The 121,896-nt window shown below is 54.3% G+C and overlaps 7 protein-coding genes and 1 long non-coding RNA gene across 14 annotated transcripts in view; 1 reads left to right on the top strand and 7 right to left on the bottom strand.

The window, feature by feature from the left end:
• Positions 1-735: 735 nt before the first annotated feature.
• SUN2 (Sad1 and UNC84 domain containing 2) lies at positions 736-11,430 on the bottom strand. 2 transcript variants are annotated; one of them, XM_072868976.1, is made up of 18 exons: positions 11,330-11,430; positions 10,721-10,876; positions 9,947-10,119; positions 9,673-9,807; positions 9,377-9,472; positions 9,092-9,185; positions 8,801-8,871; positions 8,407-8,531; positions 7,814-8,044; positions 7,654-7,731; positions 7,522-7,565; positions 6,903-7,068; positions 6,592-6,819; positions 5,432-5,516; positions 5,206-5,321; positions 4,856-5,023; positions 4,348-4,440; positions 736-4,233 (listed from the first exon to the last, which is right to left on the bottom strand). In XM_072868976.1, exons 2-18 carry the CDS (start codon positions 10,846-10,848, stop codon positions 4,120-4,122), a joined length of 2,145 nt encoding a protein of 714 aa, XP_072725077.1. In that variant the 5' UTR covers positions 10,849-10,876; positions 11,330-11,430; the 3' UTR covers positions 736-4,119. The 2 variants fall into 2 exon arrangements, with proteins under 2 accessions (XP_072725077.1, XP_072725085.1); XM_072868984.1 differs by lacking the exon at positions 7,814-8,044.
• Positions 11,431-13,662: 2,232 nt separating this feature from the next.
• Positions 13,663-18,951, bottom strand: LOC140644092 (extracellular serine/threonine protein kinase FAM20C-like). The gene is made up of 10 exons (XM_072846639.1): positions 18,473-18,951; positions 16,794-16,969; positions 16,628-16,706; positions 16,014-16,106; positions 15,715-15,830; positions 15,211-15,391; positions 14,967-15,076; positions 14,182-14,263; positions 13,983-14,042; positions 13,663-13,897 (listed from the first exon to the last, which is right to left on the bottom strand). Exons 1-10 carry the CDS (start codon positions 18,949-18,951, stop codon positions 13,663-13,665), a joined length of 1,611 nt encoding a protein of 536 aa, XP_072702740.1.
• Positions 18,952-23,497: 4,546 nt separating this feature from the next.
• DNAL4 (dynein axonemal light chain 4) lies at positions 23,498-28,519 on the bottom strand. The gene is made up of 4 exons (XM_072868964.1): positions 28,441-28,519; positions 26,798-27,018; positions 25,867-25,950; positions 23,498-24,659 (listed from the first exon to the last, which is right to left on the bottom strand). The coding sequence occupies exons 2-4, from the start codon at positions 26,867-26,869 to the stop codon at positions 24,495-24,497; spliced, it is 321 nt and encodes a 106-aa protein (XP_072725065.1). The 5' UTR covers positions 26,870-27,018; positions 28,441-28,519; the 3' UTR covers positions 23,498-24,494.
• A 6,183-nt stretch (positions 28,520-34,702) lies between these two features.
• NPTXR (neuronal pentraxin receptor) lies at positions 34,703-45,531 on the bottom strand. Its single transcript, XM_072868950.1, has 5 exons — positions 44,743-45,531; positions 37,708-37,930; positions 37,354-37,598; positions 36,843-37,022; positions 34,703-36,443 (listed from the first exon to the last, which is right to left on the bottom strand). Exons 1-5 carry the CDS (start codon positions 45,334-45,336, stop codon positions 36,219-36,221), a joined length of 1,467 nt encoding a protein of 488 aa, XP_072725051.1. The 5' UTR covers positions 45,337-45,531; the 3' UTR covers positions 34,703-36,218.
• A 4,096-nt stretch (positions 45,532-49,627) lies between these two features.
• On the bottom strand, positions 49,628-67,389 carry CBX6 (chromobox 6). 2 transcript variants are annotated; one of them, XM_072868925.1, is made up of 5 exons: positions 67,281-67,389; positions 67,093-67,136; positions 66,870-66,935; positions 66,618-66,684; positions 49,628-58,520 (listed from the first exon to the last, which is right to left on the bottom strand). In XM_072868925.1, the coding sequence occupies exons 1-5, from the start codon at positions 67,347-67,349 to the stop codon at positions 57,549-57,551; spliced, it is 1,218 nt and encodes a 405-aa protein (XP_072725026.1). In that variant the 5' UTR covers positions 67,350-67,389; the 3' UTR covers positions 49,628-57,548. The 2 variants fall into 2 exon arrangements, with proteins under 2 accessions (XP_072725026.1, XP_072725037.1); XM_072868936.1 differs by having other exon boundaries at positions 49,628-58,466.
• Positions 67,390-67,626: 237 nt separating this feature from the next.
• LOC140644051 (uncharacterized) lies at positions 67,627-69,284 on the top strand. Its single transcript, XR_012039735.1, has 3 exons — positions 67,627-67,927; positions 68,199-68,370; positions 68,793-69,284. It is a non-coding gene; the product is annotated as an uncharacterized lncRNA (long non-coding RNA).
• A 3,093-nt stretch (positions 69,285-72,377) lies between these two features.
• Positions 72,378-88,791, bottom strand: CBX7 (chromobox 7). Of its 3 annotated transcripts, XR_012043590.1 has the most exons (7): positions 88,559-88,788; positions 87,098-87,141; positions 83,018-83,083; positions 82,427-82,493; positions 81,479-81,818; positions 78,687-79,412; positions 72,378-74,327 (listed from the first exon to the last, which is right to left on the bottom strand). XR_012043590.1 is itself a non-coding variant. In XM_072868913.1 (6 exons), the coding sequence occupies exons 1-6, from the start codon at positions 88,625-88,627 to the stop codon at positions 79,264-79,266; spliced, it is 732 nt and encodes a 243-aa protein (XP_072725014.1). In that variant the 5' UTR covers positions 88,628-88,791; the 3' UTR covers positions 72,378-79,263. The 3 variants fall into 3 exon arrangements, 2 of the variants coding, with proteins under 2 accessions (XP_072725014.1, XP_072725001.1); XM_072868913.1 differs by having other exon boundaries at positions 72,378-79,409; positions 88,559-88,791; XM_072868900.1 differs by having other exon boundaries at positions 72,378-79,412.
• Positions 88,792-111,565: 22,774 nt separating this feature from the next.
• Positions 111,566-121,896, bottom strand: part of PDGFB (platelet derived growth factor subunit B) — a 22,555-nt gene continuing 12,224 nt past the window's right edge. For 2 of the 3 annotated variants that reach the window (XM_072846280.1, XM_072846364.1), the window contains 6 exons: positions 121,315-121,411; positions 118,025-118,108; positions 117,323-117,528; positions 115,459-115,600; positions 114,881-115,050; positions 111,566-113,646 (listed from right to left, as the gene is read on the bottom strand). In XM_072846280.1, coding sequence (XP_072702381.1) covers positions 114,914-115,050; positions 115,459-115,600; positions 117,323-117,528; positions 118,025-118,108; positions 121,315-121,411 — 666 coding nt within the window. In that variant the 3' untranslated portion in view covers positions 111,566-113,646; positions 114,881-114,913. The remainder of the gene's footprint in view (positions 113,647-114,880; positions 115,051-115,458; positions 115,601-117,322; positions 117,529-118,024; positions 118,109-121,314; positions 121,412-121,896) is intronic. The other variant, XM_072846448.1, reaches the window with a different exon arrangement.

Here is a 121,896-nt window from a genome sequence, read left to right as displayed (position 1 = left end):
GCAGATCCAGGGCCAGCAGAGAACAAGCCTTTCCCTAGGGTGGCCTTCTGCAAGGAGCTGCATGGGCAACCCTCAACACAAGCCTGCCTCCAGCGCATCCTGCTTACGCAGACACCAGCGTGATCCTCCTCAAGCTCAAGCCAGTCCAATTTCCCTTTTTACAGCCTTGGTTTATGCTCTAGGTTAACTTCCTCATGCTGAGGACAATTAAGTATTTCCTTTCTACTTGCTCTTAGCTGCCTGCTGAGTAATTTACAGCCCATGTTAAGGAAAAGAGAGCAACCTGCAGCTACCCTTAATCATGGTTTGTGTCAGGCTTTACCCTTGCCCTCGCTGCTGCCCCAGCCTCATTTGCTACTCCTCAGGGCCAAGCCAGGCTCTGCTTATGCCTGTGAAAAGGCAGAGGATGGACTGATGCCCAGGGATGGCTTGGAGGTCACTGCAGGATGGACTGAGCACACAGCCATGATCTGCCACAGACTTAGACTACTAGAAGTCATTGAAGTCCCAAGGAATTTGAGTTTTTTGAGTACAGCTGTTTTTCATCATTGCTCCAAGCAGTTTTTGCATCCTAGAGCCTGCTCAATGACCAGGTAAAAACTGCTGACACTAGGAGTTAGTATGTCAGGCTGGAAAACAAGACTACATGAAGAACAGCTACAAGAATAGCTTTATCTACTAGCTGTGCATCATTCCCACCAGCAAATTCACCTGCAAAACACCCAAACACAGCAGTTTTGATATAATTTATTTGTCTTGGTCTTTTTTTTTTCTTGCATAGGCATAAATTACAATCTGTTGATTAAAAAATAAAATTAACAAAACAGTGCAGCATTTGCAACAGGCTACAGCATCAAATACAAACTCATCTCCTGCCTGTAACCATCTGTTTCTGCAGGGCTAATTTGTAACACATGTAGGGCAAACCAAGGAGGAGAGAGAATAGAGGAGGGAAATGGAGTAAATAAGAGAAATTGACAGCTGTTTTGCATTTCTCCTGCCTCACCAGGCTCATCTTCTGCATCAGCACTAGGATTAAATACCCCTGAGCAGAGATGCACATGCTGAAGCAGCAGTTTTATGTGCCCTTTTCCTTTGCAGCTTGGGAAAGTGTTACAGAAATCCTGCAAAAGCTGCTGCTGCCAAGAGGCAGCTGGCTGGCCTCTCAGTACAGCTGCTCAGGCTGCAGCCCAGCACCAATGCAGAACTTGGGGGCTGGAAAACCATACACAGCCTCAGTATGCCTTCCTGGGGATCCTCATGCAGTTGGCATGGTGAGGCCTCTAAAACCAGCACTGTCCCCTAGAGAAGAGCATAAATGCCCAGGGTGACCTCTCACTGGTATCTCCAGGGGGTTTTACCTCAGAACAGCAGAGACTCATCTCCAAAGACAGGGCACGCTTGCCCTGTAAAGCCATCCACTCCCTACCCCATAGCCAGCAGTTAACACCCCCTTGGAAGGAGCAGAGACCCCACTCCCACTCCATTCTCAGGGAAAGAGGTCCCCCTTCCCACCTCTCACCAGCATGCCTGCTCTACCACAAAATCGTTTTTCCTTGGGCAAAGACCCTATCAGCCCTGACAGCCTGACCCAGAGGCCAGGGAGCCAGAAGGGACATAAGAAAAGGGGTTTTCCAGCCTTGTGGTTATGGCATTTGCTCTAGCAGCCAGAGAACCCCTGGGGAAGGGGGGAAAGCTTCATCTCTGCTCTCTCTTTGTATTTCAATTAAATACAGGAGCTGCTCTGCCGAGCCTGGGACAGGTCTAGGCATTCATAAAAGCACAACTCCATGTGCACAGGGCACTCACGGACATGACTCCAAGGCAAGCAGGCAGCTGTAGACAAGTTTAAAATAACTTTGGCTGTGGATGCCAAGAATTAAGACTACGCTCAATATAGGAGAGATTTTATCGTCACTGGATCTGGCTGCGGGTCTGCTTTCTCCCAGCAGCAGGGCCTCCCAGCTCTGCAGAGGGCTCGACAGGGTAATTTCAGTCTGTTGGAGATGGGGCTGCGCCCTTTGGGCTCGCTTCCTTTGCTTGGAGCGAGGTAGACCCCTCCAGAAGGGACATGGTGCCATCATCCTCGTTCCCTTGTGCTGGCACAGAGGGGATCAGGGCTCAGCACCTCTGCCCGACACACATCAGGGCATGCTGAAGGGAGACGCTGCTTTGGCCCCAGCCCCTCCTCTATGCCCCTCGCCCTACAGTGCTTCAAGCAGAGAAGACCAGAATGGGAATCAATTCATGATGCTCACCTAGTGCTCATGGTGCCGGGGGAAGGATGATGCCAGCATCAGACAGGGCTGAAACGCTAAACATGAGCCCTTTAGCTTTTCTTTCAGTGAAACACAAGACAAATGTGGAGGCTGTAAATGCCATCCAAGAATGTAAGCCAAACTAAGCGTGATACAGGCAGCCAGGAGGTGGAGTGGCCCGATGGCCACGGCACTTGTCAGCCCAGGGAAGGTCCCCATGCATCCTTTCTGCAGTCCCCTGCTACAGCTCCCCCATCACACCATGCATACAAGCAGGATTTACCTGCCTGCTGCAGGCAGAACTCCCCATCCTGCTCCAGCACGGTCCTCTGCCAGCCAGGGCTCAGGGAACTGAGCCATGCTGGTGAGGAGAAGGCAGGAGGGGAAGGGAGCCCTTCCCAGAGAAAGGAGGTCAGCCTGCGCCAGCCATCTGCCATCAGGGACCGGGAGGTGATGGAGGCAGCCCAGAGCACTGCAGGTGGGGGGAGGCCCTGTTGCTTCCTAAGGTGCAGAGGCTGCTGGCACCTGCAAGCCCTGGGGATTGCCCCATCTCCTACCCAAGAGACCACCGAGGCACAGGGAATCGTGCAGAGCGCTGGGGCAGCAGCTCCCGCTCGCTGCAAACAGCTGCCTATGTACAAATGCAGCCATGAGCAAGAGGCCACAGCCACACGTTGCAGTCTCAGAGAACATCTTTGAAGCAAGGAGGGCAGGAGTGCCTCCAGCACCCCACTGAGCAGCAGTCCACAGAGGACTTTGTCTCTCAGGTTCAAGCTACCAAGCCACCAATGACCCTTATTTTAAATAGCTCTGCTCATCTTATTCTAGATTATCCTACTGCACACGCTATTCTCCTACTAAACAAAGCTCTAGCCCTCTCCGCGTCTAAGCCACTCACTTGAGCAGCACCACATAACATTCTCCGGTTAAGCAGAAATTGCATGGAAGAAGTCTTTTTTTCCTTTCTTACTACAAAAGAAAAAAAATCCCCAACTGGAAAATAACCCCCCTCCCCACCCCCCTTAAAAAAACCAAAACCACAGAACAAACCCAAAAGGGGAAGCAGGCAACAGGAGTTTTCAATAGCATCGTCAAGCTTAACACCAGGGAGCCGGCCAGCCAGGGGGGCCAACAGCATCACCAAGACCCGGCACAGCCACCAGCGGCAGGAGGGCTCGAACAGACTGACAGGAGCACCGGGACGGGCTCCACCATCAACGCGTGCCAAATTTCTCCCCTCCTGTTGCCCCAAACCATTAGTTTTATGTTAATACTTCATTAATACTGTCTTATTTCCCCTCTGCTGGCCCAGCATCAGAGGTCTGGAGATCTTTACCTAAACCAGCGCCAAGGCAGGAGAGATGACCCCACGTGGAGGGGAGAGACTCGGTGGCCATGAGTGGTGGCTCCCACCTACTCCAGCAGCACAGAGCCGGTCACCGCGGTCCCGTACATCGTATTGCGCCCAAGCCCGCGTGAAGCACATCACAAAATTACATACCCTTTCCCAAGCCCCGGCAACGCCAGGCGTGCCGTCAGAGAGGAGCAGGGCAATGGGGATGAGGGGCTGCGCAGACCCGATAAAAAGTTAGCTTAAAAAGTTAAAATGTCCGATAACGCACTGAAAACAAGCCAGGCTGCGCTAGGACCCACGTGGGATGCTCTTGCCTCGCCACCCCAGTCCTTGGAAGAGTGAAAGCCTCACCCCTTAAACACCAGCTCTTCTCCTCCCCAGAGGGGAGCAACTTCCCGGGGCGGCTGCTGGCACATCCCAGGATTTCTACATGCGAAGCGGCGACCCAGACGAATCCCCTCCTGCTGTCAGCCCAGCAGCATCCTCGTCCCACACGGGAGCCAGGGGTCAGTGTGCCGGCTCCCCATGCACACGGAAGCGGTAGATGCAGGTGTATTCGGGGTGTCCCCAATTGCTCAGCACCCGGAGCTCCACCAGCTGGTACGTGCCCACAGCATCACCCTTGGGGAGATGGGGAAGGAAAAACGTGAGCCCTTGAGAGCTCTCGAGGGCTCAGAGACCCCAGGGGCCCCATTTTCTTCTTGGGGTCAGGTGCTCCGAGGGCAAAGCACTTACCTCCAAGTAAAACGTTTGGATGGGGTCACCGTCATGGTTGTAGGTGAACTGCCCAAGGAGAAGACCCTCCTCCTCTCCCTCTTCCTTCAAGACCTACGGAGGGGCAGGGAGGCAGAAAAGGAGAACCGGGGGTGATCAGAGAGGGAGACCAGAGGCAATGAGTGCACCCAGGGCAGAAGAGGGAGACGGAGACACAAGCACGCTTGGCCCCTGCTCCTGCTCTTCCAGGCCAAAACAAACAAATGGGGACAGGGGACAGTGGGGAGGGATGGGGGGGGAAGACCGAGAGTTACACCTACTCAATCCCCTCTCTCTGTGTCCCCCTAAAACCCCTCCTGAAGCCTGGTGCTCCCCCTCTCCCCCCAGTACCGCTTCTTCCTCCTCTTCAGGATAAGACCAGCACCCCAGAGCACCCCACAGCCAGGTATGGGGCTCACTAGCCCTCTCCTCCCGCACCCTCCCGCCGTGTTCCCCTGCTCCTCCCTTGGGTCCGGGCGAGGGCACTCACATAGACAGCAAAGTCCTTGGGGGCACTGGGGATGGTCCCCTGGGGCGAGAGGGCTTTCGGGATGTGCTCCAGCGTCACGGCCGTGGGGCGGATGATGCCAGAGAGGCGGATGACGGCAAAGCCCTGGGACCCACGAAATGCCCAGCAGTTCCCGGGGTTGACGTCTGGCTACGAGCACGGGAGCGAGACACCAGCAATGTTAATCACTGTCAGTGCCATTTTTCTCCCCCCAACATCAGCCTGGCCGCTTGCTTGAAGCGATGAGAGCCCAATAAAACCCACCAAGCCCGCACAAGAACCAGCCTGGCCGGTCCTCCCCCTCAGTGGGGTCTCACCCCGAGGGTGCCCACCTGCAGGATGACACGGGGGGACTGTGAGTGGTACCACAGGGGGATGCCAAACAAACTCAGCAGCGCCGTCCGTGTCTCGTAGGTCTCCGAGCAGCGAGTGTTGATGACGCTGGCCCCTGGCATGGAGAAGGGACAGCAGCAGGTAAGCTGCATCCCAGCACCCTGTGGTCCCCTCCCCAGGATGGCTGGCTCGTCCTGGGTGGGCAAAAGCCCCCCGATCACCTACCTGCTGACTCCAGGGCGTAGTCAACCATTCCCACGCGGTCCTCGCTGTAGCGCTTCAGGGCCTGGCCCACGATGAGATGCACTTGCTGCAGCAGGAGCAGAGGGTACAAGAGGGGTGAAGGGCCAGGGCAAGCGTCCTGCCCCCCACCCGCCTCCACCCTGCAGGGACGGAGAAGGCGCAAGGACCTTCCCGCAAAACAGCCAGGGCATGAATCACCATAGCAAAAACAACAGGACATGCATTTGGCTGGGAAGCCTCGTTAGATGTTGCTAAAAATACCCCAGACAAGAGGAGCTGTGCAATGAAGGGGCAACACCCAGGCACGCTGGGCTCGCCCGGCCCCATCCCAAAAGAGGGGCTGGCTCCAGGGGACGAGGGGCATCCTCCAACAGGTACCAGACACAACCTGACAGCCCACCCAGTCCTCCCCAGCATCATCTGCTGGTCCCTCCTGCCCCATCCTGCAGGACTGATGAGAGCTCTCCCCATCCAGAAAAGGGGGAGCTGGCCAGAGCATCCTCCTAGAGCCAAACCCAGCCCCAGGAGCTGGGACCCTGCAGCACCACTGCGGGTCTAAACTTGATGGTGCGCACAAAGCTGGCACAGACTGCAGGGACTGCTAATCCCAGCTTGATCCCTCCCTCCACTACCTCCGCAGGGAATTGCCAACAACTCTTTCCAAAGCAAGCAGGCTCATTTTTTCCCTTGGTGTCATTCTGCTGAAATGCTTTGCCCCAAATGACTCGGCAGCGCTGCTGAAGAACAGGGCTAAGCAAGATGCTGAACCCGTGGAAACATTGCTGGCACCTGCCCCATCTTCTGGGTGAAAGATGCACAAGCAGAAACTCAGATTTTAAGACAGCAAAGAGCCTTGCAGGTGTGCAGATATCGCCACCTGCAACCCCTTCCAGGCAACAGGGTGCAGACACAGCCCAGGGGAGGCTGGCAGCAGAGAAGGGATGGAGGAGTTTCAGGGATGCTCTTGCCAAGTTGGATGTGAGCCCAGGATCATTGTCCCAGCTGTAAGGGCTGTCCCCACGGCTCTGTCTTCTGCTAGGCACGCATGCCAGCCCCCCCCCCGCACACATGCAATGGGGCACAGCCCCCGATCCCACACCTGTGGTCACCATCACATCCCTGGGGCTCAGGCCAGCACTCACCTCCTCCGTCACCCCCGCAGTCCCCCCTTGCCGTAGGGCCACTCCAATACCAGCCTGAGCATCCCGTGCCGACAGCTGCCGGTCCTCTAAGACTTTGGCCAGGATCTTGCGCTCCAGGGCCTGGAGCTCTGCTTGCAAGTCTTCCCGCTGGAGGATGAAGCCAGCGGTGCCGTCCTGCCGGGACTGCGACAGGAACTGACTGACCCACGCCGGGAACTGCGCTTCCACCTGAACGGTGGGGACAGAGCTCAGCCCTGGGGCAGGGACCCTCGCACCTCCCTCTGTGAACAGGGTGGGGACTGGGGACTCACATCAGCCCGCACCGCCTTGAGCTGCTCCAGCATCCCCTCCACATGCTTCCCCATCACCTCCTGGTCCGACTTGAGGCCCGCCAGCTCCCTCCTCACCGCTGCCACCTCCTGCTCCAGCTTGCCCACCTCCTGCTGGAAGCTCCCTCGCAAGCCCTCCTGCGCTGAGCTGTGCCGAGAGAAAAGCAACAAAACCTTGCGCCGACAGTCCCAGCTCCCCTCTGCAAACTGGGGGAGCAGGTTCGTCCCCCATCACCTATGCTCAAACCCCATCTCCAGCCCCAAACAGTTTTCATTCCTGTGACAATGACCTCTTCTACTGCATCCCGTGGGAAAACATCCCCAGCTCACCCCTTGGCTGAAGGGCCACATTCCCCATGAATGCGGCAAGTGTCGCTTGCTGCAATCGCCCTTTGAGTCCTGCTGCCAGCCAGGGCACTTTCTTGCCAACATACCCACATATCCATCCCTCCTTTCCCCCCAAGACTGTACCCCTCAACCTCTCCTTTGCCCCAAGCAAACTAGACCTGGAAACCCCTCCTAAGCCTCGCTGTGGGGATTTCACCCTGCTACCCGCCTGCCCCTAACAGAGCGGTGGCTCTGCCTGGACAGCCAGCGTTACCTTTGCCACTCCGAGTTCAGCTCCAGCAAGCGTGCCTCCATCTCCTGCCAGGAGAAGGGGAAGGGGTGAGACCTGCGATGCCAGTGGTGGGGATGTCCTGCCTGGGTACCACCACACGCTTATCCCCCTTACCTGAGAGGCTTGTGCCATCTTCCCCAGGCGCCCGTCTAAATCTCTCTGCACCTGAGCTTGGAGGGCATCCAGCTCGCCCTGCAGGGTGAGGAACAGGGGGGAACATCAGAGCCTGGTCCCACATGCCCCCATCTCCCCACGTGCCCCCTGCACCCCTCACCTGGAGGTGGCTGGTCAAGTCATCGCGGAGATGCTCCTTCAGCCCTACATCCCGGCGGCTCATCAGCCCCTCCAGCAGCACCAGGACGTCCCCCGGGGGTGGCTCTCCCCCCGGCGCCACCGCTGCTGCCCCCCGCCGCAGCTCCCACCGTGACACCTCGGCCTCCAGCGCCTCAAAGCGCTTCTCCAGGGCTTGGAAGCGAGCCAGGAGCCGGTGCTCCCCCCGCAGCCCCTGCAGGCAGCAAAGGCAGGGTGCGATGCTGTCCCCCGGGGAGGTGCAGACCCCCGGGAGGCCGCCTGCTCCACAGGGGACCCAGGCCACCCGGTCCCCAGGGTCAGTGGCATCTTATTCATCTGCTGCTTCCCAGGAGAGGGCAGATGTTCCCCCTGCTCCATCCCTGGGACACCCGGAGAGTGAGATGGCCACAAGCTGGGGGAGCCATTTCCACCAGCGCGGAGCCACCATCTGCCCCATCCTCCACCTCTTCCCCATCCCCTGGAAGGGCTCCTTCAGCCATGGACCACACTGTCCTGGCTCTCCCTGCAAGGCACCCACCCCACCCGGGCCACCGCTGTGCCTTTGCCAAGGCTTACCTGGTCCAGCGCAGTCAGGTCCCCTGCCCCAGGCACATCCGAGGAGGAAAGCTTTCCAGCTCCCCGCCACGGGAAGGCAGGGAAGCTGAGTGTCGACAGCCCGTATGGGTAGAAGTACCAAGCTCCTGGGCATGCGGGGAGATGAGATGGTTAAAATGGCAAGCCGGTAAGGGGCCACAGCAGGGGACAGGGTGGACGTGCAGAGGCTCGGCCATCAGCATCACTTAGGGTTACCAGGAAGCCCCAGCACAGGGGTGCAGATGCACCAGGGTACCAAGAGCCACGAGCACTGAGCTCAGGGCCATCCCATCCCATCCCATCCCCCGGGTACAGCGGTGGACTGCTCTGCATTGCCCCAGGTCTCAGGGCAATAGACGGAGCCAGGCCGACTCACCGTAGGCAGCAGCAGCAAGGAGCAGGAGGAGCAGCAGCAGAAGCAGGGACCTCTTCAGCCACGGGTAGCGCCTGGAGCATGGAGAAGAAAGAGGCACCTGTAGGACTGCAGCCACCTTCCCCCACCACAGCACTCCTCTGGATGGGGGCCAGAGGGAAAGCAAAGCCCAGCTGGGTTTCGGCACAAGACACCCACCCCACGCATGCCGGGCCCTGCAGGGCACCCCCTCTCCGGGGTCCTGGGGGTTTTCCCCACGCCTCCCCCATCCCAGTGTCCCACCGCCATGCTCACCTGGAGAAGTGGACACCACCCAGGCCGGGAGCTGTGCCAGTGAGGTGGTGCCAGGCAGCTGCCAGCCCCGAGAACAGCCACGCCACGAACCGAACTGCCGGGAGAGAAACCGAGCCTCAGGTGGGGTCCCGGCAGAGAGGTCCCCTCCGTCCCCGAGAATGCTCCCACAGGGGGATAAAACCCCTCCACCCAACGAGGGAACAACACACACGGAACGTGGGGAGGGGAGACGCTGGCAGGGAAAAAAGGTGCTGCTAGAAGCCCCTCCGCCAGCCCTCCACTCACCTGGGGAGGTGAGCACCTGCCAGAGGAAGGAGCCCACCCGGGAGACTGCAGTCCTCAGCCCTGACCCAGAGCTACTCTGGCCTGAATAAAAGTGACCTGGAAAGGAAAAAGCAAGGCAGTAAGTCACCAAACAGAGCCTGCATCCCTATGCATCGTCCAGGGCAAAGGATTTGCACAGAGGGTGGAATGCATGGGGGGCTGGCAGCACCCTGGGCACAGCCAGGCCCTGGACTGGTCCCCTTGGGGACGTCTCCCCCAGCATCCCTGCCACCGCAGAGAGGCTGGTGCATCCCTACCGGCGTAGTCGTCTTCCGAAGAGTACCCAGATGAAGAAGCATAGGTGTCGTACGTCTTGCTCTCCAGCAGCCCGTTGATCTTACTGGACTCTGTGTCCCCTGTGCCTCTTCTCCTCCTGGTGGAGAGATCCCCACCTGCCCCCAAAACACAGAGTCCCGCTGAGAAACCACCCACCCCCACCGGGGGCAACCCCGTCAGCTGGCCTGGGGGGCTGCCCCAACACCCCCCCAGTGCCCAGGGGGGTCCCCAGCTGCCACGGGAGGGAGGGCTCACCCCAGTACGTGCTGCTGTCCAGGGCATCGTCCAGCACGGAGCTGCCCAGGGCAGCGAGGCCCCGGCTGCCCCCCAGGTAGGACTCGCTCATCAGGGACTCGCTGTAGTAGGAGGTTTGGGTGCTGGGGGCAGGAGAGAGGCGCTTCGTGCTGCTTGATTTCCTCCTGATCGTCCTGCCGGGGGTGAGAACGGGCTCATCAGCCATGCGTGGTTACGGGGTGGGGTGGGGGGTGTCACGGTGCACCCGTGGGGGAGAAATGGGGAATTCACCCCAATCCCTCGGCTGGCATCACTTCCCCCTGCACCCCGCACCGCACCGGATGGCAGCAGGTTTCAGAAGGTGCAACCGCTGCTTTGCGAAAGGCCTTCCCGCCTGTCCCCAGGCAGCTGCCGCACCACTTCCGCTCGCATCGCTGCGGTTTTCCGGCCCGGCACTTGCAGCGTACCTCCCTCCCGCCATCAAGCCGGAGGCGGCCACGGCTGGGAGGAGGCACGCAGCCACCCCAAGCCACCCAGGGCAGCCTCCCGTGCCGGGGCAGGGGGGCACGCAGAGCTGCCAGGGGCGGGGAGCACGGAGCTTTTGGTGGAGCGGGGGCACAGCTAGTGCCAAGGTGGCCAGCGGCCGTGCGGAAACAGGCAAGCTCGCCGTCATGCTCCCTTCTGCAAGCCGCCCCGATGCCCCACCCCGAGAAGGTGCCCCATCTGCAGCGTGGGACGGCGTGCCCTAGCCGCGTTTGGGAGAGGGGAACCCCCCCACCCCTGCACCCCACTGACCTGCCAGTGCTCTCCTTGAAGGGGAGCTGCTGGCCCCCCAGCAGGGAGCTGCTGCTGCTGCTGGTGGTGGCATCGTCGTCCCCGGGGTAATAGCGCGTGGTGACGAGGCGCTGGCTGCGACGGGACATGGCGGCAGCACGGGGGGTCACGGTTCACCTGGGGGGCCGGTGGGAGAGGAAAGTGTCAGTGGGAGACACCCCACTGGCGGGGGACGCCGCTCCTGCAGCCGGGGTCCCGGCACACACCGAAACCCCCTCCCGCGCAGGCGGCCGAGGGGTGCCCGCTGCGGCTGGGGGTGCTCCGAGCCCGCCGCGGGGCACCTGCTGCCCCGGGCCGCCCCGCCGCCGAGGCCGAGCCGATGGAGCCGCCCGCCCCGCCGCCAGCGCGGCCGCCTCCCCTTATAGGGTTATAAACCCCCTTCCCTCCCCTCCCCTCCCACGGGCCACCCACGCGAGCACCCACCCACCCACGCGCGGAGCCGCTGCCCCGCCGGCCCCTCCGCACCCCCCCCGGCCCGGCCCGGCCCACCTCCCTCCGGCCCCGGTACGAGCCGCCCGCCCGCAACTCCTCCTCCCCGCACCCGCCGCGCCCCGCCCCACGCAAACCCACCGGCGAGTGGCGCACAGCGCGAGTGGAGCCCCCACCGCCCCTCCGGCTGCCGCCGCCGCTCCGCTCCCTTTTGTTTTGCGGGGGAAGGCGGCCCCCGCCCCCCCCGACTCCTCCCTCCCCCCGCCCCCGACTCTTCCCCTCCCCCCCCCCCCGCCGCCCCGCCCCTCTGCACCGCGCGCGCGCGCCCGCCGAGACCGCTGCGGGGGGGCCCTTCCATGTCCCCTTCTTTATTATTATTGTCGTTATCATCGTCATTATCATTATCATTATTATTATGGCTATTGTCTTCTTCTTCTTCTATTTTATTTTATTTATTATTATTATCGTCATCATTTTGGGGGGAGGGCCCATCCCCACCCCCTGGCTGCCCACGGCGGTCACCCACGGGTCGCCACACGCCTCAGCCCCGGGGGTGCTCCCCCCACCCCTGCCGGCCAAGGGCCGCAGGCAGCCCGCGCTGCCAGGCGAGGGCAGGCTCCCGGGCAGGTCCCGTGGGTGATGCCGGCCCGAAACGGGGGCTCCCGGGTGCAGGGCCGCGCCCCCGCCCCGTGTGGGTTTTGCTGGCCGGTTTGCCAGCCCCGGTGGGGTGGGAAATACCCGGCACCCCACGCACCACCCGGCACGAAGGCATGGCCGAGCCCGTCCCCGCGGCACAGGCAGCCCCGCTCGACGCCCGTGTGCCCACGCCGCCTCGACCGGGCGGGCGGGTTCTGCTGCTCCCCGGGCCCGTGGCCGCAGACACCCCGTTACCATCCCTCTCACCCCACGGGCGGCCGGGCCGGCTCGGCAGCGGGGTGCGAGCCAAAGCCGGCTGCTCCCGTGGGACTTGAACGCGCGGCTGTGCAGCAGGGACCTTGGGCAAACTCGCCGGGCTGAGAAACCAGCCGCCCTCCCACACCCCGGTTTCTAAATCTGACAGCGCCTCGGAAAAAGATTTGCCTGGGGGGCTCGGTGAGGGGGGGGAACCGGCCGCCTGTGTCCAGACACGGCTGTGGGGCCGCGTCCGTGGGGCACGGGGCGGGAACAGCCCCGGCGGCTTTGGGTATGGCGGCAAAAAAGCATTTGCAGAAAGGGTTAAAAATATGAAGGCGTCAGAACGTCAGAAGGGGAGTAACCTGTTGCAAAACAGCCCCGAAACCTTTTCCTCCCCATGCGGGGATTTGGTGCTCAGGCTGGGGCAGAAGCAGGAGGACGTCCCACCGGCGTCGGGGGGGCACACCACAACAAACCCTAATTCAGAGTCCCTGGCCCCGTTGTGTAACGCAGACAAGATCCTCTTTGTCTCAATTTTTGTTTTTTTTCTCCCTTTTGAGCCCATTTTTTGTTCCGGCCTAAATCTCTGCCTGGCTTTTCCAGGGCAGCTCCATTTCCCGCTGCACCAGCCACCCTTCTTCACCCTTTCCTGCGGCTTCCCATCGCTCTGCGGGTGACCGGCCGGGCTGGAGGACATCTCTCCTCCCTGGTGGCACCTTTACCTCTGGCCATGCCAACGCCAACCCTGTGCCCCGTCCTGGGGACACTGGCAGTGGCCTTAGCGATGGCACCTGCCCCAGCTGACATAACCCTGCCGCAGATTAACCCCCCTGGGAGGCTCAGGGGATAAGCTGGGTGCTGAGCCACCGGGCACTAAATAGGGTGCACGGCCCCGGGTCAATCCGTCCCCTCCCAAGAGCCACTTTTTCGGGCAGGGAGGGAGCCGGCAGCTGTTCCCAGGGGATCTGAGGTGATGCTGGGGGTGGAGTGGGGCTTGTCCCCCCCCTTGCTGCACCCCTGGTGCTGCGGCAGAGGCAGCGATGCCAGAGCCATGGGGGTTTTCAGGTAGGAAGAGTGGGGCAGGGATAAGTGGTGAGTGGCTGGGAGCTCTTGTGCCTCAGTTTCCCCACACTAGCAGTGGGGAGCCTCAGCTCTCTTTTTGGGGGTCACCAGGGCATTGCCGTGCTGGTGGGGGGGGGGGGGGGGGCAGAAGGAGCTTGCCAACTGCTCGAGTTTGGCAGCTGTTGCTGGGGAAAGGCAGGAAAAATGCCTACCCTTTCCTAAAAGGCTTTGGAGGGCTGAAGCGACATGTCCAGGCGCGCAAGGACAGGCCAGGGCTGGGAAAGCAGCCCCAGCCGGGGAGATCTCAGCTCGTGTCTTCTCCACTAGGCCAACCTTTTTATTTAAATACCCTCCCCGTCCCGGCTATCCTTACAGCCCGCTTCCCTGGTGCATCACGCCGCTGGCTCCGGTGCCACCGAAAACTGACGCTACATGGAGTCAGAGCTGCACGCCGGTCCCTGTATCGCCCTTGACAGCGCACCAAAATACCCCAGCCCAGAGGGGTACCAAGCCCCCCATCACACCCGTGACCCCACATCATCCACCAGCACCTCGTCCGGGTGGGCCGCCCCCGCCAGGCAGCGTCCCACCGCCGCCAGCACCTTCCCCAGGCGACGGTCCAGTGCCCGCAGGTGGGGCTCGGCCAGGACGGGGGCCAGGGGGTCGGTGGCCAGCGCCTCCCGCAGCAGGTCACTCAGGCGGTAGGGCTGGGTGGCCAGCAGCTGCAGCCGCAGGTAGGTCGACTTCTTGATGCTGCCGAAGAGGAGGAGGGAGCGGTCTCAGCCCGGGGAACCTCTCCCCGATGGCAGCTCTGGGGTGGGCGGCGGGAGACCCTTACCTGCAGCATTGCCGGAGGGGGGCCAGGATGGACGGTTCGTCGCGTGAGTGCGTGCCAAAGCTGGGGGGAGAAGACCACCGGCCGGCATCAGGGCGGCAATGCCCTACAGCTCAGAGCCCAACGCAGGGTGTGTTTCGGCAAAACCCGCGGTCTCCCCCCACTCCTTTGCTGGGATTGCTTCCCCACCGTCCCACTTTACCCGCGACCGTTGTCCAGGTGGAGCAGGAAAGTGTCGTTCCCAAATTTCTCAAAGGTCTCGTAGTGGTGCCGGTCCATGTTGCCTGCGGCGGGGCAACAAATTTCCCATCGGGTGGTGGGCCAGGAGGCAGGAGCAGGGACACAGAGCACCCTCCTGGTGCGAGACCGAAACCCGGAGGCTGGGGAAAAGGGCTGGGGGCACCTCTAAGGTGCCCATCTGGTGGCCACGGCCGTGGGGGGGACCCGAGCAGACCCCGTGGGGCCTTCCAGGCCCTTTCTCATCCTGGCAGCCCCATGGAGGAACAACAGCGGCAAATGGAGCAGAAGTAATGGCAAAGGCACGGCTGTGCGGCCAGGGACGAGGAGACGGGAAGCTCTCCAAGTCAGATGATGGCAGGGGAACAGCACGCGGACGAAGGATCGGCCCCGGGGACGGGAGAGGCAGTGCAAGCCCCGGTGAGCATCGCCGCAAGCCCCGGTGAGCATCGCCACCAGCCCCAGCTCCGCAGCGGCTGCTCGTGGGAGCTTGCCAGGAGGCTTCCCATGCCTGGGCTGTTCAGCTGGGATCTCCCCAGCATCTCTTGTCCTTCAGCTTCTGCCTGGGACGTGCCCTAGCAGCACAGCCCTTTGCTCTCCTTTTGGGTAAGAGCGCAGCTCTCTGCAGCCGTGAGCAATGGTTTGGCCAACAAACCTTGCAGGGTGCGGTACCGTGGGATGCGGAGCCCTTTGGGCCTCTCGGTCCCAAGGGGCCCCCGCAGCCCCCAGTGCCGGCACGGTGGGGCTCACCCATAAGGAAATCGAGGACCGCCATGTCGATGAGGTCGAGGAGGCGATGGCCCTTGTCGTAGGGCGGCGTCTCTCGCACCTGAGCACAGTAGTTGGGGTTCAGCTCCCACCTGCGGGCAGAGGCCGGGGCGGGGGACGGGGCCGTGAGAGCGGCCGTGGGGTGGCTCCCTCCTGTCCCACAGCTCTGCTGCCCCATGCCCCCCATGCCCCCCGTGCCCCCCGTGCCCCCCGTGCCCCGGCTCACTCAGCCTTCTTGCTCTTGTGGTAGGAGCGGCGCCAGGGGCTGCGCCAGGAGCGGCGCTTGGCCAAGGTCTTGTCAGGCAGCAGGGCAGCCATGGAGCCCTCCAGCCGGTCCGGCTTGCCGCAGAGGGCGTGCTCGGTGGAGCAGTAGTAGGAGCACTCCCCGTAGAAGCAGACATTGCCCGCTGGCCATGGGGACAAAGGAAAGGTTGACGAAGAGCAGGAAGGCAACGAGCCTGCTACCCCCATGCAGGGTGGTCCGGCGGGCGGCTGGGTGAGGATGCTCCATGCAGCGTGGCCATGTGCACCAGCAAAGCAATGGCAAGGAAGGCCTTGAGGAGCAGAGCCCTGCGGCAGGGGACCCGGCGGGAGCTGGAGCAGTCCCCAAAGGGACGGTTTGCCCTGGTGCAGGGGGAGCCAGGGCAGGGGGAGCCAGGGCAGGAACAGCCACCTCCAGGTGAGCTCCATGTGGTGGCTGCAGGAGAGGATGAACGGCATGAAAGCTCACCTGGGGAGATGAAGAAAGTCTTGGCCAGTTTCTTGTCTGTAGTGATGTCACGAATCTCCTTTGTTATATTGACCAAACGGCCGGAAACTGGGGGGATTCGCCGGAAATCCAGGATCCTGAAACACAGAACTTGGAACCATTTCTTGTCGACCCCAGCTGGTTTTCACAACGAGTTACCAAAATCGCCGTGAGACGCAGGTATCCCTCACAACGAGGAGGAAGAGGTGGGATGAAGGAGCAGTTTCTCTGCTGCTTTGCTGTCACGGGAGAGCAGAGTTGGATGCAAAGTTTGCGCTCACCTGTCCAGGTGGAAGGCTGCAATCTCTGCGTTGTGCCGCTCAAAGTCTGAGAAGTAGAAGAAGTCGATGGGGGTCTCCTGGTCCCGGGTCTGCCTGGGAGGGGAGGGGAAGGTAGGGGCGATGGCCATGGACAGGGTCACCCTGAGCGTGGGCTTGGCTCCAAACACCCCTCACCTTGCGTCCCTGGTGCCACTGAAGACACAGCCAGACCCACTCTCCTCCAGTCGCTCCCCGCTGGGTGGTGCAGCCCCAAACCCCCCAGCCAGGCCCCCACACACCCCCTGCTCCCAACCCAAGGGCTGGGAAGCTCTCATGGACTGGAGGGTCCTGAATGGTCCTCATGGACCATCTTCTTCTTTCCACCACTGGAGGTCACTACCCCATCACAAGCTGTGCCCAGCCTGCCGCAAGCACCACCAGGGAAGGGAGGGGAAGGGAGGGGAAGGGAGGGGAAGGGGACCATCCCGGTCGGCTCAGTGTTGGGCGGTGGGGCTGAGGAGAGGCAGCGCACGAAGCATTTCTCCATTTCTCCCTCCATGATCTCCTCCGGCTGCTCCTTGCCGCCTAATGGGACCGTGCGGGCGGGGTATGGGGCTGTCCCCGGCTCTACTCACTTCATGGGCTTGAAGAGGGCCTGCCCGTAATTTGGGAATGTCATGATGAGCTTGAGCTGGGTCCCGCCGGACTTCTGGACTGAAAGGGGGCATACAGGGATGAAGGAGGCGGGCAGCAGGCAGTGGGGCAGGGGTGCGGGCAGGGGTGCGGGCAGGGAGGTCGTACCCGAGCTGACGATCCTCTGCGTGGCCAAGTCCCGGAGGAGGGTGGGCATCAGGGGGTCCCGGCGGGGGTACAGCTCATAGCGGTTGATGCCGACGTGGAATTTGAGCCAGGTGGGGTAGGTGTCGTAGGCTGTCTTCCCTGTCGGGAGGAGCGTCTCGGCTTTACTGTTGCTGACCCTGCAGCCCGACAGCCACCGCCACCCCAACAACAACGACAGTGTTTAGTTGGGGCAGGACTGGTCTCGCGTCCCCAGGCCCTTCCCAGGAGCTGGTGCATGGAGGGCGAGGTGGGGGGAAGGCCCAGCACAAGCCCTGGATGCTGACGAAACCCCCTGCCCCATGTGCTTCCTTGGGGCTCCTGGCACCTGGGCAGATCCCACCCATGGCTGGTGGCCAGGGAGACCTGCCGGCACGGCTGGAGGGGGCTCAGTGTCTTCCCCCATGGAAAATCCCTGGGCTGATCCCGCTCCTCTCATCTGTGCCTTTATTCCCCTGCCGGAGCAGCTCATCTTGTTGTTTTTCCCCAAGGGATTAGCTCCTGGGAATACAACCAGCTACACCCCCCAATGTGCTCACTGGGGACACACACGCGTCCGTAACACAGGGATGGAGGAGCAGGGGCTTCCCAGCCATCCCCAGCACCGACCTGAACTCCCACCCTCAACGTCCAGTTCCCCTTGGATGGGTTTGTCGCACACCCCTGGTTTCCCCAGGGGATGAGTTTGGGTTAGCACTATTCCTATCTCTGTGCCTCCTGCAAATTTGCAGTTTTCTGGCATTCAAGGGAGGATCCTGGGGGTATCTGCCCCCCTCTGCACCAGCACCCACAGGCACTGCAATGGGACAGTCCGGCCCAGGGCATCTATAACCAAATCCACATCTCTCTCTCTAGGAAAATGCAGACTGTGCCACAATTTCATCAAACCAGACCCATGTCCCATGGTTATCCATAGGGGAGGTGGTCCTCAGGGACAAGGCAAATGCTCATTTGTGGAAACCAGCTCTTAAACCAGCTTTGATTCTCTCCCAGTTTTAGCAGCCACCATGGTGGTGTGCTTTGGTGTGCTTTTGGAAGGTGTGCTTTCCGTAAGGAAGCTGCTATGTGTTATCAACGCTAAAGCTTTTAATATCTTCCCTCCTAATTAGAGGTTAGTAGTCCAGTGATAAAAATAGGCAGCCGGCAGCGGTGAGCTCACCATACGGCCGAGCCTAAAGAGGTCAGGTGATGTCCTGCAAAATGCAGGACAGGAACGGTCTCACGGTAAGAGGTAACCTACATTGCAGGCTTTGCATCTCCAACGTGTCGGGAGAGGGGCTAAAACTGGTTAGAAATCTGGAGTGGGGAATTCCTCACATATATATAGAGAGAGACCAAAGGCTAGTCTGCACTGGGGAGGGAAAGGAGATGAGGAGATCACCTGAAAGATACCCTACATAATACTATGAATAATTCAAGAGTCTCCTTTGGCTTCACGATGTGCTACAAGCTCCCAGGTAGCAGCCCAGAAATTCAGGGCTAAGAGAGGATTTGGGGCACGAGAAGAGCGCGCTCAGCAATCGGGGCCCCTCCGGGGTAGGATGTTGATCTATGCAGGGAAACAACGTGTTTGGTCCCTGCCGCCTGTCCCCTCAAACCCACGTATTCCCCAAAAGCAAGCCAGGGCTGAGCTCACTCCTCACCATTCGTCACTCCCACTGCTGCGCAGGCTGAACTTCTCCATGGGGTTGACGACAAACAGCTTGTCTTTCTCTGTCACCTCTGGGATTGGGATGTTGTAAAGGGGGTGCTTGAAGAGCGCTGCCAGCTTTGACCCCTCGGTCTGCCTTGCATTCCCCTCTCCGCGCTGGTGCTGGACTCCCGGCTCTCCAGCCCTTGCGTGCGGCCCCGCTCCCTGCAGCTGGGAGCTTTTCTCCAAGGAGCCGTTGCTGCCGCTGAAATCCTGAAGGATTCGCAGGCTCAGCTTTTTGGGGCTGGCCAGTACGGGGCTGTCTGACAGGACACCCGAGGCTTTCGGTACTTTTGCATCGCAGCCGCGGGGCCTGCAAGCTGTGGGGATAGCCAAATCCATCGCCAGGTGCACCAGGAGGGCCAAGAGCAGGAGAAAGAGGAGGCTGACTTTAAATTTCCTTTGGAAAAGCGTTTGCAGCTGGCGCCGCATCCTTCCTCGCCCAAGACGCTCAGCAAGGGGTGGGCACCCACCCGGGGCTAAAAGAGAGTTGGTGCGGCCGCAGCCTCTGTGCAAAAATAGGAGCAAGGTGTCCTGGATTTACAGCATCGCAGCAAAAGAGCAATCGGTGCAAAGGCAGCGTCGCAGGAAAGATCTGTCACCGTGGCACCTCACAGAGTGATGCTGCCGAGCCGGCAGCGGGATGGGACGGGAGGCTGTGGTGGGGTTTATCAGCGCTGATAAGGGGCAAGCTGGCACCGCCAAGGTTAGCATGAACGGGGCAAGTTCCAAATCAATAGCCACAAGGCTGGCTCGGGGACAGCGATGGCTGCAGATAACCCCCGTCCCGTCCCGTCCCTCCATGCTGTCACCCGCACGGGGCTGCAGAACATTTCTTGGCATACAGGGCATTAAAGCGGTTCTGCCCCCCTGCAGCACACAGCCTGCCCAGCACTAAGCAGCCCCATTCCCCACGTCCATCATATCCACGCACTCGTAATCCAGGAGAGTTTTTCTCCTGCTGCTCAGCCAGAGCAATTTTATCACCCTCCCCCATCTATTCAAAATCACTTGTACTCAACTGCCCTTTCAAAAACCACTCAAATTAGGTAAAACAAAGGGGATGGGAGTATCAGCATCAGTATCAGCTGGGAGGGGAAATGCTGGGCTGGCAGCGTAAGGAAGGGCTGCCAGACAGGTGAGGTTCACGGGCAGGGATGCTGCCAGGGCCTCTGAAGCAGGCAGGGGAGGCAGGCAGGCAGGAGTGGGGATGCTGCCCGCTGCCTCAGGCATCAGCACAGAGGGGTGGTGGGACCCACCGAGCACTGGGGAGGACTGGCAGCTTGTGGAAGGGAAGGGCAGCCCATTTTTACAAGAAATTCGCTTTTTCAGTGACACCCAGGGACACAGAGCTGGGCTGCGTAGGCAAAAACGGTTGGTGACTTGTAGGGAGGCAGCTTTGGATTTGTTAAGGGACAGAGAAGCACGGGACCACCCGCAACAAGCCTGGGGGCTTGGGTACCGATTCTGGAGCGATGCTTTTCCTCTTTTCAATTTCCCAAAGAATGCAGGGGGCATGTGAAATCCCATACATCACGCGGTCCCTTCCTCGCTGCGTGAAGTACCAGCAGCCAGCTTGGACATCCTCTCTCCAAGCCAGGGAGGGTTCGATGAGCGGTGGGCAGGAGGGGGTATGCTGGACCCCTCCTCTGCTGCCATCCCTGCACTGCCCTCTCACTCGCGCTGCCCTCTCTTCACTGTCCCATGCCGGCTCTGTCCATGCCGGGCTCGGCCCCCTCCCAGGCAGTGCGGTAAGAACGTGATGTTCCCAGTGTTCTCGGCTCGTCGTGTCCCACGGTGTGACAGTTGCCTGGAAACCATCTCCGGCTGACATCGTCAGCCGCCCCAGATTCAGCCATCCCCGCGTTCCCTTCCCCGCGCCTTGTACTAACAAGATGGCCGATGGGAGCCGGGGCTTGCGGGGAGGAGGAGGAGGAGAAGGAGGAGGAGAGCTTTCTAGCCCGGCTGGCGAGCACGAAGCCCTACAGAAGGAGCCAGGCGGAGGGGAGCAGATGGCTTCCCCGGGGAAGGGAACACAGCGTCTTGCTCCAGGAGGTTTGCTGGATCCACTCCGGACATACGGCTTGGAAAGAAGGCGCCTAGGAGGGGCTGTAGCTGGAACACGGGATCGTTAGGTCATCGCTTAGCAAAAAAAAACACCAACAAAAACCATGTGCTAACCGCTTGCATCAAAGGAGCTGGGGTCGGCTCCTGGAGCAGGGCCACGGATTTCTTTATTCCAGAGCCAGGCCTGGGAGACCGAGGGGAGAGGGAGACCCCCCTCCTTCCAGTGCCCCAAACCAGCTCCAGATTGGGCTGTGGGGGGATAGAAACGTCCCTCCCATGTCCTAGAGCCAGCTGGGGACAGGGATCCTACGGGCTGAAGCCACCCTACTGACCAGGAGTCCCATCCCCAGGCTAGGGGAGCTTGCAATCCTACCCCCCACCCCGATTTAGCATCCTATTGGAAAGTGGAGGCAGGGGCATTAGGTGGGGCACTTGCCACCTTTAGCACTTCGATGCCAGCATTAAATATTAACCAAAAGATTTTTTCGGTGAGTCAGACACGAGCCCACAGCAACGGGGAAGAGCTGGAGAGCTTCAAAGCCTGCCCTGACTGCCTGACAGCATGTCGACGTACCTCGTTGCCATGACATCATCGCAGAGAAGCGGTTGCGTTTGCACCTCTTTCTTCCTATCTCCCCCCCCAGCTCTTTCTCCATCTTCCCAGCACCTTCCCCCCTTCCCAGCAGGTTCGAGTCACCCTTGGGGCGGAGGAGGAGCCGTACATCCGAGGACATTTCCACTGCTGGCACTGAGTCAGGACTCCCCAGCAGCCGATAATGATGTTGCCCATCTCCCCTCAGTGGGGAGGGATGAAGTCACGAAGCACAGCCCTCTGAGCTGCTATCGCAGCTTTCCGGGACGGGCGGATAGGAAGGGTCATTTCGGCTGGCACTGATGCATCACCCTGCGTCTTTCATCTCCTTTTCTACATCTGACTCAGCCTGATGCCTTGATGGGTAATGGCAGCAATATGCAGGGGGCAAGAAATGAGAGGGAGACGAGAACACAATAGCAAGCCACCTGTTGCCAACTTCCCCAGCTTTCTGCTGAAAATTCGTAAGGTAAAAACCTTCAGCAAGAGACTGCAGTTTTTTAGTCAAAAGCAGATAGGCCCTGGAAGCTCCAAAGCATCAGCTGCAGAGGGGTCTCTTGCGGGAAAACACAGGACAAGGGACCATCTCTGATCCATGAACCATACTCCCCTGAAAATTACAGGCATGCCTGAAAGCATGCCAGTTCCACAGCAAAAGGAGGGTGAAAGTCTTTCTTCTAATACACAGGGGCCAGGGCAGCATGGCTCAACTTGCCATGGGCAGGAAAATTGATCTGTCTTATTGAACACTTGCCTGACACGTACAGCTGAGTTTTGGGAAGCTGAGGTTTGTGCTTTTGCGTACAGCACTGATGACGGGCACGCAAACCAGCTAAGATGGGTTGGTTTCTTCGTGGTAACTTCTTGTGGGAAAGCTGTTATCCTTGGAAACAAAAATAGCCTGCCGCTCTCCTGTGAGCCACCTTGCACTTACCTTGGGGGAGTTACAGTGTGGGAGCTGACTTGCTGCAAATTCACACCTAGCTCACCTCAATCTGTTTGCACGCTCAGGCTTCGAGAAGGCTGGGGAGCAGTCAACTCCCCCCGATGCAGGTCATGGAGACATTAGCTTTGGTCAGCTGGTGGCCAAAGAGATAACAGACAGGCAGCGAGGCCAAAGGATTGTGTGCTGAGGTAAGCAGCTCCCTGTGATCATCTGCAGGTCACCACGACCCTGCAGAGATGCCCATGACCAGCGTGTCTGTGCATATGCACACAGCAGTTAATTATTCATTAGTGTGAAAGAGGCACGATTAAAGTGACTATGGTATGGCTGAAGGTATCATCATGCTCCAATGCGGGCCATTCCAAAGACACTGGCTTTACCTTTTCCTCTGAACCTAGAGGAGATAGAAAGTTGTGGAAGAGAAAATAATCTTTTCCACCTGCCAGCTGCAGAAAGTGCCAGTCAACAGTGCTATCTTCATGTGAAGGCAGCCAGCTGGAGCGAGACAGAGTAACCACACCAAGCAGCAGCTCAAAGGATTTGAGCTCCTACACTGCACAGCGATTCTCCCACTGTGGTCCACCGCACAGGGCAGGTATCATGGTACCAACTACCTTATGATACCAGCTTTGTGTCCCCCCTACCTTGCAATTCCCTCCCACCTGATCAATAAGGAATTATGTGAGAGGACATCAGGCCCAGCCAGCACAGACGGTCCAAATTTGAAATAATTTCTAGTTGTCTTCATATTACTCCAATTCCTGCCTTATAGAAGAGCTCCTGACATGGTGAAATGGAGGAAGGACATCTCTAGCATCTCACTGATGTTCAGAGAAGGAAAAAAAGGAATTGTAAGATCCTCCACCAGTTTGATCCACCGCAGGCACTAATGCAGAAAGGTCCTTAGGAATTGAACTTCGGACTAGACTGTGGCCTCTCATAAAACACAAGATGCCAGTGGTACTGCTGGCAACGTTCCGAGAGGAAAGTCTGAAAATCAAGGAAGCCACAAATGCGAGACCCCAAAAGTCAGAGCAGAGGCACACTGGCTGGGCAGAGGACACAGGTACACTCCCTTGCTGCTACTGAGACAGCTGTGTGGGCTAAGGACTTTGGCCAGCAGCACTGCAGACCTGGCAACATTCCTCAGCATCGTGGCTTGCACTGGTGAAAGGAACTGAACAGGGAGGATAAGAGTGCATCTCTGGTACCTAGGAGTCACCAAGGAAACAGGCAGGATGGGCACTTGTCACTGTCCTCCACCTGAGCTACACCATTGCTTACTTACTTCCATGTTTCCTGAACTACTTTTCCTTCTCATCCCCCACTTTGTGATTTTCATTTTAGAACACACACAGAAAAGGACATTTTACTAAATTTTTATTGTAAAAACACAGTTCCCCAGATTTATATAAATAAGCCATATACGTAACATACAATTATGTTCATTCCATCCTCCAACATTGACAGCTTTAAAAAATGAAACAGGCTAAAAGAACGCCAGTCCAAAAAGGTTTCTGATGACCAAGTGATATCTCACATGGAGCCTCCTTCCTCTACCAGCCTCCAAACAAGATGCTGAAAGTACACAGCACTCGCAACACCCCCAAGAACTGACAGGGAGGCATTCGAGCCTTATGAATAGTTCTCACCCACTCCGCAGGCGTCGTCAGCCGCCTGTGTTTTCATGCTATCTCAGTGTGTGGTGGGTGAGAAAGGAGGGGGCAGTTTGCATAGCAACCTCCTACACCCAGGCAGCTCAGCTGTTGTACCCTCCCAAAAGAAGCGGGGAAGGGCAAGCCGAGTCTGCTTCCCTGTGGCTAACACCTCCACGGGCAGCTTGAAGGGAGACCCTTGGCACTGACAGTTCTGTACAGACATCTTAGAAGGAGGAAAGAAGGTATTCTCGGCATTCAGAGAGAGGAGAGACAGGTGCTGGTCAGAGCCATACCACATGGTAGTGGGGAAGGCAGAGAAGAGAGGACACGACGTGGAACAAGTGGGAGGAAAAAAAACCGTAGGGCTAGATAGCACCTTTTCTCTTTCGCTTCCCCCTCCTAGTGCTGCTGCACAGCTCTGCAGCACGTCGTGAGATTACCTATTCCCCACCTCCTTCCTGCTTCAGCTCAAACACGAAGGAAAGAGCCACAGACAGATGAGAAATCCCACGAGAAAGGAAAGGACAGCTTAGCAAGTTTATGCACACACACGCACCAACTGTATGTATCCCATGGAACTGTTACGTCAGTATGAAAAAAAAATCTTGATGTTTAACTATTAAAAATAAAGGCCCACCTCCAGATTTTACAAAATCTGTCAAGAAAAGGAAGAAATCTCTTGTACATAGCAAGTCTGGGACCCAGCCAGATGTCAGGAGCACTTCCAGACACACACGGCCAGGCTGCCACCAAAGAACATGTACAGCAGATTCTTCACCTCGTGAGTGATCTCAAAGCCAAAACCTTCCCCAATCACCACGTGCCAGGAGGACCCAAATTTCTTGTCCATCATCTCTTTGATCATCTTGGCAGCGCTCTGGAGAATGTTAAGGAGGAGAGTGTAGGGTGAGACAGAGCAAGCAGTGAGTTTTTATGCAAACATCCCCCCAGTCGTCTTCTCCCTTTAACAGACTACTCAAGCCATGGGCAACAGGTATAGCAGCTGCACTGCAGGAACTGGGAGCTCCCCAGAGCTATGCCCAAGGGTAAAACAGGTCTCTGTTTTCAGCAGCCTCCAACACAGCAGCTAGGAGAAATTAAAGAACTGCATCTACCAATCACTTCTCTCGTTCACACAGTCTGAAGCAAGAGTTCTGTTTTAGATGCTGATGGAGTTATGCTGGGTGCAGTGAGCATGAGAGGAGATTCAGGTCACTAAGCTGTGGCTATTTTTACAGGAGTCCATTTCTTTTTTTTCCTCCAGCTAATTACCAAAACACTGAAACTAGGCTGACTTTTAAAAGGCTCGCTTCTCCCAGATCACACCCTGCTTGATCTAAAAAAGGAGAGAGGAAGATTTTGCAGTGACATGCGGTGTCTGAGGCAGGATGGGACAGAAGGAATCTCTGGCTTCATAGCTTTGCTCCAACACAAAACTGCTCCAGCAACAAGCAGTCTGCCCTGCCCATGGAGCAAGGTGTGTTTTCCTTTATCGTTGGTTCTCAAAGTTAAGGGCAACCTTTCCAAAGACCGTAACTTCTGCATCACCCCCCATTTATATGGTCTCACTAATTTCATTCAGGAGGCTGAAAGCCGAGAGGGAAGACTTAACAGACTGTACCTAAAGGTTCAAAGACTTTCATGTACTCATCCCCAAAACAAGAGAGTATCTTCCCCACGCTGGTGGGGATGGCCTTGCTCAACACTGAAGAACAGACAGGAAGGGCCCGTCTCCACAGACTTCTGAACCTAGCCCTCAGGACACAGAGCATTTTATGAACAGAGTGGAAGCATGTCACAGGCAAGGCAGGATGAGGAAGGAGGGAAGGTTTGGGAGGCAGCATTGCTGCTAATCTCTGCTACCTGCAGGAAAGCAAAGTGCTATTATGGATCTTGCTGACAAAGAGAACCGAATTTGAGATCTAGCCAAGCTCTTTGCCACCTTCTACCCTTGCTCAGTGCAGAAAGAGAGTAATAGGATATCAGGATCTGACTCCACTCTGCCCTGCACCCTTATCCCTGCTCCTGCAGGATCCCTGAGCCGCAGCAACTGATGGCTGCCCATTTTGGGATTTGGCTAGTACCTCATTGTTGGTGGCGTATTTCTCACAGGCCGTGACACACAGCTCCATGGCCTCTACACGCATCTCCTCCGGCATGTCTGTGTGCTGGAAAGAGCAAACAAGCAAGAGGAACTAAGCAGAAAAAGAAAAGCTGGACACAAGACAACAGTAAGTAGCCCTTACTTTGCCCAGGCTATAGCAGGGGCCTAGACTGCTGGGCATGGGCAAAAAGCAGCTCGTCCCTGTGACTGTTAATGCTTGCTTCAAGGTGGGGCACATCACCAGCAACACGGGCTTGTTCGTACACCAAGCATTTCCACTGTTCCAGAGAATGGTAAATATGAAAATGGCTTACTGCATTACAACTGACCCCTTCGTTCCTTTGTCCCAGCCAATGCAGAATTCTTCTCTACCTAACATCAAGACTAGCACTAAGTAACCACAGCTTAAAGGAGGAGATAAATATATTTGGCAGTTTTTCTGTTATAAGATGAAGGGAAAGCATGTTAATACTGCTCCAACCACAGTCCTTAATTATTGCCATAAGCATAACAAAGAAGTCTAAATTACACAGCCTTTTCTTCCTCTTCTGCTATCTGGCTGGCTAGCAAGATCTTTTACTCCAGCTCCTCTAGGAAAAAAAGCAAGCTGCATCCAGAACACAGGAGAGGGCTCCAAAGGCAGCATGTTCAATCTATTAGACAGACCACTTTGCCCCAGGCTTCCCCTGGCTGACAGGGGGAACAACAGTGCTAATAAGTTTCCCTGACAAAGGTCAAGGACAGGGAGAAAGCAGCAGTGATGACTGGGATCCTTCCACAGGACCATCAGTACACACGTTCTCATAGCAACTACTCAGTGGGAGAAATTCTAGTTCGGAAGGTTGGTAAGCATGAAGGTAGAATTTCATATCTGTAACACTGGTAAATGCGTAATCCATCCCTCTTCTTACCCTAATCAGTGGAAAGCTGTGAAGTCTTTTATAATCAGCCTCCTCCTTTTTCCCCTCCCCGGTGTCTGCCATGGTCCTTCCACAGTGACCCCAGGAAGGGGCGGAGGGGCTGCCCGGAGCTCAGCAAGGTGCTGCAGTGCACACAGCTGAGAGGAACACAGCTCCGTGAACACGGGCAGAGCAGCTTCAGCAGGAGGAGAAACTTCTCGGCCCAGAGGACACTGTTTAAACAAAAACAAACACAGCAAAGAGAAAGAAAGCTTTGAATTAAAATGGAAGGCAAATAAAAATATTACGAGAATATTGTCCCATCTCGGTTACTTACTGTTTCTCAATACTGTCTTCACACACCACGCACTTAGAGAGATATTTTACAGACCATTAATGCAAACAAATTTTTAAAATGTACCATTTTCCATAAATGAGGCTTCAAGAGCACAGCACTTCCCAGAAGCACCAATCAAGCTTGAGGGAAGAGCCGAGTCAGGGTACAGCTTCCAACAAGGGAGGGGAGAACAATACATCAGCTGTTATGTCTATTGATTAGTTCCAAAAGGATTTTCCCAGGACGCTATTATCCACGAGGGTTTCAAACTGCACATGACAAGCAAAGGGTAAGAGTCTTTTAGGAACAGAATCAGCGTACATGTCTGGACGGAAATGTTTAACAAGAATATCTTGGTCTGGTTTGTGCACTTGCTCCTCACATCCCTGAGCGTTTGTCAGCTGGGGAGGACCATGCCGGAAAATGATGGACCATGCCTCTGGGCCTAATAACCAACCAGCCTCTACTTGGGCAATGCAGAGGCACCGCACTGGCCGACTGGCAACTTCAGAACATTTCACCGTGGTCTTCCCTCTGGTTCTCTCATCCAGAACAAAGCACCTTCCTCTCCTACCCAGAGGAAGCAAGGGTGATCCCATGTTAAAGGGAAAACAAAACAAGCACGGTGTCAGGCAACACCACACAGACCAAGCGTCTATGCCAAGCATGTAGAGTTGCTGGCTAAAGCACCAACTCTGACAGACTATCGGCTCTCACACGAGGGACTGTGGGACCTGTAGACGTCCCCACCACAAGCTCCACAGGCCAGAACAGCTGCCTGGCTGGCACCAGCCTCCCGCAGCAGGGCAAACCCCGGGAGCCACTTCAATACCCAGCTTCTCCCTGAGACGTGCCCGGGGCCGCAGATCAAGGCAGGCCGGCTGGGGGCTGCCCCGCCGGGGGCTGCCCCACGGGCCGGCGGCGGTTTCCCCGGGGAGGAGCCGCCGACAGGCTGCTGCGTCGGTTACAAGACAGGGCAGGGAGGCGGTCTGGGGACAGCCCGCCAGCCGTGGGCCCGGAAAGGCAGGCCACAGCCCCGGCGGCGGCCGGAGGTGGGGAGCAGGGATCGGAGCCACCGGGCACCGATCCCGGTGGGGGATGAGGCACAGCAAGGGCGAAACCCCCCCCCGTCCCCGGCGCGGCACCACCAAGGGGTGCGGGGCGGCGGAACAGAGTCCGAGCAGGCCGCACACCCGAAGCAGCTCCCTCACACGCCGGCCCGTCGCCCTCAGCCCCGCGGGAGAGGAGGGAAGGGCTCGGCAAGCGGCCCCAGACGCAGCAGGGGGAAGGAACGAGGGGGCTCCGGGCACGGCCTCACCTCCGCCACCGCCGCCGCGGCCCACACCACCGCCCCGGCGCCGGTTGCTAAGGAAGAGCTGTGCTTGTCGTAGCAACCGGCGCAGGAAGTCCCACCTACCTCGCCGTCCATTGGCTGTGAGCGCGCCGCCCGGCGCGTCTGATTGGCAGCGCTCCTTGCCAGCTACCGCGCGGGGGCTTGGGGCGGTGGCGGCGGCGGCGGCGGCGGCGGGGTGGCCGCGGGGCGCCTGTCCTGTGCCGCCCCCAGCCCCGGCCCCGGCCCGGAGCCCCCTCGGCCCGGTGCCCCTGGCAGGAGCCCCTGGCAGGAGCGGGGGAGCGCCTGGGACTGGGGAGGGGCCACCAGCACTGCGGGAGGCCTCGTTAAACAGCCCCGCCATGGCGAGCGGGAAAGGCCCGTGACCCCGGTCCTGCGTGGCCGCAGGAGCCACAGCTGTGCCCTGCGAGTGCCGGGCTCGGCCCTGTGCGCGTCCCCTCCGTGGGACGCCTCCGGGGCTGGGTGAGGAGCTGCTCGGAGGGAAGGCCGTCTCCCTGCAGCGAGGAGGAGCCATGTCTCCCCTGGCCGGGGCTTGGAAAAGGGGCTTCCAGGAGGCTCCCGGCCTTCCCGCCCTTTCCATCTGAAGGTTTTGGGGTGGGTTTCGGCTGGGCAGGCTGCAGGGGTGGGCTCTGAGCCGCACCCACAGCCGAACCGCCTTGTATCTGGAGACTTAGGATTTTTCTGACATAAAACCCGTTTGGGGTCTAGTTCTACCTTTTGATTTAAACAGCAAGGACAAATATTGGAGCGGTTTGGGGCAATTCAGTTTTTTAACGTGTTTTCATTGTATGGGAGAGGCAACCACTCATGTTTGCATGTTGATGCAACTGGAAAGAAGGAGAAGATGACCCCGGGAGGGTGACGATGGGTCATGAGTTTGCAACCAGCTCCTGTAACGCTAACCCCCATCCCCACTGAGCTCATCGCCCCCCTCCTGCCCTCCACGGCCTTTATATTTGTAATGTCTTTGCTTTGAGGCTTTCCTTGACTCTCAGCTCTCTAGGAAACCTGTGGCGTCTCTGCATCCCGCTAGCCAAACACTGATTGCTTCTAAACCAGGGCTTAAACAGTTTCCTGGGCATCTGGGATTGTATTTGTCTGAAATTAATACAGGTGTTGAGAAGCAGCAAGCTCTAGGATAATACTGAGGGGAAAGCCCTGGCTGCTGGGTGTGATGCCTGGGTTTCCATCGGGGCCCGTCCTTGTCTTACAGGGTGGCTCGTGGGCCAGATCTGTGCGCTCTGGCTGGCGTATATTTGAAACATAATCATTCCTGGCTGTCTGCTGAAGGAAGAATTGCTTTCTAGCTGTCTGAGAAGGAAAAGAATTGGGAGGGGGGGGAACAAGCTGGGGACTCTCCTGCCCCTGCCAGCTTGTGAAGAAGTCCTCTTCCTTCACCATAATCTCCTGTAGCTGCAGGGAGGACATCTTGTTGCCTCTTTCTCTGGTGTAACAGTGAATCAGACCTCCTGGTTGTCATTTGCCTGACAAAGCAGTGGTGGAGGCAGCGAAGCCGTCTCTGGGCTCGGAAAGACAACACTGCAGTGATCGTTTGTCTTTCCCTTTGCCTTCGCTGCCGCCGGTGACAGAAATGAAGCGCTGCCTCCTGTCCCCCTCGTTCTCCTACCGCTCCTACCTCCTGTGCCAATCCCTTCTCCTTCCTCCTTTCGGCAAGCATCGGCCTCTTGCAATGAGGCAGTCGCAATGCTAAAATTGTCAAGAGGCAGATAAAAGCTGGGGAATCATCTTTTCTTTTTTTTTTTTTTCAGGGGAGATAATTAGGAATAGAACCTCTGCAAGGAAGGAGATCTTTCCATCATCATTACTTTATCTCCAGGCAGCTACTCTAATCTCTCCAGGGACACAGCGCTTTCAAGCATCGTATTCTTGCTGTGGTTTTTTTAATGCTTTAATCCCTATGTAGTTCACCCACTTTTGCTACTAAGCAGCAAGTCGGCGCGAGCTGGTGTGTTTGTGTGCGTATGCCTCTGTTCGTGTGTGTGTGCGCGCGTGTGGGGAGCACGCATGCGTATGTGATTCTGGGTTCAATTAAATGTGCTTTGGTTTCGATCAGCGTGTCCCCAAGGAGTGTTTCCCTCAGGAAATGCTGGGACTGGCTGTAAGGATTATTCGTCAGCAGCTCCTAGGTGAAAAGGCAAGGAAAAATGGCCAAACCCAAGACTGCAGAGGGCCCAAAGTTAGGAACGCCATGTTTTTTGTGATTGTGGTGAGTGATATAGCAGGGCTGCAAGGCAGAGGTGCTTCCTGAGGAAGGAGAGCATCCCGCTGGCCTGTCTCCATCTGCTGTGGCTTAGCAAAATGTGGGCAGTTCGTTTCCGGACCCTCAAGCTCAGGGTTTCCGTATGCTGCCTCTACAATGCTGCAAGCCAGTCAAAGCCTTGTTGGGCCACCACAGGTAACATGTACTGGTCCCTTAGCTGCTAGCGCAAAAGGCAGGTATACGGCTGGCTTCATGTCACCTCGTCTTTAGTTTCCATACAGGGCAACCAGGTGTCCATCTGTAGGTGAAGGCGAGTCCAGAGCAAGGGTCTGATTCACACCTCTGGATCTGTAAGGAAACGCAGTAGTTACTCTGCTCTGGCTGCTCCTTTCTTATTCGCCACTAATCACAGTTGGAAACTCTTTCAACCCTTTGTCTTTAGCAGCCATGGTGAAATGCATTAAATCAAAGAAGTGCCATTTGCCACATGACACTAGATTGTGTTGTACTCCTTAGCTGAGAAACAAATGTAACCACCAACTGCAAAATATCTGTATATATAATATATATATATACTGCCCCATGCTTTCTTTTAGCCATCTCCATCGTTGACGGTAGGAAAGTAGATGGCAGGCTGATGGCACCCACGGACTCTCTCTTTTCTTGGCTGCTTCTGCCCAGGTTTTGGGACCTCCCCGTCGTCCCTGTGGGCACAGGCCCTGCTGTGCCCCGTCTCCTCTCTGCGATAAAGCAGGGGGCTGGAGATCGCTGTCCTGCCTGTCAGCCACAGCCCAGGGGCTGGGCGCTGCTCCGCACCACCTTGGGCAGTACCAAAGGACCTGGGCTGGGGACTCGGGGCATGCCGAAGTCCACCCTCTGGCCGCCCTGGGGCGGGTAAGATGGTCGCAGCTCTCCAGAGTCAGGAGGAGCGTTCAGGAGGCCCAGAGGGGATGCTAAAGCCAAATTTTGCTGGGATCAGACCTGCCACATTGCGTTGAGCTCAGGGAAGGTGACGCTGGTGTGCAGGAATGGGGTGGCAGCTGAAAGCAGCCCAGCCCTCTGCTCTGGAGGAGAGAGAGCAACCTGCTTTGGGACAGCAGGATCCCTTGGTCTGCTGGGCAAGGCAGTGTCCCACACACGCCCTTAGCTACTACCTCTAGTAATGGCTGCTGCCTCTAGTAACATCTGCTGCTGCAGCACTAGCAGCCGTTCCTGTGCCAGATGCTCTAGAAGCACGGCGCGTTCCCCGTGCGAGCACCACACGAGTCTTAATGAGCCTTCCTGGCTCTGGGAGGGAGCGGAGGAGGCTGCCGGCAGGACAGAGAGACGCGGGGAGGCAATTAAGGCAGCCCCCCATTGCTAGGGCAGCGTGGGTGACGGGGGCTTCAGAAGCGTTGCCTCCTGGGGTCGAAATGCGGGGTGGCTTGACCTGGTTTGAGGGGATGGGGAGGTTGACACACCGCAGGGAGCCATGACCTGCGAGCCCAAAGCTGATGCTGCGGGTGTTGGGGAGCACAGGAGCTCCCCGAAGCTCACCCCGAGGCGGGGGTCCCAGGGCTGCCTGTGTCCCCATGGAGGCAGAGCCTGCACTGCTGGCAGCGCCCTCCGGAAAGCAAGGCAGGGGCTGGAGGGGTTCAGGAATTGTGGTGTTTTCTTCTCAAACCTGATAATTAATAGCCATCAGACCTGAAGGTTTCCCATTGCCATGTTTGACCTGGTCGTCTTGTTCACTGCAGGACGAAGCCCTTTTTGGTGGGGGGTGTTTGAGTCTGGCTAAGCCCTCGGCCCATGGGAAGCCCTGCAGCAGCGAGTCCTGCAGATTAGGAAGGGAAATGGCAGCCCCTTTCCTCCCCTCGAAGCGTGTTAACAGTCCCTTGGTGGGAGGATTGAGGAGAGCAGGCAGGCAGTATCCATCACATCTGTCTCCCCCACCATCTCCTTTTCCGCCAGCCCCTGCTGAGCCCCCATAGCCCCATGGTGCCCCTACCCCTGCTTTGCCCACATCTTGGGCTGCCTTCAGCTCTTTCCCCCACCCATCTTAGTTATCCAGACACAACACAGCATCCCAGCTGAGCGCACCTACCCCAACCGCAAAACCTTCTCCGTGCCACTGTTAAACATTTCCTTCTTTAACCCCCCCAAGGGTGACTTTGTTGTTCCTCGCCTCTTCTGCATGCGACACGTTATTTTCCAGCCAGCTGCCCTTAGAGAGATGTGGGTCTTCCCCTGAGTGCTCCTGGTTAATTTAGAAGCAAGCAATATGTGTAAGTCATTGTAATTCCTCCTTCCAGCCAGCAACACCATTGATTTGTTGTCTCCACCTTTTAAGCCCTGTTGCAGGTTTGCAGCTCTTGCAAGGCTTGGCTTACCAAAAGTAAATGGTCCCTTCTTGCTCTCCTCCTCCCCAGATGGGTGAGAAGCAGCCACCGCTTCCCGCAGAGAGTCAGGGCAGGATGGAAATCAAATATTTATTCCTACTCTTGATTTTCTGTCTCCCAACCGGTTTCTAATCTCTCTGTAATGCCTTCGGTTCCTGAAGAGCCTTATGGAGGTGTTTGCCGTAAGCTTTTAAAATGTCTGGATAAATTATATCAAGTCTTCTGCGTCCCCCTGGTCTGCGCAACTGGCTGTGACCCTCTGGGGGGAGAGGAGGTCGCCCTGCAGAAGCTGTGCTGCCGGGCTCCCCCCTTTCTCCCGTCCCACAAGTGACAGACCCACACGTCCTGGGGACACGGCTGGGGTTGGGATCATGCCAACCTAGTCTGGCAGGGAGGTGGAGGGCAATCCCTGCCCAAGCATCTCCTGATGTTCCTTTGTTTCTGCTTTTCCGAGGCGGGTGTTCACACAGATTTCAGCGTGGGCTGAGTTTCCGGGCTCCGGAGGAACAGGTTTTATGCCAATTCCCGACACCAGCGGCCAGGCTGTTTCCATCCTTGTTCATCCTCCCGCAGGTCTTCTGGCCTTGGTCAGCAGCCCCAAAAGCCCCCTCGCAGGGCTCCTGCAGTTTTAATAGGAGGGTCTTCTGGACCAGCCTCCCCCCCTTATTTCACCTCCTCCTAAGTTTGCGACTCCAGCAATGGTTTTGGACATTTCCTCCTCCAAAAGCTGCTGTCCTAATTATGCTGCTGTTATTTGGGCGCACAAGCAGATGTCACCTGTTGAACCCCCTCCTGTTAGTGATGTGGGGGTGAGCCTCCAGCGCAGCAAAGCCCTTGAGCTTATGCTCCAGCTGAAGTACGTACTAGAGGTTTTTTTTCTTCAAAAAAACTCCTCAACTTTGAGGAGATGTGCTGAAGGAGAGAGCCCCAGAGCTTGTTTTATGGCATTAAATACCCTCCAGAAGGAGCAGCGGGAGCCGTGGGGACGGTTCTGGCTCAGTGAGGAGACCCCACCAGCAGGCCAGCAATTGCAGGGCCCTGGGGAAAACAGGGTCCTCTGGCTTTATGCTCTGATTTCCCCAACTATGGGTGAGGTTGTGCCTTTCCTAGGAGGGACAGGACCCACTGAGGGGCAAAAGCATTGTGCAGACCTGGCCATGGGTTGCTCTAGAATAGGTGGCTCCAGGAGCTGTGTCGAGGGCAAACCAGCTCATGCCTAGCTAGGTCAGGAATTCATTACTAGTACTTAATTAGATTTATACCCCATGTGAGCTCCTTGCCATCACGGTCTGACCTGGAGGCCATGATTTCCCACTGGTTTCTGCTTCCCTGTTGTGGCAATGGGGGTTCCTCCTCCACGGAGAGGTGCTTCCCCCCAGCCCCCAGCAGCAGCCTGTACCCCATGCTGCTCCACAACCGTATAGATGAGAGGTGCCCAAACTGTGACCCCCCCCGAGGCAACGATACCTAGACACTCGCGATGATATTCCTGCAATGCCAGCTACGCAGCTGCGGGCTGGCCATCTCCCTCCAGGGATGCCACCCTGAGCATCCCAGGGAAGGACACCTCGGCTTGGGCCAGCCGGTCCCCTCTGTCCCCGCAGCGACCTCGCGCCCCATGGGAGGCTCGAACAGAAAACATCACGTTTATTGTTCACGATCAGCTTTACAAAAGAAACATCCCAACACGGGCGCGCGTCAGGGGCCCCTTTCACGAACGTGCATTAGAGAAAGCGCGTGAGCGAGCGAGGAAGAGGGGGGCAGCTCGGCGGGGTGCACGAAGGTCACAGTGTTTCCCACTTGGCACGAGGGCTGCGCCCCGTCCCCGCTGCGTCCCCCACGGCAGGCTGAGCCGCCCCACTGCCGGTGGGGACCCTGCAGGGGGGCAATGCTGGGTGGCAGGGCTGTCCCCTCTGCCTGCTTCACCTCCCCCGGGCTGGGGGGCAGCCGTCACCAAAAGCGCAAAGTGGGACTTGGGTGGGTGGGGAGCACTGGAAGCTGGACATCGCATTGAGCAACCGTGAGACCCCCGAAATAACCCTCCCCCCCACACACACACCACACACACACACATACACACACACACTCTCACGTATTGAGACATCAGTGACCACGCAGCATGGAAACAGCGTATTCTCAGGCACTCCACAGGGAAAATACCTGCCCACCCCATCACCCCCCAGTTCCAAGGCCGGCGGTGGCCCTGTCCCTGGCCAGGAGCAGCTCAAAGCAAGGGACCCAGGTGGAGGTGAGGGCAGCAACCCAATCCAGCACCCCAAAGGCCGGGGGACGGAGGGCAGGGCTCCTCCGGCCACCACCATCCTCCACCTCCTTGGGTTTTTTTCTTGCTTTTGCTCCCTTCGATGGCGGTGCTGCGCTCCCTCCCCCTCGGCCAGGGCTGGGGGAGAGGCTTTGCCCCTTTCCCCCTGTTCCTTTGGTGGCCGACCGACCCCCCAGCTGGGGGGGGTCTCGCTCTGCTTCCCTCTGCCTCAAAAGCCTGACTCCCCTCGGGCAGCCCTGCCCAAACAGGCAGCAGAGGCAGGGGAAGGGGTGCAGGAGGGGAGCATCACCCCGCCGACCCTCCGCCATCCTCCCTCTGCCTCCCCAGGGCTGTGCTTGAAAACCCAGAGCAGCAGGAGAAGAGGGGATGGGACCGGCGGGGAAGATGCTCACAGCCATTTGGAGTACGGGCTCACAAAACCAGACAGTGGGGCGCGAGAAATAAATAAGAAAAGGGGATGTGCTTGGGGGATGCCCGCACGCTGGTATCCCACTGAGGCTGGACTGTGCTTGGGGCAGACGGAGGTCTCCTTCCCACTCCCCATTGGGGCTGACAAGGCGGGGACCCTCGCCGTACCAGAGACACCTGTGGGTATGGCGAGGTCCCCCCGAAACAGAAGCGGGGTGAGGCAAGACCCAGGGGCAGGCGTGCCAGAAGGGGGGACAAGCCACGCCGCCGGCATGGGGGCAAGAGGGAGGCTGCCGGGGCCACCCCCCTTCCCTGGGACGCCGGTGCGGGGGGCTTGAGCATTGCCCTGGTGCGGCGGCAAGGATCGGTGGTCTGGGAAAGGAGAAAGGGGCTCCCCGCTGTCTCCTTCGGGGCTGCCGCCGGGTTCCTTGGCGCTGGGGAGGGGGTGAGGGGCCACTCATGCCTTCCTCCCTTCCTCGCAGGCAGCAAAGCCCCCCTTGCTGGCACCCCCGAAGACCTCCACCGCCTGGTCGTCCCACTGGATCACATTGCCTTGGAGGTGGGACGTGCAGTTGGCCAAGCCCAGGATCTCCGCCGGCGCCAGCATGTGGTCCCACACGCCGAACTGTGCCAGCTCTCCCACGAAGGCCTGCGTGGCGTCAAAGCGGCCACCCAGCGTGTCCTGGGAAAGAGCAGAAGAGGTGACGGGACAGGGATGGGGACAGGGATGGGGCGGGAGAGGGGATGCACATCCACCAGGCAAACAGGGTGGAGGAGAGGGGGAGAAGCAGAGCGAGATGCCCGAAGGCAAGGAGGGGAAGGGATGGACACGTGGGGAGATGCAAGCAGACAAGGTGGGGAGCAAATGGGGGACAGAGGGATGGGGAGAGGGAAGAGGAGAAGATGATGAGCACACATGGCCTGCCTGGAGGTCGGATGAGCAGGCAGGAGAGCCCCTTGCCCACACTGCCAATGTGCCCTGCCTGTGCCGCCCTTGCCCCATTAGGGGGCTGCCCCCCCCGGCCGGCTTCGTGCCGGAGCAATGCGAACTGGTAGCCCTCGGTGGCAGGCTGGCACGTACCTGCTCCTGGCCCAGGATGATGACGCCCTGGGGCTTGATGGCGTGCCAGGAGGCCAGGTTCTCGCCGGCACCCCGCTGCTCACCATCCTGGTATGCCGACCACTTGCCATCCCGGGTGGTCCACGCCACGCAGACGTGGTGCCAGGCCTTGTCCTTCAGGCTCAGCGGCAGTTGGGCAACCTTCGCGAGAAGAGCAAGAGCCCGGCACTCAGTGGGATTGCCAGAGGACCCCGGCATCCCCCCAGCCCTTCGCAGAGCAAGCGGTGCACCCTCACGGCGGTGGCACCGCAAATTCTAGATAGCTGGATGCGCTGCTTCTCCCTCTCAAAACCCACCCCGGCGAGCCATCCTCCCCATCCTCCTCATCCTCCTGCCTCCCCCCTCCACCCCGGGCCCCTTTCTCCCAGCTCCCCCACCCCAGTACCTCCAGGAGCATCATTTCCCAGGAGGGTTGAAGCAAGGGAGATGAGGGCAGGGGCTTCCCTCCCGTCCCCCCTCCAGCTGGACTGACCTTGTCATTGATGAGCAGTTCCAGGGGGTTGGTGCCCCACTCCAGCAGCACGATCTCGTTGGCTTGGCTTGGGACGGAGTAGGAGAAAGGGGTGCCAAGCCCTGCCAAGGCCTTGGACTTCAGCCACATGCAGATGGTGAAGGCGTAGAGCTCCGGCAGGCTCTTCTTCATGCGGGCATACATGTAGTTGTTCTGCACCGGGATGGTCACCTTGAAGGCATCAGGAGGGCTGTAGCCTGGCGGTCCTACGTGTCAAGGATGGAGAGGAAAGGAGGGTCAGCATCCATTGCTGGGATGAGGGTGGCTTGTCCCAGGACCCCCCAGCCACCTCCGTCCCTGTTGGGCAGGACTCACCGTGCTCCAGCTCCGTCACCCGGTTCTGGAGGGAGTTCAGCTCCTTCTCGATGTCGTGCTGCTGCTGGCTGCGGTCGGTGCTGGCGGCCTGGCGCTCCTTCTGCAGGGTCAGGATCTTGGAGAGGAGCTGCTCCTCCAGCTGCTCCATCTTGGTGTGGAGGGCATCGCGGGCGAGCGCCGGGGCGGTGGGCGCCGAGCCGTTGGTGCGGGCTGGCAGCTCCTGCTGCACTCGGCAGCAGCCACGATGGGGGGGAAAGGAGGGAGAGAAGAGAAAGCTCAGCGCTGTGTCACTGGGAGAGGTTAAATAAGGACATGCCCAGCCCGCACCACCACGGGGAGTGCTGGGACCACAACCCCACATCCGCAGCGGGGTCTTCTCCAAGAGCCTCCAGCTGACTTTGTACCTCCCCTTTCAGAGTCCCCATTGAGTTTGTTACTGTGAAACGAAGCTTGGCTGCTCTTAATGACTTTCAGAGACAGAGCAGGGACGGGACGTGCGGGCGCTCGGGTCATCCCTTGGCTCTGCTCCCGCGAGCAGCCTCCCACGAGGAGGGGACAACACAAGAAGGATCTCAGAGCTCCCCATCCCCACCGCACGGGAGGCTGCTTCGCCACGGCCAGCATGTTAACATCACGTACCGGGGCTGTAATCCTCTTAGCCCAGCTCAGCCAGCACAGGGGGATGCGTGCACGTGTGCCAGGTTGAACAGGTAGCTCTCTGTAAGCGTAAGCCAGCCTCTCCCGGGCCATCGGGATGCCACAGAGAAGTGGAACCAGTGGTAGGTCCTCCAGTCCTCAAGACGTGACCCATCACTTGAGGATATTGAGCACATCTTGTCCCATCAGAGTTAAAACCCAGACCAAACTCTTCCCTCAGCTGAGCCAAAACCTGGCACCTGGCGAAGATGCTCCCAACCGCTACTGCACCCTGCAAAGACCCCAGATCCCACCTCGCTGGGAGACCCCATCCCGTCTGGAAGAAAACCAGTCTGGAAAGGAGAAGGTGGCCCTTTGCCACGCTCCTGGTGTTTCTCTGTAAACAGCAGCCCTCTCCTGTCCCCACATCCTGGGGGCATTAGGCTCTCTGCCATGGGCTTGGAAAGATGGTGACCACCTTCCTGAAGGTGCTGTAGCGGCCGTGGTGGCCCCTGCTTTGGCCTCTGCCAGACCAAGAGGGGTCTGCATGGCTGATTCAGCCCTGGACATTCGCACGGCTTGTGCTGGTGGGACACGGGGTGATGTTATCCCTGCTGATCTGGACAGGCCCCTGCCAGCCTTGGAGCTGGGCTGAAGGTCACCACACTCATCTGTGGTGGTGGCTTCCAGCTTTTTCTTCTTCCCTATATCCTGCTTTTCCAGGATGGACAGGACTTGATGATCACACGCAGAAAGATGCAAGGTGGAGATGCCCCCTGTGTCACCCCCGATCTTTGCAATCCATCCCAAACAACAGAGGGGAGCAGAAGGCCGGAGGAAAGCCAGGTTTGGCCGGGCAGGATGCAACCTTGGCGGATGGGAACAGCAGGGAGAAGGTAGCAGGGAGAGGGTGAGCGAGAAGATGGTGTTGGTATGAGCACAAACTGCCCTGCACCGGGCAGGAACACACTCAGGCTGCAAGTAAGAGGGCAGCTACGACACCCCAGGGTCTGGAAAAGCCTCCAGTGGGGTCTGCCAGGACAAACCCACAGGTTTTGTGAGGAAAAACAACACGGAGAACCAAAACCCAGCAAGAAAAGAGAGGTGGTGCAGGGGACATCTGCCAGCCCTGACCAAACGCCAGCTCTCGCTGCCGGCTTGCTCCTGCAGCACTGGGGATGCTCTCGCGGAGAGCAAAACCTCTCTGGGAAGGGAAAAGCACCCGGCAAAGGGCATCCTGCCTTTGGTCTCTGTAAATCAGGGAGGGATTAGGTGATGGGGAGGGGGCTTTAGCCCTTTTTTGGGGGGGGGGGTCTTGGGGACCTGCCAGCACAGCCAGCTGAGAAGCAGGGGCGGGATGGCAGGCAGGAAGGAAAGGCGAGTGGAAAGGTTAATTCCCATCCTCCCAGCAGGGATGATTCCCACCCAGCACTGCCCATGCTCATATCCAAGTGGAGCTGGCTGTGTTGGCAAGGGGCAGCACAGGTAGGATGGGGGGGGTCGCCTTCGCCTCTTTGTCCGCATCCTGCGGGCTCTGAGAGCTTTTCTCATCCCTTCAGGCCGCCTGGCTGCGGCGGAGGCTGGCATGCTCCTGTCTGCCGCACGCTTTGATTGCTCGAGCTGCAGGTTTGGAGCCTACGTCCCTCCTTTCATGCACGGCTCCATCTGTTAATGACGAAAAAAGAAAAGGCTGGGAGCTTTTGTCACTCTCGCTAGCCCCCAGTAGCCTGCCCTACATTATTCAGTAATGACTGAGCGCTTTTTTTTTTCCTCCCGCTTTTCTCCCTGCTGCTATTTTCTTCCCTCTGTAACTTTTCTCCCTATGGCTTTTTCATTTCTCTGGCTTTGGAGCGTCTCCTCCTGATGCTCCCCTCTTCGCACACACATGCTGTCTCTCCCCTTTTGTTCAATTCCTTCCCCTGTCCTGAGTTTTCCCCCTTCCATCCCTCTCTCCAGCTCTTCCTGGCCCCTCCAGCCCAGCAGCCAGGGCACTGGCAGCCGGACCCGCACAACCGGCCGAACCACTGCCGGCCCCATGTTCCTCATGGCAAGGGATGCAGCTGGTACCCTCATCCAGCAGAGTTTGGGGGCCACCCCATCATTCCAGCAGACACCACCCCGTCATCCCAGCAACCAGACCATGGCTGGACAGGAGACCAGACCTCCCCATCCCACCCCCCGCAGCCGGGACGTGCTGGGTGATCCCCCCTGGTGCCGAGCTGGGCTGCATCCCCTAACCATCCTCCACATCATCTGAGCTGTCACTCGAGCATCTTTCTCCCAAATCAAATTATTTGCAAAACTATTAATGCTAGCTGTGCAGCTGTTATCTACCGGTGACCTTTGGGGAGGGGAGAGGGGGGGAAGCACATTCTCCCCGGCTGTTCGGCAAGCGCCCGGCTTCCCATCTGCCGCCGCGCAGGCAGCAGGGGAGTGGGCAGCGGGTGCGGGGGAGGCTTGCTCGACGCTTTTTGGCCACCGGAGCCGGCAAAAAAGATTGAAAGATGCCAGGTAATATTAATCACGTTAAATGTCAGCGGCTGGCTGGGGGGCGGGGAGGAGGAGGCTGGGGGCCAGGGCAGCCACGTTGGTGTGCGCTCGCTCGGGCTGTAGCCCTCAATCGGCAAATTCACTTTGATTTATGTAAGGAGATCAGAGCCTCATTTACTAATGCACGGGCAAATCTGGGCCCTACCGCTCCCCCTCAGCTGCCGGCACGCAAGTGCCCACCTTAGCTGCTGGGACGGGGCGGGCAGGACCACAGGACGATGCCTGCGGGACGATGCCCTCGGCACATCCCAGGGATCACGATGCTGAGCTGGGTGCGCACACACAGTGGCCCCATTCCCTTCCCCAGACCCACAAATCCTCTCAGCCTGCCCGCAGCTCCTCCATGGCCGCCACGGTGGGATGCTCACTGCTGCAGGATGGCACACCTGCCGCACCGGGGTTTTTCGGACCCTGCCACCTTTTCGGATCCTTTCAGACCCAAGCGAGAGCTTGGGGGTCACTGAACTCCAGGAGGGACTGCCTGGGGTGGGGGGCAAGCAGGGACGCATTGGCCTTTCCCTCCTCCTCCTTGCAAGAGGAGAGCTCGCTGCCAATTCCCGTCCCCCTCAAACCTCACTCGCGGCCCAGTACTGTCCCGATTTGGGAGTCTCCATCCCCGCTCAGCCAGAAACGGAGGCAGGCAGTCGGCTCACTCCTGTTTCCATGCCCTTACCCGCAGATTTCACAATGGCACAGCCGGGCTGGCACGGCCACACACCGGCTGAGAAGCAAACAGGCTGTTATGGTTCTGCCGAGGCCAGGTCCCCTGTAGGGCCCATGGGGCTGCCCCACCTCCCGGTCAGCTCCCCTCCAAGGGATGATGGAGACGAGGAGGATATCTGCACCCCGGCATAGCCCAGGGGGCCGAGGCAATTCCCTCCTCCCTCCGAAACCGCTCCATTTCCATTTGCAGCAGTAATTAAAAGCATGGAAAAGGAGCATCTGGGCCCCCCGGCTCTGCATGCCAAGATGCGCCCGAGCGTACAGACGTAAGCACGTGTGGAGAGCGGGGGGGACCCCTCAAAAACAGGAGGAAAAAGCCCAGCCAGGCTGCTGCACACAAGGAAAGCACGAGCGATGGCTTGGGGGGGTTAGGAGGCGGCAATGGAAGATGTCCCCATGTGAACACCATGCCGGCGCTTGCCTGGCCCTGCTGAAACGGTGGAGGGCAAAGAGCGAGCCCGCAGGGGCCCTCCCTGCATCCCCCCCCCAGGAAACCCTGCTGCCGTGCCACCAAAATTAAGAATCAAATGACTTAATAGGTTTTTCGGTGCATCGATAAATTTTGTTATGCCTTACAGCTGGGGCTGAGAGCACCCAGATTAGATCAGTGATCTTCTGCCAGCCCCCTCCCTGCAATCGCAGCTCTGGAGCCTCCGGCAGTAATCCCTGCCAGCAAACCCACCGCCTGCGGGGAGATGCCCTGGGACGCAGCCTTCCCGGGGGGGCCCACGGCATTTTGTGGCACCCCTCTCCTGAGACTAAGCCAGCCCGGGCTTCACCAGGGCTTCCTCTCCTTCCTTCCCTCCCACCGGGTTTTGCAGAGCCTCTGGCATGTTGGTGGCCCCCCTGAGACTGTCCCCATCCAGGTCACCTTTTGAGGTGATCACCACCTCCCTTTAGGAGAGCTGCTGGGGCTGGGGGTGCCCCCCATGCCATGGGGTACCCCAGGAAGGTTCTCGGGGCCGACAGACGGAGCCATGCGGGATGGAGAGGCACAGGCGCTCCACCAAGTTTTAGGTGTCTGCTCGTATGTAGGGGGGCAAAGACAAGCCGGGGAGGGGGGTCACAGGGAACCATCACTGCATGGCCGAGGTGTGACCCCAGGGCTTGGCTGGCCGGGCTGCGGCCGTCACCGGGCTGGCCCAGGCAGCGTGTTACAGCAGGCTGGAGCCAGGGCAGCCGAAGTCCAGCCCAGCTGCGACACGATGCCCCGTTTCCTGAGCCTGCAGGGCTTGCTGAGCCGCAGGGTGCTGTGTCTCCCCTGCAGAGTCCCCTTGGGACCCTGGGGTCCCCGGCAGCATGAAAGGGAACACTTCTGGTGATGTGCTGCTTGTCTTCCTTATCAGCATGTGTGCGTGTGAGCCCTGACCCAGCATCGCTTCAGGCTCCCCGGGCGCACACGAGAGCCTGCTCCAGCCTTTGTGAGCTTCACCTTCCTCTACCCCAAACCTCCCACGATCGCCAGAAACCCCAGGGAGAGGGGCCGGGGCAGCTGACAGGTGATGCTGCCCCTTGGAGAAGGGGGAAGAGCATGGCTGGAGAGCAGCTAAAGGCCCAGTGCTCCCCAAGGTTCAAACTGATGTGCTGGGCACCATCCCACTGTGCACTTGCCTGATCCTCGTGCACACACACAGGTGTGTGTGTGCAGGGGCTTAATTTTTCCCTCCCTTTATTTCTGTGTGAGCACGTCTGCTGTCTGCATGTGCATTTCTTAGCCTGGTTGTGTTATCCCCCTCATGGAAATCTGTTTGTTTGGGGCTGCAGGGGGCTTTCAGGGTGGCTCTGTCCCTCCCTTTGGCTGCATCGGGCTCCGGGCATCATGCTCAGCCAGGCTGCGCATCCCCCTCTCCCCACACGTGCCTCCGTGTTTGTTTTCTGCATACGTGTGCATTACCCTGGCAGCTCACGGATGCTTCCTCTGGTCTCCAGCTCTTTCCCTGCCTGTGTGCATGTGTCTACTTGCCTTTCCCCATCTTTCTATCTCTGTTCATATCCCCATTCATTACAATAACCCTCTCTCCCAGTCTCATTTCTCTGCCTGTGACCTTAGCGGCTCTGAATTTTCTGCCCGTGGCCTGCTGCTACTGCGCCCACATGGCTGCAGTGAGGGGGGCAGAAGGGCAAAGCTGGGGAGAGGGACCCCATGGGGTGCTGCCTGACCCCCCTCCCAGCTCCGTGCTCCTGGAAGGAGTGGAGAAGGCAACAGGGAACCAAATGGGAAGATGAGGAGGTTGAGGACTTGCAGGAAGCTCCTTGCAGGTGGCTCTGGCCCCCGACAGACCTCAGGGGACAACACAACCCCCAGAAAAGATGGGGCATCTGGAGCAAGCCCCCACGGAAACCAGACAACTCCCCTCCAGCAGCTCTCGCATGCTCAGACTATTGCCCCGGCCGTATCCTGCAAAGTCTGCCAAGGTCCTTGCGACTGATGAGCCCACATCAGCCCAAATAAATCGACACACGTGTGCCCTATGATGGGCCCCATCCCAGGCGTCACCATAGAGCCTTTGGTGCCACTGGCTCGCGGCCGAGCCAGGGCTCAGCCCACCGGGCACACGCTGCACAGATGCTACAGTGTGGGGACCGAGGGTCCACGTCCCGAGTGCCGACAGCCTGATGCCGCAGCGATGGGCACAGCAAGCGGCTCCGGCTGCCCCCTTCCCTACAGCTCCTACGAACCGCATGGGGAAGGGGTGCCGCGCTCGCGGCAGGTGGCACCGCGCTTTACTTTGCGAGATGTCCCGTTCATAACTGCAACGGGATCAGATGGGATTTACCTTTCTGCCACAGGGCAGGATCTGGCCCTGAGCTGCCAGCCCGCTGCCCTTGCTCCAGCAGAGGCCTCGGTGGGTGCTACAGGGCGAGCGAAGTGCCCTACCCGGGCGCAGGCGGGGGGGAAAGCAGGGCAACCCTGGCCCCTTGGGACCACCCTGCTGCGGAGGGGAGACAGGGGGGCCGAGGGCGAGCCCCTTGCCCCTGGGCAGAGACCTCAGGGAAGAGCGGGGCGAGGACAACCTTCCCGAAGCCTCGCGAGGGGGCCGGGCCGGTTTGGGGTGCGGGTGGCAGCAGGCCTGGGGAGCGGTGCCTAGGGGAGCATCCCCCCTCCCCCGGGAGCATCCCTCGCACCTCTATCCGGTCGATGCGGTCCTGGAGGGCGCGGACGGCCTCCTCCAGCTCCCGCACGGCGGGCGGCTCGGCGGGGGGGTGGCCCATGGTGCCGGGGCGCGGGGCGGCGCGGAGCCCGGCGGCGGCGGCGGCGGCGGGCGGGGGGGCGGCGGCGGGGGGGCTTCGCAGGCCGCCCTCGCAGCGGCTGAGCTTGCCGGTGAGCTCCCGGATGGTCTCCTGGTCCATGCGGATCCGCTCCTTCTGCTCCAGCGCCGTGCGGCGCAGCTGGGCCGCCGCGCTCCGCAGCGCCAGCAGCTCCTCGGGGCCGGGGCCGGTGGCGGGGCCGGTGCCGGGGGCCGGGCACTCGGCGCTCAGCGGCGTGCAGACGAAGCGGCTGAAGAGCGGCGGCGGCGGCCCCCCCGGCAGGCGCGGCCCGGCGCTGGCCAGAGCCTCGGCGGGGCCGTGCAGCGCTCCCAGCCCCTTGTCGGCGGCGGGCAGGAGGGCGGCGGCGGCCGAGTCATTGTCGGCGGCGGGGGCGGCGGCGGCGGGAGCGGCGGTGCCGGCCGGGTGGACGCTGGCGATGATGCAGATGATGGCCCCCAGGAAAGCCAGCATGCCCGCCGCCAGCAGCACTGCCAGAAACTTCAGGGTGGCAGCGGCGTGGGGGGCCCGAGCCCGCGGACGGCGAGAAAACAAAGCGGGCGGGGATGGAGGGAGGGCTGGACCGACGGACGGCCCGGAGGGAGCCGGCGGGGAAGGAGGGTACCGGCAGCAGCACCGGCACCGGGGCCCCGGCGCGCCGCGCTTATATCTGCCGGGCGGTGCCGCACGCCCCGCCCCGCCCCGCCCCCGCCCCCGCCCCGGCCCCGGCCCGGCCCGGCCGTGCAGCCCCGCCCGGCGCTGCCCCTCTGAGGGACACCCCCGCCCAGCGTCCCTCCCCGGGCTGCGAGTGCGAGGGGCCCGGGCGGTGGGAGGTGAGCGGGCAAGGGGCGCCGGAGACGGGGAGGAGCGGGCGGGGGGGGGGGGCACCCCGAGGACCCCCCGGGGGCAGGCGGGGAGGGGCGCAGCCTAGGGTCGGGCTCGCTGAAAGCAGCCCGGTGGGAGCCAACAGCAAGGGGATGCTCCTCCGGGACTGCCCAAGGGAGAATTTTCCCCTGGGAGATGCTCAGGCTGGAAGTAAAGGGCCCCTCATTACCCTGAGGGGCAACACCTCGCAATCGGGTGTCCCCCGGGAGGGGCTTTGGGGCTACTGGCGGGCCTTTCCTTCCTGGCTTTTCTCCTAAAAATGAAACCAGCAATCTTCCAGCTCTTGGAAAATGCCTCCCCCGGGTCTCTGGCTCTTGCAAAATGCCTCCCCTCTCCCTGGCTCTCCCGCCCCAGACACGGCTGTTGCAGACAGCAGCCTGGGATGCCTCACACCCTGTCCCGCACACCTGCGCCATCCATTTGGGAAGTAAATACCTACATTAGATCTTCCCCTACCATTACTTTATCCTAAACCACTTGTAAAGAAGACTTCAGGCACTTCAGGCACCCTCTTTCCCCTTGCTCCGACACAAGCCGTGCCGTGCCCTCTCCCCTCCCCAGGCATGCCGGTGCCTCGACTAGGCCAAGCAGCCCGGCTGAGCCAAGAGGAGCAGCGGAGGGAAAACAAACAAAATCGATTTTAAGCTCTGCTCAGTAATGGCAGGAAATCCTTCCTAGCCGGCAGGGAACCGGCAGCGTGTGTGTGTTTGAAACAGCTCCAGTGCTGGATATGAAACACCGGTAAAGATTACATCTTCTCCCCCCCCAGGCACATTTGAGTGGATACCAAGGGAGCCAGAGCTACAAAGGCTCCTCAAATTTGGCTTCCTGCGAGCAGGGAGCAGGATGCTGCCAGCGGCGCACGGCCACCGTCTCTCCCCACAGAGTGCATTGCACCTGAGCCCCCCAAAATCCTCACTCTGGAGCCAGCAAGAGGCCTGTCCGGCTCATGGTGCTGGGAGGAGGGGAGGAAGTCAGATGGGGCGGTTTAGAGAAGAGGGAGAGATGAAGGGAGCCATGAGGAGGAAAAGCGGAGGTGAGCATGGAGAGGGGCGAGAAGGTGGATGTGGAGAAAGCCCAGAGACAGGCACCTGGCCCCGGTGGCGAGGCTGGCGAGCACTCTGGGCAAACACGGGTTCAGAGCGCTGGGACACTGGGCGCTGGTGCAGGATGCAAAGAAAATGGAAGCATGTGTCCCACGGCACAAAGGGAGGCCACCGGACTCCTACCTGCCCCTTCCTAGCGGTGGCAGGGGATTGCACCCCCCTGCGTCACGTCCTGCCTGCAGCCTGCCCACCCCTGTCAGCAGCCAGGCAGGAGCAGATTTGAAATGAACCCATGTGGGTGCTGAACCAGCCCACCCCACCCCACAACATGCGGATCAGGGTGGGAAAGGTGTTCTTTACCTGCAACCCTGCAAAAAAAATGCCGTACACCCGTACAAGGCTTCTCAGGTCCCAGGCTGGGGGAAGCGATGCCATGCTGGGGACTTTGCACTGGCCCGGCTGAGCATCCCTCACATGCTGTCCAGACTTTATTGCCAAAGGCTGCAGAATTGCGGTGGCAAGGTTCATCCCTCTGGCTGACGCTGCTGTGGCGGTGAGTGGGGGGTGAGCCCCTCCACACCAGCCCCGACCCACTCGCCCATGCCAGGGCTGTGGGCGGTGGAAGAGTTGAGCGCTGCAGCAGGGCAGGGCTCACTGTGCCCGGGGTCCTGACATCTCCCGCTCCCTCAGCAGGGACCACAACTTCTTCCTGGAGACAAACAGGCGGCAGAAATAGATTTTCGCAGGGGGTGATGACTCAGGCTGGTGAGTAGCCAGAGCAGCCTCCCTGTCCCGGGAATAGCAGGTTCAAAGATGCTCGCTGGGCAGCCGGCTCTGCAAGGACACAGTGATGCCAAAACCCTGCCCTCCTGTGGGCGACAGGACAGGGGAAGGTGACGGAGGACTTTGGGGAGCCCAGTTTTGAACAGGATTGGTGACAGAAGCTGGTTTTAACAAGAGCTCACAGATTCAGCCCACAGCGAGCGATTAAGGGATTTTCTTCCATCTAATTAACGCCCAAATGGTGTCTCGGGCTGGCAGCTGTCCCCAAGGGGCGGCCGTGGGCAGGGCAAGGTGGGCCAGGGGGCTGCCCCGCCATGGCCACTGGGTGAGAGGGACGTTCGGGATGGGCTTCTGGCACCAGGGGAAGGAGATCAGCCTGCTCTCAGCCCAGCAGATGCACTGCCCCCCATCCAACCCTCCCGGCGGGAACAAGGCAACCCCTTGCTGGCCAGGGGAAGCCCTGGTCCATTCGTTATGCTCAGGCCAGCAGGGTAGTGGGGGTGAGGAATGGGGAGAGCCTTTTCCCAGGGGAGGGTAACCTGAGGTCCCTGGGGTGGGGGATTTCCCCCCCCGCAAGCTATCACCCAGCTCAGGGGCACACCCAGGGCCACTCTAATGGGGCAAAAGGGCTCCTCCGCAGCTGCCACCCCACCGGCCCAGCTTCACCTTCTCCTTAGACCAGGAGCCTTCAGTCCATCTCACCTGGGGATCTGCAGACTCCACATAGCGTGGAAATCCCAGCTTCTTTCATTTCCAGGTCTCATGGCCCCAACAGATGCGGCTCGCATCACCTCACCGCGGTTACAGGGTCTGCTGTGCCAGCACGGTCACGCAGGACCTCGTTGGATGTGTTCGGTCAAGGCTGGCGTCTGCCTTGCCAGCCTTCCTCCAGCTCCAGAAAGCGTGGGTCAGAGGTGGCTTCATTTGCTGTACTCAGGTCCAGCAAAAAGCCCACTTGCCTCTGAGCAGAACCAGGGCGCAGGGGCGAGGGAGACAGTGCTGGCCCTGCAGGCATCGCGGCATGGAGCGGAGGCAAGGTGAGCCTGACTGCATGATGTGAACAGCACGAAACCTTGGCCGTGCTCTGCTTCGGTGGGCAGCGTTCCCTGCTCCCGGCCAGCCAAGACACATCACTGCTGGAGAGGGCTCTTCCGTGACTTTCCGAGCCTCAGACGCTGGAGAGGCATCTCAAGGCACCTGCAGCCGTGGCTAACAAAGCAGCGACTCTTCCCCAGGAAACCCCAGCTCAACCCAATCTCTCCCCCTCCAGGCAAGGCCCAGATCACCAGGCAGAAGGGCACCCGAGGGTGTTTCGGTCGGAGCCAGCTCGACAGTGGCATCCCAGAGCTGTGCCCAACACCGCCCTTTCCCAGCACCCAGAAGTACTGACTTCCCCTCTCCTTCCCCGCCTGCCTGAAGAGCTAGCACCCAAACCCCATCTGCTTTCCCCATCACATCTCGCACCAATAGCACTTCCCCACCTGAAATTTTGCTGTAACCTTTTTACATCTATGGGCTAGAGACTAATGCAATGAATTTGGGGCTTTGATTACACACATTAAGAGTATTTTTTACCTTATTTCTTAGATTAGTGTGTCTTAAAGCACACTTAGGCACACCCTTTGGAGTTGGGAAAAGCCTAAAGCATTTTTCAGCCACCAAGTGCGAGGTTATGCTCAGATCAAATTTCATTTTTAATGAAAAGGATGTGGGAAACCCATGGGAGGTTCTCCAAAAAACTTTGGAGGAGCGTATTCAGGTTCTGCTTGCTAGTTTGGCCTTCCCAAAGTGCCTCCTCTTCCCTCAGTGTTACAGAAGTCTTGCTTGTCTGTTGTCAGAGCTTCTCTGTGTCCAGAGAGGTCTGAAGACTCAAACCAGAAGTGACCCATGGTACATGAGAAGGTACTAAGCGTGTTCGTATTTGGCTGCAGAGCTCACTGACGCTGGCTTAGGGCAGGTGTTTCAGTATCCCCACTACCAGCTCCGCAGGTCGCTTACACCCAGAGCAGGTCACAGCCCAGCCAAGGAAGAGAAGACGAGGTTTTGGAATGTAACAATTTATTGGGGTTAATTTTTTTTTTTTAATTTTTAACTCCCCATTTCTGGCATTGATACAATATTCAAGAGCAGCAGAAAGAACAAAATGTACAAGAATACAAGAGTAATTAGCACAACCCCCACCCCCAAACCTGGAGCAAACCATTTTCTTGTGGGAAGCGCCAGGGGAAGGGGTGATTCAATCGCCCCTCCAGTGGCTATGCCTCCCACCCATCCGCTCTAGACAGAGTTTAGCCAGCTGGGAACTGGATTTAAAAAAAAAACAAAACAAAACTGAACAAACACTATATTTAAAATGAAAATTGCAAGACAAAAAAAATATATAGATATACAATTCATCCGTGCACAATCCTTAAATGCATTTTTTTCAAAATAAAAAAACTACATGATACATATTTAGGTTTATTTTAAATTAAAAAAAATTACCACCTTCACTCTGTATGCCAAGTGAGGGGAAATACAGAGACAGATGGGTTGCACCAGAACCATCAGCACTCTAGGAGTTAGGCCTGACCTTCTCTAAGAGAAAGGATAAGGCTCTGATGCTGCCAAAACTCAAGCACAGGCAGAATCTGAAGCACCCGAGTACCACAGAGCTCAGTGGGGTAACTCGCCTGCTCGAAGTTCAGTATTTGCAGGAATCTGCAGGATTTGAGCCTAAGCTTGGCACTGGGGAAGGTGAAAGGAAGGAACAGATGAGGCAGGCCCCTGTCCTCCACCACCACCGGACAACTGTCTATCCAAAAAGAAAACAAATGGGAAAAAAATATTCCAAAATAAAGAGAGAGTCCTCTATTCTTAAGGAGCGTACAAGGCTTAACAGCAGGGGAGAGAAGAGGAGGAGGAGAGGACAGCATACCAAGTTCATTAGCTTGGGGGAGGCGCGAGCACGACAACTTTTTTCTTAAAAAAAAAAGTCATCACAATGAATTTTTTTTGTTGTTCTGTTTGAGAACTTGACCTAGGACTACATCCCCCTTTGCAGCCAGGGGGCTGGAAGGAGCAGGCTCCCTCCAAGACAGCTGAAGAGCAACCTACCTGCAGAAGAGCAGCTACCTGCTGCTCTGCCCAGAAGGAAACCCTCAGCACCGCCGGAGAGCAGGGCGCAGCCGGGGGTCTGCTCACGAGCACACAAGGGCCCTGCTAGTCCTACGAGGCCTCGAAGCCCCATGAAGTGCTTTGACGCACCCAGCCGCACTCCTGCGGTCTAGAGCAAGCTCTAAGTGCTTGGCTGAACAAGGAATGAAGTCAAGAACCGGGGCCCTGCAATGGGAATTAACACTTCAGCTGCTTGTTCCGACCATGCCCCTTCCCTCCCACCAGATATATTTTCTGAGCCGCTGCTGAAGCTGGCATCACCCTGACTGCATCTAGCCGCTCCTCTGTCACCTTACTTCTTCCCTGCGCTGCAGCACCATGCTTGCTGCCCACCTCCCTGCTCCGCTCAGCCCAGGAGCACAGAGGGCATCCCCACTCCTCCACCCCCAGCACCATCTCTGCCGGCACTCTCGAATGGGTGCCTGGAGGGAGAGGGCTCAAAGCACAGCGCTCACCTGAGGTGGAGGGACTCTCACCCCAAGGATCGTACTTTTGGACAGTCCTGGAGACATTTCATTTCCCACTACAGAGAAGCTGGAAGGGACAGAAGAGCCGCCAGAGGCAGCCCACCACCATGGGAAGGGCAAACTGACTACACCTCCCTTTGTTCCTGGAAGGAGAAATTTAAAGAAAGGGAGAAAGAACTCGGGGCCCTGCGACATCCTTACAGGCAAGGCAGATGGGACACAGGGCACCTCAGATGCACCATGCAGAACACATGCGAAGCTGCTGGTGCCAAGGCTGTTGACCCTGCGCAGACAAGGGCACAAACCCCACTAGCCCCATCAGTCTGACAGAGGACAACATCGAACGGGGAGAGAAGTAGAGGACAAAAGGGCAAAGGTGAGGGTGGAGACAGACTCCAACACCTCCTCCCATCTACACCCCCAAAAAGAAACCATACACATTGTGCTCTGGGGAGGGACCTAAAAAAACAGAATTAAGAAAAAAAAAAATAAAGCCACTTATTTGCTCAACCCCAAAGCATCGATGAAATTAAGATACTTGCTGGAGTTACCTAGGGAAGGAAGCACGGACAGGGAGAAGGGGATTTCTGAAGCAATACTTGTCACTCCTCTGGCTCTGTGCAAACGCCGCGGGAGTCAGGCTGCCAGCACCCTCAGCAGGATGGTCCCCTCCACCCACCACCCCCTTCACTTGAGGGAGACGGAGACACAGGGCAGTGACACAGCTGGCAGAAAGGCCACAGCAAACCAGGAAGGAACAGAACCCAGGAGGCACCAAATCCCCGGCCCCAAATCAACCCTCTACAGCACACCACCTTCAGAGCAGAGATCAGGAAGGCTGCGCGTGGGGTGGTGGGTGAGACAGGGGGGAATGAGGGGAGGGGAGAGGGTTTCTTTTATATTTATATATAAAAAGTAAATAAGATCCCAGCTCTTGCACGATTATTGGGCAATTGAAAAATGCAGCAAAAGCAAGCGACATTGGAGTAAAAGGATGTGCCAGGCAAGGAGGAAAAGGTCTTGTCGGAAGGTGGGGAAGGAGGCGAGGGGAAAAATAAGCACTTAGCCAGACACGCACTCCAGGTTTGTTACACCTCCCTGGAAAGAAGGACCTGCTCCCAAGCAGCCCCACTAATGCCATGACCTGGGGTGGGCAGAAGCATGGGGGACTCAGGACACCATCCTTCAGCATGGCAACCTCTTTCTGCCAGGAGGTCCCCAGGAAGGTGATAATCTCCAAACGCTGGGAGCTGCCGAAACCTCCTCTACAAAGAGGGGCTGGGAAAGGGAGTGAAATCCCTAGGAAGACTCAGCTCAGAGACAGCTCCTACCTGCTAAAAAGCAGGACTGTGGTTGGGGTTTTTTTTTTTTTTATTTATTTCATAAAATCTCCCTGGGAACTTCGGTAAGGGGAGACGCAGAGCAATGCTCCCTTTCTCTTTTGAAAACAGAAATTAAGCAGTGGCTCACCACAGCTGGGCCTGCTCGCCACACTCTATGTCTCCGTTTTCCATCGCAAAAGGAGCTTGCATCTCATTAGCTTCACGCCTCCCCAGTCCCACTCTGCTCAGCGAGGAGAAAAGAGAGCACGAGACAGGAGGCTGCCGCTCCAAGCTGAAGGCCGTGGGAAGCACTGACAGAGCTCGATGGGCAGAGAGAGGAGAAGAAGTTCCCAAGAGCAGCCCAGGCTATGAGAGGCATCGAGACATCTGTCACCTGCCACTGCAAAGCCAAGGGCACCAGAGAAGTCCAGACAAGAAAAGCTGTCCTAGCGTCCCCTGCCTGCCACCTTCTGTTCAGACACCAACATCTGGTGGCTCCCCTCTTCCCTGCAGTCACTCCCACGCACCAGATGAACGCCCAGCAGAGACATCTTGGATGGGGAAGCCAGCACGCAAGAGCTGCCTCCTCGCTTTGAAGAAACGTTCGGGCAACTCTTCCCTGCCACCCCACAGGAAGTCAGAGCAGAATAAGGCAGCCCTACTCGAGCACAGTCCCATTGGGGTGCTCCTCTTCCCTCCCCACCCCAAAACCTCCAGCATTTGCTGGCCTCAAGAAGAGGGTATGCCTCACTCAGCAACACCTTCAGAGCAGACAAGGCAGTTCTCCCATCTGTCTCTGAAGATCAGACTACTGCCAGAGGTGGAACACCAGACTACATACAGATGGGACTTGGTTCTCTGTCCCAATGTGGTGAATCCTATACGGAAAAATGCCATTCCCCACCTGACGCTGGAAGAAGCTAAAAGACCCTACAGAGGGGAGGCATATCTGCTTCCCAGGAGATAAGCCCACAATATTTAATCCTGCTTGGATATGGGGGAGGGAAAAGAGAAGAGACAGCGACTTGGCAGGAAAGGTACATGCCAACCCCAAATCTTAGCAGCTTGCTGTGCATGCAAAGTAAGTCAACTGTTTCCATGTTGGTGGCCCGATCCACGTTCTAGCAGAACGTGACCGGCCATTTCTGAGGGCCGCTCGGCCAGAAAACCACTTGGAGACTCCACCTTAGCTCACAGGAGAGGTATGGGAGGGAAGGGAACTCACTCCAACACTTGGGAGGCAAGGACGGGAAAGGTTTGTAGACAGGGTTCCTCCAACACGCAACTTGCCTTTTCAGGTCAGAGATCGCTGCTTAGTCCCAGAATGCCTTTCCCTCCAGTTCAAGCAAGTCAAACACCATCCCAGACACACATGCTTCGATACTACAAAATACTCTTTTCTCTAAGGACCATCTAATACCACTACAGTTTGTGCAATCACTGCATTTATTATTAATTTTTAAACTCTCTCTCTCTCTCGCTCTCTCCCTGTAGAAATTTTTTTTTAACTTTTATTTTTTTTATGCAAAACTAATCATTTCACTTTTTCCACTCCATCATAAAATCTCCTCTAAAAACACGACGACAAGAGAACAAACATGGCACAGACACAGAGAATATTTCCCTGTTTTTTGTGTTTTTTTTTTTCTTCCCTAGGGGTTACGGGGAAGGGAAGGGGATACTTTCAAATAAACTCCTCCCTCAATCCCACGCCCTTTTTAAAGAGCATGAACAGATCTTCCTTCCCATCTCCATTAAGGAGTAAGGGCAAAAATTCAGAAGGAGGAGTGTAACCCACGTGAATACGAAGGTAGGTTAGTCAGCCTCAAGTGGCTTGTCCACCTGAGGGAACTTGAGGCTGCTGCTGTGTTCAAGTTAGCAGACCTCTAACTCAAAACAGCATGGGATCCTCATTTCGGATCCAGAGGTTCAGGGTTTGGTTCCCACCTGGTGACCCACCCAGGGAGAGATTTGTCACACAAGCAGTCGAGCTGTGTCTGCAAGCCGGATCATACTCCTTTCTTCCTTCACAAAGAGGATCTACTGCATGAGCTCCTCTGCCACAACAAGTCCCCTCATCTCTTCACCACAGGAAGAAGGTCCTCATGGAGTATCCCTACATCGACCCACTGTTTTGCTCTTCACAGACAGTCCCCTTGCTTGTCACTCTGGAGAAAGGCAAAAACCCTTTGATTAAACAATTCCTGCCCCCTGCCCCCAAAGAACACCATACAAGAGACACTGGGGAATAGAATTCTGCCAAGTGAACACATCTTGGCCAAAACACATCAAGAGTTTCCTATTAAAGTTCCCTTTTATCTCCCACTTAAAACACTTCAATTTTTTTTTTTTCAGAACCTCAATACCACGAAACAAAACACATCACCACATACACACCAAACAGTAACTTAACAACCTAAAGTGACTGGCCAGTTTGCATCCACCCCACAAATAAGCTCCTCTTATCTCGCAGACGCAGAATAATCCTTGTCGAGATGGGGGGGGGGGGGGGAAAAGAGAAGAATCTCCTCTCTATTTCCCTAAGAAAGAGCTTTTCCCTATGCCTACAAACTGCTCATCTTTGAAGCTGCAGTCAAATGGATAGGCTATACTAAAATAATGGATCCCTGGGTGTGCCAGGCACAGGAAAGATGCAAAAAAAAAAATTGACACACGAAAAATACAGGCAGGTATTAATACAGACACGCACACAAGTCCAACAAGTTATAGGAAGCCTTAGCTTGGTGAATGGATCGGGAAAGTCTCTTTCTCCCTGCCCCTAGCTTCAGCTGTGAATGCAACCGCATCCCCAAAGAGTCCACTAAGCTCTTTAAGCAAGGAAAGAAAAAGAAAGAGGTGTGCAAAGGGTGGTGCTAACAGCACCTGGAATCCCCCTCGGACTGTCTGCACAGACACTGAGCCGCAACTGGTGCGAATTCACCGTGCCCCATGGCTTTGAATTCCACCCGCTGCGAGGCAAGGCTTGTGGGGAGGGCAGAAAAGATTTTATTACATCAACCCAGGCACTGGAGGCGGGGAAGAGAAGTTCTGGGCACAGAAGCCCTAATTAAGGTCAGAAGCTGGTCTATCCCTCTACCACCCCAACAACGCCCCTTGGGCAGATAAATATTGCCTCTCTCCCAGAAACTGCCTTCCTTCTACCCTCAGACCACTGCAACCACAAAATCACTACTCCACACAAGAGCACTCCTCGGAGCCAGCAGCTTCGGAGCATCCTCGTGTGGAAGCACCAGAGGGGCCAATTCCACTCGTGTTCACCCGCCCAGGGCAGGTTTATAAGTAGGCGAGCCCAGTGCGGGGAATTTTTTCCACCCTTTTCACCTCTGCAGCACATTATGTATAAGTGACGCCCCTCTGCCCCATCCCAAATATGGGGGACAGGGCTGAGAGGGTGAGGTTCTCCCACTGATTGAACAGCACCTCTTTTCCTTGCCTTTACAGGCTGAGCCCTATGCGAGTAAAGGGAGCAGGGAGAGCAAAGGAACAGCATCTCACCGTGAAGCTTAGGACCCACACAGAAATGGAGCAAGCCAGAAACGGCAGGTGAAAGAGAGAGCTTATTTTTGGCTGTGAACAAGGGTGGTCAGGGAAATAGGGAGCTGTGGGTAAAGAACGGCAAGCTGTGGTCTTGCTCGCTCCTACTTGCAAGGGGCAGAGAGAAGGAATTTGTAGATCAGTGCACAGGAGCTCTCGGGGAAGAGATCCAGCACACATGCATACTATGAGAGAGAGACAGTTATTTCTTATTAGCACCTTTAGTTGACAGTTGTAAGGGCTGTTTCAGATGCTGAAAAGACAGAGGGGAACCCTCTTCCAGTCCATCCACCACAGGGAAGGGAGAGCAGGAGAGACAAAAGGAAGCAGGAAGAGCAAGCGACCCGCCTTAGCGTCCATCCATCCCTCCCTCCAAAAGGAGCAGGGGAAGCAAACACGGTCGAGGGAAGCTTATGCACAAGGCGGGAGACCAGCCTCACCTGGCTGGGGCAGCATCACATTGTCAGCATATCTTCCCCCAAACTGAAGGATGGATACACAGCCCACTCCCACTTCCACCACAGAAAGGCTGGGGAAGGGCATTTCATGCCCTCTCCCCCAAGCAAGTGCAAGTGATGAACACCAGAAGGAAGATCTGGGCTGGAAGCAGACTCCCCTTTTCTTCCCCTCCCCCTGCAGAGCTGAGCAAGTTGGAAGATGCAGGAGAAGAGGGATCAGGCCACCTGAAAGCGCCAATACAACTGCCAAGGTAGCACCAATAGTCAAAGGAAAGGGGAAGCCAATATGGGGCTTATGCACATGGGGCACCCCCCACCACCCCAGCTTTGTCTCAAGCACCTTTCAGTCATGACACTTCACCTGCCCCTCTCCCCTTCAGTCTGGGGCCACCTGGATCAGCCACTGCCACGAGGACAGTGCGGGAGATGGCAGATCCAGGCCACAGGCCAAGAAGGGGAAGGATGGCAGGATGAGAGTCATGGCAAGGGGGAAACATAGGAATGGAAGAGACTGCATGCACACTGTGGGAGAAGGCTTGAGGGGAGTGGGCGAGGGCTCCAATCCTCTTACATCCTCCCCTCAAGGGTCTGGAGCTCCTCTTCAGTTTTTGCCAAAGATGGAAGGGGAAGGAGGAGGAAGAGCACCTTCCCCACCACCCCCACAGGCACACAGACACATGCTCACCCATCCCTCATCCCCAAAGGCTCCACCGCCCGTTGGACAACACCACATTCAAGGACAAACAACCACTCCCCAGCCCCACCACGACGCTCCCTGCCTCCTTCCAGCGGCAGCGACACCCAGGAATGGTGGGTGCCCCCGCTCCCCCCCCACTGACACGCTCCAGCCTCCAAGCAAGAGGGAGTGGGCAGGGGGAAAGGAGGCGGAAGGGTGGCAGTGAGGGCAGAGGGACAGCCAAGGGGAGAAGGAGAGAACTAAGGACAGCCATTCGCACCACGACTTCTCGCAGGTAGAGCTCCCCCCACGCCCCTGGAGCAGGGGGACCTGGCTGCTCACTTGCTGCCTCCTCCGCCGCCGCCCGCCGCCACCTTCTCAAAATCCTCCGCGTTGCAGAACTCCTTGATGGTGACGGTGAGGAGGTTGCTGGTGACATCTGTGACCACCACGTTAGAGCAAGGGGACATCTCGGGACGCCAGTCGCCAGCCTCCTGCTCCGGGTCAGAAGAGGAAAGGGACAAGGAGGGTGTCTGCCCCCCACTGCACCCTCCTGTGGGAGAACGCTTGCTGGTGGCGGCCGACTCGGGTGGGATCGAGAGGTCGAGGACCTCTGACTCGCGCCAGTCGGGGATGGCTGGGCTGAGGGTCTCGGGGAGCAGCTTCGGAGGGGAATCATCTGGGTCGGAGGAGGAGTGGGGGGCAGGCGACGGGCAGCCGGAGGAGCTGGAGCTGGGGGCATCATAGGGAGTGGAGCCCATAATGAGCCCACAGGAGGCTGCCTGGGAGCCTTCGGCCTCCCCTTTGCCCTCCAGAGAGGGGGCAGGCGCAGCAGACGGCTTATTGTAGAGCGAAAAGGCGCCAAACTTCATGTGACGGATCTGGGTGCGGAGGACGCTCTCGCTGAACTTTTTGCTCTTGCCGATGACGCGGTTTCGGGACGGGATCTTGGGCCGAGCCAGGCCCCCAGCCCCGTTGGCTGGCTTCCCACCTTTGTCAATGACTTTGAGGTTGAGGATGATGCGGCTGCGCTTGGGCTCGCGGGGTTTCACCTTACGGTTGATGATGCGGACGGTCTCCGAGAAGGGTGAGACAGGAGGACGGATGCCAGCCCCGCCACCCACGGTCCCGCCGTTCTGGGGGTCTGGACGGGGCAAGGGGCGCCGGGACATGCGGTGGCATCGCCGGATGTCTTTCTTGAGCCGGTGCACTGCGGCGCTGGAGTGGAGCTTGGGAGAGGAGGTGCTGGAACCAGGCTTGACAGAAAAGTGTACATCCCCAATGTGGAGGGCCTCCGCTTGGGCCCGAGCCTGCGGTGGTGGGGAGAGAGGAAAAAAAAACAGGGTCAGAGAGGCAGCCTAGATGCAGCCAAATCTCAAATTGCGCATTGCTCACCTCAGGACAAGAATGCCATGTCACATTTATACCCACATTAATGACAAGCACACAGACACACCCATGGACTATTAAGAGCCACGGCACAGCCCCCATACAAGCATGGGGCACTTCTACATCCTCTTTGGGCAGCTAATTACTCCCTAGGCAGTGCCCCTGTTGACATGTGCTTCCCCCAGGAGGAAACTGCCACCCTCCAGCCATGTTTCAGGGTTACAGTTAATGATTTCCAAGGCCCCCCATCAGCCAATGTGCACAACCCTCCACTGTCGGCCAAACAACCAAGCACCCTCCTAGGCATTGGGGCTGTTAGTGTTGAGTTAGCATCCAAAATTATGTACTGGTCCCAAGACAGGGGACTGTATCAGGTCCTCTACAAAATGAGCATGAGACAAGGGGGAGAGGAAGACTAATGCATCCAGTTTGCTCTTCCCCTCCCACAACCAGACTCATCTCCTCTGGAAAGCATGGCAGAAGGGGGTCTTGAGGAACACGGATGGAGGTGGGTGACGGTGGTCTAACAGAGCTGTCTTACCTAAACACAAGAAATGCAGAGATCTGAAACTTAATTTTAACTAGAAACCACAAGCAAGTTGTATATCCTTACTCTGCTGTGGGAGCAAGGTCCAGTGTTTAAAGCCAGAGACCAGGCCAGCTGGAACTCAAGTCAAGTTTAACTGCATCTCCAAAGAAAAGATCACCTTGTCCTTTTTGAACACCACACTTGTTTGAAACCTGCTAATGAAACAGAGCAGGAACAGCACTGGTTCAGCTGCTCAGTGCCAGCCCCTTCTGAGGGCCAGGGCAGGGGAATAAGACTTCTAAGCTCTTCTGGTGCTCAGAGACAGTGCCAAAACCTGCCCTGGTTCTTGCACCAGAGACAGGAACATTTTCTGGCAGCAGGAACAACAGTTTCATTGGTAAGTTGAGGCAGTATGACCTGAAGCCCCTGTGGGCATGGAAACCCAGAGCGTACTCTTACATCACCCCTTGTCAGAGCACAGTTGTTTGTGGAGCTCAGCCTCCCACCTGCACCTCGCTCCTTGCCCAAACCAGCCCCCTTCCTTATTCCCTCTCAGCAGTGGTCATAGGCAGAAGTCACCCATGCCTGGAGGGGACACCCCCCCCCCCTCTGGTTGTCCATCTAGTGAGCAGCTTCCCCCATCTCGTGGGCACAAGAAGAACTGCAGTGCTAGAAGACAGCTGCTTTTCCTCCCCAACTTTTCCATCCCGTTGCCCCCTAGCACACGCCAAGATCGGGATGGCTTCTTGCCAGCTAAGAGCTTAAGCACTCCAACATCATCTCCTTTGTCACCCTGAAGGCTGTGCCTCCTACCAGAGAAACGCCTGGGGAAAAAAATGTGCGTGTAAAGGCAGGGATCCAACAGATCTAAGTGGGGGGCCCAGGTCAGCTCTTACACAATAAGCTCAAAGCCCTGACCCTACATCCCCAGAGCTTTGCTGTCACCCAGTGCCCTTCTTCTCCCACCAAGATACCCATGGGAACCACAGAAGATCCTGAACGAGCAGAGAACAGAGACATGAAGACATTTTGTTCCTCCCTGGGTAATGCTGGATTGTGCCCTGCAGTACTACTTGTATCCTGGCTTTAAAAGGACTGCAAAGATGAGGCCTCCTTCCCCATCTGTATGTAAAAATGCAGACTGAAGGCTCATCTGCACCAGAGACTCTAGACTTTGTATTAGCCGACTGAAACAGGGACGAGTAACACGACTGCAGAGGCAGGCACAAACACTCTCCACGTTAACCCTGGGCAGTATAGGACTGTCTCACTTAGCTAGAGGGAGCATCTCCAGCCCAGACAAACCCCAACACGTCCTTTGTAGCAGGAAGCATCCCAGTGCCCAGGTAGTTTCTCTTTGCTCAGCCTCACGCATTACTCCATGCTGCAAACTGTTCAGAAAATGGTTAGACAGTTCCTGTCCCATCCTGCAGGCTGGAGCACAGCAGCAGTACCAGACAAACTCCTTGCACCACCACGCATCAACTCTCCCCCTCCCATCCCAATGACCCACAACTTAGAGACCCCGCAGATCCCATCAGGAGGTCATAGGCACAGACAGATGCACATCTAGGGCTGTGCTTGTTCCCTGTCTTCACAGGTCCCTCTGAAGCAGATGGCAGACACCAGGACAAGCTACAGTTTGCTTTCTGACATTACATACCAGCACAGCCTGGATTAGCAATTTTATTCTTCTCCCCCCCGCCGCCCATCACAGCCAGCCCTTCCAGCATTGCTGCTCTTGTGCTTTGGGCTTCTCGCCAATTTACCACTGCTCAGCAGAGAGCAAAGTGCAACACAATGTCCCGTTCCAAAATGCAGGACACAGAAGCCAAGCAGAGGGTACAGACAGATGCACCGGTAAAAATCCTTGATCCACAGCTTCAGTAGATAGACACAGGCATTCTTCAGGGCCTCTCCTACTGCCAACACTGCATGTCTTCTAGATTAATTCCCTACCCTGTAATCACACCTTGGAGTGAGGAGTTCTGCCCCCTCTGTGCCCCTCTACTCAGAGCCGAGTCTAATTGCTGCCTGCCCACAGCGCTGCCTTCCATCAGCCACGTGAGAAAGAAGCAGGTCTCCCCCCACATCTCCCCCGAGCCACAGTTGCCTTATTCATGCCCAAATTCCTCAGCAAAGCTTCCCATCAACCACATCAAATGAAAAGCGATAATGCTGGGATGGTCACTGCCTGATCACTTCCATAGTCCTGCTGATTTTCCTTTCTCAGCCTGTGCACATTAATCAGCTCCAGTCCTGTTTTGACAGAGAAACCTGTCTTGGTTTTGTGCTTACACAGCACCTAGCACCTAGCACAGTCCATGGCTAGGACTTTTCCAGTGTCCCAGAACCACTAGGTCTCCTTTACTTGCTATGTGTCTGTGTTTCCAGTTACTTCTGGGGCACTTCCTCAAGGCTGAAACTGTTTCCAACTCATGTTTCAGCTCTCTGCATTTATTAAATTCCAGTTTCAGTAGTCTCCAGGTAGACTACATGCACCATCAACCTCTTTGGCCAGACTATTAAGAGAGAGGGTAAGCTGGGACCCAACAGTCCCCCCCAGTTGCTACACTGCTGTCCCCAGTGACAAGCTTCAATGTGAGTTACAAAGAACAATATGCAAATATTCAGCTTACCTTGAGCTTGTTTTTCCAGGTAAGGTTTCAAGAAAAATAGTATCAGATGCTTTATCTAAGACCAGCCCCCAGAGCCCTCTCACTTGCAAAGCTCAGTATTCCTACCACAGGATCAGGTTTATTCAGGCATCAACTACATGAACTCAAGTCTCTTCCCTGCAGAGGACAGCACATTTTCTGGGCTCTCCTTCTCCTGCTTCCAACTTTACACTAACTTGCTACCTCTGGTTTGGAGAAGACTCAGCATTCAGTTTTATCTGTTGGAAATGCACTTCTCCCTGCTATGGATATATTACTTGATCACACTCACAAGCCGTATGAGCATGAGGTCTTTGAAAAACAAACCCGTTTAATCCTTTCAGCTGTATCACCACAGTTTGCTACTTAACTCAGAAGTTTTCCAAATGGAAACTACCTCTCTGGGTTTTGCTGGTTTCACCTGCAGGATTTGCTCACTGCTGAAGAGGTACTCAGCATGTATATGAAGTAATTTACTCTCTGCTTACAGCTCAGCCTACATCAGGATGCAGCTTCTGGAGGCTTGCTGCAGTGCTCTGTCACGAGAGCAAGGCAATTGCTAGGATTGCTTCCTTTCCCCTCCTTCCCTTTTGGGATATGTATCACCTTTATTTAGCTTGTACAGCTTTCCCTCAATGCCCCTGGGAACTAGTATATCTCCCCTGTTCCCTACTATTTCTGAATAAATGTCCCTTGAGGCTCAGCAAGCATATTTGTTCATTCATTCCCTTAACGCACTGAGGCACACAAGCACGTACACAGACACGTGCTTAGAAAAGCCTCTCTTACCTGCTTTGTATCAAAACCGCTGCAATTTGGAAGAAAAGAAAAAAGAAAAAGACCTTGTAAGGCAACGGATTTCTAGTTAATTATTTCAAAATCAAGTCATTTCCAGTAGCGCTGCTGCACCATAGTAGCGCTACTCTCTCATAAATTACTGGTTCTGCTTTGTCTTTTATTCTCCACCTGCATTCCCACAGTCCTTGCTCCAAACAGCATTCGCAAGAGCTCTTCTTTCCCCTTTTTGGCTGCCATTCTGTCTTTTTATCGCCCTCTTTTTTCTGCAGTCTTCCAAGTGACAAGGCAACAGCAAGCCAGTTCATAGCACAGTTCTCCCAAGCAACACTGCCATAAACTAAAGTTTCCCTACTGGATGGGGAACAAAATGCTACAAAGGGGAATGGTCTGTTTTCAAACTGCTCAGGGATAATTTACGAACAGGGAGGAGATCAAAAGAAACCCAACTCCAACTTTAGAGTTCAAGGAAGGGCGAAGCGACAGAACACGACGCTGCTTGGCCCCTTCTTCCCCCTCTCTCCCACTAAGGCTCTCCCTTACTCAGCTCTCAGTTACTTCTTCCTCCCCATTAACCTTCTCCAGTCTTTTCACCTTAGTATTTACAGCCACCCCAACTAGGGGTCTTTGCTAGCCACCCACTGAGCTTGCAGACTGGGCTCTGTCTCTCAATAGCACTTGCTAGACTTTATTAGATTAGTTGGCGAGTTTTGCATTCCACACAGTCGAGTGCCGAGGGAAAGGCAAAATAAAAGGAGCAAACTGAGCAGGGGAAAAGAGGAAGATCACTATAGCATGCGCTATGTCTCTTTCTAACCTCACACCAGCTTCCTTTCCGACCTGCAGCTGAAGGGCCCGTCCTCAAGGACGACTTCAGCCAGACACCTAAGTACTAAGGTAAGAGCCTTACAGACAGTGCTGCGCATTTCAGACCAAGGACTCTGCTTCCCATACACTCAGCACAAAGCTTGCAGCATACCAGCAGCCTCCCAAGAATTACAACCTCCCGCCAAGCTTGATCTCAGCTGTGGGAAAGTTTGCCCCTAGTATGCAGAGAATAAAGACCCATTTCCTGCCCAAAACTTTGCAGTTGAAGTTTGCAGGGGTCACTTTCAACACCGGCCATCTTGATAGCGATATTACAAAGCCTGGACTGTAATTTCCCTTTGCAGTCTGATCGAAAGGCCAAGTGTTAGACAGCTCTCAGCAACAGGAGCCTGGCTTACAAAGGCAGCAGGTGGCCAAAGATGCAGCTTTTCAAAGCTCTTCCAAAGGCGTGGGCCACTAACCTGCTGGAATGCTTTCTGCAAATCCCCCTGGGTGCCTATCTGCAGCTTTTGAGAACTAATCCCAGGATAAACCTAGCCCCAACTGCAAACTAAAACACCCACACAAGCCAGGGGATTGAGCGGTGTGTCGGGACACTTATTTCAGTGCCTTACTGGAGACTCAGAAGCCTAAGTTTAAGCACTGACACACATGAAAAATCCTAGCAAGCCACCAAGTTGAGGGCAGACTAGTCTACCAAAGCAGTCCTAGGCCAGACTCCTGCTTAAACATCATTGCATCCAGGCCTAATCTGTTCAGTTAACAGATCAAAAAGAATATTGTTCTAACTGCCAACTCCAAAGACTCCCTCTGGGATGCAAGAATCAAATTTCTTCCCCTGCTTCCGAAATTCTCACTGGCAAGAGATTCTGCAACTGAAAGAACCAAGAACATAGTTAGCGATGCACAAAGCAGAATGGAATCCCACTCCTCCTGCAGCAGCACCAGTGCTGCAGGGATAGCCGAGGTCAAACCCGCATCTTCAGCAGGTCAGAAGAATCGACCAAGAGATGCATATGACGCAAACTATCATGACGGTCTCGGTCACGTTTCTTGCTGCAGTTGCGTTGCTAGTGGTTTGCCTGAACAGAACTCAAACAAGTTCAGATGGGGCTAGCTGTGATAGCATTACTTCTTGCTACCTGGCCTGGGGTGTTATTTTTAGGGTAGGATCCAAAGTCACAGAAAAACGGCAGGTCAGAGCACTAACAGTCTCACCAGCTGTTTCCTAGAGCTGCAAACCAAGCGGCAGTGGCAGCACTCTGCCCTGCCAGCCTCTCCCACAATGTGACACCAGCCTTCAGGAGAGCTCATCTCGCTCACTACTGCGATCCATCTTCTACAAAGTACCAAGCCAGCTCTGCAAACCTACGGATTTTCAGTAGCGTTTGAGAAGCTGGCAGAAGGAAGATGTGCAACAGAAACGTGTCAGGGACGTGATTCAAAGGATGCTGTTGAATAATTCAGGTTCCAAGTTTAGGGGGGTTTTAAAGGGCAAGGGGAGAAAAGGAGGAATGAGTGGGTTTTATTTTTGAGTTTGGGGGTTGGCTTTGTTTTTTTAAATGAGTGAAAAATTGGCAGTGGATTTTGCCATATCACATTCAGAATCAAAAAGAAACTGATTACACACAGTAATGTTAAAAGCACAGCATAAACACTTCTCTACCACTCTGAACAATGTCAGGTGTTACAAATACCAGTATTTTTTAATTCAAGCAGAGAACTATTTTAAGCTGGTGGTTTCCCTTTAAGCGTTCCTCTGCATTGTTGGAAACCTAAACACAAGGGTTTCATTTAATGCATGACTGCCAGAAAGAGAAAAACCAACTAGTCTAGTTTCCCTGAATAAAGAGTAAGAGGTAGTACATATCAGTTATGTTTGTAGTTCTCAGTCTGCAGATACAGAAAACTGTTAGCAGAAAAACAGGCAACAAGGGAGGAGGAGTACAGTTCCATCAGCAGGACTTTCCGAGGATTACTACAGTCCCCTGGGTTTTACTCGGAGCATCAGAATACGCCTGTTCCTGCATATCTTCTGTGTGCTTCGTTATGTCCTCTTAAAGCAGAAGAGAGGTGACACCCTACCCCTCACTGCTCTTTCCGGTGCTCATACAGTTAAAGTGCTGCGTTGACTTGAGTAAAGCTCCTACTGCTGTCAGGCAAAGGAAAGTATTAACCTGTTTCACAGATGGGGAAACATGCACAAAGGCTAAATGACTTGCCCAAAGCCATAGGATGACTTAGTGATAGCGATGCCTTACCACAGGGTCCACCCTGGCTGTTCCAGGGCTTCCCTGGATCAAAACCAGGGAAGCTGTGAACTCGCTCATCTGTCTTAATCGTACAAAGGTGTGTTGTACAATTCGTTTGAAGTCTAAGATTGAGATAGTTGGAGAGGAAGGGGGGTAAGAGGGGAGCAAAGCAAGGAGTTTTGTCTGTAGACTAATAAATCCACAGAGCTCACATAGTGGTCAGGCAGCTACCAGCTTTCTTGATTAAAAAAAAAAGTTTAAAAATTGGGGGGCGGGGGGGGCTGGACTAGGGACTACCTTCCTCATTCATCACTGCAAGCAAGCAGAGATGCTACGACAATACCTTCTTGCAGAGATGCTGGGTCTGTCAGAGGGGAACTGGAAACTTCAGCTGCTATCCTACACAAAGGTGAAACACTGCTCCCCCCCCAAAAAAAAAAAAGAAGGCAAAACAAGCAGGCAGTTTACAGATCAAAACATGAACCCTTCATGAAACTCTTGTGGCACACCTACATCCTGAAACACAATCAGAGGAGCACAAGTGGCAGCGGGATTCCTGCCACCGCTGCCCAATTGCTCAGCGTGCTGCTAAGTTGCAGGGCATGGGCTGGATGGAATAGGCTGCTGAAGGAAGAGGGAGCGGGGCAGGCTAGCTCTCCACTGCGGCAGCAGAAGGCCGTAAAGAGGGAGAGGATATTGGAAAAGAGATTGCAGCCTCACCGTGCACATCCGCGTGTACCGACCATCCTGCTGGGGCACCCGTCGCACGCACACATGCTCTCCCCTCACACGCTTCTGCGTCCCTGCCCCCAACCCACTTTCCCGTCAGGTCGTCCCCACGTTCCCAGAGCCAGGTGGCAGGCACAAGTCACTTGAAAGTCCAGTCCTTCCAAGGGCACGAACCAGCGAGGTTTGAGAGACATTTGGCTAGGCCTAAGTTATTTAAATAAGAGTTACCTTCAGGAGAAAAGTTTTAGGCTTAGGTCCTCTCTTCTTGGGCCCGTACAGCTCACGCTCTCGTTCCCTTTAGGGAGTCAAATTTGTCAAGAAGTTAAAACTTTTCCCAAAGGGAGAAACAGAAGCATACAAGTTTAAAAAAAAAAAAAAGGAAAAAAAAAAGAAGGGAGCCTGGACACCCTTTCCCGCTCGCCCACCCAACGCCAAACCTGCTGCAACCCCCCCAGCCCGGGGTGGGGGATGAGCACTCACTTCTGCTCGAAGGCGGCAATGAGGCGGGAGTCCAGGATGTTCTCCTCGGGTTCCCAGGTGCTGTACCTGCCGGGGGAGCGGGCAGTGGAGGGGGGACACAAGCGAAGGGGTTAGCGCCCAAACCCCCCCACAGCCGTACGCAGAGACACCCCCCCCTTCCCATCCCGTCCCGTACCCCCCGCAGCCCCGGGGGCGGCGGGCCCCCCCGGCGGGATGCACTCACTTGATGGCCCAGCCTTTCCATTTCACCAGGTACTCGATGCGCCCCTGCAACACACGGGGGAGATGGGGGGGGGGGGGGGGTGAGGCGGGGGCCCGGCGGGCCGGCGAGCGGCGCGGCCGGGGCCCGGCGGCGGGGAGCGGGGGAGTCCCGCGGCCGCCCCCCCACCCCCGCTCCGGGCGGCCCCTCACCTTTCGGATGCGCCGCTTGATGATGGACTCGGCGGCGAAGACGCGCTCCCCCACTGCAGACAGCTCCATCTTGCTCCTCAGCGGCGGCGGCGGCGCCCACAGCCCATAATAATCCCGCCCGCCCGCGCCGCCCCGCCCCCTGCCCCCCGCCCCGCCCTCCTCGTGCCGCCGCCGGCTCGCGCACGCCCGCGCGCCCCCTCCCGCCGCGACCGCGCGTGACCCTCCCCCCGCGCCCCCCCGCCCTCGGTGTGTGGGGGGGCGGTTGCTAAGGGAAGGGGGGCGCGCGCAGGCGCCGGCCGTTAAAGGGGCCGCGCGGCGGGGGGCGTGGGGGCGGGGGCTCCGCCGCCGCCCCCCCCTGTGAGGGGAGACCCGCGCCCCCTGCCCCGGGGGACGGCCGTGGAGGCCAGGGGCAGGCCGTTCCCGGGGGAGCGGGAGGGGAAGCCCGCCCGGGGCAGACCCTCGGCCTGGCAGCGGTGCTGCTGCGCCTCCGCCGCCTCAGCCCCCTTCCCGCCCGAACGGGTCCTTTTCTTACTTAAAACAATGGCGGCAGCGGGGGCCGCGCAGCCACCTCTCCTCCTTCTGCACACGCAGATGCGCCGTCACCCCGCACCGTCACCCAGCTCTAGCCAGCGGGCTGGCACCGGGGGGTAAGCGGGGAAGCAGGCAGTCTAGAAGTCCCTACCAAGGCAAAAACTAACAATAAAGGCGCTTAAATCCTTTTTTTCCTTTTGGCTGGCGCTTGTATGTGCCCTCATTTTTGAGCCAGTATAAGGTACTGCAAGGTAAATGGGCCAAGCGTGCTACATAAACCTTTAAAAAAATAATAGAAAAATGTTAAGTCACTTAGAGGAATTCCCTGCCCTGAGTGTTACTGCAAAATCCTATTTAATTTGGAGTGTGCTTTACACTCTCTTGCAGGTGCTAAAAAGACAGAAAGAAAAAAACCTCAGTTGCAAATCATTCTCTGTGATTCAAAATGGAAGCTCGCGGCCCTGCAGCTGTCTTCATGTGGAGCTCGTGGTCCTCCATTACCTGGAGGTACCACCTGGCACAACAGAGCAGCATACTCTGCTTTATCTCCACTTTTAGGGTGAGTAGCAGGTGCATTTCAGAATGATACCCTCTGGAGGAAGGGGGAGCTATGATGAGGGCTGTAGACAACGGCCATCCTGCTTTTGCTGCTCTTTCTCAACCCACCACAACCTCACCAGCTACCTGCAGAGCACTGTCACCCCTCTGCTACCCGCTTTTCAGATGGCTTGGCAGGGAGCACTCACAGCCCCTGTGGCCTTTGCTAACCCTTTGTCCATTTGCCATTCACTTCCCCTTTCCACCTCTGGCTCAGAAGTTCCACCCAGAAGGAGGATATTCTGGAAATGGCTATATTTATCAGTACCAGCAGGGATGGATTTCCCAAAATCAAGGTGGGCAGGTAGGAGAACGAGTGTTTTCAGGCAAGATCTTGCGATTCAGGCAAGATCTGTTACAGCGTTTTGTTCTTTTTCACCTTAGCAGCTGAAACGTTGCAGCCACCACAAGCTCTCTGACCACAGGAAAGGTGACTCAAGAGAGGACGCGTTCCCCACCACCTTGTCCTCATTCGAAGGGGAGTGGATAGAGAAGTTGCTGAATGCCAACAGAGACAGCGAATGGACAGTCACGTGGACCCTGGTTCAGGAGATGGGAACAATTCAGAGAACAAGGTGTTTCTGTGGTCAGCGACTTCACCACAGTGTACTTCACCACTGATAATTCTGCATTTAGGTCGTATCACTCGCTTTGAGAACAGGCTGTAAGAGGCCCTTTCTCAGGTATTTACCATCACAGGCGAACTGAGAACAAAACCCCAGACAGATCTCTCAAGACTCTCACCTAGAATGGGACAAGTCCTTCTGGACTGCCCCATTTCTCTGGACACCACTTTTTTTAATCTCAATTCTTTATACGCTTGAAGGTGACTTCAAAAGAACAAGTCTATCACACCCGTTGCGTTTTGCTTTTCACTTTTTTAACTGCTTTTAACTTTGCACATTAACTGTTCATTAACACCATACACATTTAAATTGGCGTATTTGTTACTGTTCACTTTGTTTAAACAACTGCTTTTACACTTGTGGCTGAGCGTCAAATGATTGAACTTCCAACCATCAATATCATCCACCCTAAAAAGCAGGCACTCCCAAATAAAAGTGGGGAAAAGTCCTTACACAGCTGCGCACATAGGCAGGAGCTATGACTGATGGCCTTGTCCCCAAACAGACGTACGGGTCACGAGCATCACACCTCACCTCAGGGCGGGAGCACAAGGCACCCCCAATCCATGGACCATAAGGGGCAGCAGCATTTTGGAGAGCTCCATGTGCTCTTTCCAGTTATTTTCTCCTTTCAGCTGTCAGCAGGACCTTCTTTCCAGCCACAGCAGCTGCTCAAATCACTGCGAGCAGCCGTTGTACAGGTATTACCCAACCCCAGGCTCTTTCATCTAACTTTTACTCTCACCAAGCAAAATAGCAGCAGAATATCCAACTGTTCAGAGCATTGTTGGGTATTTCCTTTGTTTCATTCACATTTCCAGTAAAACACTTTAAAAAAACTAACCTAGGAAGATGGCTCTCCCGGAACAGCTATTGTTCACTACGGACACTGAAATAAAGTATTTTTTTGGCGCCTCGCTGCCCTCAAGACCCTGGTGCCATAGGCTACACCGTAGCACTTCTTGCTAGTACCGAGAAACCAGTGCAGGGAAGCAATGAGCTTTGGGGTAGCAACAAGACCTTTCTCACCAGAATCCCTGGCAAGCAGTGTACGAGAGTAGGGGGAGAGCAGCAGGTGCAAGAACATTTTTATTTATTTTTTAAATGGCACTAGATAATGGAAAACTCACCTGCTCAAAGCCGGTATCTGCCTCCAGGCTCATTTTTTGCAGACCTGTGACCTGGCAGGAGTAACAGCGCTTATCTCTGTTAGAACAACTCCAAGGGTTGATCAGCCGACGCCGTTGCTGTTTGCTCCGGGGAGATCGCTGTCAGGAGCAGTGGATTTCTGTAAAGAAACGGTCATTCCCTCGCCTACACCGGGAGCTGGTGCAGCTGCACACACCCCAGCCCCTCAAGCAAACGCTGCATCGGTTTTTAAGCAAACCCTTGGCGCTATGGTCATCCATGTCAAAATGCAGTGAGATTTCCCAGCTGCAACTCTGAAACACACAAGAGCAAAGAGAGACTCCTCAGAGCTGACCACGTACCTCCTCGTGCAGCAGTTATGGGTGGCTCGGTGTAGCCCAAGCAGTGGCCAGAACAACCACCCCTCCAGCCCGCTAACTTTCTGACGTAGCAGAGAGAGGAGAAGGCCCGTGGGGGTTCACCCAGCACCTGCACCACTGGGGTACTACGATATCCCTGGAGCCTGCCCACCTGTTCCCAAAGCAGGCCCAGCCCCCCAGGTTTCTGGCATCCTTGTTTCAAAAGCAGTTGCTTGGGGAGCAAAACGCTGGGAAGAAAAGGACCAAGAGCAGGGAAGACGAGTGGCACTGAACAGCGAGGAGGTGGCTGCCGGTTTCCCGGCAGCACTCGCCATGGTAGGGGCCACTCTCGCTGCATTGCACTCCATGCTTCCCAACAGAGAGTGCCGAGCTGCTCAAACCATGTGGTTTCGCATAGCAGGGGCCCGGGGGCACGTCCTGAGGCGCAGCTGAGTGCCCTTGTTCTCAGCCATCCTATCGGGAGAGCTGCGCAAGGCAAGCTGGCTGCGCTGCATGGATCAGAGGGGCAGCATAGCAACAGATTATTAAAAAAAAATGTACTATCCAGATTAACCTTTAATCCAACACATGCATGCGAAAGGACAAGCCGTTACGAGTTTCTGGTGCCAGCCAGCCTCTGCAGCATTGGCAGGGGTAGGAAGAAACAATCTCTGGAGCAGGCTTTCCCGGAACTCTGCACTGCAGCTTCTTACAACTTCACCTGACTCACTAGCTGCTGCCAGAACCTAAGTGGCTGGCTGAGTCCTCCTCCGATGCCATCACTCAAATCCAGCCTCCCTGGCTCAGGGCAAGCATGCTGACTGCGCTTTGGTAACGCAGGCAAGACCTAACCACGCTGCCTTGAGCCATGACCGACTCAGGAAACACACCCCACCCCCCTCTGCTTTTGCTCTGCATGCTTTTGTGATTGATGTCATAGCTGCGTTCGGATGCAGGGCTCACCCCCATGTGACATCGACTAAAGACATCTCAGCCCCATTCGCTTACTGAGGTACCTTGATTAACAGCTAGCCTCCACAGAGGACGGAGAGGCACACACCTTGAAGGAGCAAGTCAGAAACCAAAGTGGACTACATGACACTGTGGGATTCTCTCAACAGAGTATCAGCAGCCCCCGGATTCGGGCTCCTCGGCTAAGGCCCCGCGTTACCTGCAGTGAATCAGGGGCCAAACGCCACCCAGGAGCTGCTCTGCTCCTGGGGAGCTCCTTGAAAGCCCTGCAGGCCAACCCATCAGAGGCTTTGGCTTGGAGGAGAGTGGGCTTCCCCACTGGCAACCAGTGTGGAGCGTGTTTGGCAGCCCAGGCCTCGCCTCATCTTTTCTGTTTCCACAAGAGACGCAGGATGGGGCACACCAGCACTCTCCTCCAGCTGATGCCGGCAGAGCTGTCCTGGCACTGCAGCATTGCGCAAGGACATCAAGAACTCCCTAAACCCAGAGCAGCAGTCACCCTGCCATTGGCGTTCTCCTCTTCGAATTCTAATCCATCAAAGACCAACCATCCCAGGTCACCTCTGTACAGCTCTAGCTTACCCAGTGGGTTAAAAATTAATAAAAACCTAACCTCCTCGAATCAAAATAATGAGTAATGTCAGAAACAGCCTTTTGCAGGCTCCATTCTTCATCGATCCTTCTTTACCGAGCTTTCTCATGCACGCACACACACATTTTCTGTTCTTCTTCCAGCCCCACTGCATGTTTATACCAACAGAAGTGACTGGCGGAAAATAATTCAGCTGTAGAATTGAAGCAAGGGGAGGTAAATGACCACACAAACAGACCAATAGGTAAATGTCAGTTCTCATATTTAATATTTTAATAATTTCGTTTGCAACATTTACCACATAAATCATCTAAATAAATAGATGCTGTACAGTCTCTTATCCATATCAGTACAAAAATAAAACCACACTTTGTGTCAAATTATACTTGAGCCTGCCCTCCCTTTGCTATTACAATCTCCTTTTACAGCACATACTCGCTCAGAAAAGGCATTGTACTCCGATTGGTTTGTTTGGAATTGGTTTACTCCCTATTCCCCCCCCCTCCCCAAATACATTCAGTTAGTCTGTACAAAAGCTAGAAGCTCATTCTGTGCAAAAGGAAGCTTTCTGTGTGCAAAGACTCAGATACTCTAGCGTGCTGACAGGAACAACAGCAACAACTGAAGAGACAAGAACAAAAATAATCGGGGACCCTCCCCTCTAACTGACCCCATCCCCCATCTTGCCCCCCAACAGAAAGGAAGCATACCAAATTAGATGAGTCAGTGTGCAAAGAGTCCAAACGATGTGCGTACGCTGAGGGAAAAGGTTGGTGCTGAAAACCCAGTGAGAGAACTGGGGTTCCCCCGGCTGCAGAGCTTGCTAGGTGAGGAAAAAAAGATTCTCTCATCTTAGCCTGCTCAAAAGGTTCTTGAGATATGCAGAACAAAAGCTTCGTCTAAATGACTTTAGTTCTTTTGTTGCTGTTCTGTTGGAGATGAGGTGAGGAAACAGCCTCTGGAAAAACCCAGCAGCTACAGAAGACAGCTCCTGGTTCTCCCTCCCTTCCTCTCCCCACTCCCTGTAGGACAAATATCTCCCCGTTCCTCAACTAAGCTAATAAGGTGCAATTTTTCAGACGGGAAACTCTTTAAAGATGTCTCCAGAGCTGGAAGAAGTGGTCGTAGTTCCAGACGAGGACCACTCAAACTGAAACTCAATTTCATTTCTCCCTTTCCTCGGACAAAGGAGGTGGTGAGGGAGGAAGCCAACCCGCACCCTGAAGGCGAGCGAGGGACTTTGCAGGTCTCCTCTCCTCCCCGAGGGAGCCCTCCTTTACTTGGCACGGTGGAGCACACTCCCCCTTCAGCCATGGGAGGGAGGCAAAGGGCTGGGTGGCAGCTCTGGAAAAATGATAAGGAGCAGCCAGCGGCCTGAAACAGATACATCTTTTGCTTTTCAAATGCCACTTTTAGACAGACGATAAGGAGTACTTAGCACTCCTAGTGCTTTGCATTTCCAAAGTGCTTAAAAAAATACTTCAGATTTAAAAGAAAAAAAAAAGCTGCTTAACATTTTGACAGATTTGCAAAAGCTTCTTTGTGCTGACACTACGTTTTCTGGTTAAAAAATAATAATAATAAAAAAGGCTTTCCACCTCCTCCTCCTCCAAAATCCCCCTCCCAGTCAAAACTCTGCTACCCCAGTAACAAGATAAGCTGTGACAGAGGTTCTGAATGGTGCTATGAGCTCTCCCCTTCAGCATCCGAATGGCACTCTCAGACAAGAACCCCCAGCATCTTCGCAGAGCAGCCCACAGCAGATGGAAACAATCTCAGCAGCAAAGCTTCTACCCCATCCTGACTTGGTAGCAATCCATCTCCCCCCTATCAGCTATTATGTGCTCCCACTGAGCTCTGCTCCTCTCTACAACTCCCCGTTACCTAGTGATCATCTCCCACCTGCTCCCTGCTAAGCCACTCTAAGAAATTAAGGGTGCAAGGGAAAGAGAGGTGAAGGAGAAAAAGGGGTCATCACTCCAGGACATGCTTGTTACAGGAAAGGATTTGAAGGCTCTGAATTAAATTTTAAGTCATTGCTTCTCTCTCCTTCCAATTGTCCTGGGGCTGCTTTGTAGGCCTTCCATCTTGACCAGCTGCTTGGGTGGAATCCAGGTGGCTCGACACCCGGAAGGTTCACGCTTTCTCTGCGAGGACAGGAAGTTCAGCAGGCAGAGGAGAACATGGCCTCTTGATCATAAGCTGTTGTCTCAAAACAGGTTTACCATGCCCTTGGGGAAAACTGTTTTATGACAAGCATGGCAAAAGTGACATGTTCTCTTTACCTGTAGGTACCAATGCCATACATTCCCATGTAGTAGTTACCCTACGCAAGCTGTTAATGTACACATCTCCCCTGCTTTCCCAAGTGGTAAAAGACATACACATCAATGCAGCACTGACCATCTCCTCTCCACAGGGCCCACTCAGAACTCTAAGGGCCATCCACCCACATCCACCCACAGGGATCAGCATCACTACAAGTTATTTGCACTTCTAACATGCCTTCTCTCTCAACTGCCAGCTCACCCAAAGGCCTGTCCTCAACCACCTAGCAAGAGCAACTCTGAGGCAACTCCTTCGCTCCCTTCCCTGACAAGCAGCTGCCCCTACTATTTTCCTAGAAAGGCCCACTGCCCTCTTCTTCCTAGGCTTCAGGTAAGCAAGGGAAGAACAGAAGACAGGTAGATACCAATTAGCTTTAGAAAAGGAGGTTTTTGCACTTTTCCTAATTCAGAAAGCACAAACTTAAAGCTTGAGAGGAGAGGAAGGGGTGGAGAGGTGGTGGTGGATTTAGCTTTGCTCAAACACATGGATGTGGCTGTCAGCCCTCACTGCTGTTTTCTGCACCGCAGCCTCTGTTGTGGCTACCACCAAGGGTCCTGCATGAGCTACCCTGCCTATTTTTTGACCTGTACGAGGCCTCCCTTCTCTATTCCCGTGAAACCATCAAACAGCACTAGCTGGTGTACAGCAGGAAACAGTACTGGAGCCAAAGGGCCCCCTGTGAGGTGAACAAACAATTTTATACATTCAGTCACAAAACACCAGAAGAACAATTCTGGACAGTTTCACAACACTAACAACAAAAAAAGCCATTCATTTCTCAGTAAGTTTCTTTCTGTCTGAGGCTCCGACATAAGCAAGGGTCAATTCACTAACAAATTTGGGCTTATTTTGGCAAATGGAACTGCTTTTGGGTGTTGTCACAATATCCTGGCCTTGCTTGAAAAAGAAGAAAAAAACAAAACAAAAAAACCCCACCTTGGTCTGACTTCACAAGCAGAAGGGCCCCCAAGCAAATGCAAGACAATAAGGAGCATGCAAGAGCTACAGGCTACTTAATGCCACTATTTACGTGTTAAAACTTGCTGTTCCAAGGCATCACTTATATATCAGAGCAATAACATCCAGTTTATAACCATCCAGGAACAGAGACAGTCCTTTCCTTTTTTTTTTTTTTTTTTTTTTTTAAAAACACAGTGTTAACAATAAAGGTTTTCCAATCTCATGAAGCTCCTCGGTTCTGTCATATATACAGCGAGTTCACTGTGAGAAGATCTATGAAATAAAAACTTCTGTCCTCCAAACGTGGCTGGTAAATTCTCACATGGAAACAGTTCTAAGAATGACTATTAGGACAGTTCTTCTTTGAGAAGTTTGCTTCTTGCGTACAGTTCAGTAATTTTCAGTGGCTGAAGTTTGTTTTTCTTGTTTACAGCCATGGAGCCAAACGAGGTATGGGAGAGTTAGCCCATTTCTATTCTCGGCTTGTGCTTCAAATAGAATTATTAAACTCAGCTTCAGCTGGATGCTATTCTGGCTCTCCTAATCAAATGGAATGCTTAACGAAGCTCTGAGCACAGCTCTGATTTTCATGATATATTAGCCCAAGAGGTCCCAATTCAATTTTCAGATTTTGGGTTGAACTGGCAGATGGACGGTATTGGGGAGAAGAGACAAGGAAACCCAGACAACTGCTCTTGCCATCACAAGTAAAACCCCCATACATCTCTACACCTGCAGAAGTGGAATAAAGCTAATTTTAAAGTCCCTGAAGGCCAGCTCTACCAAGGAAGTTTACAATGATATGTCACCAGACAATACGAAACAGAGCCACATTTTCAAAAGATCAAGAGAAAAATCTTCTCAAAAAGATCTTTAAGATAAGCAAGAATTCATGAATGTCAAAAAAGTCCACCCCAACACAGTAACTGCTTAGTTTCCTACCACAAACTCCTCCTCACACACACAAACCAAACCCACGCACATGCAACTTTTTGCGTCTTAACCCAATAAGGGTTAACTCCTCATTGACCTGTACACAAAGCAGCACGGTAGCCAGGTACTTTGTTCAACACTTCATGTAGCAAGATGATTAGTCACCAGCAGAACACAAGCTAGCCTGATCCAAAAAATGATTAAGATATGAAGCTGTGGGTGGATCTTCTTTGAAAGACCACCACAGGTCTTTGAAAATTCCACTGCAAGAGGAAGAAAAGATGTTTAAAGAGAAATGCCAAAACAAAACATTGAGAAGTCTCAGCTGGTGAGTGGAGAGAAAAGCAGAGGATGGAAATCCAGTTTATTAGGACAAACTCCTGCTGCAGGATTGGTATTGCTTCCAATGTCAGCCAGAGCCAAGAACCTTAGTAAATAGGAAGCTTTTTTGGTGTATTTGTACACTGAGATGAAGACAGGACAAAGGCAGCAATAGCTGCATTAGAATAAAGAAACCAGATCCTATAAATGCCATGAAGGTTTAGCAGGATGAGCTGGGGTTCAAGACTTTTTAAAAAAGAAGCTAAAATATTACACTTCTGCAACCATAACTACCTAACCTGCTACAACCCACAAGAGTGGACTCAGCCACGTGGTGTGTCCACTAGTCACAACAGAAGAGAGGTGCAGGTATTCAGTACATTTGGCAGGTGTCGGGAAGAGGGGGTGTGTGTGGGGGTGACGATGACAACACTGTCTGACCCCACATCCTGCAAAAGAGGGTGCAACTCCAGATACAGAAGCCTCGCTGTGGACACCCACGTTCAACAAACATCCTGAGCCTGTATGCTTACCTCATCAATTTGCCCTTGCTAGCTATTGCAAGTTTCTTTCCCACTCACTCTTCCTCCTACCACATAATTCCCCCCTCCAGCTTCCACTTCTCACCCTCTCAGATTTCTCCATAATAAAACTCCCATGTCACTTCTTTGAGAGACAAAAGGTTAGCCCAGAAATTCAAGATCTTCCCAGTGGTCCTGAAACTGCTGTGACACAGTGGAAGACAGGCCTGCTCAAACAGCTCTGAGCTGGAAGGGGAAATCTTCAGTCTACACTGAACTGCCACATCCTATCTGAGGTAAAACCTCCTTTTAATAAAAACCATAGGGGCAGTCCAAGCACTTTGCAAAAAGTAGATATTTGGAGGACCAGAAGCCCCAGAGCTCCCAAATTCTGCAGGCCAGCAGCCAAGCCCTTCAAAGGAACACACTGAGGATTTCCATAGGTGTCTTCACCTCAGAGCTCAGAAGGCTCATAGCTTCATTTAGAATAAATACGGGGCAGATAAGAGATGCTTCAGGTGGGGTGAAGAAACAAAGGATTTAAGGACAGTAATCATGCCAGTAGCCAGTGTTACCCTGCAGCACTCTGTCCTGCATTTCCCACCTTAGACTCTAGCTTACTTTTCTTGCTTTCCATAGGAAAAGGTCTATATTTAAAATTTTAAGTTATTTAAATAAAATTTGCTTTTAAAAAAATGGAAGAGAACATGCATGTGCAAGAACAGATGCTATGCTAAACTACCAACTCAAAATACAGCAATTCTTCAAAAACCTCAAAGTGTCACAGGCAGTCCAGCACAAGGCATTTTTAAGTGCAAGATCAGGCAGGGTCTATTGAAATGCAGACCGCTTTCCTTGGCAAAGATTTTTAAGCCTTCCAAGGGGAAGTTCCCATCAGTAAAGTAGTACAGGATCACAGATACTGTGAGGAGACTGGAGTCACGGAAGAATATTACTCAGGCAGTACAATCCAAGAATTCTCATTACTAAGAATTAAGAATTTTTTTCCCTCCTCAAATCCAATACATGCCTTCCCCACATGTTGTTTACCTTGGATCTCTCCATGGGATCCAAGAACAGAATTTGCTGCTAATCAAGGTCCATTTCTAGCTCAGTTCTGTCCAATTCCTGTGTCCTGGGCCTGTGCCAGTACCTTGGATATCTTTGCAGTGCCAGGCAATGCTTTGGTTGTCCTATTAGCCCCACCTCCCAGGGAAGAGGAGTCAGTTTTCAACCAACTTATTACCACAGATTCAGGGCACATTTGTTATTAATACCGAATCTGGCAAAGGGTAAGAACACCCCACTTTCCATAATGCATTCCTCACACAGCAGAGCCGAGTCTGGAAATCCTGTTTAGTATATACAGAATGGTATGTCTCGACTGCGCTGGGTTTCTGAGCTTTTAATGAGGGCAAATTGAATTTACGTCGCCAATCTAGATTTCAGAGATGCATTTCAGTCTTTCCGCATGATCAACAATCAAAGGGAGAAAGCTCTGCTGTCTATACGGACCTGTGCTGCAAAGACGGACTTACCACAGACAGGCAAATAAGGTTCTGAAGTCCTGACAGCAGGCCACAGGGAAAACAGCACTGGAGAGAAAGTCTTAACAGGCTGGAGTTATCTACACAGGTAGGATCCATCGCCTCTCACTGCTGCAGGAAGAGAGGGAGGAGGAAGGTGGGAAGAGCAATGCACAGAGAAGTATCTTTATCCAAGGGATATCAATTGCAGAACAAGGCGGCAGGCTAGAGATCCAGCTCTCTTTCCACCTCCACATGCCCTCTCCCCACAAATGCAGCTGCTGCCACTTAACAGGATAAAAGGCGAATTGTTCAGCTTGCTGCTTTCACATCTAGGAGGGGAGTCTTTGCCAGGGAAAGGGCTGTCAGTTTTTCAGATGGACAAAGCAATGACAAACACACACCCCCTACACTGCCCTTTTTTGCGTATCTGAAAGGGGAAAAAGGAGAAGAGAAAAAAAAAAAAGAAGGTCTCTGTAAACATTTTAAGAGGAGACATTTTGGATTTTTTTTTTCGTAAGGGATAAAATAACCCTTCCCTAGCCCCACCCTAAAAGTACTGGTTTTGGGGAGCACTGAAAACGGAGATTCAGAACTGCGCGCTCCGGTCTCGGAAGAAGCCCTCAGCCACTTGTGCTTCTCTGAAAGTGACGGTAATGGAGTTTGCCGTGATGTCCGTCACTGTCACTTCACTGGGGGGCACAGTGGGAATCCAAGGGAGACTGCCATCCACATCTGCTGCAGAAGGAGAGGCAGATAAGAGCATGTTAGTGAGACACAGAGATGGTGAGGGAGAAGGAAGGAAGGAGAGGGAAGGGAAGGATGGAAAAGGGGCCTCCTTTCTGACAAACAGTGGGTGAAATCAGCCTGTACTGAGTCTGCACATACAAGTCAAGAAAGAGCATGGGCAAGCCCTCCCCTCCGAGGCTAAGGGAAAATGGAGGATCACTGCAGGATATAATGGGAAAAGGAAAGAGTAGCAAAGGTGTCCAGACACACACCAGCACTGGAGCAGCCTACACAGAGGGCAAAAGACCCTGTAACACCACCCAGCTCATTTAACCATCCACAATTCCCTGATACCTCTCACCCCATCTCAGCTCCTAATTTGGCTCTGTGTCAGCAAAGCACACTCACCCAGGTCTGAGCCCACCTGCTTGTAAATGCCCTACCCTGCTGAAAAGTCAGATATCACAAACTCTTACACATGCTCTTCAGGTACTCCTATGGGAGTCAAAGGGATCCAAAATGGAGGGTCTTCCTTGTACTGCACCTGCAGCGCAGCCTGGGTGCAATTCTCTCAAAAATCCATCAATACTGCTTCACAGAGAGGCTGCTCTCCCTTTCTTATATCCTTCCTTTGCTCCCCGATAGCTCCATACAAGAAACCTAAGCATCCCTGCGCTTTCTCACTGTAAGAATAATTATCAGTCCCTCTGCCACCCAAAGCCTCACTTCCCCCAACCCCTAGAGACAGCCACAAAAATACAGAGAGAAAGGAAACACACCCTCTCCCTGTCACTGTATCTGTACTATATACCTTGTTGTCCCAATGTGGGCAAGGAACAAGGGCCCCTTAAGAGTATATTTCCTGACCTGTGTCTCAAATACCTGCGGTGCCTACTTTCACCTCAGAAAGAGTCCAATCCCCCCTAACAATAACTGGAGTTCCATGCAGGCCATATGTCAAAGGGAGAACACAAACAGTTTCACGTTTCTGTAGTGCTGTTCACTCTTCCGATCCCCAAGTGCTTTAGGGCCCAGTGCTTCTAGGAGGGAACAGCCCCACACATTTGCCCATTGCCAGGATGCAACACTGCGTTCCTCTGTGCTAGCCCCATTGCTGCCTCCCTGGATTCTGGGCACTGTTCAAGTCCCTCTCAGAAAGGAGGGGATAGCAGTGGTTCTCAGAACACAGCCCTCTCCCCAAAATCCTGCCTAATCCAGCCTGGCTAACAGCTACTCCTAGCAAGGAGTAACAGGATTCCCTTAGCTACTACAAGCCCCAGTTTTCCACTCCTCAGGAAAGCTACACCTTCAGAAGCTCTAATAATGCAGGGATAGAGTTTCCCTGGTAACTCAGAGCAACACGCACATCCCACAGCCCTCCTGCACAAAATGCTGGTATCCCTCCCCAAAATGCCAAATGTGCTTGGACATCTCCCGTGCCTACACTCATGCTGAGTACTCAGTGGGATCAGGAAGGAGTTACCATCCTCGCTTCATCTCTCTCATCCCCCTCTCACATAGCTCTATAGCAAGGGACTTGAAAGAGAACGTGGGGTGTGGGAAGGAAAAGGAAGGAGGGGGCAGAGGAACGCTCTGTGGGTTCTTAGCGGCATTCCTGTGTGCTCCTCAGAGCAGCACTATGAGAGGAGTGCTGGTGTCCGAGCTTGTCCACTGCCAGCCAAGCTCCTTTTAGCAGAGCAGCAGGCTGAATACATGCGGGTATGTGGACAGAGGCAGAGTTCATCACTGTCACACCTGTATGTCACTTCTGCTGGGAGGAAACTAGAAGAGGGGAGTAATTTGCAGTATCTTCCACACGTTTTCTAACACTGGGAGGAGCGTCACCGATATGAGACTACAGAGAGGCGACAGCACCAAAAAAGCAGATTAAGATGTGCTATTCATCCAAACAAGAAAGGAACCTGCAGACAAAAAGGCCACAATGTGAGCCAGCAAGAGCTGCTCTGAGGACCTGACCTAAACCACAATCCCAGGATGAGGCAAGCAAGGAGGAAGCGTGCAGAGCATCCTTCGCATGCCCCAGAACTTCACAGCCAAGGAGTGTCTGGCCTTACCTTCTTTGCTGGTGTGCTGCATGGCCTCCCAGTCCTCAGGGCCCTGCCTGGCCTCCAGATCCACTGCATCATTCAGGAAGAACTCACGCCTGCAGTTTCGGCTCTCCAGGCTCGCCATGCGGGGGAACTTCTTCCTTGACAGTCGCAGGTACTTCTGGTTTTTGCGTTGCTTCCGGAGAGAGAATGGCAGGACTGCTCCCCCAGTTTTCTCTGAGAACTCTGCCTGCCCTGGCTTGGCCCCTGGCAGGCTACTGTCTCCTCCTCCAAACCTCCGTGCAAGAGAGAAACAGAGCTTCTCCTTTCCCTTGTGGGCACTCCTCAAGTCCATGCCATACAGCCGCTGCCAAGACATCAACACAGCAAGGGTCAGAGCAGAAATCTGATAATACAGTCAGGGTTTCCATCTGGGAGCCGGGAAACTATTCTTTGTTCAGTCCCTGAACATCTAGATGAGCTAGGGTAAGTTGTGCTGCTTCTACAACACTGTTTCTCTCACCTCTTCAACTGCCATCTAAGCTCTTCCTAATATGTGCTTCCTAGGATTGGCTGCTTTGCTTGGCAACAGTCAAAGCATGCTGGAACTCCACTTCCAACCAGCAGCTACCTTTAACACGATGGAAAGTCCAAGCCCAACAAGAAATTAAAAGAGCACGCAAACCAGGTAACCCGCAACCACCCAAGCCCAAAGTTTATAAAATCCTAGTTCAGAGAGCAAGAACTGTTGTTGGTTTGTTTTGTTTTGTTTTGCCTTTTTAAAGAGAAGTTAGCTGGCTCTTCAACTAACAAGTTAAAACTATCTGCCTACCCACTGATTTCATGTTACTGTGTTAGCTTGTTACCTCCAATTTTGTCCATGCAAGAGCCAACAGACAGTTTCCACCTCCCTGTGAGAAGAAGAGCAGCACAGCAGCTAATGAGTTAGAAATACACAGAAGAGCAAGAGGCTACCTGCAGTAGGAGGCGCTTTGGTTTGGGGCCTCTTTTCCTGTACCCTGACGCACGGTCTCTCTCTTCCCTGTGAAAGAGTAACATAAATCAAACCGAGCACTAAATACCACAGCACAAAGCCTAGTTGGGACTTCTACCTTTTGCAGCACAGCTCCCTCATATTCTTCATTAACACACAATGGTGACCAGTGTGGACTTGGAAAACATCCCAGAATTGCTTTTTGTAGGAGTGAAAGCCTTGCAATAAGGGAATTTCTCTGACTCAGCTGATCAAGGATGGGTTAGAGGAAGTTATCACCTCGCATCACTCCAGTCCAGCCCTGGACCTGATTAAAACCTGAGACTGATTGCTCTTCGGCTCAATGCTGCTTGTTCTTGGCCTCATTTCCTGAACAGTACCAATCAGAGCTGCTTTAACCCTGTCTTGTCTGCCTCAGCCAACACCAGGGTACAGAGATCCAGCAGGATTCATCACTATACATCTCATCTTTGATTGAAGTAGGGACAACAGGGGCACTTCACGCACACTATGAAATAAAGACACTGTTTCCTTTTCCTGTGTCCAGGGAGAGAAAGAACATGTGCCCTTACTTTTCTTCATAAGCCACTACCAGGCGAGGGTCCAAGATATGATCCTCTGGCTCCCATGTGCTGTATCTGAAGAAAAACATAAGGAATATAAAGTAAACAATACTTTAATGAAACATTCTCTCTGCAGGCCTGCTACTAGCGTCCTGCAGCCCTGGATACTGTCTTCACAAGGGTCAGTGGGGCCTGCCACAACATTGCGAGAGCTCTGAGGAATCCCAGCCATTCCCTCCCCAACTTCCCACAGACACCACCTCCCCTTCCCAAAACAGGCAAGGCCAAGCATCAAGCAGCTCTTTGTAGGAGAACAGGGAAGGCTTTCCCCCCCAGGGCCCCCTCCACGCTGTTTGGAAAGCCTGTGCAGACACTTGCAAACTGATTTTAAGCCAATGCCTAAACAGGTCTCATCTGCAGCAGTCCCTCAAATCCAACAAACCCCATGGAACAATGAGACGTGATCTGATAAAGCTTTCTGAAAAATAGGTCTCTCTTAATTTAGAATGCTCAAAGAGTAAGTATGCTTTCTCACCTGCATTATTAATTACCTCTAATCACTGGAGCTGAAAGTATTCATTTAAGAAGAGTTTAATTTTTCTCCACTGATGCCATTCAACTAAACATGTTTAGACCTGGGCCCTGAGGCAAGTTGATGGCGACTTTCCAACTATTCCTCCTCTTGCTCAACTCCCCCTGCAGGTTATTTCTATCTAGCAGAGGTCATCAGTATTTCTGCACCAGCACAGGAGGAACCCATCTGCACTGTGGTCAGGGCTACCAAAACTACTCAAAATAAGCCTGATGCTCTGAAAGTAGCCTGTGAACAGTGTCACTCACTGCCCCATCTCCCTCCTCGATTGCCAGACAGCTAATGACAAGTCAGATGCTGAGGAAAGGACTGAACCCACCCAGCAGACAACACCAAAAAGGTTCCCAAGGGAACCTTTTACCAGGGAGAAGCACCCAAAACCTCCCATTGTGGAAGGTGAAAGGATCACAAGGCGGTCCTCCTGGCATGTTTGCTTCTAAGGAGTCATGTTTGCCCAGAAAAGGTGGGTGGCACGTCTCTACCATACAAACTCAAAGGCAAGAAAGCAGGTCTGAAACCCCAAATGATGCAGAACATTAATTTTCCTGGAATGTGAGGTCCAGGGCCTGGAGGCAGAGCCCTGCCCAGCCCCTGGGGAGGAGGGCCAGACAGGAGCCACATGCAGGTAGGCAAGGGTACAATTGTATCAGTGCCTTTAAACAAGAGGAAAGCATTTTAGGATGTTTACATTTCTGGATGAAGCACAGAATGCACATGAGGGCACATGATACATGCATATATGTACACAGGGGAGGTGGTTTGGGAATGCTTTTCCCTTTCATCTCTCCATTAGGCAGCAGAAAGGTACTGAAATATAGCAGCACTCCTGGAGAATGGTTCTAGAAATGAAAAGTACAATTCTTTTACAAAAGAGAGAAACAAAAATATGAAATTCAGATATCTCAAGGTGCACTGTACATCAGAGTTAAGAACAGACATGTCTTCATAACCAGCTGGTCCCTCCCTCCCTCCTTTGCTCAAGCCTCCTGCAGCAACATGACTGTGAGCTGTCAAAGCCAAGATGCTGTTTGAACAGAGGAAGGTCTCCTCCCAGCTGCAGGGATTCTGGCACTCATTCTACAAATTTAAGAAAAGTAACAACACAAGGATGAAAAAAAAGACATCGGATTGCTTTTCATGGGCAGGAGAAGAAAGGGGATTTGCTTTAAAAAAAAACTGGTGGGTGTTGCCTTTTTCTCTGCAGCTCAGTTTCTGGCTTCGCTGCAGTGGCAAAACACTGCATATAAAAAAAACATGGTTTGGTTTGCCACGCGCGCGCGCACACACGTGCACAGAGCTATATATACGGGTACACACAGCCCAGGCTGCAGCAGAACTGCAGAGAGCAGGCACTCTGGAAAACATAGATCATATGATCTTCTTTCCCCCTCCTTCTACTCCTCCTCTTCCCCCTCCCCTCTTAACTCCAACACAAGTTGTAAACAAGCTTGTAGCTAGAATCAGATTGTAACTCCTCCATTCCCCAACGCCAGAAATCTGAGGTGCAGGGCATTAACAAGATTTTTTTATTTAAAGAAAAAAAAAAGTGAAATATCAATTACATGGGAAAGCAGCAAACTACTGACCTATCCTTATTCCCTTCCATGAAGCTTCCAATGGGAATGATGGGATAACTGGTACAGAGATTACGAAGAGCAGTGCGACAAGGTTGGAGAGGGGAATGAAGAGAAGTACGATGAGGAAATGCAGTATGTTGGAAGCAAACAACTTGTGATGCTGCATGCCATTGCAGGCATACGTATGTTTAGAAACAAGGAACAGAGACTGCTAGCAGGATGAAAGTGACTTCAATGCTCAAAGCATCTCGGTTTTAAGCAACTCAAACCACTGAGTGAACAGTTAAAATGGAGGGGGGGGGGAGGGGAAAGATAAAAATTAGTGCTCTTCACATTTGGAGTTTGGAGGAAGAGAGAAGGTGTTTGGACATGTCACAGCATCAAAAGAAGGGAACCCTGACATACCCTTGCTCCCTGGGCAGAAGGCTGTGCTTTTAATTCCCAAAAGAGAGTTTCTGGCTCCCCCAGAGTTCCAAGGTGCAGGGCAAGGAAAGGCAGCAGTAAGAATAAGGGCTGCTCTGTCCAAGGAAACATTACGCCACGCCTCAGCCCACCTTCGTGGCAAGTGACTTTACAAGAGAAGGACCTCAATGTGTTTGTTGAAAGGAGAATGGGATAAACATCAGTATTCTGGCCAAAAGGGGATGGTGCCTCACAGACTACAAATACATTTCCCAACCTCTACCAGCGATTAATTAGGCTTGACTACTTAGAAGGCTGAAGCAGTCCGAGAACTGACCCACACTATATGGCAACTGGTGCTCAACAAGTGCACAAGGTTGCACTTTGACAGCAGAACTTACAGTCAAGGACAAAGTCACCCTCTCCCACCACCACCAGAGAGGGGAAGCTGCTTATGTTCACACATGCCCTACAAGCACAAGGATTAGGCACGCAGGAACACATTTCAGCTTCTTGGGCACCAGGTACAATTTGTCAGGACCATCCTCGTGGGCCCTGCTTTGCAACTGCAAGGATGAACCCATAAAAGCAGCCCTCTTTGCTTAGCAACACGTGGTGCAACTGCATGTGTAATGTAGTCGTACCCACGCACATTGTGTATGTACACACACACAGTTACAAACAGAAAAGCAAAGACAGGGCCCCATATGGGTTGGCCAGGAGGCTGTTCTACTAGACTGCTAGCTAACATAGTAATATTCTCCAGTTACCTAATCCTTTTAATCTCAAAACATTTTACAGACTGTTTAGGCACAGAGTACTCACTCTTCTTCAGAGGCAGCTGCATTTTAATAAAAGAAGTATCAGTAAACAGTGCACAGCAATGCTGCAAAATTATTTTTTTTTTCCTTCCTGCAACATAGCAACCAAAGCAAAAGCAGAAAAGGCACTCAAAATAACAGAAGGTTTCGGACAAGGAAATGAAGGCATGGCGGTAGATTTCAAGGGACAAAGATCACCTGCATTTGGCTACAATCAATAAATCTGAAACATTGCCCCTTTCCATTTGTGAATTGCAGAGGGGAAACAGTAGGACAAGAAGACAAGACCATCAACTTGTTTTCTATTTTAAAAGACTGCACATAGCCCTAAAAATAAAGCGGGGCCCTCAGTGCTGGCTCAGAAAAGCAGGAGCCATTCCAAGTTCAGAAGAATCAGGGTTCCCTGTTGAACTCCTAATGAATTTAAAAACATTTGTATCTAGAAAGCATCTCAATGGAATATTTCAGTGGTGGCAAAAACCAGTCAGAATAGATTGGCACATGGTTTGTATCCTCAGCTGCCAGTCCGGAAATAGATACAGTTTTGGTTTGTGGCTCTTTGTTTTTGTTTATTGTTGTTGCAATGAGGCACAAAAGGTTACCCATTAAGAATGAGATGCTCAGTTGCAGAGATACAGTGTAAGCTATTACCAAATATTAAAGAAAAAGAGTAAAAGACAAGTAAAACACAACTTACTTTGGGGGCCATCCTTTCCACTTCACCAGGTATTCTACTTTACCCTAAGGGCCGAAAAAGGAAGAAGAAAACAGGTGAACGAAACCAATGGGCTACAGTAAGAGATTCAACCAATCAACAGGGCTAAACTCTGCAACTGAAAAGCTCATTTCCCACCACTCTGTTTTCAAAACAAAGCCACTTCCTCATTCAACTACACTTCCTATACCTTTTTCCCCAGAAAATGGGCACACAGGGGTATTTAAGCGTGCTTGAACTACCATCAGCTTGGGATCATACCTGTGCAGAAGCCTAGCAGGCAGAACCCCAAAAGCCAACCAGAGAGCGAGACTGCAACCGTTCCTGCATTTACAGGCAAGCCTACAAGAAGTCAGCGCACATAAATGCGAGAGGGAGATGTATGCCAGGAGCAAGTGTCAGAAGACATTTTTTTAAGCAGAGAGAAGAAATACAAAATTTCAGAACCTACGAAGCACCTCTTTGGCGTGTTCCCTTCCAGTTGCTACATGCTTTACTCAAACACTGTTCCATCTATCACAGTCACTCAACGTTTCGACCCAAGCAAACAGCAGCTCACAACTGAAGTTCGGAGTTATCCATTTATTTGTTCACTTTGAGTATAAGATTTAAAAAGCAAAAAAAAAAAAAAAAAAAAAAAGGGCAGCGATTGGAAACCATGTTCAAGGGCTCCTGAGGAATGTGCACAACTATCAAAATCTTTAATATATTGAGGGGCTTGTTAAGCACTTCCCAAAGCATGGCAGAGGCCTTCAGGCATGCAAGATGCCCACCCCTCGAAGTGCCACTCCTGCAGCTGTGGACACCTTTACACAACAGCACAGCAAGCAAAGTGCTGGGGTGCTTGAGCCAGAGAACGGGTTTCATTTTCCCCACGGGGGGCTCAGCAGCTTCCCAATATTTGAAAACACTGCCCTAGAAGGAACTTTCCACCAGAGGATCTCTACACGCTGGGTGCTTATGGCTTAATCCTCGAAACACCCTGTGGAGATGGAGAGCGTTTTTACAGCTGGGGAAACTGAGTCACTAAGCCGGCCGTCAAACCCTTCCAAAGCCCCCCTGGACTCGGGGTGCCCGGTTTGCTCTCACCGGCACTGATTTTGCAGAAACGGAAGCCCCCCAGCAATAACACTCCTCCCCCACCCCAGGCTGCCCCAGAACCCCACCCACCTCACGCGCAACTCCCGCCAACACGCGCGTCCCTCGCCCGCCGGCCCCGCAGGCCCCAGGCAGGTGCCGGTGCCGCCCCCGCCCCGCCGGCAGCACGAGGCCGCCCGTCACTCCGCGCGGGGGGAGAAGGCAGGGCGGCCAGGCGCGCGCGTGAGCCCACCACGCCCCCCGCCCGCCGCGCTTGTGCGAAGCGGGAGGGGCGGGGGGTGTCCCGGTGCGCGCCCCCCCCTACTACCCCCCCCGCCCGGCGGGGCCCGCCCCGCCGCAGCCCACCTTCCGCACGCGCTTCTTGCGGATGCTCTCCACCGCGAACACCTGCTCCCCGATGGCCGACAGCTCCATGCAGCGGGCGGGACAGCGGCGCTGGCGCCGGCCACCGGCGGCCCCGCGACCGGGGGAGCCGGCTGTCGCAAGGCAAGGGGGGAGGGGGGGGCTGCCTCCCGCGGTGGCGGTGGCGGTGGCGGTGGCGGCGGTGGCGAGGCTGGCCCGGCGGCGGCCGTTGCCCGCTGGCGGCCGTTACCCGACGCTCCCCCTCACACGCCCCCTCGCGCGCGGCCGCGCCCCCTCCCCTCCCCCCGCCCCGCTTTAGAACCTGCGCAACGTTTTCCCCGGCGCGCGCGCGAGGCGGGGCGCGCGGCGCGGCTTGGGCGGGAACCGCCTGAAGGGCCGCTGCCGCCTCCTCGCCTCAGCCCGCGCTTCCCGCCGCCGCTCAGCCTCAGCCTCACCCCGGCGCCGGCACCCGGCCTCCCCTCCCCTCTTCTCTCCGGGAGCCAGGCTCCCGCTGGCACCCCGCTTTCCTCACGGCCTCATGGAAAGGGCCGCCGGTTTCCAGCACCCCGGCGCTTGCGGGGAGAGCGCCGTGAGGAACCTCTGCCTGCCGGCGGCACGGTCTCTAGCCGCCGCAAAGCGGTGGTATTTATGAGTGTTTTCCACAGGAATGGCCTTCAGCGATCGCGTGTCATCGGTGGCGGGTGGGAAACCATCAGGTGACAAAGTGTTGAGGCAGGAGAGGCAGGCGGCACGGACCGGTGCTGAAGAAATCCGGTGTGGCTCGTCTGTCAGGCACCGGCTTCAAGTGCCTCATGAAGTGCTGAGGGATTTTATGGGCATAGCACGCAGGTAGCTATTTGACATCTTGAAACAGGCAGGACCTAAGGCCACCTCTTCAAGATGACCAAGGCTTGCTTGGGTAAGGCAGGAAAAAATAGCATCGTGAGCAGGCATTCAGCACGGAGGTGTCCAGGCTCCTTTGCGCACCGATCTGGTACGCAGAAATGTGCTTTTGCTTCCCGACCACTGCACTAAACAACAGATTATTTTTTTAAAGTGTCCTAGGACATTTTTTCATCGGAGCAGGGACTTATTTCTACACGTGTAGCTACCTTTCCTCCCACAGCTGTGCTCAGCTGCTTCTCCACTGTGACTGCATGTCACTGGATGCTGTTTGTATGCAAAGTTTGAGGCGGGATGAACCTTACTGTAGAAATGGCAAATCTTATACAAAAGGAAGTCTACAGTGAGAGCAAGTTAATGTTAGTAATTTAGTTTGAAAGTGTTCATTTTCACACAACATACCTGGTCCATACGTGTGGATGCAGTCACTGGCAGGGTGCTTATTCTTGCTGCAGCCATTTAAGAAGTCAAAGTTCCCTGTCAGGAATTGTGACCGTTGGGCTAACCATTAAGCAGACCTAGCAGTTTATAACACAGTTTTGGTTCTGTAACAGCATAGCTGTTGAATATTCAAGGATTTTGTACTGTATTGCAAAATAATAATAATTTTTAAAAGCTTTGATCTTTTTAATCCTTCCTTTCTCATATTATGCTTCTATGTTTTAGAGGGAAGAGAGAAAAATATTTAAGATAAAATTTACTTTATTTCTCAAAATTAAGACTTTTTCTCAAAATTTCAGAAAAAGTAGAGACAAAAGAAGATCAGAACATTTCTCTGAATTGCAACGACTTGTTTGTAATCCCTTTCCTTGCACTTGAATCCAATTACTGTGGTGCCAAACTGGAAAACGGAAGAAACTGTGCTCCCATGTCGACCTTAGGATAAAATAAATACATAAATTCCACAGACACAGCAAACTTGCAGACAAATCCATTATTGATAAACTGTTGCACTTCTTAGTACAAGATATTTACAACTCGTTATTTAATATGTGTCTTTTTAAGGTCAAGAATGTATATATATTTTTCAAAATTAAAGAAACTTTGTTAATTAATACTAAAGGAGTTCTCAATACGAATCAACCTGCATTTTGATCACAAGCTATGATACTCTTCTCACAAACAGAGGTGTACAAGAGCCCACATCCTCGATACCATCAGTATAATTTCTGCACGATTCTTCCCTTCCTTCTTTCTGCTTTTCCCTTTTCTCACACCAGCAACTGACCCAGGTGAAGTTTAAGCAATATTTGCATCCGGTATGTCGCAGCTTTTGACTCTGCCTGGAAGGATGAGTGATGAAATCTGTCTGCAAGATGACATCAGCATGCAGCAAATTTCCAGGCGAATCCCACGACATAACGAAAATAGGCGTTCCTTGTTTGCTGGGTGATTTTTCCGTGCAAGTCCTCCTTCCTTCACGGGGGCTTTATTCGCATGTGCGGTTGTGCTGACTGCAGTGAAACGTGTAAGAGTCAGGACTGCTACGACGACGATGCTCCCCTGGTTCTTGCAGTGCGTTCCGTACCAGAACATGCTGCTTGTGGATGCTTTTACTTTTTGGAAAATGCTACTACATGTCTCACAATGGTCCCGCTCAGGTTTTTTGCAGAGGGTTTGTTTGTTTGGGGGTTTTTTGCAACATTTTGGACAAAAATGTTCCTTTTTAAAGCTGTTACGCCACAGTTACTTCTCATTCTGCTAATGATTATAATGTACTTTGAGTAGGGTTTTTTTGCATTGACAACCAAAAACTGAAGAGCAAGAACATCCCCCTTCCTCCCACCCCATCCCATGTTCTGAATTACCGTTAAGTGAATGTTACTAAGCCATTTATAGGGACGAGAGATAATTAAGACAAACAAGTTAAGCAATCAAGTTTTTCAGATCTTACAGCCTGTTTTAGCAGTACTTTAAAAGCCATTCTGTGATAAAAGACCTTTTCTAAAGTATATCAAGAACTAGATTACAGCAATCTTTATTGGAGTTGTTCTTGTTACGACTAATTGTACAGTCACAATAATATATAGCAGTGATCTCAATGTGCAGAAAACCAAAGCAAATATTGAACCTTCCTTAGTACAAATTCGGAGGCCCAGATCCAGGAGCCTTTAATCAAAATTCTAATTAACTTCAAAGAGTTTTACTTGAGTAAAAATTGCAAGCAGAATCTAGTACAGAAAAATTACCATTTTAATTGCTACTAGTCTGATTAAGCGATTCAACTTCCAGTTGATACAAGCACTTACATTAACACTATAAATTTATTAATGGTCATTTATATTCTACCAAGCCTAATCCTGCCAAAGATTTTTTTTTTTTTCCAGAAGACTGCCGCAAAGATCAGCATAGCTTCAAAACAACCCAGCACATCCCTGAAGAAATGCTGCTTGATGAAGCTTCAAGAAACAGCCTTGCAGCAGAAGCAAGCCTTGGCAGCCTACAAGCACGGTGCTGCCACGACTCCGTAATATCACGGGAGCTGGCAGCCACGAAGAGCCGTACTGCCGATGCCGTTTGCGATGTATCACTGACTCCATGGGTGAACCGGCCTCTCTCTCTCTCTCTCTCTCTCTCTCTCTCTCTGCGGTGCTGTATGTTTAATTATCAGTAGATGGCACTCATCATGCTGTTCTGCAAGCGCAGGTCCATTTTATACGCAGATCATGGTTTCGGCAGACAGCCTCCTAACACATCACAGAAATAAAGGACAGCAAACGGGCACAGTCAGTGCTGCTCTGGCCCGGGAGAGCAGCCCACCCAGGCCCCCGAGCTGGCTCGGCAAGTGGAGTGGGCTGAGGCACAGGCAGGATGCACTGAGTATCTGTGCAGTTAAGCCCAAGGGCACCAGAAAAACAACCCTGCTGGTATGCCCATGTCGATTAGTACTTTTAATGTTAGTTTCTTAAAACCCACGGAAAGAATGCAGCTGCCCTCTGCTGCCAATTGGCAGCCCCTCGGTTTACCCGCAGCCATTGCAACAGCAGCCAGTGAACGATGTAAACACATCGCACTTTTGCTGCACTTAAGCCGCACTTTTGCTGCACTTAAGCCGCACTTTTGCTGTGTGTTCCTCACCTGGCTCTGATCCGCTCCCAGCACAGGGATTTCCCAACAGCGGATGGATGGCCAGCGAGGCACAGCCCCAGCGCAAAGTAGTGCTCTGCCTCCCGGGGTTACACAACACACACAAGGAAAACAAACATGGAAGTCCCCTTGCCTTGGCCAAAGGAGCTAGTCCTAGGGGGTAGAAGTCAGATCATCTGGTGCAAGCTTACATCCCTCTGAGAGCTCTGGTTGGGGTCTGCCATGAAGAAAAATACCTCCTGTGGGTTCAATGTCATTTCACTTCCCCCCTTAGCCCCTTTTGGCCAGCATGGGGTTTCTCCAGCCCTTACAAGGCATACATGACAGTTGTCTACTTCAGCCTTTCATCCTCTTTAGATCAGAGCACCCAGCACTTCTCTTCCATTGTGGCTAGGCCTTGGGTGCAGATCTGAGGCACCTGGAGTACCATCTAAATGGGACTGTAAGCGCTGAATCCCAGACTGTTATCCTCCAAACACCGCACAGCTGGCACTCGTCCCTTAGTGTCACCTCAACTTGGTGGGCAGCTCACTTTTCCTCTGCACCTTGGCTCACGCTCAGGTGTGACTGGGAACCACCAGGCAGGTGTTTCTTCCCACTCTTCCCAGAACAAGATCAGTGCAGAAAGTAGCAGCTACCATTTTTCTTTGAAAATGCCACTGGAAGGGGACTTGTTGTTTTCTTACCTGTTGAACGATAGCTCAACAGTTATAGCACACATCCAGAGGTGCTGGCGATCAAGGTCCAGTCCCTCTTCCGTCTTCAGGGCTGTGAAATCCCATTTTCTGGGAGACTGCCCCAGACACCAGATTATTATCTCTCTCAGGAGCAAGGGGAGCACACATTCACCCACTGAAGTTGTCTTGCTCGGTGCAAGACAAATTCAGAGGTCACTGGGCCAGGGAACAGGTGTGACACAGCTCATCTTCATGCTTGTTTCCTGGGCAAGAGGAGATCTGCGTCCTGATCCCGATCCCTGACTATGTGTACATGTTATCCAGTGCCCGACTCATGCGAAATACCTAAACGGGTCCTAGTGAAGGTGCTGAAACGCCGATCTCCGCTTTGCAAGATAAACACTTAGCTAGAGAACAGTCTTCCTTCTCTCTGGGCCACTTTGACTGCTGAGTATTGTGTCACAGCAAGAGTGAAGTACTCTGGTTTGGTACACAAAGTACACAATTCAGATAAATTCCTCTACGGGAAGCTGTAGTAGGATTTTCAGTGCTCTGAAGCCTAGACTTGAAGTGTGCGTGGGCAAGGGAAAATAAGTGCTTTTGTGCTTTGTTTTTTTTTTAAATATTTTGTGGTTTCAATGAAATTGAGTTTTGTGGTTTCAATTAATTTGAGTTGTGTTGTTTTAGTGAAAGCCTGCTCATCTGTGGACATGTGATATGCCTTTGAAAAGCCTTGGCTCCCACATGCTCTATAGAAACTTCTTCAGCTGTTCATTGCTTAAAACTACCAAAGACTCCCACTCTCATATATGATCCTCTTGCGGCACCTCCTGCCTGTAGAGCATCCAGCCCTAAAACTGTTTCCTTTCACAGAGGATGATTTGCATGTGAGACAGTGCATGTCCCCTGTTCCTCCCACTGTGAAAGGCACAGAGTTGCAGTGCTCGCTTGCTTCATGCCTGAAGCACCCTGAAAATTTGGAAAGACTTAAAAACCAGGTATGGGGCCAGAGAGTTTCACACTTCGCTGAGGGTTCAGCATCTGTGCAGGCCATGACGTGATTGGCATTTGTGTTCAGATCTCCTGCTTTGGTGCCAGAAGCAGGCAACCAACCTTCAAGGCAGGACACGTCTGGGTGAAGCCCTTGGGATGCAGAAGCTAGGAGGTGCTCTTCATCCATAGTACAGACACACGATGTTAAACCATGTCCTGCCACGCCAAGCCAGGCGGAGTAGAGCAGACTAGGCTGGTGGAAAGAGTGAGTTACAGTCCCTCCAGGCTGAGGAGAACACTTAGCTCAGACCTCCCACTTTCTGGGAGAGGGCTCTGACCACACAGCTACCATTGACATGCGTGCTGTGCTCTGTGACAGCACCTTTACAAGACGCCTCTGCTCTGGTGGGTGCCTGATCTGAGATCACGACAGAGAAGGTAAATGGAGGAGGAGGAGGAATGCGCAGCCCTGACGCCTAAGCTCCAGGGAGGGGTTGAGCTCTCCTACGCTTTCTGCCTTCTACCTCTAGGCAGCTCCTTGTCCTGGGTGATGGTTTGCCCTTTGGGGTGCCTCCTTATATCAGCAGAGGCCAGAAACCTGAATGCAGCCCTGGGAGGCACCTCGGTACCTCAGTGTCTTGCTCTCTGGGTCTGAGAAGGCAGTCGTTGCCACTGGCACCAAGCTTGCGCTTTGTGTGGAGCATTCATTCTCCTTCTCATCGATGATTTCCTGTGTAAAAACTGAGCACCAGCTGGTTTCTTCCTGAGGGAATGTCCTTTAGGCCCTTCAGAGCCATTCCTGATCCCCGTGCCTGACCAACTGTCCTCGCCAGTCAAATGGAGCACAACTTCTGCCTCCTAAAAAGTGGGAGTTCATGGCTTGTCACTCAGGAGGGTCCTTGTGGCACATGGGGAACAAGCCAGCGGGCGAGTCCCAGGAGGAGGGTGCAGGTTGCAGCACTCCACACCGTGTCGCCTCTCTGCCCTCTCCCTTGGAAGCAGTATTTCCAGAAGCAATGCAGAGAAAGGAGTTACTCTGGTTTGTTACTCAACTGCTGTTGACTTGTCTTGTGTATTTGGGCTTGGCAAAAAGCTGCTCTGTGACTTGTTGGCCGAACAGGATTAGTATTCTCTGCTGCCTAACTTTTGAAGCACTGTGAGAGGGAGGAAAGGCATTGGAGAGGAATGAAGTGCCCCAAGGAAGCCTTCGCAACCACCTTTGCCTGACTTCCCTGCACACAACAGCATGCATGTGGACTCCAAACAGCGCTTGTTCATTAGGTGGCACTACAGCCCCAGGGTTTCACGGGCGAGCGCAGTCTCCAGAGGGCTCCCCTGGGCCTGAGCAGGGGTTTGTAGGCTCAGAGGCTTCATTGCCCTATTTGCGTATTTTTTTCCTGGGGAAACATGCTGTCCTGACAAATCCTGGAAGAACACGGAAGTGGTATTGCAAAAGCAAAGCAGCAGCAATCAAGACTTCCGATACAGCCACCCTGGCCTGAAGTCTCCAGGAACTGCACAGGAGAGCCTGGAGCTGCTTGGGGTAAAACCCGTGCAAAGGACCTGCAGTCCACTCGCCTGCCCTGGCTGCACCCAGGCAGCACAAAGAGCAGCGCTGTGGGGCTGCTGCTTTCCCCCGAACCAGGAGACAGCAGAGCCCGTCCTCTCAAAAATCTCATCCTTTCTCCAACGGCCCGCGGAGAGGCCTCAAAGGCTGCTGGCGATCCAGAGACACGTGCTTTTTGAGGAGAGGGCACCATGCCACTGTGCCTGTGCCTCCTGCCTCTGCTGTGGGGCCGGCAGCGATGCCCTGGCACCTGTCCTGGGGCCTGGAGCCTCCTGTGCTTTTGAGTACCCAACACATCTCAGGTTGTGCCTCTTCCACTGAAATGTCCCGAGCTGAACTGGGGTAGGGAAGGGGCCTGTATTCTCTTACAGCCCTCCCAGCCACCTTCTTCCTCACCTTGATTTCCTTGGCATTTCCTTGGGTAAATGTTTATACAAGTTTTAAAAGCCAGGGAGTGTGCGGGCAAGCTCTGGGAGTGCTTCCCTTGAACAATTTGGTTTGAGGTGTTTTAACTCCCTCCCGCCATGCTGCCAGTTACTGCCAGCCTGGAGCAGTCCTCGCAAAAGCCCGGCTTTACCAAGGCACACCTGACTTGGCTGGCAACTGCCACGGCTGTTCCAGTCTCAGCACCCCGCTAGAGGCGGGCCTGGGCTCCTCCATCCCAGCTGGCAGCTTAGTCATTCTCCAGCCCTGGGTCAGTAACCTGCAGCCTACTCAGTGCCCCTCTGTCTGAAGCTGAAAGATAAATGCCCTTGAAATCTGAAGTAACCACGATAATTTTATTTTGAACAGGAAAATGGACTGTTTTTTCCCCTTATCTAATTGATTAGGAATGTCAAATATTCTTTTCTGTACACCGTGCATGCCTCTTATTTATGTAGGAAGCAGCTGGTCTCGGGACTGAGCCAAACACTTTTTTTAACTAGAAAAAATTAAGCTTTCTTTTGGGGCTGGGGGGGGTGGGCGTCACTGTATTTCATTGCAAGTTGACAGATAGAATCCATCTCTCTGCTTTTCCCTCTGCGTCCTGACATGTGTCTGGGAAACGCTCGCCATGTCCTCGCTTCAAAGAAAACTGCAGGTGTCTGGGAGAACAGGGGCGAGGAGGGAGCACCGAGACACGGTCAGGCCAACGTGAAGTTCGCAGCTCAGGAGCCACGTCTGGGCACCCGAATGACATCAGAAAAAAAAATCTTGGCTTTTGTCTGGGTAGATTTCTGTCCACTTCTATTTCTGCACATTGCTGAGCAGTACTAGATGCAATGGTTACTATCTAGAGGATGATATTAGCTTTGCATCCGCGTGACTGTCTAAGTAATTCCTTTCTGTAATGGGCTTAAAATGAAGCGTATGTTCCCGTTTTTCTCAGTAGGCAGTTACGCTTCCCATCTGAAATTATACAGCCTTAGACTGCATTTCAGAAAGTTTTCTTAGGAAGAGCCTGAAATTGCAGCGTAGTTAGATTTGTTGCTGACGAAATCTGTTCATTCAGCCTGATTGACAGATACAGCACCGTCTACTTGCAAAAACCTGGTGGAAAGATGGCTCTTGGTCTGATTTGGTCAAATGGGTAACTGAACCCCCCTAAAAGATGTAGGACTCTGTAAAGTCACTAGTCATCATCACACCTAGAAGTTCATGGAAAGAAAGCTGCCAATCAATAGAACTATTTTGTAGGATAAGCATGTAAATAATTTAAACATGAGGAAAAACAGATGATCGATGTTACAGGTGTCACCATAAAGCTGTTACTATGGATGTGCCTCATCCCAAAGCAGCCTGCTGCAGCTCCACATGACCATGGCCAGTGGTTTTGGGAGTGGGTAGTTTCTTAAAGTGGGATGTACAAAAGAAACGGTAATGAAAACACTAAGTAAGGCCACATATTGCAGGAGGAATGTAAATATATATCTCCAGTAACACCTCTGTTCACAGAAGGCAAGAGCAGCGATGGGTCATACATTGCTGGATCGTTGAACTAGCAATCTTTCATTCGATGTAGGGTTGGCATCATCTGCAGGAGTTTATACCTGAGTGGAGAGAGCTGGGAGATACCGAATAAATGGGGCAGTGTCTTACCGCTCCTTTTAAAAATGTTCACATGACTTTTCATCGCTCAGCCATGGCTGATGTCACCACCATCGCTTCCCACTTTCTGTGATGCAGATCAGCTTGGCAGGTTTTCATCACACATCCCAGATGTGTGCTTGCCTCTGTAACCAAAATGGGATCTTGCTGGACGTCGCCATTGTAGTGAGCAGAGCAGCCACAAATGGGGTGCAAGTGAAGGAACAGGGTTACGAATGGACTTCCCCAGTCAAAATAGCACATATTCCCTGTGACAGGTTGCTATGAGAAGTGATAATTTTGGTAGTCACCTCGAAAATACCTCAGTCTGGTGAGTTGGCATGACACTGATACAGCTTTCAACAGGCTCACATGTGAGGTGTCCCATGACAGCCAAGCCCACCATTTATCTACACAGGCCTCCAAGCTTGAGTTGTGAAGACCATTAAAAATGGTTTGAAGAGCACATTCACAGCAGTATTGAGACAACCTGGACTATCCTGTCATGAATATTCCCCTTTCTTTATCATAGTTGCACAGCATTTCCTAGGGCCATTTCAAAGCTGAACTCATGGCTGTCATTAGGAGTATGGCCAGAATGACACTCTGTGCCTCAAAGCTGAATATTCAGCAGTAACTGAGCTGCTGAATGCTGCTCAATGAGCTCGCAGGGATGAGGCAGCTGAAAAGGCTTGACTTCACCTGGCCTGGCAGGAAACGCTGGGATTTTTTTAATCAGCTAGCCAAACAACCTCCAGCACCTGCTCCCTTAGCAGAGGAGGCCAAGCAACAAACATTTTGCTGGATAACAGTTTCCACCAAGTTCTCACCGGTGGGAGGGAGATCCGCTGGCAGCACTGCTCTGCATCGCCGAGAACTGTTCACAGGGGCTGACCTGGACATAGAGGCAAATATGATCAAACTGGTTGCTTTCACCAGGCATGAGGACACATATACACGGTAATTTGGGCTAAATGTTTGGGTTTGGCTATTCCAGGTTTTTACTTGTGTTATCAGGAGCGGGTGAATTGCCAAAGGTTTGGCAGCTGATAAAAACAAGTGCTGTACCAGATCGAGGGAAAACCCCATGCTCAGAAGCAAGTTAGTAGCCCCAGCTCCTCTTTCCTACATGTTTCATGGTCCCCGAGGGACGTATAATTTGACAACGTTGTTGGAGGACGAGGCATGCTCTGCATGTTGAGCAAGCTGGATTTTGCTGAGGCAGTGGTTCCAATGATCAAATTTTAGCACTAACTGTAGTTGTTAAATAAATCAAGACAGGAGCTGTGTTCCTGGACTTGCTGCTGCTTGTCATACACTGGCACATTGTTCTCCCAAGGTGGGATTCACTGTACTTGGTGTTTGCCAGCTAAACATTAAGCACCTTAAATTGAGCTGACTGAAAATGAAGCATTCAAACACTATCAGCCCTTGTCTCCTTCTCTAGACAAAGGACAGCGTTGAGCACTGCCACAGCATGATTCATCCCAACCTTAAAAAAATTAAGCCAGGGAATTGAGTTGCTTTCTGGATGTGCCCATCTCACTCTGTTGACTATCAAGGGAGCTGAGACAACTGGGTGAGATTTCAGAGCCAATGTTTAGATGGCTCAGATGTCTGCTGTGAGGTGAATCCCACTGTTGGCCAAGAAGGTGAGCTTTCTGCCCCGGTGGGTGACCAGAGTTACCACCACATATGAATCCTCGGGTTTGGGTATGCATGGAGGGCACAGCAAGCACAGGGGAAGTACAAACACAGAGCCTTCTGTGGGGCTGCATGCTGCATCCCAGCTCTGCCCCAGTTTCCTTCCTAATGACCTCCCACTAATCCATCTCCAAAATCTCTTTGGCATGGCTAATGTTTGCTCAGAAATTGGCTTCTGCTGACCAAGAGGTAACCCTGACTGCTGATGTGACTGACCACATAGACCCTGTAGCAGGGGACAGGTTTATCTTCTGGGTTGGAGAAGAACAGACCAAAACAGTGCCAAGAAAATGCCACCTTCGCAATGCATTTATCGTTACCCAGAACACAAATCCATCACCCGGGGCCAGGACCTGACATTTGAGCCCAGACAATGCAGGTAGGTGGCACCTTGGATCTGGCTTTTCTGGATTGCCTTAGGAATGTCGGTGCACAAAGTCAAGCCTTGAAACAAATGAGTTTGCTCAACTTCGGGCGTCAGTGGACACGTACGTCAAATGCCTACTTAGACCTGCCATCCGCTCCTCCACTGCAGAATCTGGCCCTCTTTTCTGGTGCCAGGACAAGGCTGGCCAGCTGTGCATGGTACTGACTGAGCGCTGAGTCTTGTCGGTAACAGAGACGTGCCATGTCTGTGAGCACTCAAAAACTACTGGGTCCATCTTGCCCAGCAGCCTGGGTTCTCATGTAAGAAAGTAGAAATCTGGGGAGACGTATACAGCTGAAGTAATGCCATTTTGTGTACAAAGACTCCATTTTCATTTAAAAAAGGGCAACTCCTTTCTTGCACCTGCTATTTAATCAGAAATCCCAATAATCCTCAGACATAGAGATATAGATCTGATCGGCCCCTTGAAGGCTGTTGATTGACACTGCCAACAAACGAGAGGCGTGGTGTTTCAGATGCTAAATTTCTCAGGAAAGAAGTTAGAATAAACACAAACAGTTTTACTTGGATTCCTCCGCAACACAGACATTTAAATACAGTCGGTTGGGTGCCAGTGACACTGTCATGGGGAAGAGAAATCCCGAAGAAATCTGAGCGCAAGCCAAATGGGAACTGAAGAGCCAAGGTGCAAGTAACAGGGGTTCCCCTCATCCCAGCCTGGAATCCTGGCCAGAAATGTCATGAAACCGTTCATCCCACCTGCGATGTATATTGTTTTGTTATTCTATTTTATTTAATCTGGCAGTAAATTGACGTATATGATATGACCACCGTGATTAGCTTGTATGGATGGCTTCATAGCGTGGGTATGGCTATGCAGGGGTGGCTTGGGGTGGCTACCTAGCTTACCTTGAAGAGCCCCCCGCTCCCCAGAGGAAAGCCCTGGGGTGGTGGGCAGCCCAGCCGCAGGGCCCTCGCTCCTCCGCGGTGCTGGGAACGGGCGAGCCACAGCGGTGGGGACGAGCAGCAGCCCCGAAGTGCAGACACTGCCGTGATGGGAGCCATCCACGCTGACCGACCCCTGCGCAGCGGGGGAGAAAAACAAAACTGGCCCAGGAGGGCCTTGTTGCGAGAAGGAAGTATTATTTAACGTGCATTGTGTTGGGAAAGGAAAACAAGGGTCCTGGCACCGGGCCAGGTCCATTGGCCTCTTTTTTTTTTTTTCTCTTTTCTTTTCTTCTGGGCAATTGTTCTAGTGAGGCCAATTTGGGGGGGGTTTTTTGTTTTGTTTTGTTTTGTTTTCTTTAGTGTTTTTGGAGTTGACAATGCACAGGGTAATTTCTCAGCACTCTTCCTGTGTTTTGGCACAGGGGCTGCCCGAGCGCTCGGCCGCGCTTCCTGTGGCAGAGACGCCACGGCCACGGCCACGGCCACGGCCGCTGCCACCGGCGTGCAGGTTGCATCACTGGGCGAGCTGGGGCTTCTTGCCTGCCCCGGAGCCAGGGGCGCGGGCAGGAGGGAGAGACGGGAGTGCAGGCAGCGGGGTGAGTCAGTGTGGAAAGGCAGTGCGCATTTCTGCAGGGTGACTCACCAGCCCTTAGGAAGAAAAAAAATAATAAAAAAAAATTCCAGCCAAATTCTTTCAGGGAGGTAAACAAGGTCACACAGCGCGGCGAGATCCTGTTTACCTGAGACAGGACGTCTTTGCAGAGCCTGTGCTGGAAGTGGGGCCGTGTTGACATGACTCAGGGCGGCTGACGTGGGGAGATGGGGCTGGGGGCACCGCTTGGCCCGAGGGTCCTGGCTTCACCGCGACGAGGAGGGGACAAACCCCCACCACGGGGCCAGAGTCTCCCCTCCGCAGAGGATCGTCCTGCCACCCTGTGGCTCTGCCAGGAGGGAGAGCAGGGGGCAAGGGGCCACTGGGCGACGGCAGGGCTTTGCTGGTGCTCGACACTCGCCTCCAGCCCTCCTCCATGCCAGCAGCCCCGGTGACTCCGACCCACTGCTGCCCACCTGCCCGTACCCCGTCGTGAGTGGGCACTTTCCCTGCAGCCCCACAAGGAAGCCCCGGTGGCCACACGGTTAATCAGAGCCCATTCCAGACGCTGACTGAGTGTTTTTTCCTGATAACAAGACGTGTGTGAGTGTACGTCGCTCGTCGCTCGGGTGAATATCCTGTTCTTGCGACGGGCCGGAGAAGCGGGGGGCAGCCGGGGGGGGGGGGACGACGGGGCAGCGCGCCGGGATTTCGCATTCCTGGCATTCCTGCCTTGGCCGGTGACTGCAAAACAGCCCAGTGGGGGGGACAGGGCACCCACGGGTGGCTACTCCGGCCACCTGTGTACCCACGCTTTGCCTCCATCGCTGCCTCCCCGGCGAGCCCGGCTGCGGCATCGGGGCGACGGGTCAGCCCAGGCCACCCCTGCGTGGCCACTAGGTCTCTAGATGGAAGCAGCCTGGCCCTCTCAGCGTCTCCTCTTTCCCTGGTGGTCTTGGCCCCTTTTTCCGGCACCTGTCCCTTGGTTTGACCTTCCTGGCCATGTGCTGGGAGCGCCTTTTCCGGCGTGGCCCCCGCGCTCCGGCCCTGCAGCAGGGCACACCGGTGTGAACCCCCCAGCCGGGGGGCCTGGGGCACCTGCTGCAGGATGAAAGGCTGTGGGGCCTTGCCGAGTCCCTGTGTCCTACCCTCGGCCACCCTGGTCAACCAGCAAAGACATACTGCAAGGACTTTGCGCTCAGGTCTCGCAGTCCGGGGTTTCACTTGGTGAGAAAGCCCCGCTCTCTTCCCCGCTGGGGTGTTGTGCATGGGGAGGACAGGGATATACAGGAGTAGAAGTTACCCTGGTCTGCGCAGTTGAATTTAACTCTCAATAAGCACATTTCTCCTGCCCCTTCCTTTTCCATAATCCCCGACCCATCAGCCAGACTGAGCTTCTCACCAGGTCCAGAGAAGCAAAGGATGCTCGGTGCTTCCCCTGCTCCCAAGCTGCTGTCAGGAACCAGCACGGCGATGGAGGAGCCCGCGGGACACCCTCCTTCCGTCGGCACCACTTCAGCTCTCGGGGGTGCAGAAGAGCACCCACAGCCCTGCTTCACCCGCAAACGAAGCACAGAGCCCAAGGGTGCCCCTCAGCCGGCTGCCTGGACCCAGCCCCTCCACCCTTGCAGAGGTGAGCCAGGATCTCTGATCCAGCTATTTCAAGTGCTGCAGCAAGACAAGCTCTTTTCTTTCTCCTCGCCCCCCCCCCTTTTTTCATTGACACAACAAACCAAACAGGGCCAACACTGACCCTCGGCCAGCGCTATGTCATGATGGTTTTGTCTCATGGTCAAATCAAGATCCTTGGGGTCTTGCATAACCAGGTACTTGGGAAAAGAAAGATTTCTTTCTTTCTTTAAAACACACCCCTGTTTGCTTTCTCCAGCTTCCCGCTTTCCCCTTTCACAACCTGCCAGGGTTTGGTAACTTTCTCAATGAAACAGGCACACGTCGTAGCCCCATGGACCGCTAAAAAGAAGGAGAAGGAGACTCCCCGGCTCCCATCACCAGCTGCACACACGTGTGTTGGTGGAAGAGGAAGGGACGGGGAGGAAAGAGGACGGTGCCTCTGGTCACATGCAGAACCCCGTTTTTGAGGAATTGAAAGCATGTTATATCTGCAAGATTTCAAAAAAAAACCCAAGGGTGCTTCTGCATTTTAGGAAGCAGCCAGCGCAGCTATGTCCCCGAAGCCTGGGCAGGCTTACGGGAGGCTCTTGAGGGAGTAATGGCGATAGCCCTCCCTGCAGCCATCGGCGAGAAAATTTGGGCACACTGGGCACGGGTTCAGCCCGTGACTGGGGGTGCAGCAGGGATCTCAGCCTCATCCCAGCGCCTGGTGCCTTTGCCCTGGCAGCAGTGGGATGAGGAGCTGGTGAGGTTTGGGGTTTGTTTGGTGCTTGTCTGTTTGCGGGGAGACTTACCACCAAGCCACTGGGATTTTGGTAGATAGGTGTATTTTGGTCTATTTCTGGTGGGGGAATCCCCCGTCACACAGGGTCAGGGTATCTGCCGGACTGCAGTCAACACCAGATAAGCTGCCTTCGCTTGGTGTGGAGGCAGGTCCTCGCTGTCTCAGGGCCTGTCTCTGCAGAGAAGAGCTGCCATGCATCAGTCGCAATTTTCTTCCCAGCAGAGAGGGCCCTTTTACCCCCCACTGGAAGGGGACTAAGCCACACTGCAGAAGAGCGCTCGGTGCAGGACAAGGCAAAGGGGGCTTCTGCACTTTGAACTCAGCCCCCAGTGCTGTGCAGGAGCTCCATGTGGAACTCCATTTATTCCAAAATTCCTTAAATTCAACTTCTTTTCAAACAGCCCTTTATGTGGGCAACTAAGGAGAGCCCTGGTATTGGGGAAAGGTAGGAAGATTTTGGACAGCAGGTTGACAAGCGCCTTATAAACACATGTAATGACCCAGGGTCCATCGGAGGAACAGTGTTGAAGCCTGACACTCGTTGGCAAAGCTGGCCCGGCCCGGCCCGAGATTGCTTGGGGAGGGGTGTGCATGAGTGCCGTGCTCCCAGAGCAAAGGTCCAAAGATCAGGAGCTTAATCCAAGGCACAAAGCTTGAGTTGCTCAAAGACTTCAGCTCTGCCCAGGGCTGCCAAGCAACCCAGGTCCTTGGGAATGGGAAAACCCCAGCAGGGATTCGCTGGACTCCCAGAGGATTACAGCCCAAATGACTAAACCTGTTAGGTCACCCAAATGATCTACTTCCTTTTATGGTCAAAATCAAGTGTCAGAATCACAGGTTTCCTCTTTCCTTAGAACTGGGCTTTCTTGATACCACAAATCCTTCTTGCAATGCTAAAATTAAATGTCTGAAAGCACATGCATAGTGTTGCAATCTTGCTGCTATGCTTACTGGTCTGTGTAATGCATGAGTTGAGTAACAAACAATAGATGTTGGAAATAGCCGGGACTGAGATTTCCTCTTTCAATTGCAGAATTGTTTCCTTGACTGGTGCGTGCATAAGCCAGGTGGCAAAATGCTTGCCCTGACCAAGCTTCCTGGCAAGCAGGAGGGGTCTTTGGGTGAGGGGTGGAAAGGAGTGAAAGAAAAAGCTCCCAAAAAGCAACCACTGCCTTTCTTGGGCTTAGCTTCACCCTCCTACTCCTTTACAAGTTCACTCTCTCTCTCAGTAGCTGGTTCTTGCAGCTCCTCACAAACTTCTCAGGTCCATTTTCAAACCTGTGGATGGGAACTATTGCCACCCCATACGAGTGATGGAGACCTGAGATGCAGATGCCCATACCCAGAGCACCTCGGATACTGTCAAAACCTGGCACTGTGACCTCTCCCATCCAGTGACACATACCCCAGGGAGCCAAGTCCTACCAGCCCTGGGGAGCAGCACAGCTTGATGCTCTCCCAAATTCAAGAACCGCAGTGACCATTTCCATCCCCACCTTAGCCCGCAGTAAGTCCCAGATGGTACCAGCTCCAGCTGAGCGTAGGCGTCCAGGTCTCATCAGGCTCTTATTTCCCTCCACTCCAAGTCAATGAGGACTCATCACATTTGAGGTTCAGGGCCCACCTGCCTTACCCACGGCTCGGCGGGAGGCCTGGCAGGAAAGTTGTCATCTCCTGGTCTCCAGTAGACCCGACAGCCCATTGAACACAGGTGGGGAGCTTGCAGTGGAGCGGCTTTCCTGGATGCTGTAGACTCAGCTGGGTGCTTCTGGTCCTGGCTGTGCAGGTAGAGTCACCCACACATACGTGTTCCTGCTTCCGAAACACCCAGCTGTTTGAGGTCTCCTCCAGACCCTGGTGTTTGCACCTTATTTGACTAAAATGGCTGTCTCTGCTGCACTCAACTGTTGTGACCCAAGAAAGGGACGCCGGCTGGGAGGTGTAAGGTGGCTGCCTGTCAAGCTTGTGACACTTTGGCTTTGGGGCCACGGGCACCCCAAATGCCAGGGATGCTGCCAGCAGCGATGATGTCCCTCCCCGGCTGCACCCACAGCGCAGGCAAAGCAGTGTGGTGGGCACGGCAGCATCGTGCCAGCTCCTGCCGTTTGCTGCCTGAGGGCCTCCGCTTCCTGGATGGGTGTTCACATGCACCCAGATTCCTTAGAGGTTTTTTTTTTAATCCAGGTTCATAAGTATTCATGTTTTCCAGCTGGCAAAAATCCCCTGTTGCTGGCTGGCCTTCCTCGGGGACTGATGGTGTACCAGCCCCTGGTCTTCCTCCTCGTGGCAGTGGGAACCCTCCAAGCTCCCAGGGCTTCTACACCCATCCACCCAACCTGGCCCTCTCTCCAAAAGGAGAAGCAGCTCCTCAACCCAAACCACTCCAACCAGCTAACGTCTTGCTCGGAAAAAACCACACGGGATGAGCTTGCAATCAAATATCCCGGTTTCTAATGGCTGGGTTAGAGCAGGGAGGGAAGGGCATGGGATTTAGCTCTGGCTTTGGGGGTTGCACCTGGCTCCGCATCTGTGTTCAGAGTGGGACACTGGGGCAGGTTTTCTGTCCCGCACAGTAGCAGCATCTGGTTGCTCCTTCCTGGCCATGAGCTTTGAAACCATCTACAAAACCTGAGTAAATAAATAAGTACAACAATAGGTCACAGCATACCCAGTGGGACTATCCATGGAAAAGGGAAAATATGTATCATGGGGAAAAAACTGCAAATCCTGTTCAGCTGCTCCTTTCTGTTTCATTTAACACACTTGAAGGTGGCTGCACTGGGAAAATGCTTTATTCGATTACTGGGCTGTTCACACCAGCTTCAGCGGAGCCAGGAGAGCCTCGTCCCTGCCAAACCTGAATGCAAAAAGCACCCATTTCAGCCCTTTTACAACTGGCTGATGAAGCTGGTGGGATGCTCTGATGAGTAGAGCATCCCCTATCCCACCCCAGGGACAAACCTGCACCACTGGCTGTCCACCCCGCTGCAGCAGGTGCCGGTCCTACCCTTTGTGGACCGAGAGCCTCATCCGGATTTGTGCATCCTTCTGGGAGGGAGCTGCCCCTTGCCCAGCCTGGAATGCTCCCAAGTGGGGTCCCCCACAAGCGAGAGGTGCGCTCCCCCTTCACTCGCCAGCCAGCACTGCCTCAAACTTTCCAGGGCAAGGCTATGCTGCGATTGTGGTGTTTTGTCCACGGCCACTGGCTTTATGGGACACCAGGGAGACCCCCTCTTCCTACCTCCCCCTCCCAGCACAAGCATTTTGTTTTTCTTCTTGATTAGCGGAAAAAATTCCTGAACCTGTCAGAGGGAAGGAAGGTCTTTTCTCTCTCTCTCTTTCTCTGTCCTCGGACAATTAGTGAAATACAAACAATTTCCATCCTCACCGTGAAACACTTTTTCCACCTAAATAACACCTCTGCAGGCTTTAAAGGCACAGACCCCTTTCACAGCCCCCCCCTGCCCCAAGAGATGCCCTCCCGGGGCCACACTGGAGCGGGAGGGGGGTGGCTGTTCCCCATCCTGCTTTACCTGGACACATGCGGCCGGCCCAGGGCTTGGGGCAACGCGGGCACCTCACACAGGCACCACCCAGGGCTTTTCCTTGCAGACATCAAGCCAGCATGTGCCGGGTCACGGCAAACCTCCCTGCCCTCCTGCTAACGCCTCGGCATGCCCAAATGTCACCTCTCCCGAGTGCCCCACCAACCTGCCGATGTCCATGGAGTCTGCCGGCATCCTCAGCCGAGGCCTGGGGAGCAGTGCCTGGGGAGCAGTGAAGTCCCCTCCACGGAGGTGGCCGTCCCCAGGACCTCCTCCGCACCCACCTGCATACGCCTGGCTGAGCTCCGCTGCCCCATGAGCAGCCCTGCCTGCTATGGGGGACCCCGGCCCCTGCCCGCTGGAGGAGAGAGAGCATCCCACCTGCCATGCGTGCCGCGGAGTGCCTCCTTACAGCCACCTGCCTAATTTAGGCAGGCAAAGCACTTGTGCGGGTGCATGGTGTGGTTGACATGTGTACACATCACCATGTGTGTACACTGGGCTGTCCGTGTGCCAGACCCTCATGGGGCGACATCCGACTGCACCAGGGGAGAAGATCGCCTATGGGGCATCCAGAGCCCTCTGGCCAGCCGTCTCCTGGGACCCCTGGGCTGCCACTGGGCACGCGTGTCTCAGTAAGGGGTTCTCCCTGGAGCACACCTTGGTTCATTAATCACCACTTTTCTTGCTCTGATCTCATCTGATTTGTCTCTGATGTCATCACTTGCAGCCGGCTCTGTGCTGCAGGGACCAGCAGGAGCTAACACCTTCTCCTCTGCTATTCCCCAGGTCTGTGCCAAGATTTGTACTGAAAAATAGTTTCTCTTCGTGCAGAAAACACCCGAGCAGGGCCTGGGTTTGGGGAGGAGAGCTTGCCTTCACTGATTGCATTGGCCAGCGGTGGCCAGGGCCGAAGGCTGGGGTATTTGGGAACTTGGGAGTTTCCAAAGCTGCCGGGGCAAGGCCTGCAGTGGAGCTGCTTGCCTGGCATCTCTGCACCATCAGTCCTTTGTTTTTGCAGCATGTGCAAAAAAAAAAAAAGATCACAGCAAACATTTCAAAACGCGCATCGACTGTCAAGCCACAAACCTCCCTGCTGCCCGGTCCCCACAGTGTTTGGGTTGCTGCTTAATCACTTGCAAACAGCTTCTTTTATTGAGTTAGTAATTACAAGGGAGTTGTTTCCCTCGAGGCTGCTTTCCTCCTGGCTTCGCCACGGCCTTTGCTGTGAACCCAAGGCAGTCCATCACGCAGGAGAGTCCCGTTTGGTATCTGCCGGGCTGGGGGAGGAAAAAGGGTAGGTGAGCCCTGCCGGAATTTTATATTTTGATCTCTTCGCCCTCCTGGCTCCTCTGCTGAGAGCCCCACAGACCCACCACTGTGACTGGGGGTCTCGTGTTAGGCCAGTGCCTGCACCACTTGCAGGGAGGCCCTGGCGTTTGGAGTTCCCCCCACTTCCCACCCTCTTCCTGCTCATTTTTGGAGGGGCTCTGTTGTTCCTTTAACCCTGCATTGAAAGCTGAAAACAGCCGAGGCTCCCTGGCTTTCTCGCAATGTCTTTTAAGATAGGAAATTCCCAAGACTGCAATGAGTTCATTTGGTCACGGGCAGATCACGGCTTGAGGGGGGCCAGCACCGTTTGGTCACGGGCTGCGTGAAGGCGAGTGGGGAACAGCTGCATACTCGTTTTTTTTGTAGTTTCTTTTTCCTAAATATCTCTTAATTCTTCATATTTTCCTCCCTCTTTGTACCCTGCTTTTCCCTTGGCACAGCCGGCTTCTCCACCCCCAGGGCCCACCAGGCACCGGTGCATGGACAGTGAGATGGGGCCACCCTCCGACACATCCCCATCCCACCCCAGGATTCGACAGGATGGCAACGGCTCCCACCGAGCCCTCTCCCAGCCGTGTCCGGAGCGTGGGCAGGTTGGGCAGTGGGACAGGGCAGCCGTTGTGGGGGGCACGCCAGGGAGGTGCGAGCCCAGCGCGGGGAGGGCAATGCCTGTGTGGGCTTTGTGCCACATGGCTGGGCTGAAGAAGGCTCTTCCTTCAAGCCACAGCAGGAGTGGGTGCGAGCTTAAGCCATTCGCATTCCTGAGCGCCAATAAAATAAGCAAACAGTCCAGGGTTTTCTGGGGCCTGGCGAGGAAACTCTTGCAAACTGATTTTTCATTTCATGTAGCCGTGCGACAGGTTTAGTGTTGCAAACCCTCAACGCTAAAAAGCCTGAAGCCTGGCTTTAAAACACGGGGTTTTCTTTTTGCACCTGAATAGCCCACGAGCTTGCTCTCCCATCTGCTTGCCGCTTTCGAGAGCCATGTTCTCACAGGAAGACCCATCACCGAAGCCTCTCTATGCTGCCTCGAAGTCTGGATGCGCTTCCTCCAACAAAAGCTGAACCTCCCGTTCAATGACATATCCCGAAGCTGTGCCTTTAGGTAAAGCAGCAGTCGAACAATTAAACCAGGGAGAGTTGCCAAGGCTCCCCGGCTCCTCTGAGATCACCTGTAGCACCGGGCGAGCCAAGCTGGCACCCCCACACAGAGGAGATGCTTTCCGGCAGCATGCTGCAGCCTTCCCGGGGCTTATTTCGGGATTTATTTCCCGAGCTTGGCTTTGCGGGGTGGATGTAAACCACCTGCTCCAGCCTTGAGAAGCGGCGTGGGCACCCGCCTTCCCGCGCCCCACGCTGACCTGTGCTGAACGCACGCCAGGGCGCTGCGAGCAAACGGCGTTCAAGCAAGCGCCCGAGCAGCTGCCGTCAGTGGATGCCAGGCGCTGCGGAGGTGTTAGCTCCCGGCATCCGGGCCTGCGGCTTCTTTCAGCACCTATTCATTTTGAGCTGTTAAAAGCAGAGGCGCACGCTTGTGGATGGGGTTGCACGCCCGCCCTGGGGCCACCGTGGCCAGGCGGTGTGCTGGCCCCCTGAGATGCCAAGCCCCTCCTCTCACCCCTGGTGCAGGCTGATGCACCCATGCTTCCTGTGCTTGTACCCCTCTTTGCACCCATGGCTCCCCAAATTCCCTGCTGACAGGTCCTCAAGCCCAAAGAAGTCTCACGCCAAAAATCTTTCTTTTCACTGGATTATCCTAAGGAAATCAGGGCAGGGATGTGATTATGATCCTCGCTGTGATTTTGCCTGTGCTTTCCATCCTCCGGGGCGGATAGAGCTCACCCCTACTCCAGCTCCCTTTGGAGGATCAGGGAAAATGTGTCCTCACCCCAAAATGAACCATGCTGGAGTGAGGCACACACCCGGGAGCGCCGGGCTTGTCCTTTGAGGACAGCCTGGAGCACACCTAGACACCGAGCTCCTCGGGTTCACCATTGCAGCCCAAGTCCCCACTTGGGTCTACGCTCCTCAGAGCTGAGCCATGGACTGGGGGTGCTGTGCATGTGCCGGGGGAACCCCAAAACTGAGGCACGGGGCAGCAGCTGCCTTTGCTCCCCATGGCCTTGTGCCCAAGTGTCAGATGTGCAATACCTCCCTTGCTGGGAGGAAAGGGAAACGCAACGGCCTTTCCGACCGAGGGGAGGACCGCCGTTGTCTAGACGATGTGACTGAGGGAAAGGGCTGACTGTTTGTACAGCTTTGGGGAGTGTAAACAGTGACGACTGTCCCAAGCCCTTCAAAGCAGAGGAATTCAGAGATCGGATGAAAGCGCAGGGAAATTCTGGCTGGGTGTCCGAACAGAGCAGCTAAGGAGAAGGGGACCTCTTCGAGACAAAATCCCCAGCGCTGGAGTCATTTCAAACCAGCCCGAGCGCTGGGCGACAGGTGGGAAGGAGCGCAGCACCACTGGCCGTGGGCAGGGCTGTGCGTGGGCTCCCAGGACTTTCCCAGCTTTGGTTGCTTCTCTCTGCAGTCTCAGAATAAGTGTCCTGAAAATGAAACTGGAGGCCCTGGGAATCCCGCTCTGCCCCATGGTGAGCTGGTTTGGCCTCTGCATTTCATTCAGCTCGTAAAAGAAAGATAAAATGTTGTTTGAGAGGTTTGGTTTCCTTTTTTTTCTTTTTTTTTTTTACAACTTTAAATACAGTACTGAGTATAAATTAATCTTACATTTTTTAAAAAAACAAAAACAAAAAATTAAAATAAAATAAAACCTCACCATCTTTACAAACCAAAGGAAACAGATTTTGGAACAGGAAAACAAAAAGCCTTAAGACTTGAGGGCTTGGGGATGGAGGGAGGGAGCAACATGCCACCTTGGCAGTGGTACGAGAAGTGCTCTGGGCTTGCAGGCGGCAAGGGCTGCGTCCCTCCACAACTTGTAACAGCTCCCAGGTTGCAGCTTCGCCTCCTTCCCCCAGCTCCCTCTGGGGCTTTGCCCCACAATAGAGGTGCGTGTGTGTGCGAGGGGAGAAGTGGCTGGAGGCAGGAGGGGACTACCGCGCTAGCTCTGGGCAGGCATTTTCTTCATGCGTAACTCTGCAGCGCCCAGCACGTCACAATCCAAGGCCAGGACTCTGAGGTGACAATGGAAATCCCCATGATATGTAACATTTCTGCTAATGGTGACAGTATTGGGTGTGCAGAAGTAGCCCTTGCCCACAGAGGAGTCCTCCCTCCTCCAGAGCAGGCAGTGGCCCAGGAGGGCTCTACAACTGACCCTCCAGTTGTTCTCCGAGTCCTCCTCAATTAGAAGAGCTCATTTCTGTCTCAGACGGCTGCTGCCAACTGCAAAGACCATCCTCTTTTCTTTCTCTATACCCGCACAGAGCTGCCCACATCTTGGACCAACTTCCAAGCTAGGTGGGCTGGGAACATCTAACGGGCAAAAATCCAGAAGGAATTTGAGAGGGAAAATGTGAGGAAAATGATGGGAGATGTGGAGACATTCGCACGGAGAGAGCAGTGGAGGCATGGTGTGCAGGACACCTGTGAAGGGGTTAAAAACCTTGGGGGAATGACATGATTCTGCTTTCAGGACCACAGAGCAGGCAAGGACAGCTCACTGAGATTAAGTCATGCTTCTAAGTTTGGCTGTTGTTGGTCTTGTTGTGGTGCCACTTCGCCTCCTGCAAGGAAGTTGTGCTGGGGGGGTTGGTGGACGGTGAGAGAAAAGGGCAACAAGACAGAGAGAGATCAGATGATGTCTCTGCCTGTTCCGTCTCAGACCTCGCAGGCACGTTGCAGTAACAGCGTGCTTTTCTGCCAGCCCAACGAAGCCGATGCATGCACGTGCCTCTGAGCTTCCTGCCACCGGGGAATGAAATCCATTTAAGAACATATATATATATATTTATATATGTATGTATAAATACACATACACACACACACGCACGCACACGTATATATATATATATACACACATATACACGCGCACACATACAGAGTGAATTTAAAAAATAATCTGAGTCTGAGCCTAGAAAGTTGAATTCTCCACCAGCATGTGCAAAGATGGCTCCTCTTGGCAGGGGCCAGGGGCGTGGAGACGGTTCTGCCGCTGTCTGCTCCTTCCCCACGATCAAAACACCTTCCAGTCAGCACCAGGAGCAGGAGGGGAAAGGGTGGGGGGGAATGCATTTGGCTTCTTTGTTTTGGTTGGTTTTTTTTTTTTGTTCTGTTCCCCGAGATGTTGTATATCTTAGTGGTTTTGGTTTTTCTTTTTTAAAATAAAATATACACACGCACATTAAAAATATCTATCTGTCCAGGTAGGGCGATAAAAGTCCTTAGTGCATTCTCCATCATAGGTTGCCGCTTGCAATCTGAGATATGCCGTTTTCAAAATGTAGGTCCAGTGCAAGTGTTGATCTCAGCCAGACCCCCAGCCTTACGTGAGGGGAAGGGAGAATATTCCCATTCTGCCCTCTGTCCATTTGTTTTTCTCCTCCTCTGGGAAGAAATTGGACCCACTTTTCTTTTCACATTTTCCACTCTGTCCTCTGAAGCAGGGAAGGCATCGTCCTGTCCTCATCGCATGTTGTGGCTGTTGGGGTTCCTGGTTTTATTTGCACTTTGTTCTTTTCTCATATATATATACATATAGGCCATGTTTGTCCTTTTTTTTGTGTGTAAAACTTTAAAATTATGCTAATAAATGAAAGAAGGGAGAGGCTTTGGTGGGAGGAGGTCCACTGATGGAAAGGGAAGCACCAATTGCCGTCTGAATCAAGACGTCGAGGCAGATGGAGAAAGAGGAAAAGATATCACTCCAAGGACCCCATGGGGGCAATACAGCAAATATATTAAATAAACCTGGAAGTGAAACAAAAACAGACACAGCATTAGAATATGTAACCCTCTGCCCCTGCAACTCCCCTCCTCTCCCGTTTTCTCCTCTGGAAATGTTTGTGTCAAAGTGCCAGATTAGAAGTCCAGGAGGGCTTTTGACCTCCTCTATTTTTTCCCCTGGACAGCCTGAGCCAGAGCTGAGATTTGCATGGGTTTGCATCATTTCTACCCTGGGAACCTTGGGCTGGCCAGGAGGATCTTGGGATAATCAGAGCCCTTGTAGTGCTAAGCGTGGGAATACCAATCCCAAGACACCGCCTGGCGCCCCTCGTCCCCATCTCCTGAAATGCCACGCAATGGAAGCCCGTTGTCCCCGTCTCCCACGGCAAGGGGAAGTGAATGTGAAGTGAGCGGCCCAGGCTTGTTCAAGGGGCTGCGGCAGAGCTGGAACTGCTGAGTCACGGGCCAGGGCTTTCCCTGTTAGGCTGTGCTGCCTCTCTCTAAATTCAGCCCCCCCCCGGGTCTGTGCCCTGGCTACTCTTTCTTTTCTGCACCTTTCCCTCTCTCACAGGGAACAAGCGCTTATCTCCTTTCCCCTGTAACAGTGAAATTCTTCTGATGATGAGGGAATTACTCCTGTTTACACAAGCCAGGGAGAGAAGAATCAGACCCTGGGCTGACAAAGTCCAGATCTCTTGCCAGAGATTCCAGTTGTCCTTTCCCCTGGTATGACCTTTCTTATGCACACAGGCTTCCAGCTAGGAGAGAAATGAACCAAAAGTGTTGCTGCTTTTCAGTCTTTCTGCCAACTCAACTAATGAAATAAAAGGAAAAGGGATCCCCAGAGCAACATCAATTATCTGCTTTCAACGGAGAATCAATAAAGAAAGGAGAACAGGAGTTGCTCCACAGAAGAGATGAATTACATGGACCCTGAGGGGATTTAGGTGTAGAGAGAAGTCAGGCTCACTCTCTGTAAGGGAGGCAGAGAAAAGGGAGGGCAGGGCCTGAGAGCAAGTATGGTTGCAGCATGATCTTTCCACCTCTGCGAAGAGCCATAAAGCCATAAATAGGATGCACGCATTGGGTCCCAGCTTAGTCCTTCCCCGTCCTTCAACCCTGGTTTTATCACACCCAGGCCCTGCAGTAGCCCCACACTGAATGAGCAGCTGGTGCTGTGGGAAGCGTCCGAGGTGCTGGGGCAGAACCGTGTCCTGGGAGAGCATTTCTCCCGACTGGAAAAGCAGCTTGCTGTTACCTGCCTTGTGCTCTCTCTCCCCTGCCAGCACTTCTATGCTATGAGGATTTCTTTCAGCACTTTCTTATCGTTGACGTGCTTGTACTTCTTATGTTTCCTCTTCTGCACTGGTGGCCGGCGTACTCGCTGCCTCTGTGAGACAGCGGCTGTGGTGAACGACGGTGACGAGCCTGCCAAAACAGAGGGGAGAGTGTCTGTACAATGAGGGGCAGCTGGGTCATGTTGAAATATCTTTCCCCACACACTGTCAACAAAGAGCTCTGCAACAGGAGGGCCACAAGGCCCCCTTCTGCTGTTATTCTGTCCCTCATCATCTGTTCTCCACAGTCTCTGCTCTCTCCCTTTTCCCACGATGCCCTTCCCCTCACCTCTCACCTTCCCCTCCTTCATTTCCCTGGGTTCCAGCCCCTTGCCGGCAGGCAGACATCCTGGGAAAGGTCCCTCGGCTGGTATAAACCAGCAAAGGCCCATGGGATTCACTGGAGCTAAGCAGCTTGAAACCAGCGGAGGGCTCTTTCCTCTCTTCCCAGTTTCTCTTCTCACGCCTCCCTCCACTCTACTAATGCCAAGATCCTTACGTCTCTGTTCACGTGACCCTGGCCGGCTGTTCCTGGGGGGCTGACGGGACACCGCTTCACACCGACACTGCACATGGTCCTCCAAAGGCACAATGACTTTTTTGAATTTTGGCTTCCTCTGGACAAATTCAATCTTGTTCACCTATTTGGAAGAGGGAGGCAAGCAAAAGATGAACACAGCTGTAGCTCCCACTCTGTAAAAATAATCAGTGTCAGTATGCTTCAGTACTGGCTTTCTTCCTAAAGGGTCAGGGAGGCAGTTTATAGAGCACGGTTCAAATTCAGGGGTGGTGCATATGGGAGCTAATTCTGCACACACCAGCAGAGCAGACCTAGACCAGGCAAGTTTGGATGTTACTGGTTGTTTCCCCCGTTCCTAGCTATTGCCGCTGCTTAAGCAGGATGACGGGTGATCACAGACAGAAACATGGGACGTGCAGAACACACTAGCCTGTTTCTGACAGCTGTGATGGTGGAGACCTGGGGGCAACCAGAACTAATTCCCACAGGATCCTACAGGAAGGGCAAAAGGAGAAAAACTCAGGCCCAATGCAAGCAAATGCAGCTTCACCAGCTCTGCTGAGGCCTGCCTGAATTTGTCTCAAGCTCTTTAATAACTCGCAGGGCTGAAGCCCTCAGCTCTGTGTTTCACGGGAAAGGCGGTACTCTGGAAATTCCCTCGGACTCTCCACCAGTGCTGACTCAGAGGGAAGACTCACTGTTCCACATCCTACCACAGGGCACGAGCTTTCTAGGGTGTCCTCCCACTCCAGGAGCAGCCGGGCCTGACCCCACTCAGCTTATCTAACACGACCGCGGTCCCTGAAGTGCTCCACAAGCTATAAATACTTGCTCTGCCGCACGTCTGGGATTGAATTCCTCTAAACCCACTGCCCCCAGCAGCATCCCTCAGCCAGTGCTGAAGCAGCCAGGCTGTTTATCTTTCCTTGAAAGCCCACTCCACACGCTTCAGACCACACGCTGCTCGCTAGACAAACACTTCCAGCCAAACAATAGAGAGACCTCTGTCCTCAAAGAAACCATTTCCAGGTCACTTTTTCAGGCTGGCTTTTGACCTCTCACTTGTTTTTTCCACAAAAACAACTCCTGCTCCCCCCCATTTTTCCCTCATTCAGCCTGGCTTTTCTGAGAAAGGAATTTCCTGATGAAAAGGGCTGCGTGAATACAACCTCTCCCAGCCAACCTCTGCCGCCTGCCTGGGGGAGTCTCTTACAGCTCAGGCAGAGGATTAGTACGGGATGAGTATTATTTTTAAACAAGCTGTCTGGGAGGAAGCTGTGAGGAGATTGCTGGTAGCTGTGAGGAGGGCAGGATCAGAGCAAGAGGTTAGCTATCAGGTGTCTGCTTGCTGCTGGGGCGGGTCAGGAGGTAACCGTGGGGCTAAGAGGAGAAGCTGCTCCAGTGCGTGTCTTGGGAAGAAGCTGCAGCAGCAGCAGGGGGATGGAGACTGACACTGCAAGCCCTCCTCTTTTTGCATCAAAACCAGTTCCCATGATGAAAGCGTCCTGTTTCTTCTCTAACACAGCAGACAAGGCCGCCTCGAGCCACAGAAATAGCCATGGCATGGAGCTGCAGCTGGGGATGGTGCCCTGTAGGTCTGCTACGGTGACAGTCCCCAGCTGCTGGACAGCACCAGCCCTCTCAGCAGCTGGCATGGACTTCACCCCGTGCCAGAGGCTGCAGTACTGTGTGGCTAATGCAGAAGACATGACTGCAGAGGGGGTGCGAGGGAACAGACAGCTGTGTGAGCCTTGCACCTGAGACCCACTGTGGTTTTGGTTTTGGGGGGCAGGGATGGAGGTAGGCTGTGGGAGGAGGGAGCAGCAGGAGGCGTCTCCCTTACCTGGACGTGCCGGACGCGAATCTGCATGGGGCGACACTGCACATTGCGGTTGTTGCAACACCCGGAGCAGCGCTGCACCTCCACGCAGGGTGGCCACACCACAAAGTTGGCATTGGTGCTGTCCACCATGTTGCGGGCGATTTCAAAGACCACTGCCCGCGTCTTGCACTCCGCAAGGACAGCTGGCTCTGCTGCTGCCAGAGCATCTACAGAGGGCCAAGAGAAGAAGGGGAGAATGAAACGGGCTTTGCAGCTGTTACCAACCCGCTGCAACCACCTCTACTGGAAGAGGAAGACCCCACGCGGCTCTCACACACACACATACATGTTCTTTCTCCTTCTCCCACCCCTCCAGCTCCCTCCCTGGACAGAGCCGCGCCCTGTGGAGGAGGCCCCACTCAAATGATGCTTCTCAGTGTAGCGGCAGTCCTAGGCAGGACATGACACTTCTTTAGAGCAAATCAGCACCAGTGGGATTTAAAGCAGAGCAGCTTGCAGAGCTCCAGACTCCCTCTCCTGCCTTCCTGGGGTGTAATACCCAGCTCCTACATGAGGCCCAGACCCTCCTTCTCATCTGTCTACACATCCATACGCACTATAACCTCTACCCCCACGCATGTATCTCAGACATGCATCTGCACCCAGCCAGAGCTGCTCAGGTGAGTGCTCCAACAATCACAAGGTGCAACACCCCCGACTCACCTAGGCTTCGTCGGTCTCGAGACAGGGCCACGGGGTTTTGACCAGTCTGAGTTGCATTCAGGTCCAGGCTCGAGCTATCCTCCTCTGCAAAGGGAAAGACATGACCTAATAGTACCAGGCAGAGGCAGGAGAAGATGGCAGGCACTTGTGCTCTGCTCACCCGGCAAAGTGCAGAGACGTGGGATAAGCCACGGCCCTAGTACATCACGCTAGGTGTAAATCCACCAGCAAGGTCACAGCTGTGCTGGGGCATGGAGACTCTAGGTTTGCTCTTTGCTCAGGCTAAGCAGTTCAAAGCAAGAAGCCTATCGTGAAAGAGAGGTCCCAGCCAGGTCTAGGAAAGGAAGACTCCAGCTCAAGAATGACAAGGCCTACGGCAGGGCTTTCTGGTGTCAGAGAGGAGTAGGAGAGGGATCCAGATCAGCTGGCTGAGACCAGGATAAAGCAAGGAGGATCAAAGACGAGATAGGACCAGCAGAAACTTTGGTATATAACACTGAGGTGCCTTGCTGGGATGGCTTGGGACTGGGAGAGATGGGGTGTGAGGGGGCAGGTGAAGGGAATGATGGGTGGGAGGTGGTGTGCTTGCTTTCTCTTTCCCAACCCACCACAGCCGCTCCAGGTTAGAGTCAGTTTTATGACAGAAGAACAGAAAAATAAAGTTAAAATTACTTTTCCCCTATACTGCTCTAACGTAAGCTGCAGGATCTGGAGGTAGTTCAGTCAGCGATGGGAGAGGAAGGCAGATAGCATTCAGGCCAGCCCTGAGCAGTTCCCTCCCACCCCACTGCTTTTTCCCATAGGAAGCGCTGAATAGAGAAATGCCCATAATCCCCATGGAGCACTCCAACACGCAGCCCCTCCTGAGCTCTGGACAATGGCCGTGCTCGGAGACAGCTCCCACCCAGCCACAGCTCTTTCCTTCTCTGACCTGCTTTAGCAGCTGAAGGAAGCTGAATGGACGTCAGCATCAAGGGAGCAATTTTCTTAAAGGGAATTTGGGGCCAGTGGAAGATCTCTGTTTATCAGATGTGCGGTGGAGCAGACTTCCCACACCTATCATGTCCCATCCTTCTTCCTCAGTCCTGCTCTAGTGCAGCCCTCTTATAAGGGGGAGCGGGGACTTTGCTCTGTGCTTAGCTCTGAAGCCATTGCTGAAGGATTTGGGATGGGTGCACAGAGGCTGTATTCACAAGGCAGGAATCATGTGCCTAAGCAGTCAACATCTACGCGTGAGGTGGACAGACAGACACTCTTTAAAGCTGCTGGAGAGGCATGATCAATTCTAGGACACCATTCATCTCTCCCTGAGGCAGACATGCAAAATGAGAACTGGTGGGTCACGCTCTGGAAGGGCATGTAGCTCTCCAGGGGGCTACAGAGGGTGTCTAGATGACTGGCTTAGAGATGGTCATGCCAGTGTTGCAGGCAGCCACAGTTAAGGTCTACAGTAGTGTCTAAGGTCAGAAGAGCAGTATCTCAGCTCATCTGCCTCCTGGAGCTGCCTAATCCTGGCTCCCTGTGCAGTCAGTGAAGGGCAGCAGCTGTGACATATACCTGGGGCATGGACAGCACAGGGAACACCCCCAGCCGCTTTTGGATTATTTTGCTAATACACTTATTTGCTAGTACACTAATTCCACACAGGGCAAGCAAATGGTGATGCCCCTCAGTCACTACCTGGGAACAGATGAGAGCCACAGGGTGCAACAAGTAGACAGCTTCACAGCACCATTTTCTGCTTCCCTGACCAGCCTTTCCCACCTGGGACCTGAAGTGAAACCAGTGACTCAAAGCTCTACAGCCTTCTCCCATACCCCTGGTCTTTTCAAGCCAACAAGAGAAGCTCATTTTATTTCTTAATCGTGAGGGCGGTTAGTAACTGCGATAGAGATGTATCTGTTCCTTAGACACCAGGACATGACAGACTGCACGCATCTTCTCAGCTGCTCCTTCCCCACCCCTCCATCCTGCGCCGCCTGGCATTTTATCAAATGAGGGTGGGGGCTGCCTTTTGCGCAGAGGTTGAGTTTATGAGAGGAGAGAGAGGGGGAAAAAAATAGCAACAACTGTTGACTCGAAACAAATCTCCTATTGAAAACTGTGTCCCTCCCTCCCCCAGGTTGTCCTTCTACACCCTGGGTCAGCGCTGAAGACGGTTGGGGCGGGGGGACCAGCCTGGGACAATCCAGCACAGCTAATTTTGGAAGTTGCCCCATTGTGTGGCTCGTGGACAAGGAGGAGGGAACTGGTGAGGGCAGGGAGCGGCTGTGGCGGTGGTGGGGAGCCTCGTCGCCTCTTTCTAAGGCAAACAATAGCTGAACGCAGCTGGTGCCCTCCCCCTCGCTTTCCTCCCCCTGCCCCTCCAGGGCCGTTTTGAAAGGCAGCGGGAATGCTTTTGAGACTGCGCCAGTGGTTGGACTGGCATAGGAAACAAAAGCAGGAAATTCTGTTCCCCCGTAGATAGTGTCTCGGCAAGGATTACAAAGCTCCAAACAGACAAAACACGAGAGAGAAGGCGAGCTGGGGGGGCCGGGGGACGACGGGCGGGAGCAGGGTTAGAATAGAAAGGAATTTGCTCTGAAGAGACCGTTTATAAATAAATTCCTGGGCCAGCCCAGCCGCCGTGGCGCGTGCTCCAATTCCCACACGTGCCGACCCCTCCACGCTTCGCCACTCCTGCCGCTCCCTGCGCTCAGCCCTGGCCAAGTGACCCCGAGGCACCGCAGCCCCCGGAGCTCTTATCTACGGGCAGGAGGTGAAGCCATGCTACCCTGAGTTAGCCCCTGTCCCATATCTCACCCACGGACACATGCTCTGCTGCTCCTGTCTTAAGAGCCTCTGAGAGCCCGTGGCCTTTTGTGGTTGCTAAACCTGAGAACCTACTCAGTCCTTTCCTCCTCTGTCACCCTATTTCCACCTTCCATTTGTCCACCTCCTAAACTGATCCTTGGCCAATTCAAGCCTTGCTGCCTCTGCATCTCCCTGGGTGAAAAGCGCTGACCTCAGTTCCTTGCACTCATCTTGCCCATCTCCTATCATTTTTGGAAGCCAGTGTCCCTTGATAGACCAGGCAGTTAGGAGGAGATCTAAAAGGCATCTAGTTGCCTAACTCCCACAGGTTTCAGGGGGGCTAGGTGTGTAAATAGCCAGGCCTTGGCTCCTGAATGGTTCCTATATTTATAGGGAGGTCTGTTGATAGTGTGCCTGCTGGAAAACAGAATATCCCCTCCCTCCACCACAAAGAGTTAAGAAAAAATAGAGGAGTGTTTGGTGAAGAGGAGATTTACCTACGGAGTCTATCCGCAGCGCACGCTGGAGGTCGCTGATGGAGCGCACTGAGCTGCCACCCAAAATCTCATAAATGTCTTCGGGTATGGGGTCCCCCTGCCAGATGACAAAAAGAAAAGGGGAGAAACAAGTATTAGAGACGTGATCTGCAAATACTGACTGCGTCACAGAGCAGGAGTGGGGGGAATCGAAGGAGCATGGAGGAGGCACGACAGAACCAGCGAAACACAAAGACATGCCCTCATGAAGGCACGAGCCTGAAACCTGAGCAAAAGCGAGAGAGCCCCTCTCGCTGCCTCTCACAAAGCAGTTGGGAGACTGAAAAAGCCAAAAAATCCCCAGGCTGCGCAGCAGAGCCCCGACAACGATGCAAGCAACCAGCAAGGCTTCCTTCTCCGGTGCTGTATGACTTCTCCAGGTGGCCTCTGATTCCTGCTGCCTGCAGTAAAGGCGTTTTAACAGACTTCCCTTACGCTATCAGATAAAGCCTTCCCAATATTTCCCTCTGTTATGAAACTCCCTCACGGGCTTTGTCAGATATTGTGTGTATGTGCGTGTGCGTGCGCGTGTGTTTTCAAACC

This window comes from Ciconia boyciana, chromosome 1 (genome assembly GCF_034638445.1).
Source record: "Ciconia boyciana chromosome 1, ASM3463844v1, whole genome shotgun sequence".
In the NCBI taxonomy this organism is placed as follows: domain Eukaryota; kingdom Metazoa; phylum Chordata; class Aves; order Ciconiiformes; family Ciconiidae; genus Ciconia; species Ciconia boyciana.
Note: the sequence above shows the minus strand (reverse complement) of the source record. Positions and strands in the feature narration are given on the sequence as shown.

What these genes read in the sequence shown, in the direction of transcription:
- NPTXR (XM_072868950.1), bottom strand. Translation starts at nt 45,336, where the DNA reads ATGCTGGCTTTCCTGGGGGCCATCATCTGCATCATCGCCAGCGTCCAC. An exon ending in ACCGCATCGACCGGATAGAG is followed by an intron (nt 37,931 to 44,742) that starts GTGCGAGGGATG and finishes TGCCGAGTGCAG; the next exon opens with CAGGAGCTGCCAGCCCGCAC. An exon ending in GGTGACGGAGCTGGAGCACG is followed by an intron (nt 37,599 to 37,707) that starts GTGAGTCCTGCC and finishes CTTGACACGTAG; the next exon opens with GACCGCCAGGCTACAGCCCT.
- SUN2 (XM_072868976.1), bottom strand. Translation starts at nt 10,848, where the DNA reads ATGTCCCGTCGCAGCCAGCGCCTCGTCACCACGCGCTATTACCCCGGG. An exon ending in GGACAGCAGCACGTACTGGG is followed by an intron (nt 9,808 to 9,946) that starts GTGAGCCCTCCC and finishes TTTTGGGGGCAG; the next exon opens with GTGGGGATCTCTCCACCAGG. An exon ending in TCAAGGCGGTGCGGGCTGAT is followed by an intron (nt 6,820 to 6,902) that starts GTGAGTCCCCAG and finishes CCCACCGTTCAG; the next exon opens with GTGGAAGCGCAGTTCCCGGC.
- CBX7 (XM_072868900.1), bottom strand. Translation starts at nt 88,627, where the DNA reads ATGGAGCTGTCGGCCATCGGGGAGCAGGTGTTCGCGGTGGAGAGCATC. An exon ending in GCAAGAAGCGCGTGCGGAAG is followed by an intron (nt 87,142 to 88,558) that starts GTGGGCTGCGGC and finishes TTCGGCCCTTAG; the next exon opens with GGTAAAGTAGAATACCTGGT. An exon ending in CAAAGCGCCTCCTACTGCAG is followed by an intron (nt 81,819 to 82,426) that starts GTAGCCTCTTGC and finishes ATGTCTTGGCAG; the next exon opens with CGGCTGTATGGCATGGACTT.
- CBX6 (XM_072868925.1), bottom strand. Translation starts at nt 67,349, where the DNA reads ATGGAGCTGTCTGCAGTGGGGGAGCGCGTCTTCGCCGCCGAGTCCATC. An exon ending in TGGAAAGGCTGGGCCATCAA is followed by an intron (nt 66,936 to 67,092) that starts GTGAGTGCATCC and finishes CTCCCCCGGCAG; the next exon opens with GTACAGCACCTGGGAACCCG. An exon ending in ATTGCCGCCTTCGAGCAGAA is followed by an intron (nt 66,685 to 66,869) that starts GTGAGTGCTCAT and finishes GACTCCCTAAAG; the next exon opens with GGAACGAGAGCGTGAGCTGT.
- DNAL4 (XM_072868964.1), bottom strand. Translation starts at nt 26,869, where the DNA reads ATGGCAGACACCGGGGAGGGGAAAAAGGAGGAGGCTGATTATAAAAGA. An exon ending in ACAGCTTTCCACTGATTAGG is followed by an intron (nt 25,951 to 26,797) that starts GTAAGAAGAGGG and finishes TGCTCTTTCCAG; the next exon opens with CACACAGACATGCCGGAGGA. An exon ending in AATACGCCACCAACAATGAG is followed by an intron (nt 24,660 to 25,866) that starts GTACTAGCCAAA and finishes AACATTCTCCAG; the next exon opens with AGCGCTGCCAAGATGATCAA.
- LOC140644092 (XM_072846639.1), bottom strand. Translation starts at nt 18,951, where the DNA reads ATGCGGCGCCAGCTGCAAACGCTTTTCCAAAGGAAATTTAAAGTCAGC. An exon ending in GCCCTCTTCAAGCCCATGAA is followed by an intron (nt 16,107 to 16,627) that starts GTGAGTAGAGCC and finishes CTCCCCTCCCAG; the next exon opens with GCAGACCCGGGACCAGGAGA. An exon ending in GGTCCTCGATTTCCTTATGG is followed by an intron (nt 14,264 to 14,966) that starts GTGAGCCCCACC and finishes GCCCCGCCGCAG; the next exon opens with GCAACATGGACCGGCACCAC.